General features: G+C 34.8%; 1 protein-coding gene across 1 annotated transcript; it reads right to left on the reverse strand.

The window, feature by feature from the left end:
• Nucleotides 1–1,439: 1,439 nt before the first annotated feature.
• On the reverse strand, nucleotides 1,440–99,841 carry PRKD3 (protein kinase D3). The gene is made up of 19 exons (XM_051975114.1): nucleotides 98,743–99,841; nucleotides 86,258–87,208; nucleotides 61,076–61,214; nucleotides 60,332–60,463; nucleotides 49,444–49,601; nucleotides 42,993–43,185; nucleotides 40,742–40,819; nucleotides 38,071–38,254; nucleotides 36,908–37,031; nucleotides 31,083–31,160; nucleotides 28,687–28,963; nucleotides 26,895–26,947; nucleotides 25,402–25,474; nucleotides 22,671–22,777; nucleotides 12,778–12,939; nucleotides 11,831–11,929; nucleotides 10,817–11,084; nucleotides 5,497–5,582; nucleotides 1,440–4,516 (listed from the first exon to the last, which is right to left on the reverse strand). The coding sequence occupies exons 2-19, from the start codon at nucleotides 86,543–86,545 to the stop codon at nucleotides 4,343–4,345; spliced, it is 2,673 nt and encodes an 890-aa protein (XP_051831074.1). The 5' UTR covers nucleotides 86,546–87,208; nucleotides 98,743–99,841; the 3' UTR covers nucleotides 1,440–4,342.
• Between the last annotated feature and the right edge of the window lie 4,343 nt (nucleotides 99,842–104,184).

Raw genomic sequence — 104,184 nt, forward strand, 5'->3', positions numbered from 1 at the left:
ACCGATATACATGGTATACATAAATCCATCAATATGGGAGGCATTATACATAATTTACATAAGCACATAGCAATATAACACAGGTTAGTAGTAATGTAACAACATGAATCAACCTGAAGATTTACACATGTCCATAAGTCCTAGAAATAGTCCATAAGCAATCCATTGTCTATTAGTTCATGTGCCAGGAATCTAATAATTCTTGTAAGCTCTGAAGTACTGCAAAAGGTCTCATCAACAATTTTTCATCTCGGGGAACCCAATGATTTCTGAAGATTTTAAGAGTCCTTTTGACAGTCTCATTGTCAACCATCTGATTCTTTCTTCATCTGTGGAAATATAAGCAGATTCTCTTCCCCAAGCAGTTAACCTAATTCCCTTCTATTTACCAAATTTGGGATTTCTCTTGCTGCACAAAAAAAATTAAATCGGGCACCAAAATGTTGTGAGCTTTTTCTTCTCAAAACGCAGCCAGGTGATAAAAGTTCAGATCTTTTATTATCTCCAATATAGCCCGGTTAGCTTAGAGGCCTATCTCTCTGCTTGGTTCCAAGAGCTCTCTCCGAATGTCGCCAAATCCAAAGGTCTGGTCCTTCAGCCTCTGCCTCTACTTTCTTCAGCCTCCAGCCAGCTCCAGTCTTCATGTCATTCCGGTGAAATCTCGACTTGTAGCTTCTTCACTCTGAAGAACTTACTTTGACTGGCCCATTGAAGCTCTATTTATGCTCTTTCAAGAGAGGGATTGTGGGTTTTCTCCCATAGTGCTCTCTGGCCCAAAGAGCTTCAAGGGAGGTGTGAACTCATTGAACTCCAATGAAAGGTGTAAACACAAGCCTTGTATTAATTAGTTCTACTTAGTACCTTGTTTCAGGTTCTGCCCAAAACATCTTCTTGTAAGATTAGATCAACTCTAATTAGTTAGCAGTTAGTAAGGATTCCAACATGTGAGGAAGAAAGGATTCAAGTGCATGTAGTTCCCAGTTCCAATTAATTCAGTCAGTGTATATATCTTGTCCCTTTATAATTCTTATATGGTTAGAGAAATTTCTGGTATAAAAAGTTCATTTTCTTATTAAAGTTTTCAGTCCTCTGGTAACTGCAGCAGCTGAGACTCAATTTCAGTTCGGGGACTAGGTAAAAAAAGATCCCAAACTTGGATTTTATGAAATATCCTTAAGTATGCTATGAATCCTCACCCAGCATTTGTTAGACAAGGAAATGGCTTTCAGCATGATTTTAAAATCAGTTTCTCTAATATAAAGTGCCACCTAATTCTAAAGCAGGAGTTTCAATTTGTAGATAACTTTCTCCCAGAATAGTGCTATCATTACTGAGATCTAGGAAAGGAAGTACAACAAAACAAAGAAAAAAATTGTATTTACAAAGGTCTTGAAGAGACAAGCCAGTTCAAGTTTTCTCACTAAAAATGATCAATGCAATAGGGAAATACAGTTTATTTTCAAGGTATTAAGAAGATATTTACAAACAATAGGGTGTAACAAAAATATAAAAAACGGACCGGTCAGTGTCATAGGCTTCATATTTTACAAAAGCAAATATTTCTAGCAAACACTAATATTTCTCATACAAATACAACTTGAAATCAAGATAAAATGGTTATTTATGTGGGTTATACAGCATTTGGAGTAATTTAGCCAACTCCACATTATCTGACAGTGACTTAACAAACTGATTTCTTAAAACATACAAAAAAAAGAGTGCAATTAGTTTCATGGCTTATAATGTTTGAATACAGCATTTTAGCAAAATGATAACATTCCAGTTTTTTTTTTTTACATTATTATGTGGTTCTTTACCACTGATACCAATCTTCATTGCATTTATATGAAACAAATATGATCTGGTGATCCAGAACTGCTTCATTCTACATGTCTGCTATTACAATCTGGCTCATTTATCCTTAATTTTTATTAAAAACAAACAAACAAACAAACAAACAGGCTAATTTTGAAGAAATTTAAGGAAATATAACTACTTAACTTGAGCAAAAGTTTTTTGTATTTTTTTAAATACCCTTTTTTCTTGGTCTCTAAATTAATATGGATAATGTGTAAGAATTATTGAGAGAGGTCACCCAGAGATGTTTCAGAATTGATCAGAAATCTGTCAAGGCCAGGTACAGGGCAGTCCAGCCCAGAGTAAGGATAGAATAGAGCTATGGTTTCTGAGACTTCCAGTTATATAATTTTGTGAATGTACAGAAAACTCTGTCCCCTTAAATGAAGCTGAACATGTCACAAGAGTTTATAGTTCAACTTTCAAAAGAAATCTTCACCATTGCTATTGTGAAACATTAGATAACATAAAGTAAAGAGAGTGTTAGATTTCTTGTAGATTGGTGTGATTTTTTTTCTTAATTACTTGAGCATGCTACAGATAGCAACTTTTTAAAAGACTTGAAGCCACATGAATAAATAGCAAGTGTATATTTCAGTAGAAAAACAGTTGCTCTTATTCTTGTCAGCCTGCTGGAGAAGAGGGGGCCATGCTTGAAATGAGAAGTGAGGGGTGCCCTTTTTTGCCTATAGAGCCTTGCCATTAAGTTAGGGGTGTTAATAGCTATCTGTGGGACCAAAGGGAGAGGCAAGATTTAACAGATGAAACATGTGCCAGCTTTGCACTCAGAGAACAGGGGACAAGCTCTAGCTCATGAATGAAGACAGGTCACTTACCTCTCTGCATCTAGCTTCCTCATCTGTGCAATAAAAAGGGTATATACTAGGGTCTCTGAGGTGTCTTCATCCTCTAACTCTAACAAACTATGATCAAAAATTCACGAGCATAAGCTGCATGGGTTTATTAATTAATTCAATTCAATTACAATTAAGTACTTCAAAACTGCTAGGAAATCTGGCGATGGCTATACAATAGTAGTGACTGGCAGATTATGTTGAGAACCTCCTAATAAGCTATTTCATGTGTATTAGTTAATTACAGTTAAAACGGGGGAAAAAGAGAAAAATACCACAAGTGGTATGCAGCTCTTGGTAGGGGTCGGACTGTATCATGGCACACTTTTAAATTTAATTGCATTATTAATATTTTCTCCAACACTTTCTTAAGTCACAATCAACAAAATAGTAAGTCAGGCCAAGCCCTAATTTGCAGCATTTTTCAGTTTCCAAGATATAAATGCTCACACTGAAAATATAACAATCAAGTCAGAACTGACTCTGCACATTCCTGTTACTCCCAGGGTCAGTTGGGCTACCTGGGATAAGGAAGTATTACAGAGATAAAAAAGATGAGTTTACAAGTAATAGAAGGCATTTGTTGTTTCAGTCACTTAAAAGATGTATTTCATTTAAAAAGTCCATAAGACCTTTAAGACCCTCCACATTATATAGAATGCAAAGGAAAGGAAGATCAGTTTGGTTGTCTACACCTGAAAAAGACTAGAGGGCTACTTAAAACTTTTACCTATTAATAACCTTAGTGAATATTTAACAAACTTGTCCCTCTTAATTTAGTCAAAGCTGTGTGGCAGTAATCTGATAAATAGATCTGTGCTAAATGAAAGTCAGACTCCCAACTAGGATACTAAAATGTTAATAAGAGTGGGAATATTTTAGCAGCTAGAGCCAGGCTATAAGAGTACATTGCTAACCTGACAGTTAGATTAATGCTTTATAATCTAGATTTTGTAACAACCATGGAGATTCCATTTTCTCAAAAATGTGTTATAAATTTTAAAAGCAATATTAATCTAATTTTAAAATTATTTGCCATGTAGTATATATACAGTGTCACAACTCCAGAAAGGTTGGGAATCACTGATTTAAACATTTGATTCACTTTCTAAAGAAAAGTGAATTGTTACCCCTTTTTTTAACACATACAGGGGAAAAGCTTCAATTCCTACAAGGATCATTCAAATAAATGTTGAGAGTCAATAGCAAGTCAATATGCTCATTGTTTCCCAATGATTTCTTGAATGCAAGCCCATAACCAGAGTTTTAAACTAGATCCAAATTTTGCAACTTGTGTGTAACTTGAGCAGGCAAATACAAACAATTTGTTACTTGCTTGATTTTCCATATGTAAAAATCAGAAAGGGAGAATATATTAAATGCTAGAAAACAATAAGTGAAGGTATAGAAAAATACAAAAACTAATTATGACTGCATGTGATACACACTTCTAGAAAGCTACAAGAATTCATTCTGTTTTAATTCTCCTCTCCTATACCTACATCTTACAAACTACGTATCACTGATATTATCATATTTCCTCATATCTCATATAGACAATAGTCTGAGAATAGTACATTTATACATAGATTCATAAATGGAAATCTTCCATATTTAAATGAGCAGTTAATTTAAGGATCTTCTTCCATATCATCAGGATTGGGAGCCATAATGAAGTGCTTTGGGTACACAAGATTGTGCTCATCTGCATGTACTTCCCAGCGTGCATCATCACTTTCATGTGTGATATAACGCTCTCCAATTCGTGTTTCAAATTCTCTAAGGTCAAGCCAAGTTTGATAATCCTGAGAAGAAATACAATGCTTTAACTAAAAATATTAAATTAATTTTCAGTATTATCAAGCATTTGTTTTGTTTTTCTTTGAACTATTATTTTAATTATTCTCAAATCCATAAGTCATACAAAAATTTTCAGAATTTAAGTATCAGTTAACAGTTACTTTATCTGAGCAAATGTTAGCTAGTTTTTCAGGATGTATTTCTAATGAATGAAGGAACCAGGTTTCAGATAGCCTTAAAAAACCATGTGCTTCACATTCTTGAGTGTAATTAAACACTTCTTTCTGATAGAGTTGAATCCTGTAATTTTCCTCTCTAGTTTTTGCAAAAAGAACCTATATATGTTATCATTAACAAATATTTGCTATTAAAAATGAGAGTATCACTATCAAACTTTAGTTCACATTTTTGTAATCATTATACCTCTTTGCATTATGCTTTTTTGAAAATTTTCAAATTTTGCATATACAAACTGACAGGAAATTTTGATATAAGAACTCATTATTAGTCCAAAACATATTTTAAGTAAGATTTCAATTCAATTGAATATGAACTTTTTGAAATATGAACTTTTTACTAGTTATCAAAAGGGGGCATTATTTTCTTCTAATACCATCTTGGGTAGGGTATGCACGGAAAGGGCAGAGTAAATAATACTTAAGGTCAATATGAAGAATTGCACCATTTATCAAGTTACAGAAAATGAAAAGCCTCTAAAAATTTCATTTGAAGAATGTATTGTAAAAAATGAACTAACAGCAATAACAAAAACCCAGCAGTGAAAAAATTTAAGGTTGACAAAAGATTTAGAAATCTCAGCAGAAACAATGAAGTACAATTTAGTTTAATCATAAAAATCAGCTTGAGAAATATGTCCTTGAGCTTCAAGGAGGAGCTAATGATTTTTTTTTTTTTTTGCTATTGAGAAAGAATTCATTATCAGCCAATAGAGACTATCAAATATTTCAAGTGAATATAATTTTACCTGTAACCAGGGATGACTTAGAGATTTATCAACGCTATAACGTTTCCTCATCTTCACCTGAAGCAAGTTGTTTATTAAGTCAATTGCTAAGAAAAAAAGAAAAGTTAATGTTAAAAAAAAAAAAACCTCAAAGTTGACATTTAACTCAAGAGGATAAATATGATCACACAAGTAGCACTATGGTTTGGTGGAGCAGTACACCTCATGACTAGAAGTAAAGGTCAGTATTTGTCTGAAGCCACCTGACCTCCTTCAATCTTCCATTCTCTCTTTCTTTACTCCGGTTTGATGAAGGTAGGGACTTTTTTTCCTTGACAAGGCCAAATTCTCTATTCTATCTTCTCTTATCTCTAACAGATTGCCTTCCACAAGCTTCTCTCTCATTTCATCTCTCTCATTTCCTCCCTCCCTCATCTTAAAGCTCTTCCTATCCACTAATTCCACATGACCAGGTCTCCTTCCCTTAAACTATCATCCTATATCTTTCCTCTCAGCCATATTCCAAGAAAAAAGCTGTTTCCTCCAGCTCCTCTCTTTGATTTCTCAAGCTATTGGAATTTGGCTCCAAACCTCAGTAGGGAACTAAATACGAACTTTCCCAAAGTTCCCACCTGTCTCTTCAATGCCAGATCTAATGCCCTGCTTTCAGATTTCCTCCTTCTTGGTCTCACTACAGTATAAATAATCCTGTGTTCCAGGATATCCTCTCCTCTCTGGGATTTTGTCACCTCTTGATTCTCCTCCCACCAGTCTGTCATTCCTCCGTCTCTTGCTAGCTCATAACCTGAATCTAACTCCTTAACTGTGGGGGCATTCCCAAGACTTTCCTAGACCCTCTTCCCTGGCCATTTCCTCCTTTGGTGACCTCATCAGTATCCATGGGTTCAGATATTATCTGTAGGGAGCTGATTCCTACGTGTAGATCCAGTCTCTCTTGTGACTACCAGTCCTGTTCTACCAACTATCTAGTAGACATTTTGAACTAGAAGTATCTCAAAAGTGTAAATATCTCAAACTCACCAAGTCCAAAAGATAACCTATCACCTTTCCTATTTCTTTGTACTCCCATGCTTCCCGACATCTATGTACATTTCTTGCCTTTCCACTCTCAGTCTATATTATCTACTCAATTCAGTTGCCATATCTCATTTTACATCTCAAATCTATTCTCTTCTCTCCACTTAGATGGCCCCATCCTTAGCTCAGGATCTTATGAGAATTATTTCAAAAGCCTTCAGTTTTTCTTATACCTGGTTTTTTCCCCCTAAAGTGCATGTCTGATCTACTATTAAAGCTATAATAGCAAGTTATGAGCCTTAGGGTCAAAGAGGGCCTCCTCTGTCACTTAGAACCCTTCATAAGCTGGTTCTAGTGTACAACACACATAACCCTTCACATGGTACAATCCAGCCAATCTAGCCTTCTCAACTGCTTTCTCTCTGATTCCCTTGCTCTTGCAGAGGTTGTCCACTCAACCTCTACCAGGTATTCTCTTCTGTACTTCCTCTTAGAGGCCTCTGCTTCCCTCCCATGCACTCATCACCTTCTATAGAAGCTGTTTTCTGATCCCCTGCTGCTAGTGCATTCCCCTTTCAAATTACCTTGTATATGTATATTTTACATATGCTTCTATTTGTTCATGCAATTTTCCCTAACAACATAAACTATGTAAAGGGAGGAATGGTCTCTATTTAGTCTCTATATCTCTCGTTCATCACAGAGATGTTTATAATATGTGTTGGTTGACTTGTCCATTATTTAAAAGAAAAATCTGAAAAAAGAAAAAGGAGGACTATACAAAAATACACAAATCCATAAAAAGTGTGGTGGTGAGAATAAAAGGGTGAGGAAACAGAAGTAATATTGTTGTGGGAATATATTTCAGATAGTTTAGTAAGACAGTACATATGAATGATACTTTCTTAATAAAAACCACATTTGTCGAAAGGCAAAATCTCATAATAGTCCTAAGGGATTTCAGCTCTATGGCCAGCTGTTTTAATGTCTTCTTCTACTAACATCTTTCACTTTTGATTTCAGCAAAGAAAACATCTAAAAAGGTCTGAGAAAATAGAGATATGATCCCAGGGCCAGAGCCTCTAAAGAAGCATACTGCTCAAGAGGGATCAGAAGCTCTCAAAGTCAAATCAGAAAAATACAAACGAAGATTATCTCAGTTAAAAATTGGGGGAAGCAATGAAATAAACCAATTTGGACATTTAGCTTTCTGATGGACTCAGGAGATGCATGAGGAGGTAATCATGAAAGGGGTATCATAAGGGACTTAATAAAGCTTATCTGTTTACATGCTTACATGGGAAGATAATACTCAAAACTCAGTACTTTCTCATTATTATGGCAGTTAGAAGGAGTATATCCAAAGAGAGGGCACAGGTATGGGTTGAACATGAGAGGATAATATCTTTAAAAAATGAAATTAAGGGGTGAGAGAGGAATGTGTTGGGAGAAAGGGAAATGGAGAAGTGGAATGCTGTAAATTATGTGACATAAAAAGAGGCAAGAAAAAGCTTTTACAGTGGAGAGAAAGCAGGAGGAGAGAGTGAGTGAATCTTACTCTCATCAAATTGGCTCAAAGAAGAAATAATACACACACTCAATATGGGAATAGAAATCTACATTACCCAACAAGAAAATGGAAGGGGAATGAGAAATGGGAAGGGAGGAGGGGTCAGAAGAAAGAGAATATTGGGAGAGTGAATAGTCAGAAGCAAAACACTTTCAAAGAGGGACAGGGTAAAAGGAGAGAGAATAGAATAAATGGGGGAAGGGGATACAGTTAACAGTAGTAATTGTAAAAAGGAGTTTTGAAGCCAGTTTTTCTGATAAGGCCTCATTTTTCAAACATAGAGGGAAACTGAATCAAAGTTATAAAAAAATAAAAGACATACCCCAAATAGATAAAATACCAAAAAATATGATCTATGCCTAAAATTCATACATATTCTTTGACCTAACAATATCACTAATAGGCATTACTCCCAAGAAATTTTTTAAAAAGGAAAAGAACCTATATGTACAAAAATATTTATAGCAGCTCTCTCCTCAGGGCAAAAAAAGTGGAAACTGAGGGGATGCCCATCAATTGGGGAATGGCTGTATAAATTTTGGTATGTGATTATGATGGAATATTATTATCCTCTGAGAAATGATAAGCAGGATGCTTTCAGAAAAACTTGAAAAGGCTTCCATGAATTCAAGCAAAGTAAAATGTTCTGGGATGTTCAGCTGTAAATGATTTTGCTATTTTTAGCAGTACAATGATCCATTACTACACTGAGGAATTATGAAAAATCCTGTCCAAACCTAGAGAAGGAACCGATTGTGTCTGAATACAGATTGAAGCATACTCTTTTTATTTATTAATTTTTTTTGCTTTATTTTTCTTGAGATTTTTCTTTTTTTAAGGGTAGGAGAGCTATGTTTTCTTTTACAACATGATTTTTATGGAAATGCTTTATATAACTTCATATGTGGTTTCTTAATGGGGACTTGCAGTGGGGATAAGGGAGAGAATCTGGAACTCAAAAGTTTTAAAAATCAAATGTAAAAAAATGTTTTAAATGTAACTGAGGAGAAATATTAAATAATTTTTTAAAAAAGAAAGTCCTCTGATGAAGAAGGGCTTGATAACCACTGGTGAAAGTAAGTAATGTGACCTGTGATAATATTCATGCTAAATGCCATGATAAAACAAGGCTTGAAGAAAAGAGTACAGGAACAATGAATTAGCCTTTCGAAGTCTCTTCAGAGCAAGAAAGACAAAAAACGCAGGTTAGCCCAAGAGTCGTAGGACTGGCCTTCCCCAAACCTGTTTCAGTTTAGCACCACAGGTACTGCCCCATAAATAAGGGCGTCTGCAGGTACTTCAATCAGAGTGACGCAAGACCCAAAAAGAAGTAAAATATGAAATGGTTCAACAATCATTTTATCAGTGAAAAAGATAGGACAGAAGAGGCATAACCATTTGGTTATGACCCTTTAATGATCCTGGGACTTGTCCATCTGACTTGCAGCTGAAATTTTCTCCATGTGCTCTCTCTCCCCAATTAGAATAGGAACTCCTCAATAGCAGTAACTGCTTTTCTCATTGTACCTATCTTCTGCACTTAGCACAGAACTTTGCACCCAGTGTTTATTTTTTCCCTACAATCTGACCAAAAAACCTAATTCTGGGCAAATGGTAGTTTCCAGGCTTAAGAGATATATCTGTGCAATACTTATATATTCCTAGAACCCTGATTAAGGACCCACCTGATTGACTTAGATGCCCACCAGAACTAGCCTTTCCATCTTCCAATGATCAAATAGAGAGCACTTTATGGAAACTGTCTAATTAGCAAATTCCTCAGTAATTGAATTCTATTCCACTACATCCCCAGAGGCCCTATGTGATGATCCTAGTAACACTTGCAAGTGACAACTGTGTCCCTCAACAAGAACAACCACAAGCTGAACATTAACTCTAGATATTCCTTCTAGAGCCATACTTCTATCTAGATTGCTAGACACACTAATTTTTTTCATCAACTCTCCTCATAATAACTATGAACATTTATATGGGAGTTTTGAAAGATTGTAGAGTATATTACAAATATCAACACAACAAGCCTGGAGGGTCACAGTGTGACAAGAATTGTCTCTGCTGCTCCTGTATGCAGACCACCTTCTATGTTTGATTTCCTCATCGATAAACTGAACATAAGTTCTTTCTCAACAGAGGCCCTTTGTCAGGTCCCTCTGAGACCCTGCCAGCACTATTATCCAGGATTCTATGACAACACTAGTAAGTGGGGTGGTCAGGGAAAGAGAAAGTGAGCAGAAGGCAAGAAGATGGTTTAGAGAAGGGAAAGGTATGTTATGCTGAGGACAGTGAATAGGAATGTTTGTTGAAGAGTAAGGCTTCTCTATGAGAGAAGTGCATAAGGATGAACATAGCTAAAAAGAAAACATATATTGGGAATGTAAAGCTATTCTCTAATCCATGGCAAGGTAGGGGAGGATCCATAAAAAGAACTTTGGCAGCATCACTGCTCTGAGGGTACTGCAGAATGGACTTCAGGGAATAATATGCAAGGTAGAACATAAAAGGTGATGAGGGATAGGCAAAAGAAAGGGACAATAACATGAAAAAAGAACCTACAAGAATTAGTGAGTAAGACTGAATGTTGGTATCAAGTAAAAAGAATAAGAAATACCTCTAAGAATACAAAATGGGGAGTCAGGAGAAACATGTTTTGGAGGAAAGACAATGAGTTCAGACTCAAGATTATATAAAATCAAATTCATTTTAATTCCTTACCTTCACCAGAAATTTCTTTCCATGGATTTGGTGGGTACATAAATGCAGCATTTTGAATTTGGTCATTTATGTCTTCATCTTCGTTGAAAGGAAATGTGCCACTAAGGCTCACATAAACAATAACTCCCACTGACCACATGTCTAAAGAACGATTATAACCTTTGCTCCTGAGAACTTCAGGTGCTAGGTAGGCTGGGGTTCCCACCACAGATCTCCTGAAGGACTTTTCACCTATGATGCGTGCAAAACCAAAGTCACAAAGCTTCACCTGGAAATAAAGAATGCCATTAAGTTACATAGATGTAGTTCAATTTACAAATATATCTATATTGATATATCTTATCTAACTATATCATATTTATATATGTTTATATGTGTACATATGTAAGCTTTCCCAACAGTATAACATTGTAACTATTTAAATATTCCTTATAAACTATAAGAATTTTGAATTTGAAGTAATTCAAATAAAATATAGAGAAGTTCAACATTTCTGGGTCAGTCCATGTCATTAAATAATAATCACTCAATCAATGAACAAACAAATAAATAGATTAAAAAAAAAAAAAGCTTTGCAGGAAAGTTTTAATTTTCTAATTGACTTCTTCTTCCCTTCTAAATTATTGAGCCAGAAGAGAAACTCTACCTGGAGAACTTTCAGTCTTAAAAATCTAAGTTCATTTACTATAAGAAAACTGTACACTAAAAGCTATAACTGTAAGATAACTGGACTTTTTGTCTTTGTTTCCTAGAAGCCCAGCACAGTGACTCCTGTGTAATAATTGCTTAATATTGAATATTAATAAATATTGCTAATACACACAATACTCAAAATACTTTAGTGCTAGAATAGTGGACAATATGGGAAGATTAACACATTTAAAAATAAATAAGGTATCTAATGAGATGGCATTTAGCTTTACTCTCTAACTTCTTATGCAGAGTTCTGTAAGTCAAACACTCCACTTCTAATCAACTATTTTCTGAAATGTCAGGTAGCAGTCCAACACTCACCTGAGGGAATGGCTCTGCTGAGGCTAGCAGCACATTCTCTGGTTTTAAATCACAGTGCACAATATTCTTAAAATGTAAGTTTCTCAAAGCAACAAGGATCTGTGAATGAAATCGAGTGTTATTTTAATTTTTGGGATATTTATCTGTCTAAATAGTGAGAAAAAATTAACAGTCAATATTGAGATGGTATAATATTCTGAGTTTTAATTGGGAGCTCAAACTTTTGGGAGCTTAATCCCAACTTACATTTAGTCTGGTCAGTCATTGTTGGGTTAGATAGAAAAAATGGACCTGAAATTCTAATAGTTTCAATTAAAATTTATTAAGATTTCACTGGAATATTAAATCTATATTATCCTTTGTCAAATTTATTATTGAGACCCAGTTATGTCATCATGCAAAGAAAACTAGCTAGCTAGTCAGGAAATCTGGGTTTGGAACTGCCCTCCATGTAATCCTGGTGATGTCACTTAACTTTTCAGTATGTCACTGTACTCATCTATACAAGTAATGGGAGGATGGATCAATGGTGGGCAATGATCAAATGTCCTGAAAGTTCCCTAAGCAAAAGGCCAATTGTGAACGAATATCAAACTCTCTGAGAAATGCTCCAGTCCAACAAAAATACATGTCATGATCTCATCAAATGCACTGAAGGGGACTCAATGGTTCGAAACTTTCCTAATAAATCCCTTCATGTAAATAAACAGGGGTAACAATACCCATACTACTAACTGCATAGAGTTTTATAAGGAGATCTTAAAGATTATTTTTTTAATTATCATTTTTTAACTGTTCTGAATTTTATAATATCCTCTGAATTAAAAGCAAAACAAAATCCAAACCCAGGGCACACTGTCTACAAATTTCTCCCACTCTCCCATATAGAAGTATCATTTCTCTTTAAGTTAAAATTAATGTCTACTTCAAGAAAAAAGGAAAAATACCTGTGTGACCATAAACTTAGTAATTCGCTCAGGAAGCCGGCTTTTTTCACTTGAAAGAATCATTTCTAGCATATCTCCATGTAGCTTTTCCATTACTACAAAGACTCGTTCTGGAGTTTCAAACATACATTCCAGATTTACAATCCCAGGATGGTGCAAATTCTGAAAAATTACAGAATGTTAACAGAGAAGATACAAGTTGAAAGTCAGAAATACATTTATATCTTCCTATCTATTCTCAAATAATTTTTGCAATGCTTTTTGGCATTTTGGGGGCAAACATGTAAAATTCATAGTTAAAAATTACATAGAAAAAAGTAAAATTAAGAAATGCAATAGAATAAAAGCAAATCAAGTAAAGCAAATGCACAATGTCAAGATGATATATATTCCTCCAAACCATAGTTGTAAGAGTCAATTGCTTGTAAACCATTGGAAAGTATATATGTATGTCACCAAAATAGAATATACAAATGGAACAATAAATGCTACATAGACATTCTCATGGAATAAAGTATATAGTGTCAATCCAGTTCTTTAAAAATCAAGTCAGTGGCTGCAAAGTGCATCAATTGCAACAATGATTTTCTGCTCACATGCTAATAAACATAGAATTCAAGATGGGCCACTGGTGGGGCATGCAATCCAATACGCTGATTTTATAGATGAAGAAACTGAGGCACCAAAGAGCTAGAAAGTGACAATCTTTTTACTTGTTTCTCATTCTCAGAAGGGCGTAATCAATGAACACAAAGCCCCAAACATAATATCTGAAAACTGAAAAAATTCATTTCGTCAGACTGTGTGAAGTAATGAGTTAATATTTATAAAGCACAGTGCCTGATATATAATAGGTACTCTATAATACTAGCTATTATTATTATTAACGAAAAGCACCTATGAGAGTTAAGTGGTAGTAGTGCCTTCTATATAGAGAAGAATCTTACATAGCCATAGTTTTACTACTTCTTCTATAGAGAGAAGAAGTAGTAAAACTATGGCTATGTAAGATTCTAACATATTAGAAGTATAAGTCACTACATAATCAGGTTTTCTGGATACCTCAAGGTTTTAACTCTTTAAGTACTAGGACTTTTATGTAGTTTATATCCTACTGTATCAAACAAACATTTCCTATTTTGTGTTTTCAATTAGCAGTGGGCCAAAAAGATCCTTTGGGCATTTTTCTGACTCACTTATACAAAATATGATCTAAGTACAGCTGTATAAGCCTAATATGGTGCTGCTTCCACAGTTTTAGCCTCAGAATTTGGAGGGGGAGGAAGGAACCATTTTCTGTGCCAAGTCCTGAAATCCCAAGGGGTGAATAGATCTGTCTCTTACTGAACCATCAGCATTTTCCTGTAGTTTTCCTTCAAGTGATGTAAATATGTCCATTTTTATCCTTTAAAGTTAATATCATCTTTTTATATTCCTCTACCTATTACTTTTCATTGGAGGAAGACCCTGGTTAAGATAAGCCTAGCTCCCTATACACAACAGAGGCCAAGGACTAGGCCTATAGTATCACTGATATAGTGAACTCCCTGAAGAAGGCAGCCCTTCTACCAATGCAGGTCTACACCTTCTCTGCAAACTGGTGCCTAAAAGAGTTGTCAAAGTCACTGAGAAGTGAAATGAGCTTCTCAGAGACAGGCCTTAGGCGAAGTCTTCTTGGCTTTGCTCCATCCATCCATCCATGGTGCTTCTCATGGTCAGTATATACAGCAGGTACTTTCTAAATATTTATTGTAATGAGTTGTCCTGCCTTGTCTACACCTTCCCTTCTCCATTATCAGCTGCTACTCATAAAGGAAAGTCTCTGGAGGGAGCTGGGGAAAGTAAGATGCAACTCAAGTGATCTGAAGGTTGTTCCGGTAGCCACAACTTGAAGAAAGCATGTGCCAATCAGAGGCTCAAGTTAAGTAAAGTTTATGATTAAAGATATTGCACAGGGATTTAGCATGACACCTTTCCAACCTTTGGAGGTTGATTGCTTTGTGAATGGATTCTCTGTTGGAATAATGAACATATCTTTTTCCTAGAGGAATTGGCTAACCTCTGATAGGCTTCTGATCTTTGACTTGATATAAACAATCTCTTACCTCTGGTCCTCAAGAACTATCAACAACATTATATTCCAATCTCATATATTCTGTAACTGAATCAGAATAATATATACAATACTGCAGAGATATAAAATATTCCCAACAACACTCTTAAGTATAACCTGAACCAAATTAAAATGTATCGGGAAATACAACAAAATAAACAAAAATACAATAAAATACAAATAAGTTTTCTAATTTATTTAGTTTTCTAAGTCAGTAGGTGGCTTGTAGGGATCCTTATGAATGTTTTAGTAGTCTCCATTTCTATCTGATACTACTGTTCTTTTATATCCCAAATGGTTATGACTTGTGCCTTGTGCAGATGCAGAAACATTCTAGCTAATGGTCTCTGCATCTTACTGCCTTCTTTATTATTTTTGTCTGTTGGGTAGGCACTGTTCCTATTGCTCAAATTGTTTTTCCTGCCTGAAATTCCCTACCCTCCCCTTTTCTCTCTCATCTATCCAGGTACTACCCTTCAAGACCCAGTTCAAAATCTAAACCATCCATTTAGCTTTTCCTGACCACCTTCTACCATCAATTAAAGCAAAGTTGTCAGTTAGAGATGCATATGTTAAAAGTTGTCAGTTTTTCCAAAGCATGATAATGTTATAGGCCAGATTAGTAAGATTGTATTATCCAAAATATTTAAATAATTATCGATTGCAGTGATGACATATCAAAGTCTGCATTTCTTGTCCAATGTCAAAATACATATCACATGACATAATCTGAATGTATAGGTAATAGATCCAAAGCAGGTAGAACTACTTATAACTAAGTTCTTTACGGCAATAGATAGCTACCTTTAAAACAGTAAATACTTTGTTTTCTTTTACAGACTAGTAGTTGATACATTTTTATTGGATTTCAAAGAGTTCTTTAAAGGCATCTTATACTAGATACTCTGCAAATATTTGTGGTAAAAAAAAAATTTGTAACAAAAATCAGTGACATGTATAGCTACTGGCTCTAAGATATGGAGACTTTTAGTGAAAGCACATAAATGATAATACTATACTTCCTGTAGAATTCTCAGAAACATACTACTTATACATAAGGAAGAAGAGGATCTTTGTTCAAACTAATTAAATATAAATTATGAATTGTTAAACTGAATTTGTTAGTCATTAATAATTGGAAACAGGGAAAGTTGGGCAGAAATTTTTCCCCACTGAATTAAAGAATTTCCTGTACTATTTAAGTGAGCTTTATCTTTGTTTCTATTCTGCTAAAACTGAACAGTATGTATTTAAAATACTCATATTATATTTAGCATTAAATGGATGCTTGATGTATCCTAAACTAATTTTTCTTAAGGAAATAAAATAATTACAATTTTATAATGGTTATTATAGCTTTAAACCACGTATGTAATAATGTAATCATCAGTGAATCAACTCAAATATTTTTACTGTAAACAATTATTAAAGTTCCCCTAAACACTGATTACTACTGATACAACTCATTCAAAAGACAAGTCTTTTGGCAGAGCAGCATAGTGATTTATTGCAACAAGGATTCCTTTTTTTTCTTTCTTTCTTTTTTTTTTAAAATAACTTTTTATTGACAGAACCCATGCCAGGGTAATTTTTTACAACATTATCCCTTGCACTCACTTCTGTTCCGATTTTTCTCCTCCCTCTCTCCACCCCCTCCCCCAGATAGCAAGCAGTCCTTTACATGTTAAATATGTCTCAGTATATTCTAGATACAATATATGTGTGCAGAACCAAACAATTCTCTTGTTGCACAGGGAGAATTGGATTCAGAAGGTATAAATAACCCTGGAAGAAAAACAAAAATGCAAACAGTTTACATTCATTTCCCAGTGTTCTTTCTTTGGGTGTAGCTGCTTCTGTCCATCCTTGATCAATTGAAACTGAATTAGCTCTCTTTATCGAAGAGATTCACTTCCATCAGAATACATCCTCAAACAGTATCGTTGTTGAGGTATATAATGATCTCCTGGTTCTGCTCATTTCACTTAGCATCAGTTCATATAAGTCTCGCCAGTCCTCTCTGTATTCATCCTGCTGGTCATTTCTTACAGAACAATAATATTCCATAACATTCATATACCACAATTTACTCAGCCATTCTCCAATTGATGGGCATCCATTCATTTTCCAGTTTCTAGCCACTACAAACAGGGCTGCCACAAACATTTTGGCACATACAGGTCCCTTTCCCTTTTTTAGTATCTCTTTGGGGTATAAGCCCAGTAGAAACACTGCTGGATCAAAGGGTATGCACAGTTTGATAACTTTTTGAGCATAGTTCCAAATTGCTCTCCAGAATGGCTGGATGTGTTCACAATTCCACCAACAGTGCATCAGTGTCCCTGTTTTCCCACATCCCCTCAAACATTCCGCATTATCTTTCCCATCATTTTAGCCAATATGACAGGTGTGTAGTGGTATCTCAGAGTTGTCTTAATTTGCATTTCTCTGATTAATAATGATTTGGAACATATTTTCTTATGTCTATAAATAGCTTTAATTTCTTCATCTGAGAATTGTCTGTTCATATCCTTTGATCATTTATCATTGGAGAATGGCTTGATTTCTTATAAATTTGCGTCAATTCTCTATATATTTTGGAAATGAGGCCTTTATCAGAACCTTTGACTGTAAAAATGTTTTCCCAGTTTATTGTTTCCCTTCTAATCTTGTCTGCATTTGTTTTGTTTGTACAAAAACTTTTCAATTTGATATAATCAACATTTTCTGTTTTGTGGTCAATAGTGGTCTCTAGTTCTTCTTTAGTCATAAATTCCTCCCTCTTCCGCAGGTCTGAGAGGTAAACTATCCTAATGCTCTTCCAATTTATTTATAATCTCATTCTTTATGCCTAGGTCATGAACCCATTTTGACCTTATCTTGGTGTACAATGTTAAGTGTGGGTCAATGCCTAGTTTCTGCCATACTAATTTCCAATTTTCCCAGCAATTTTTGTCAAATAATGCGTTCTTATCCCCAAAACTGGGGTCTTTGGGTTTGTCAAACACTAGATTATTAAAGTTATTGGCTGTTTTGTCCTTTGAACCTAACCTATTCCATTGATCAACTAGTCTATTTCTTAGCCAATACCAGATGGTTTTAGTAATTGCTGCTTTATAATATAATTTTAGATCTGGTACAGCTAGGCCACCTTCATTTGATTTTTTTTTTCATTAATTCCCTGCAACAAGGATTCCTATCATCAATTTACAGTAGGAGTTTTTAACATAGGGTCTACAGCCCCCAAAGGAATCTATGATATATTTCAAGGGGCCCATGAAACTTGTATAAGGAAAAATACTCTATCTTTATTTTCATTAACCTTCAGTTTCCTTGGCAATCCTATTTTTAATTTTCACAGCTAAAAACATTATTGGAAGAAGAGGCCCGAAAGTTTTACCAGACTCTCAAATGGATCCACTGAGACAAATCTCTGAGTAAGGTAGTTTATTAACAGAGTAAGGTTGATTGCCAAAATAATGGGTTGCCTACATATCAATGATCCTAAGCAGATGAACAGCTCCTTTTTTATAGGTTTTGTAAAGTACAGAATAAAGAACCAAATGGAATAGATGATGTAAAGGGATTTTTCTATAAAATGACTGTTAACAAAGCTGAGGAGTACAGAATAACGTGATTGGTTGGAAATTTGGTAATCAGGCTAGGAATGACCACCGTTCTTCTCTAATGAGACTAAGAAATGTTTCATTATTTTGAGACCAGGTCAGAAATAGCATTCCAGACTTTTAGATAGAAAACCAGGTATCTTTGAAAGATAGTTTGATGAAGATATAGGCCTAAGTCCCTTGCATTCACATATTGCCCAAGGTCAGGTAATTGAGGCAAAAAGAACTGAATTTTTAAATTTAAGCCATTATAGGCCAGTTGAATCACTGAACCAAGTTCAGAGACAAAGAACTATGACTGAAGCACTCATAGGAAAGTAATTATCAGACAAATTAGTTATTTGCAAATATGTCAAGAAGAAAATGATACAGCATCAATCTTAGTCTTCTTACCAGGACACAAAAATGTGGTTTTTTTTAGGTAATGATTTTTCTTCTCTCATCAGAACAGACCCACCCTCATCCCCCCCCCAATTAAAACCTGTCTAGTGATTGTTCTCATTGTGGTGTGGTAGGCAGAGTCTTCTCAGAGTCAGAAGATCTAGAATCAAATTCTATCTTAGACATTGTGTAACTACTGACTGGGCAAGTCACTCAACTGTCTTAAGCTTTAATTTCCTCACCTGTACAATGGAGGGCTGACCCTAATGGCCTCCATAGGCCGTTCCAATCTCTACATCTGTGGGCCTGTCCCCTCCTCACCCTCGTACCTCCCACACCATCAGTCTCCGTATTCTCTCTCATGAGACCAGTACTCATGTCTCCCTACCTCTTCTCTTTCTAATCTACCATCCATACAGCTGCCAGGATTTTCTTAAAAGTTCTGATCTGCCCATGCAACTCCAATGGCTTTCTACTATGTGTTTCATACATCCTGAACTAATTAATTTTTCTTGAGGAGATTGTAATTCAAAAATGAAGCACTTCAGAAAAGATGGATAAGGCTTTTCACCACCCAGCTGCTTCTTCCCCTATGTCCCACACTCCTTGAGAGCTGGTTGACTCTTGGTCCTTCACCACAGTATTCTAACATCCATCTCTGTACTTTTGCACTGGCTGTCCAGTATCTCACCACTCTCTTACAATTCCCAGATTCCTTCCAAATTCCTTTGACCTTCCAGCTGCTAGTGCATTTTCCCCTGCCCTACCCTCCTGCCAATAGGTGGCCCTGCATGCCTCACACTGTATTGTACTGTATTGCTAAGTATAAGTACCACAGTTTAAGAAGGATGCTGATAAGCTGACAAGTGTCCAGAGAAGAGCAAGTACAATAAGGGCCTTGACACTGTGCCACTGGATTCCCAAAGCTGCCTAGCACTTAAGTGTTAATTAAATGCTTGTTGACTTGATGCAATGAAAGAAAGTGTAAATAGTTATTCACCTGAAAAAGATCTCAGAGTTTCAGTGGACTAAATAGTTCAACAAAAGCCAGTTGTGTGATACAACAGCCAAAAAAACTAGCATGCTATTTCACTGAGAAACCTCTCTTCCAGAACAAGAAGCATCTTATCAGTGTCCCTGCACTTTATGGGGTCTACATCTTAAGGTATTGGTTCAGTACTGTCAACCTATTTGAGGAAAGAGTCTGAAGTGCTAGAGAATGTCTAGATAAAGCCCACAAGGATGTAAGGACCAAGTGAAAGAACTGGGGTACTTAGCCACAAGAACCAAAGGCAAAAAAAAAAAGGGATATAAAAGATACCTTCAGGAGTGTAAAGAGTTATCACATGGGAAAGGGATAAGCTTTCCTTTTTATTTGGCTCCAGAACACAGAACCAGAAGCCATAGGGAGAAGTCATACTGACAAATTTAGTCTTGAAGTAAAGAAAAACTTTCTAAAAATAAGAGCAATCCAAAAGTTAATGGGACTATTTTATGAGGAAATAAGCTTCTCAACCCTGAAGTCTTCAAGCAAAAGTTAGATAAATAGTTATCAGGTACTTTGTAGAGGGAATTTCTATTTGTGGGATATAGTATAGATAAAAATGATGATGAGGTTTCTTCCAATGCTGAGATTCTATGATTCTTTTCTCTAATTGTTTCTAGATTATGAGATCCTTGGAGGAATTATATTAAATTTAGAACAGTTGAAAATCGCACAGAACTAATACTGAATACTTTACTAAAGTTATGGCTGAAACTATTATTTAAAATTTTAAAGACTGCCTCCAGGGTTCCAGGTATATAGGGTATGTCTTTTTAAATTTTAATCTATAGGATGCCATTCTTTAGTTTCACTTAATTGAGGCATTTAAAGTACTTAAAAATGCAAAACACATTGTCACAGCTACCACAATGAAGAACATTTTGCATTCCACAACATAATGAACATTATTCTTCTCAACAAAATTACAGCACCCTACTTCTTATAAATATTTCCATCCAACACTTTAATGGCTGCTTCTGTCTCATTTTCTAACCTAAATGATCCCAGGACTTGCTATATATTTTGATAGTGCCTCAAGAATTAAGGCCCCAAGACAGAACCCTACCAAGCCAGATTTCTCATTTCTATTTCCAGTTGTGCAGACGTACTGACTAGTAACTTGAATACAGGTAACTGGTCTTCCAGTAGCATTTTAAAAAATCCTTTTAACAACTGAAGACTATATAATCTTCTATACAAACTATATAGCTGAAGACTATATATAATCAAATAAAGAGTATAATTAGAATGTAATCCATCACAGTATGGCATACTCTACATAATTTTCATACAATCAAACAAACTTACTGGAAACAGTACTAGAATCTGAGATCAAGTTAAATTTTATTTTCCATACCATAAAATAAGGCTAATATGAGAAATGTTAGAACATAAAAATATATTAATGAATTGTTCTTTTGATCAAGAGTATAGGTATACATTAATCTTTCAAATACTGCCTCATGAATCTAAAACAAAATTAAACACAATGATTCGGAAAGTCATGAAAATGACAAATGATCTTTTAATTTTTTTCAGATGTCTATATTACTTGTTTTACACTAGGCTATAACAACACAATAATTGCCCCAGAAATGTTTCTTATGAAATAAGCAAGAAAACAAGAGGTTGTAACACAAGGAAAACTAAGGAAACATCTCTGAGATTCAAATGGACTGAGAGGGGAATGTGATTCTTGAAGGAAATACTTTGTTCAGAAGGAACAAGTATAGGAGAGAAGCAAGAGGGAGGTTTTAGTGGAACTGCAAACTCAGTAAGGCTCAACAATGTAATACGGAAGCAAAGAAATCTGATATTACTTTGGGCTGTTTGAAGAGAGTTTCCACTTCTAGGAAAAAGGAAATGATAGATCTGTCCTGACTAAACCTCTTGTAAAGAGCTCTACTCAGCTGTGGGTGGTGTCATGTTCTTGGAAGGATCCTGATAAGCTGGAGAGCACAACCAGAATGGTGAAAGGCCTAGACATTTGTCCTACATGAGAAGAGTCATTGAAGAAATGGATATTGAGACTAATGAAGAGAAGGCATAGAATAGACATGAAGGATGTCTTCAAATACAGGAACAGATATTACCCAGAAAAAAAAAAAATCAGTCAGAAGTCAGAGCTAGGAGCAGGAGATAGAAACTGCAAAATATCAAATTTATGTTTGAATTAAACCTAAAAACTAGGGGGAAAAAAAAAAAAAACTTCCTAACAACTAAAACCAATTCCAAAACAGAATCATACTGGTAAATCAAGATTTCACCTTCACTAGAGATATTCCAGTCACAATTGAATGGCCACTCGTTTGGTATAAAGGGGAGGGAATTTTTTTTTTCAGATACATGACGGGTGACATGATCACTGATATCCATCCTAACTTGGACATTCTGAGATGAATGTGACATAACCTCTATGAAATACACAATAGGACAGAGAATATAATACCAAATACTCTGAGCTCAGAAGACATTTTATCACTATCTGATATCCCAAGGCAACAAAGTAGATACTTCCCTTACTTATTATTCTACAATTCTAGGTTTAAATTAAATGTTTATACTTTTTAAATGTACTTTTGAAAAATAAGAATAAATTATAGTTCTAGAAACTAACTTTACCATCCACCTATTGAGCAAATGGAAAAAAAAAGGAAAGAAAAGGTTAGTTTTGCCAACAAATAAAACAGGAACTAAAAAAAAAAATTACTAAATACTATTATTTTACCTGCAGAATGGCCACTTCATTACGAAGCTGACTTTCCTGTTTTGTGGGGAATCGCATCTTATCAATCACTTTAATAGCCACATCCCTTCCAGTCTTTCTATGTTTTCCTGTAGAAAAAGAAATGAAATTAGTAACACAGCTAAAATACACACAAATATAAAACATCATAATGGGAAGTTGTCCACCAGCTGAAATATGCAAACTTACTTGTAATGTACTAAATTTGTGTATTTTCTTTCTTCCTAATATTTCTGTTAATTCATCTAATTTCTTACTAATTTTGATAAGGAAAAGGTAGTATTTTCCCTTCTGTACTTATCTCCTAAAAGGTTATTTTAGACATTTAACTAGGACACTATAAGGAGCAAAACTGATTTTTTTTTTTAACTGAAAGTAAGAGGAAGAATGTTTAAAGGTAGTAACTGCAGCTAATGTGCTCTGATCAAGCCCTCAGAATTTAGCCAGGGAAGAAAATTAAGCTACTGATTTCATTTTATTCCAAGTTCACCCTTTGCAGGAGAGCAACTGAGAACATTTCTCAACCCCTCTCCCCAGTTCCCTTAGCCCCATCTGTTTTAAGAAAAGGTCATTATAAATTATGATGACCAAAAATGCCTCTCCAAACCAGCAACCCTTATACTAAAGAACCTCTGATTCAAAGTTGCTCTTCCAATGGCAGAGAGAATCTGTAAGTCTTTTGAGATTGGCAGAGATGACCAGAGATGGTGTTTTGCTGGCACAGCCCTCAAGAACCCAAGGCAATGATGGCTTAGAGTTAGGGACAGAATGAGAATTAATATAGCACTCTAAGGTTTGTAAAGGACTTGGCATATTACCTCATTTGATCCTCAAAACAACCCTGAGAGGTGAGAGCAATTATCCACATTTTACAGAGGAGGCTAAGAAAAGTTAAATGACTTGCTCAGTGTTCAAACAACTACTAAGTGTCTGAGGCAGGATTAAAACTCAAGTCTTCCTTTCTCTAAGACCAGAACTGTAATGTTCACTGTACTCCTTAATGCTACCCTGTCACAATAAGGCACAAAAGTAGAAATTTAATAGACTTAATAAAATAAAAATTTAAGTGAAAGAAATCAAGAAAATAAGGTACTCATCTAATATTCAAAACGTTCCTTGCTGTCAAGTACTATGAATTTTTGTGATAAATGATCTTTCTCTAAAGCTTTTACTTAATTGAATGCATACAAAATCACAAAAATGAGATTTAGACTAGAGTGGAACATTTTTTCACATATTTAAAGGGACCAATTCCTCAAGAAATGACAAGAGATTTGCAAGTACCCCCATCAATAAGAATACCAATTCATCAAAGCTTTGGAATGCTTCAACAATTTTCCAATACAAAGTTGTGATGATAGTATGAAATTATTTATGAGGCAAACATGGTGCTGATTCAAAAACGATGCAGATAAGCCCTAATATCTCTCCTAAACCTTTAAACCTTTAATAATATCTCTCCTGAACTTAATTTCAGATCATAAGCATTAGATACTTCAGATCAGATGTCCCACAGGCATATCAAACTCAACATGTCCAAACATTACCTCATCTTAAAAAAAAAAAAAAAAAAAAAGTCTAACCCTCTTTCGGATTTTCCCACTTTTCTCAAAGACAAGACAATCATTCCAGTAACTCAGGTTCATAACCAAGGAATAACTCTTGACTCCTCATCTTATCTCTCCTTACACATATTCAATTTCCAAATCTTGTTGTCATTTTTACCCCTGATACATCTTTCATAGCCATTCCTTTTGCTCTACTTACATATCCATTACTTCACACCCTCATCACCTCACATCTGAACTACTACAAAAGCCTAATTAGTTTCCCTAACTCAAGCTATGCTAATCAAATTTATATGCCAATCCATCCCACAAACAGCTGTCAAAAATTTTCTTAAAAGGCAGATCTGATCATGTTACTCTCATATCGAATAAGCGCCAATGGCTCCATATTTAAAGATAACTTCTTGTTACTATCTTCAAACCCTTCACAAGGGCTTCAACTTACTTCTCCAACATTATATATTATTCTCTTTCCTATACTCTTGTGATCCAGACAAATTGGCCTTTTTACCACTCCCACACAAGAAATTTCATTTTCCACATCCAAGACATTATTATAGTGACTAAACTTCAGGCCAAAAATAAATTTCCTTCTGACCTTCTCTTCTTAGAACCCCTTACTTCAAAAGTCTAAATTCCACTTAGTGGACGGTGCTAATAAGCACATACCCACGAGGACACTGAAAAAAAGGGCTGTATATACTTTTTTTTGAAGCATTTTGTGGGTGTGTTGGTAAAGAACTGGACACAAAGTAGATGTTTATCAGCTTGAAGAATGTATAATAAGTTGTGGTACATGAATATAACAAAATATTATGCATTAAGAAATAAAAATAATGAATAAAGAGAAGCATGAAAAGAGTTATACATGAACAGAGGCAAAGTGAAATAAGTAGAATCAGAAAAAAATATACACAATAACTGCCACATGGTAAATAGAAAAAATATTCAAAATAATAAAAACTTAACACTGAAAAATCTCAGTGATCATGCTTGATCTCCAAAGAGATATGTGAAGACCTTTCTCCCCTATCCTACTCTAAATAACAACAGACTTTTTCAATATGTTGGCTAGTTCTACTTAACTTCTTTTTTTGTAATACAAATCTATTTTAAAACATTAAAGTTCTTTTGTAATGGCTTACCTCCATACACAATACCAAACTGTCCTGAACCTAGGACCTCATCAGCAAAGATCTGGTATACAGAACTGATATCCTATTTTAGGAAAAACACAAAAAGAAATACTTTAATATTTATATTAAATTTAATTTAATAACGATATTTAATAAACATATCCAGTGACTTTTCATTACAATAAAAATGCTAGTTTTCACATTTTAAAAAAATCCTACAGAAAAAACATCTTTGAAAATGTAGATTTTCTTTACTATGTCTCTGAAAAGTTAATGCCCAATTTCTGTACTTTGAATTTTAATTTGGGACCACATTGTGAAAAAGCAGTACATTGTTTTATGAGAATTTGACTAAAATTAAGTTTAAAATTTTTAAACATCCCATATATAGGCATAGGATTAAAAGTAAATTATCATCAAGGAAAAGATAAGAACATTTTGTCCTATATCATGGTTAAAAGGCTTCATGTTTCATTCTAAAGAAATCTCCCTACACACACATCGTCTCCTATTACTTAAAGGTAATTTCCCAAGGTTCTTATTTAAACAAGCTTACGCTAACAACGTGAGAATGTGATACACAGTCTGTTTCTGTTTCCATTAAAATGAACATACACTGCTCCTCAGATGTTTTTTGGGTCTTCATGACTTTTGCCTTTGCTCTAACATTACCTTCAAACATAAAAACCTCCTCTCTCCCTTCCCCCACCAAAGTCTGTCAAAAATTTACCTCTCTTTCAAAAATCTCCTCCCTCAATGCCCCAAATAAGCATATTTTTCCTTTCCCCACCTCTTAAAATTTTGTTTGTACCACTTGCCCCAGATATCTCTTCATTTGCCATATATATATCCAGCTGCCCTGCTTAGTTTTGACTAAATCATCATCACTCACTCCACCCCACCTTGATCTCTATAAATTCATCACCAGGAAACTCCACATCATTAAAATTTCTCCAAATACTCAACCCTTAGTAGTATTTTCAGCTACTTCTGCTGAGTATACTCTGAATATAGTATTCTGGTTGGAGGCCTGAAGTGTAGAGAAAAAAAGAAGCTTCCCTTTATAGAGTATTCAGAATCTTCACCATGTCTCTTTGCACCAGCTTTTCTCTACCAACACTATTGTCACCACCACTTTCATCATCATCCCATCCCCTTCAGCTTCCCACTTCTTATGAAGTAGTATCAATGTTCCTAGTACAAAGTAGGCATTTAACAAATGTTTTATTATAGGTATTGTACTCTATGTCATTTATCAATAAGCAATTAATAGGACTGACTTATACTACATATTGCCTTTCATTATAGATAAATGGATATATATATATGTATCTTCCTTGAGAGATCAAAAGCTAATGGAAGAGAGAAAACATGTTTTATTCACCTTTTTATCTCCCACAGAACCTAGTACACAGAATAAAGATGCTGAAAAATGTTTATTTTTAGTAAGTTTTATCAAATGTTAATCAGCTAAATTGTAGTTTGTTAGGACTATTACTTACCACATTCTCCTGAACCTGGGAGTTGGATACAGAGATACTAATAGACAACTCATCTGCAAATGTGAAAATAATAAATCAGTAGAAAGAACAACAAAATGTTGATATTCAATTTAACTGAATAATGATCTCATATGATTTTTAATGCGGCAATCAAAGCAAAAAAATAGATTAGGTGTGATTTCCAGACAATGTATAGCTAAGAGACAAGAAAAAGGAAACATGGAAGAAAAGGGGAGAGCATATGAATCAAAAGGAGATAAAACAATTGTTATTTTTATAGCCCTAGAAATCTCTAAAACTTCATTATAAAGAGACACACAGATTCATAGATTTAAAACTGTAAGAACAATTAGTCCACTCCTCCTACTTTATAGATTAAAAGATGGAAACCCATAAGAGTGAAATGACATACCCAACGTCACAGAAGCATTAAAAAACAAAAACTATGTCTGAATCTTGGCCCTGTCCCTTTTGCCATGGTACTTTCTTACCAAAGGTCGATATTAAGATAGGGAGAAAAAAAAAATCTTACAAGAAAGAGCATGATCATTACCGGCTCAGAGAGGCAGTGGTTTTCCACTCTCAGCAGAAAAAACTTGGAGGTCCTCAGATGGCCTTTATCTCTTTGCCCTTCCCTCCTTGCCCAACCTCATTTGCTACAACTCCTCAGATAAACATCTCCTGTGGCCAGATTGATCTCTATCCTGCCTACCTAACATCATATCTCCTTCACCATCTCTTTCTCTCCCAGAACAGGACTGCTCATTGTCTTCATTTATCCAAAGGTCCCTCTGGTTCTACTCCCTTCAAGCCCAGGTTCAATCTCTACTTCATCCATTAACCATTTCCTGATTATTTAAATCCACATTGCTCTTCCTCTTCTTTGAACTCAGTATTTATCTGCACTCCTGGATTTAGCAACTAGCCTTATATTGCTTATATAACCTTATATTCATGTTATTTAACTTGCTTACATGTATATGTTGTGTCTTATATAAATTTTCTGAGGGTAGGGAGGAATTCTTCTGAAATTACTGGCATATGCTGATAGAGGAATCACCAAATACTTGTTCAAATGAAATAAATTTATAAAGGAAATATAAAGGAAACTCTTGTATAATTCTTCTATAACTATAACCTCTAACTATTATATTTTAAGTTCAGTAAACCAATTAACATATGTGCCCTTAAAGTTTATAAAACCACAAGACACTTAGAAAAGGTATTCTCTCATGAGTCTCACCATGACTACTGTTCAATTTTTAATGCTCACTTAAGCTTTTACAAAATTAAGGGTATCAATATGGCAGATTTTCTTTTCATTGACCATCACTGACTATATGTTAGATAAAACATATAGTTTCGGTATAGTATAGAGGCAAAAACACTGTCCCTATTATCAAATAACTCATAACCTAATGAGTAAAATAATATCTCGATAATTATATGGACAAGACATATGCAGTACAACTAGAAGCTAATTTCAGAAGGAATGTACAAGCAGCAAAGGGATATTAGAAAAGCCGCTCTTACATAGTAAGACATAAGAAACTTCTTTAGGAAATAACAGATTAAAAAAAATTTTTAATGCTTAACAAGTAGAGCTTATTCTTTACCTCTTTAATTTAATGCCCTATAACTGATTTAGACCACACATTCATCCATGAGCCAAAAATAAGTTATTTCTATAACAAGAGTGAAAAATGGTATGAGTTAACTGCTTCAAGGGTTATAATGGGAAACAGTATTTTAATGAAGTAATGTGCTACTGCTGTACAACTTGATTGCTTACTGTGATCTTTCCCTTGTCCTGGAGAAGTACAAATGCTAGCTTGAGGGGTTACTGGCATGAGAGCTTGACGAATGGCTTTTTCCCAGCTCTGGGCTACATCGAGCCCCACTCCTGTGGCAGCCAGCATTGGGCTGTGACAGCTGCCTCCATTGTTTTCACCCACAAAGTAAACCATCGTGTCAGTGATGATCTCAAAACAGTGTGGGTTACTGCCATGAGAAATGTGAGAAAGATCTTGTGGCGGAGACACGCGGAGAATTTCTGAAAGTGGAATTTCCTGAAATAAAAAAGAAAGCATTGAAAAATGTGAATCAACCTTTGTTCAGACACACGAAGTAACTTAAGATCTCAATTCCTACCAGACAAGAAAAGCAAGAAGAGACACACTGTGTGCATCAGGGAGCATGTGGTCAAGAACCAGTCTTGCTTTAGAAACTAGCAGAATACCAAAGGCATGATGAGAAGAGGAGGCAAGGGGTCCAGGCCTCAGACTAGGATTGAACCTGGCAAAGAAAATACTTCCTTATTCAGGATATTGTGAAAACTTCAGTTAGAGACAAGGAGATGACATAGAAGGGGGCTTTGTTGTTGCCATCAGCAGCTTATTGCCCTAGAGAAAAGCCTGGAACATTGGAAGATGGTGGCCCACTAAAGATTAAATGACCAAGATTCATCAAAGGTGGAACTTGAACCCAGCTCTCACTGGTCTTGAAGCCAGCAGCCTCTCCCCCCAAATCAGATTAATCAATGTTTTACTGAGACCTTACTAAACACAAAGTCTTATAAAACAAAGAGGAGTCATATGGCAAAAAAAAAAAAAAGACAGAATGTGAGGAAGTGTATGCGCCATTAATGAATTAATTAATGTCACTGACCACAACTCTTTAGAGTAGTGATATCCAGTCTACGTTCTGAGATATAAATGATGACCAAAGACAAAGGCTTACTATAGCCATCCCTTGTCTCTTATCTTCCCAGTTACAACATTTACAATATTGCTCAGCAGCTGTCAGGCTGAAAGATGGGCTTCAGGGGGTCCAGGCATGGAGGGAAACAAGCCAGGATCTATCGCCAAAGTGGGTGGTGACAGTCAGGATGCAAGACAAGCAAGGCTCCAGCCAGCCTGTCTGGGCAGGGTGGCCCCAGTGAATGGAGCAGCCAATATGGAGGCATGATGAGAAGGGTTCAACATCACCTCAGAATTTACTCTGTGACCCTTGGCAAGTCAATCTCTCAGAGCCTCAGTTTTGTCCTCTTATTTATATCTCTTCTAGCTCTAAATCAATGATAACAAAAAGGAGGGCCTTTGCTTCAGGAAGAATAGGGAGTTATGATAGGTACTTCATAATCTCCCTCCTCTCCTCCAGCTTAACAGTTCTGAGCCAAGCTCACTTTCTATCCACAGGCTCAATCCAAGCAAAGGAAGGAGTCCTGAGCCTAACACAAAGCAGGCTCTGAACAAACACATATTAACTAACATTACTACATTGATGGGCAGAAATTGGTATAAAGGCATCATCTAATACATTTATGCCTGAAAAAACAGATGGATTAATCACATAACACGAATGAGAAGTCCAAGGCCTACAGTCTTGAGATATTAAAAAGAAAAAAATCTACTGGATTTATTATCTACGGAGCATTTATGAAAGAATATGGGATAAGAAGAATTTTTACAATCTACCAGCTAAACAAGAGTAAAAAGTAGACACAAGGAGATCACAGGTCTAGTAAGTATAAATCATGAATAAAATATACCCTACTGATCAGAAATCCTAAATTTTATTATTAGAGACATTACTGTTGAAAGGTCTACCACCAAATTATTTTAGTAGTAATAACAGTAATAGTATCAGTAGTAGTAGTGATAACTAAGATTTATATAGCATCTTAAAGTTTGCAAAGTGCTTTAAATGTATTATCTCACTCAATGCTCACAACTACTTTGAGATTTGGGTATTATTTTTAGCCTTATTTTATAAAGAAAGGCATTAAAGCTGAGAGCTAGCATCTGAGATAAAATTTCCACTTAGGCCTTCTTGACTTGAGATATTACCTATAAAGGACTTACTTAGCACAGTAGCTGGTTATAGGAGGTGCCTAATAAATGCCTACCTCTTTTCCCTCTCCCCACTCCTGACTCCCAAGTTCAAACTCTATATACAGTGCTTCTCAGCTATTTCATCATCTGCAAAATGGATATACTAAAATAATTTTCACCTGTCCCACTTCTAGTGTTTTGTGAAAGAATAAGCATAAGATAAAAATAAGGCCACGTGGATGAAAATAAATATCATTTACTGTAATTAATGAATTCACAAACTTACTATGTATTTTCATATACTTTTGAAAGACATATGAAAGACTAAACATTCTGAAAAACCATTGAATCCTACCTTATAATACTTTGATCCAGATTCATTTTGAAATAATGTAAGGAATTTGCTGTCAAGTCTCCAGTAATGTCTCTTTCTCTAAGGAAAAATAAACAAACACAGTAAGATGCTTTGAACTTTGATTACTTGTTTTGAGCTACTTGTATATATGCATTCATACTCTCACAATATGTAACCACTCTAACATATCAGACTTTTAGTATGTTCATTCTCATAAGCAGTCAAGCTCTCTCTTGGACAACAAATTTTTTTGAGAAGAGGGAGGAGCAAATCTTTATTATCTATACATAAAAAATTTACCCAAATCATCCAAGAAGAGAGAAATCTCATCTTATTCTTGAAGACCTTCATAGAGCCTTTAAAAACCCATTCAAGTATCTCAAAACTCCTGATTACAAAAATTGTAAGGCTAATCTAAAATTATCCACCTGTAATTAAAACACTATCCTTTGATTAAAAAAAAAAATCGCCTGCAACTAATTTTTTTTTCAAAAACCTGTTAAATAAAATACATTTTAAATGCTTTCTAATGTTCTTACCTCAGCCCATATCTTGTGATGTCTTTCTAGACTTTAATTATAGCTCCTTCCACCTTACAGACCCTAATTTCTTTCAATCATTTTCATGGTATTCTTCCAGACACTTTCTGAATTTTCTATCTCCTCCTCTAGTTACTAGATATTAAATCATTACATTTTTTTTAACAGCTTATCTTTAAAGATCTATTTTTTCTCATCTCTGCCCTTGCTATATAGAGGCAGTGAACTTAGGGTAAAGAATGAAACATTTTTGGACATGATGACAGTGAGTATTCATTTTGCTTGAATAAGCATATTCAAAGAAAGGTTTGTTTTTTCTTTTCTCCCATCTCATCCCCCAATGGGGAGGGAAATAGGAGAGAAAGTAGAATCTATCTTTCAGAAACTTAGTACCAAGATTTAAGTGTTGATTTCTCTGGCAATATTTTTTTTATGGTACTTTTAATCTTCAAGATTTCTTTTTCTTTTTTTTTTTTAATTTTATAATAACTTTTTAGTGACAGAACCCATGCCAGGGTTATTTTTTACAACATTATCTCTTGCACTTACTTCTGTTCCGATTTTCTCCTCCCTCCCTCCACCCCCTCCCCTAGATGGTAAGCAGTTGTTATATGTTAAATATGTTGCAGTATATCCTAAATACAATATATGTATGCAGAAGTGAACAGTTCTCTTGTTGCACAGGGATTCAGAAAGTAAAAATAACCCGGGAAGAAAAACAAAAATGCAAACAGTTTACATTCATTTCCCAATGTTCTTTCTTTGGGTGTAGCTGCTTCTGTCCATCCTTGATCAATTGAAACTGAATTAGCTCTCTTTATCGAAGAGATTCACTTCCATCAGAATACATCCTCAAACAATATCGTTGTTGAGGTATATAATGATCTCCTGGTTCTGCTCATTTCACTTAGCATCAGTTCATATAAGTCTCGCCAGTCCTCTCTGTATTCATCCTGCTGGTCATTCCTTACAGAACAATAATATTCCATAACATTCATATACCACAATTTACTCAGCCATTCTCCAATTGATGGGCATCCATTCATTTTCCAGTTTCTAGCCACTACAAACAGGGCTGCCACAAACATTTTGGCACATACAGGTCCCTTTCCCTTCTTTAGTATCTCTTTGGGGTATAAGCCCAGTAGAAACACTGCTGGATCAAAGGGTATGCACAGTTTGATAAGTTTTGGGGCATAATTCCAGATTGCTCTCCAGGATGGTGGGATTCGTTCACAACTCCACCAACAATGCATCAGTGTCCCAGTTTTCCCGCATCCCCTCCAACATTCATCATTATTTTTTCCTGTCATCTTAGCCAATATGACAGGTGTGTAGTGGTATCTCAGAGTTGTCTTAATTTGCATTTCTCTGATCAATAGTGATTTGGAACACTCTTTCATATGAGTGGTAATAGTTTCAATTTCATCATCTGAAAATTGTCTGTTCATATCCTTTGACCATTTATCAATTGGAGAATGGCTTGATTTCTTATAAATTTGAGTCAATTCTCTATATATTTTGGAAATGAAGCCTTTATCAGAACCTTTAACTGTGAAGATGTTTTCCCAGTTTGTTGCTTCCCTTCTAATTGTGTTTGCATTAGTTTTATTTGTACAAAGGCTTTTTAATTTGATATAATCAAAATTTTCTATTTTGTGATCAGTAATGGTCTCTAGTTCATCTTTGGTCACAAATTTCTTTCTCCTCCACAAGTCTGAGAGATAAACTATCCTATGTTCCTTTAATTTATTTATAATCTCGTTCTTTATGCCTAGGTCATGGACCCATTTTGATCTTATCAAATCTTATATGGTATTAAGTGTGGGTCCATGCCTAATTTCTGCCATACTAATTTCCAGTTATCCCAGCAGTTTTTATCAAATAATGAATTCTTATCCCAAAAGTTAGCATCTTTGAGTTTCTCAAACACTAGATTGCTATGGTTGACTATTCTGTCTTATAAACCTAATCTATTCCACTGATCAACTAATTTATTTCTTAGCCAATACCAAATGGTTTTGGTGACTGCTACTTTATAATATAGTTTTAGATCAGGTACAGCTAGGCCACCTTCATTTGATTTTTTTTTTTTTTTGATTAATTTCCTTGAGATTCTCGACTTTTTATTGTTCCATATGAATTTTGCTGTTATTTTTTTCTAGATCATTAAAATATTTTCTTGGAAGTCTGAATGGTATAGCACTAATAGATTAATTTAGGGAGTATTGTCATCTTTAATATATTCGCTTGGCCTATCCAAGAGCACTTAATATTTTTCCAATTATTTAAGTCTGACTTTATTTGTGTGGAAAGTTTTTTGTAATTTTGCTCATATAATTCCTGACTTTCCTTTGGTAGACAGATTCCCAAATATTTTATGCTGTCAACAGTTAGTTTGAATGGAATTTCTCTTTGTATCTCTTGCTGTTGGATTTTGTTGGTGATGTATAAAAATGCTGAGGATTTATGGGGGATTTATTTTGTATCCTGCTACTTTGCTAAAGTTATGAATTATTTCTAATAGCTTTTTAGTAGAATCTCTGGGGTTCTCTAGATATACCATCATATTATCTGTAAAAAGTGATAGTTTGATTTCCTCATTGCCTACTCTGATTCCTTTAATCTCTTTCTCAACTCTTATTGCAAGGCTAGTGTTTCTAATACAATATTGAATAATAATAGTGATAGTGGGCAACCTTGCTTCACTTCAGATCTAACTGGGAAAGGTTCCAGTTTTTCCCCATTGCATATGATGCTTACTGATGGTTTTAAATATATGCTCCTGACTATTTTAAGGAAAAGTCCGTTTATTCTTATACTCTCACGTGTTTTTATTAGAAATGGATGTTGGATTTTATCAAATGCTTTTTATGCATCTATTGAGATGATCATATGGTTTTTGTCTGTTTGGTTATTGATATAGTCGATTATGTTAATAGTTTTCCTAATATTGAACCAGCCCTGCATTCCTGGTATAAATCCTACTTGGTCATAGTGTATTATCCTGGGGATGATTTTCTGTAATCTTTTTGCTAATATTTTATTTAAGATTTTAGCATCAATATTCATTAAGGAGATTGGTCTATAATTTTCTTTCTCTGTTTTCAGCCTACCTGGTTTAGGTATCAGTACCATGTCTGTGGCGTAAAAGGAGTTTGGTAGGACTCTTTCAATCCCTATTTTTTCAAATCATTTATATAGCATTTGGAGTTAATTGTTCTTTAAATGTTTGATAGAATTCACATGCAAATCCATCTGGTCCTGGGGATTTTTTCTTAGGGAGTTGGTTAATAGCTTGTTCTATTTCTTTTTCTGAGATGGGACTGTTTAGAATATTTACTTCTTCCTCTTTTAGTTTGGGCAAGCTATATTTTTGAAGGTATTCTTCCATTTCATTTAAGTTGTCGAATTTATTGGCATAAAGCTGGGCAAAGTAACTCCCAATTATTGCTCTAATTTCCTCTTCGTTACTGGCGAGTTCTCCCTTTTCATTTTTAAGACTAACAATTTGATTTTCCTCTTTCCTTTTTTAAAATCAGATTTATTAAGAGTTTCTCTATTTTGTTGGTTTTTTCATAGAACCAACTCTTAGTTTTATTAATTAATTCAATAGTTTTTTTTACTTTTAATTTTATTGATCTCTCCTTTTATTTTTAGAATTTCAAGTTTAGTGTTTGACTGGGTGTTTTTAATTTGTTCCTTTTCTAGCATTTTTAGTTGCAAGCCCAATTCATTGACCTTCTCTTTCTCTATTTTATGCAAATATGAAATTTCCTCTTATTACCACTTTGGCTGCATCCCATACATTTTGTCTATTTTACCCTCTGTTTCTATGACTTCTGGGCAGTTCTCTTTGATAATTTCCTGGAAAATAGTGTCCAGACTCTTTTTTTTTCATCATACTTTTCTGGGAGTCCAATAATTCTCAGATTTTCTCTCCTGGATCTATTTTCCAGGTCTGTTGTCTTCCCCAAAAGGTATTTCATATTCTTTTCCATTGTTTCATTTTTTGGTTTTGCTCGACTGATTCTTCTTGTCTCCTCCAGTCATTCAATTCCATTTGTTCAATTCTGATTTTCAATGAAGTATTTTCTTCACTCACTTTTTTTAACATCTTTTTCTAATTGTCCAATTGAGTTCTTTTGTTCTATGGAATTTTTTCCCATTTCGTCAATTTTATTTTTTAGAGAGCTATTTTCTGTTTCCAGTTCACTAATCCTATTTTTCAAGGATTTGATTTCTTTATCTACTCTGTCTTTAAATGAGTGGGATGACTTCTCCAAACTCTCTTGCCAAGCCTCCTCTCCTTTTCTCATTTTTCTTCTAGCTCCCTTGTGAGAGCCTTTTTAATTTCTTCTATGAGGTTCATCTGTGCTGAGGAACAGATGATCTCTCCTTTGGGGATTCACCTGGAGACTGTCTGTTTTTAGTCTCCTTAGGGTTTAGAGTCTGCTCTATATCCATATAGAAGCTGTCAAGGGTTAAGGTCGTTTTCAATTTTTTGCTCATTTTGTCAGAGAAGAATCGGAGACAAACTAGCAAAGAAAAAAGGAAAAAAAACCCAAATGGAGTCTGCTTTTTTGGGGGAAGGGGCTGGGTGGTGTTACCGAGCTTCCTCTAAGGACTGCGGGGGCAGCAGAGAGGCACTAGCCAGACTGTGCTGCGCCTGCGCTCTGAGACTCCGAGAGCGTGCTGAGACACTGTGGGGGAGGGGGAAGGGAGAGATTCCAGCTGTTCCGGGTTGTATTCTTCACCCCCAGTGTTTTTAGCTTCTCTGCTTGTCTGCTAGCTTGCTGCCAGGGCAAAATATCCAATACTGTAGCAAGGCTCTCCCCACAGAGACGGCTGAGATCACATCCCACCCCCCTCCGATCTGCTCGGCTGTGAGCTGCCTGCCGTGCTCTCACTGCTACTGCCTGCCCTCAGCCTGGGCCCGATCTAAAACCGTCCCCGCCCTCAAGCAAAAACAGACCTTTCCTGGCGAATCTCAAGGATGGCTGTTCTTGGTAACTATTTGTGGGTTGTTTTTTTTTTTTTTTTCAGTCAAGCATTAATTCAGAGGCTTGTCATGAAATGGATTCTGAGAGAAAATGCGGAGCTTACACAGCTGTGTGCCTCCTCTCCACCATCTTGGCCAGAAGTCCCATTACATGTTTTAACTTTTAAAATTCTCTCAATATATAAAAATAATCAAACACCCTGACATACTCTTTGAAAGAATATGCAAATAATGGTTTTTTTTTAAACAAACATGAACACATTTAAAATTATAAAGTTACCAACCAAATTGTCTCTGCTGGTATAGTGTACCATCCATCCTTCTTTCACCATCGTACTGCTTTTCCTCTTTGTGTGCTTGATTGACTGCACAACTCTCATTAGTGGAATATTATTGCTTGTTGATGGACTGAGAAAAATGTTTAAAATTAATTAGAAATATTTAAAACCTAGTTTAAAAAAATCACATACATTGCTACTGATTAGAATTTTGTTAAGGTGATTTTTTTCAAGTAATTCAAAAAACCAAAAAGACTTAGAAACAAACAAAAAAATAAACATCTTTCTCTTACTTCAAATATGCATTATACTCTCATGCCTTCATGTTCTTGCTCAAGCTGTCTCCTATGATTACAATGCTTTCCTTATCTCCCTTCATCTTTTCCAGTTCTGTCCATTCTGTAAACCCAAATGACTCTGATTGTTAATGACTTCAGGCCTCATACAACTCATTTTTATTAAAAAAAAAAAAAATCAAAACTCACTAATATACTCCTTTTGGAACATGACATACAAGACCTATCTGTGTTATCTTATTTTGTAGTAGATTGTAGGATTCTTGAGAATATGCTTTATATCAATTTTGCAATTTCCTAAAAGCCTACATAGGATGGTATTCTGCTAAACAAATGATACTATATAGATTTTTATATGAGTAACATTTTCACAAAATGTCAAGAATTTCAGCTTTATGAAGATTGCTCCAAAATTAATTATCATTACTTTTTGATAAAAGTTCCCAAATATATTCTCTATGGTGGCTTCTGCCATCAAAATACCTTCCTGGTACATCATTTGGTACAAAAGATAAGCCATTATCATTACTTTGTGTTGGTGTTCACCATGAACCTATACTGTTTTGATTGTTTAAAAAAATTTTTTTTTTTTTTAAAATATAAAATATTCACCTACTTTTTTCTATGTGCCTAGAAAGGCTACACGATGTCAGTTGTCAAAAATTCTGACATGGCTATAAAGAACTATCTGTTGCAGCAACATCAGATTTGGTCCTTGTTAATCATTAGAGGATCTTCATATCAGTCCTTGCAGTTCCAACACCCTAAAGTTCTACAGGCTACAGCGAGGCACCTCTGAAATGGAGCTCCCTATCTATCTGGTCCTGCATGCTGGATTCGGTCTATCTACTGTTTCACAGGCACATTTACTACCTGATAGTTTTGACAGCTTCTTCATCTCTTTCTACATCAAGATCAGAAGGATCTAGGAAGAACATTTTGTCTTCTGGTGGAGATGGTTCTTCTGGATCATCCAAACCCCGGCCACCATCACTGTTCATGTCACTACTGTCAATATCCATTGGCATATCCATATCTGTTCCCAGACTGGAAGGTTCTAGGGCAAGGTTTCAAAGGGATGTCAAATTGTTGAAAAAGCAAGAAATTTTAAAACTATTTCAAGTTAAAAAAGTTAAAGAATAGATTTTAAAATGAGTTCCTCTAAAGCTGATTTTCTTGTATAAAGATTAAAAATAAAACCTGTCTATCAACAATGTCACTCATTCAACAAGTATTTATTCAGTGCTTACTACAAAGCAAGACCTATCAAAGTACTAGAGATACAAAATAGGAACAAAAATATGCCCCGCCCCCCACCTTCCTTCAAAGAGGCTCACACACTAATGGGAGAGACAACATGCAAACAACTATGATCATATAACATATATACAAAGTTGATAGAAGATGATAATCAAAGAAGAGACTTAAGGGTAGAGAGAATGGGATACCAATTCCTATAGAAACTAGGAACTAATGACTTAACAAGTCCTCTTTTCATGGATAAAAATTGTCATAATAAGTACTTATTTGACTATAACCAATGTTACTATCTTTACTTTTTTAATTTTAAAAGAAGATTACTCATCATATTAATAAGCTTTGAAAACCCTTTCTTCACAAAAAAAAGATTTTGGGTGAGAGTACTATGAATGTCAAACTGAAGGAATCCAATCCCAAGTTTTACTATTGTTCTGTTTTTATTTCATATTTGCTGCTAGGCTGAAAATGTTTAAGCAAGGTAATGTAATGGAGAGAGCACTGGTCCTTGAGTCAGGAAGCCTAATCTTCATGAGTTCAAATCTGACTTCAGACATACTAACTATGGGCTCTGGACAAGTCATTTAACCCTGTTTACCACAGTTTTCTCATATACAAAATGAACTGGAGAAGGAAATGGAAAACCATTCCAGGATATTTGCCAAGAAAACCCCAAATGGGGTCAAACAGGACTGAAACGACCAAACAACATTTAATAAATATGTAAGCTCACCATTATAGCTTCCATTATTTCCCTAAAAATCAGCACCCATAAGGAAACTCAAGATGGGTTTATATACTTCCTGATGATAGCATCTATTATCATATATGAATATTTTCTCTTAGTTGATGACAATAAAGAAAATTTAGGTCATACAGTCTAAACGTAGCCAAACAACCCAGAATATAGTGACAGACCTTGAGAGAAATCATCATTAATAACCAATGATTTGGGGAGATCCAGAGTTTTCCTCTTCTAAAATCTTGATTTTTAAAAATTCAGTCACTTGAAGAGAACATTGCTGATGATGAAACTGTCCTAACTTTCTAGTTCAAAGCCCCACCGGGTAAGGTAGCCATTATATTCTGCTGAGACTTGTGTGAGGCACACAAGAGAATGCTCAAGCCTGGGGGTGTTCTGGATGTGGTCTAGGCACAGAGACAGTCTGTCACTTATAGACCTTCATTTTAATGCGTTATCCAATCAGAGTTGATTGCCATCCCTCAGAATACCTACTATTCAAAGAGCATATAAATTGTGAGCTTACCACTTTGATAATCCAAATGACCAAATGACCATTCTTTTATTAATAATGTACTGGCTTTATTAATAAAATGATTAAATTACCTTAAAACTATGTCTCTCAAACCTTTCTAATCATCACATCTGGAGTCAGGAAAACCTAGATTTAAATCCTGCCTCAGATACTTATTAGCTGTGTGAAGCTAGGCAACCTCTGCCTGCCTTCGTTTACCCATCTACAAAATAGCAACAGTAATAGAATCTATCCCTCAGGGTAGTCAGGTGGATCTAATGAGAATAATTATAAAGGGCTTAATATATAGTACCTGGTTCATAGTTAAGTGCTTTTAATAAAATTCTTGTTCCCTTCCCTTCTTCCCCACCTTTCTGAATGACAGCAGGGATCCTAAGATCATCTATCTATTCCAACCCAAAGCATGAAACCCTCTCTTTAACAAACCTAAACTTTGTTATATAACCTGTGAGCATTGATAGTTACAGAAGACCATTTACCACAATAGGATATATTTCATTTGGGGCAATCTCTTTACACCTTCTATCCATTTATCCTCAGTCTGTATCCTCAATCTGGTAGAAAAAAGTTTAATTATTTTTTCATAAGAATTCTTCTCATATTAGATGGCTATAATATCTGTCTTAGTTCATTATTGTCCCAGTTAAATTTCCTCACAGCCAAATCTCAGCATGATTTTCTTCACATGAACTGTTTTCTCCACAATGCAATCCCTTTAAGTTCAGGTTTTATATTAATACCTATTAAATCCAATTTTCTTAGATTTGCCCAACAATCTGAATGAAGAGAATATTAAAAATAGCAGGGCCAAAGGGAAAGTCCTAGAACACAAAAGTAAAATTTTTAAAACTGACAATCTTTTAATCAACTTTTAACTATAAAACTGCAACCTTTATAAATAAGGAACATAAAGTAAATAACCAGTTTGGCTTAAAATAAGTATTTGAAAAGAATATAGCAAAATATATCTTTCTCATTTCAAAAGATATTGTTAAGAAAAGCGATTTTACCTCCATTGAAAGTCACCTCCCCAAGACAGTCCCTAGGTACTTTTGATGCACAGCGCTTATGACAGTTAAATTTGCAATCTAAAATGAAAATGTTCAGTTTAGTAATTTATATGAAAATAATGTACCAAGTCATATAAATAGCTATTATCAGGAATACCTCAGAAATTTCTCTATTTTTATATGGTGCTCATAAAGTCCTTTCAAAAATTCTTCTTGATATCTTAATAACTGCATATCAAACAGTCAGCAACAACAAATCTTGTTTTCCCTCTGATGCCTTTTCACTTCATACCCACTCCCCTCCCTCCTTCCCATCTTCCCCATGAATTCTCCAATTCCTATCAAATGCTCATTCAATCTGTCTCAGATTTTCCTAAATTTCTCTTATTCCTTTCTAAACATCAGTAACTTTCTCATATCATATCTAATAAGGGCCTGGCAAACTTTATATTTTAGCTGCACAGGGACAGAATTACCAAAATGGAAGTTACTATGCCTACTGCAGAACAGGTAATATCAAATTCAAACTGAAAGTTAGAAAACTGCAAGTTAACATTATCTAGGCTGTAATGTGTTATTTATTTTGTTAAATATTTCTCAGTCACACTTTAGTTGGGTCCCTATGGTACTGGGGAGTTTTGTTCCTGAACAAGAAGAGTGCTGGACTCTGCTGTTGGCTGGTGTCCCCAAAGAACAGGGTTCTTGTTTCTCTCCAGTGTCAACATGATCTATGGTGCTGATGGTAGTGCAGTTCAGTGCCTTTTTCTACCTTGTGAATTTACAACTCCATGGGCCTGACACTTAAAAACACAAATTTTCTAATAACACTCCAGGCAAATTGACTTCACATCTTGACTTTGGTGGCTAGTTCAGCTTGAAATTTGTGTTTCAAGAACTTCTATAGCATTACTGTTAATGATGCTCTGCTAGCTTTGTTCTATATCTTCTCAAAAAGTAGCAAGTTATTTAGTACTGTTTTACCTTCTTAAAATTTTTTTTCCAATTAAGAACTTTTAACTACATCTCTTCTATGTTTTCTGAGTTAATGAAGACAAAACTCATTTTTTTCAAAATTACTTTGATCTCAAAAACATTTTCCAGCCATACAGAATTTATCTGCTTTTCTATTTCCACTCCCCTTCAACCAGCAATCTTTCAAGTAAAACTAGGGTCTCTGTTTTGTATCTCAAAGTCTCAGGTCTCCTCTCCTTGAGAGAGAGAGACTCCTGTTTTGAAAATTAATCTGAAAACACTTTCTATTTGCTATCCCCAGAGCACATTTAGTGGTATTTGCTCTAGGCCAAAATTCCTAGTTAACACTAGGACATATTATAACATTAATCAACTTATACACTCACATTCAAAGTCTGGTTGTTACAAGTTCCATTTCAACTCTCTCATCCCTTGTTCAATGATTCATAACAACTGATATTACACTATCTCCCCTATCAAATTAATACTGTTAAGCAAGCTTTCATTTAGCCTGTTCTTATGTGTGATGAGATATTTACTGTTACATGTTAAATTTCAGGTCATAGATTTCATTTAGATGACAATTTATTTCAAGGAAAGAGGGAAAAATGGTAATCAAAAATGCAATTAAAGTTCTCTTTTTTCCTATTAACTAACTGCTAAATATTAGATAAATTACATAATCTGTTTTTCATTTGTCAACCTCAAGTAATCATACCAATCCAAAGAAGACTTAAATGTCTTAATCAAGCCTTAATAAGCCTAAAATGATATGCAAATATAAGGGACGATTTTATTATTCAAGTATCCCAGTAGCTTTTCAGGGACATTTAGTGACCTTTGGTTCATCATTTCTTAATGTATGCACTACATATATTAGTATAGGGCAAATAGCCCAGGGCATATAACCTTTCTGAAGATTTTATTCTAAATGAAATGCTGCTAACAATGGGCAGAAACTATGACTGTGGCTTTTAATACTAAAATCCAATTAACTACCCAACCAACTGTGATAAGGCAATTGTAGTCTGTTACAAAAGATACTGTAGAGTTACAAAGGAAAACAACTTTCAAGAGTAACAATTTGAGGATATACAAAAAACATCATTTCTGATTTAAATATATTAATTTTGGCATTTAATAAGACACAGAAAAACAGCAGAGATTCAATCAAGAAATAATGTCATTTTAGGTGACTCTTCTTTACTATAAAAATATCAAACTCCTATTTAGCAACCAGCAATAGAGAATTTTCCTAAAAAGTAAAAGGAATCCCTACCTTTACACTGCATTCCCTGGCGAAAAAGGCCTTTGAGGAGTCGCTTGCAGTACTGGCATATTGTGGGGCGAGTGTAAGAATGCACAGCAAACGTGTGTGGAACTCTCACCCTGCACATGACCATCTTCTCCATCCAGATTGGACGTCCGCTCCAGGAGGGAATTCTTTTACTTGGTTCTTGGTGAACATGGGCCTAAAACACAAGATATTTCTACAAGTATAACATCAATTATTTAGGAGACAAACACTGACTTCAAGAGAAATATCTGTCTAGTACTTTACAGACAAGACACACCTTTCTTTAACTTGCAAAACCCTTCCTTGTAGTAGAGGATTTGGGATTCTCAGATCAATGTAAAAAATATTCTCTGACATTATTTCATCTCTACATGTACTGTACAGTCTAAAATTTGGAAATTTCCAAAACTGAATATTAATATTGAAATTAATTGTATGATCAATAAATTAATTATATGAAAAGAGTTTTTTTTTAAGCTTTAGATTCATTTTAAAGAACAAATACAGAGGATTCTGGGAAGATGGCAGAGTAGATTGGTAAATTTTAAGCTCTCCAGATTTCCCCCACAAATAGAATCAATTTGTGCCTCAAGGAGAACATAAACAGGTGAAAAATCAAGAAGACTTGGGGCTGAACAAAGGTCCTCCAGATACAATCCAAGATGACAAGAATAAAGGCCATAGGTAGGGATTAACTCTGTATGAACTGCAAACACTTCTCAGCTAGCTCCACAGAAACACGAAATGGGGAGACCTGGAGCTACAGCTGGGTGTGGTCGGAGCCTCAGCAGGAACCACAGAAACTTTCACCTCATGGACTGTTTGTGGAGTCTGGGTCTGAGTCAGAGAAGACTGAGTGAAGACGCTCCACTGAAGAAAATAGAAAAAATGTACTGATTCCTATCACAAAGCTATCCTTTGTGCAAAACACATAGGAATATTACTGCCAAATTTTGAAACCTCCAGATCAATGAGAAAATTTTGCAAAAAACAAGAAAAAAAAACAATTCAAATATGCTGGAGCTACAATTAAAATTGTACAGACTTATCAGCAGCCATAAATAAAAGACCGAAGGTCCTAGAATCAACAATCAAAAGAATTAGACTTGTGGCCAAAAATATCATTTAGCAAAATTATAAGGAAAAAAATGGACATTCAACGAATTTACAGATTTTCAGGTCTTTCTAACAAGCAAATCTGAATTTAACAGAAAATTTAACATACAAGAGCCAATTTCAAGGAACTCAACATGAACAAATTGTTTTTTTACATGAGAAATGAATACCATATATTTAAGATTGACATCAACAATAGGGTAGTTCAAAAGAAAGATTGGGGAAGAATTAAGGTAAATATAATAATTATGTTATACAAATGAGATATAGAGGAAGGACATACATTGGAGAGAGAAGGCTTGTAATTCCGAAAACCTCACCTTGGGATTGGGTTAAATAAGCAACAATACATATGTATCATACACACACATACACACACACACACACACAACATATACACAGTATAGTACTCTCTCCATATATATGTGTGTGTGTGTGTGTGTGTGTGTGTGTGTGTGTGTATATATATTTATTTATATTTCTTCATAGATTTTGGAGAGTGCTATACTGTGTGTGTGTGTGTGTGTGTGTGTGTGTGTGTGTGTGTATGTGTATGGTACATACACATATATGGTACACACACCCACCCACACACACACACACAGTATAGTTCTCTTCAAAATCTATGAAGAAATAAGGGGAAAGGATGGTGGACCTGAAAGCAAAGGGTGCAGTTCAAGAAGTCAAGGAAAGGATCTATGGGGTGGGGTGGGGGAATGTTAAGTAATAGCAAGGCAAGTTAAGAACAAAATTAAAGCAAAAAGTCTGCAGGGATAGGAAAGATATATGTGCGCACGCGTGTGTGTGTGTGTGTGTGTGTGTGTTTATGTGTGGGGATAGGTGTGTGTATATATCTATATCTATATCTATATCTATATCTATATCTATATCTATATCTATATACATTTCCTTTCTTAACTATACCCTGACTGGGGATGGGGAAGGATGAAAGGGGGAAAAAAGAATAAAGTAAAAAAAAAGTGGGCAGCAGAGAACAAAAGAATAATTCACAAGGAAATAAAGAAAAGATAGCTACTCATGAGTATAATTTCTTCTACTAATATGTATGCTTTCTTGAACTAGTAATGTATTGTTATATATTTTAAATCCTCCCTGATGTTTTGCTGGGCATATGACAACGTTCTCTTTTGTCTTGTTTCATTTCGTTTTGTGTCCTTTTTCTGTTTTTCTTTATTCTTAGTGTTTTTTAAAAAATAAAATAAATTTTTTAAAAAATAACAAATACATACAGTCCATTAGTGTTAAGGCAGACACTATAATTAATCAGTAAATATTTACTGAACACCTATTTTGTGCCAGAAACTGTGCTAAGGATTAGGCACTAAATTACAAATAAGTAGACACAGAACCTATCCTCAAAGAAATTTGTTTAAAGTCAACAACTTGACAGAAGATTATTTTTTTTTCTTCCAATTGTTTGGGGGAAGTGGATATCTATCAATTAGAATGTCAACACTTCAAAGATTTTGTGATCTCACTGATATGTGTATTTTTTCTATCAATAAGAATTACACACTATCTATGTGGTCTTATCCTCAATGATTTTGTGTATGTTCTCCTATATCTGTGAAGTATGATTCTTCACAGAAGAATCAGCCAATGGACTGAAGACCTTCCTCTGGGTCATGTTATATTTTGTGGGTTCTATGTGGTATATATGAGTATCATTTCTAACTCTTACTACATGACTAAATCCATGTCCTTAACTGAGCAGATGTTTGAGTTTGAACCAGTTTATGTTTAAGAGGAAAACAGAGGAAGCTTTAGTAAAAACCTCCTTTGTTGCCTTTAAGTAATAAAGGTTTTTGGTTTTGTTTTTTCCCTAGCTAATTATATTAGTGAATGATCAAAACTAAATCTAGTTCAATATATCTCCCCACACTTCTAATTACTAATGCTCTAAATGTTCATCATTGTCAGAATCCCTGGCAATTTCACCTCTCTTTCCATAATGCATACAAAGAAATGTTCTAGCAGAGGAGAGTCTCAACCATTTTGATACCACCATGCTCCAACAATCTGAAAAAAAAATCAGGGGAAAAACATTTCAGTTTATGAGAAGAAAAAGTGATGCCAAGGAGAGAAAGATGGCTAAGGAAGTGGGAGAGGAGAAGATAAGTAGAAAGTCGACAAAGAAGTAAAGAATAGGGACCAGATAGCTGTGGGGACTAAAGAATCCATAAGAAGAAAAGACTTCCTACTGCCCAGACATGGTGCCTGGCAAGACACAGGCTCCACAGCAAACGGCATAGAAGGCAAACTCTGATGAAGGGTGAACAGAAAAGACCTCAGAGTAACAACTGGATTTAACAGAAAGCATCCACATCCTCCAGCTTGGAGTTCACTCTTCTCTTTCCAGGATGTGCCCCAAACCCCTCACCTTGCTGATCACAGGGCACAGCTGCAAAAACAAAAGTCAGTATCAGTCACTGGGAGGCAAATGAACATGAAGGCTTTTCTCATGCTATGCTCTAGAGCCTGCTGGGCCCAGCTTTTATTCTGTTTGACTCCACATCTCTTAGAATTACCTTTTTTTCAGATTTACTTTAAATGACCACAAAGCAGGAAGCAAGGCTGAAAATAGATACCTAAATTTACTCCAACTCTAAATTATTTCAAATAAAAGATACTCTTTAAAAAATAAAATACCATGTTTACTCATGAAACTTGTAATTTATTTCAATGAGTATTTTGAGTGGTTTTCAAATCAAATCTTCTTAGGAAAGATGTATATTATTTTTATGTATCAGACTCTAATTGAAATGATCAGAACTCCGTTCCAAAACCAAATATTCATATATGCTGAATCATGTTCTGATTCATCTTTAGTTTACATTACAGATTAGAGAATCTTCCAAGATTTATAAACATATAACTTTCAATTATCTACAATAAAAAGAGAAAAGAATGTAAAATATAAAAAGAATAGATTATCTTAGATTAATTTAGAAATATCAACTTGACCAGGATGCAAAAAAATTATATTCAGTAAGGGGAAGCAAATATAACTACACTGCCTCAAATAATTCAACCTGATCCTTTCCTGATTTAGCTCCTTGTGTTTTTTCCCAAGTGTATTCAAAAAAGTAAACCTAAATCAGGAGATTTTAATCTTCCATGGTATCACTATCAGTTGGTTAAATCTGTGGATCCCTTTGGCAGAATAAGGTTTTTTAAATAATTGGAGGAAATGCTACATTTCTATTAGAGGTTAGTGAAAATAAAGATGTAATATTTTTTTCCCTACACTGTTATGAGCCAGAACTTGAATCAAGGTGCTTATGTACTTAATTCATACCTTTAAGAAAGTTCCCACATTAGTTTACACATTAGAGTTCATATCTTTAAGAGATGATATATAAGGAGGAGCTACCATATACCAACTAGAGACTTCCAGGAAATTCACAAGTAAGGATTCAGTTGAGGAGATTCACAAGTCTAACACAGAACCCACAATCCCACTCTTGAAGGAGGAGTCAACCTTTGAGTTCACACCTCTAAAAGAACATATAGAAGGACAAGCCCACTGGGGGCACTCTGGGAGATCCAGAGCCAGGATTGAGAGAGAGCTGGAGGCTGAAGCTGGCAGAAGCAAAGGATTAGCAACAAGAGCTCTTGGCATCAAGGAAAACTAACTGGGCTATTTTGGAAGAGACAATAAAAGGACTGGACTTTAATGCCTGGCTGCATTTGAGGTGATTATTACATGGAACCGAAACTAAGGCTGCCTCCAGAAACCCCCCAAGAAATCTGCTCCCAGAAAACATTATATAATTTAGAGAATATTACACCACTCCCCAACCCTGCCACACAGAGAAAAAAAAAATTGTTTGGAGTAGGATGTGAGAGCGTAGAATGTCTAGTCTGTATCTTCCTTACTTCCAGCACCACATTTCACTTGCTTGTCCCTTTACTCTCTTAAACCCACTTTTCTAATTCATATTCACATTCCATGAACACTTACTCATAAACCCTCATAGTCCCAAAGTTCAAAAAGACATTAGAGTTCCTAGCAACACCTACAAAGAGACAAGAAAGTATGAAGGAGACAAAGTATGAAGGATCTGGATTCAAGAAGAATTGGGTCTGAAGCTAAACTTTAACACTTTCCAGTAGTGTGACCATGAGCAAATCAATTAATTTTTCAGAGTCTCATCTTTCTCATCTATAAAGTGGGAATAAAACCTACAGCAGAATTAACTATTGTAATCCTTTCAGCATTATTGAGAGGCTAAAATAAGGAATTTGATAATAAAAGTATTTTATCAGTATGAGTTTATAATAATAATGTTTATTATTATTATAAGAAAATATTACAAAATGAACAAAAGAGCTCATATAGTCTTCAAAGAAAATTCATTAAGGGAGAATAAACTATGACATGGCAAGTTTGTGAGAGTTATTAAGTTTCTTCAACTTCAACAAGTATTTATTAAATATATACTATATACAAGATACTGTAATAGATCCAGAGGATACATGGATAAAATTTAAAAATTTAAAAATTTAAAATTGAATTCAAGGAGTTTATGTTCTTTTGGACAATGGATGATTATTTGACAAGGGTTAACACCAATTGGGAAAGGGGGTGGACCATAATCTGGGCAATGAGACACAGATAAGAAATGAACAGATTCCAGGCATGGGAGATGGTCTCATGGTTAGAGGATCAATGGAAGGAACTGAGAATTAAGTCTAGAAAAGAGAAAATTCAGAGAAACAAGGGAGAGAGTGGCATAAGATAATGGTCTTCAAGTATCTGAAGGGCTTTCATCTAAAAGAGGGATTAGATTTATTTCATTTGTCCCAAATGACACTATCAGGAGCAATTCAGAGCTGTAACGAGGTCAGGCTTTTCCAGGTCTGGAAAAGCTTCCTAAAAATGAGCACTGCTCAAAAATGTAAAGTGGTAGGTTTCTTCCACTTGGAAGTGTTCAAGAAAAGGTTGGATGGCTACTTGTTAGAATGACATTCCTTTGCTTGATGGCTGGATTACTCTGTTCCCATACAACTCTCAAGTTCTGTGTGATCCTACAACTATAAAAGGACGACATTGGCCCAAATGATCTTCTGTCTCTAAATGATGTTGGGATCTAGACCTCTGAAATTTCTCTGTCCTACCACAAACTGCTAATCTTCCATCTCTCCTAAAGTTTCACTCTTTCTAAACCTATCCTCAATGTAATTTCATATACAGGGGTGTGTATGTGCATGTGTGCAAGTGTGTGGGGGAGTAAGTGAGACAGCCAAACAGAAAGATAGACATACCATTTTGAAACTAATATATAGCACCTACCTCTTCATTAGAAGACACTGCACATTCTGTTTGTACAGGCCTTGGAACAGAGAGGCCAGGTCCTGGCAGAGATACATTGGACAAACGTCTCTTTCTTACTCCACTACAATTATTTGGAATCTTGAAGGCACATCGTTTATGGTAGTTCAATCCACAGCCTAAACATTTTATAAAAGATAGAGAAAAATACCATAAATTATTACATCACATAAAATATTTCCATACAATCACACAGCTACTCTTAGTTCAGACCCTCATTAACCCTTACCTGTGTTACCCCAACAGCTACTAAGTGGTCTTCCTGCTTCAAGTCTCTCAGCATTCCAGTCAATCCTATATACTGCTGTCAAATCATGCAATTTTTCTACTCAATCACTCCAGTGCCTTCTTATCTAAACTCTTTTGTACCCAGCTCCAAACTATCTTTCCAGTCTCATTAGAAATTTGCTCTTCTCCTACACTCTAGATCTAGCCACAGTGACCTTCTTTCTATTCCTTACACAGGATGCTCCCTTTTTTCTATTTTGAACCTGTCCTTATCCTCCTCCTCTTTCAAGATGAAGCTCAATCACATCTTCTAAAGCTTTTCCTAATATCCCCAAGCCTACCTCCAAAACTATCTATGAGTTAAATTCTATTTATTAAAGTACTTATATATATAGCATAGTAAATAATATTTGCTCAATTTATACTTATACTAACTAATGATGTATTTTGTTCTCTTCCATCATGGAACATGGCTGGTTCATTGGTTGTTGTCTTTTGTTCTCACAAGAGGATCAAAATGACATCACTAAGTTAAAATCAAGTGACTGTATCTGACTGTGGTTGATCAGACCAACATAAAGATGGAATGCTCTTTCAAAGGTCAGACACAAATGGTCCATATGAACATTCAGGGTGACGTCTCATGTTTTTTTTTCTGGACTAATTCAATTCTGCTTTGCTTATAAAGCACAGCACCTTCTCTGATGAGGATGGGCCATGCTGAGAGGTCCTGTAACAATATCTCCCATGTTGTGTAATCAATTCTAAAATTCTAATGAGAAACCCTAAAAGTGTCTTTATATCTCTTTTTCTGACCATGTTGTAAGTTCCTCATGTGAGTTCTATATAAAATAGTCTTTTTTTTTGGCAAGCATACATTTGGTATTCAAACAATATAACCAGTTCAACTGCCCTTGGTAGTAGAAGTGGAATGTTTGGCAGTTTAATTCAAGAAAGGACCTCAGTATTTGGGATCTTATCTTTCCAGGTGATCTTCAAAATCTTCCTAAGACAATTCAAATGGAAGCAATTCCATTTCCTGGCATAGTGCTGGTACGCTGTCCAGGTTTCACAAACATATAATTATGTCTGTGAAAGGTCAGTACAAAGGTTCTGTGGACTTTCACATAATCAGCCTAATATCCCATCTCTCCCACACTTTCCTTTAGAGCCCCCCAAAGACTGAACTAGTTCTAACAATGCATGTGTCAATCTCATTACAATGTGAACATTTCTGGAAAGTATACTGCCCAAGATAAATGAACTTATTCACAGAATTCAAAACTTCTCCATTTGTTGTAATGGATAGTTCCACATATGGATGATGTGTTGTTGGCTAATGGAATACTTTTGTTTTCTTGGTGAAGACAAGTCAAAATTAGCACAAACAGCACAGAATCTATCTATACTTTGTTGCATCTCAACTTCAGAGGCCACAATGAGTGTACAATAATTTGAAAACAAAAAACATGCACCAACACTCCCTCCACTTTTGTTTTAACTTGTAGCCTTTTCAAGTTGAAGCATTTACCATCAGTGTGATAGCAGACCTTGATGCCATTACAGAACATAAGTTCATTGTGAATAGAAATTGTTTCATTATTTGTACTTGTATCCCCAGTGCTTACCAATAATAAAGACTTAACACTTTTTGACTGAATGATTGCTTGTTTCCAATTGTTTTCATTTCCCAAAGAACTCAGATGGTAGATTATGTGGAGATTGCAAATTCAAGAATTAAAAAAAAAAAAAAAAACATCATGGACTACAATAGATTAATAGAACCAGTAGTTGACTGTAAAAGAGAATTAGTAATGTTAGCTTTAACTGATATTCCTCCTGGCAAATGAGATAATAATTGAAGAGCTTTGTAAACCTTAAAGCATTATATGAACAGCCAATTGTTGAAGTAACTTAATAACCATCTTTTCTTTCATAGAACTGACCTGCAGCTAAAATCTTATATTACCACCAGGTCCCTTTAAAAACTACTCATTTATAAATAACTGTAGCAGAATCTTTTGGCAAGTAAGAAGAATCCAGATTTCTACACCTGAGAACCATAATCTCAGATTATTTAACTACATTACACTACAGATGCCACATTTCTAAATGTTCATAAAAGTTTATAAAATAGGATAAAAGCAAAGTTTGGGCTTGCTTCCTTCCTGAATCCTCCTAAAAGAGGCCCCAAAGGGGAGACCAGGAAACAGGGTTGCCAAACATGGATTCCAGGACCTAAAAATGAAATAGACAATGCTACCTAATATTCTCAGAGTATCTTGTTTTTCCCTAGGATATAGGGATCAATAATTTGACAGAAACACTGATGTGAGGAATCTCAATTGATTTGAGATTTCCTATGCCTTCTGTTCATTTAAAATGCTAAGCAAACTTCATTTTGCCATTTATATTTGAGGCAAGCTATAAGGAACTTATTCTACAATCATCATTAAGGACTTTCCATGTTTTCTGAATTCTCTATATTCCATGTCCTTAGGCAGAGAAAGGCCAAAATTCTGTCTTTTTGTATAGCATGTCCATTAAAAACTGAATCAGAAAAGAGCTAGCATAATCTGAAAAGGAGAAATACTGGAAACTTCATAGTAAGTATAAGAGGAAAGCAAAGATCTCCTCTCTTTATCATCATCATTTGACATAGTATCAGGAATTCTAGATATAGAAATAAAATTATAAAGAAAAACAAAGTTTAAACACTGGTAAAAATGAGATGAAACTATCCCTATTTGCCTTTAAAAATGTAACTTACTTAGGTTACTGAAATGATCAATGACTTCAGTGAAGTAGCATAACACAAAATACTCTTAAGATCATCAGCAATATTCAGTATTAACAAACACAATTAGAAAACATTTGACAAAGGAATTTCATTCACAAGAACAAAACATACAAAGTATTTGAGAATTAGTTTATCAACACATGTGAGGAACTTCCTTAAACATAATTAGAAAGCACTCTGTGTAAAGGAAGACTTAAATAATTAGCAGAATCACTTATTATTTATGGGCAACCCAAATTTCCTCTATTTTCTTACAGGTGCTCAACACATGTGAGGATTTAAAACAATAACTTTATATTGCTTTAGTAGCTTAATCATTGGCTTCACTGTTTGCTATTTTTTTGTTAAAATGTTTATTTATATTTTTTGTTTCTTGGAAATGTTTGCACATCAATTACTCTGCTCAGTTTCTATTTGAAATAATAACTCAAATTCATTTCCTTTTAATAAAAACTCATCTTTTTAGGTTAGTGATTAGGCTTGGTTTTGCAAACTATGTTATTCTAGGTTACAAGCTGAGTTCTCTTTGCTTTGTATATGCCAACACCTTCTTTCATTTTCCATAGACAAAAATAATCTTGAGGAATTCAAATTTTTTCCCCTTCATTGCTGAATTTTTTTCTCCTGTGAGGGCCTGACATACCTGCTATTTTGATATGAAAATTCAGAAGTGTGAAAAGTATAATTGGGCAAGATGAACTTGGGCTTTCTTTCTCTCAACAATCTGTACTTTGCCTTGTATTTCCAATACTTTGGAACATTTTTTTTCCCTGAGTATTTCCCAAAATGTAAAATTTAGGCTTTTGATTCATTGCAGCTTTCTTGGAGGGAGAAGCCTGTAATTCTTAAATTGTCTCTGTACTTCCCACCTTCAAGTTCAGTCTCTGGCTTTTAGCAAACTTATGTTTTCCTATTGCCTTTTGGTTCCTTTTTTGCCAAATTTTATTTTAAGTCCTGCCATTCTATTTCCCAAGGCTCTATTGTTTAGAAAGTATTTACATCATTTCCTAAATTATCTACTCTCATTTGTATCTTTTGCTTGTTTCTTTAAGATTTGTTTCCTTTTATTTTTCTGATTTCTAAAGTCAAGTCAAAAAGCATTTATGAAAGACCTATCATATACTAGGCACTGTGCTCACAAACTCAGACAAAACAGAAACAAAAAATAGGACCTGCTTCTCAAGGAGCTTAGCCTAACAGAGAAAATAGCATGTAAACAACTATGTCCAAATAAGATGCACACATTCACACACACACGAACATATGAATGCATGCATATATAAACATAGAAAGAGAAAGAGAGAGACAGACAGACAAACAAATAATAAACTGGAATTAATCTCAGAAGGAATAAATTAGGATAAGAGAGATCTTGGAAAAGTTCTTTTATAGAATGTGGAATATTAGCTAACACTTGAAGGAAGCCAGGGAAGCCAGAAGGTGAGATAAAGAGAGTGTCCCAGGCAGAGGGGAGAGGCAATAAAAATGGTCATAGTTGGGAGGAGTGTCATATTCAAGGAACAGTAAGTAAACCAGCATCATTGGAAAATTAGATAGCAGAGTTCATGGCAGGAAATAAAGTATAAGATGACTAGGAAGAGTCCAAGTTTATAAAGAGTTTTAAAAACCAAACATAGGACTTTACATTTTATTCTGAGGTAATAAGAGATCCACTGGCATTTAATGAATAGGGAGATGGGAGGGAAAGAGGAGAAAAAAAGGATTGTGAGTGTAACCTGTACTTTAAGAAGATTGATTTGTCAGCTGAGTTGAGAATGGACTGGAATGAGAAAAAACTTATGGCAGGAAGACCAAACATCAAGGTCATTGCAATAATCCAAGTATAAAGTGATGAAAGCTTGGGACAATGTAGCAGCAGTGTCAGAAGAAGGTGTCTATAAGAAATATTTTGAAAGCAGAAATGACAGGGATTGGCAGCTGATTGGATGAGAAGACTATGGGGAAAAATAAAAGGATGACACCTAAGTTGTGAGTCTGTGTGACTGGAAGAATGGTGATACCCATGACATAATAGGAAGCAAAAGGACTCTGGAGGAAAAGATAATGAGTTCCATTTTGGCCATATTAAGTTTAAGATGTTTTTGGAACATTCAATTTGAGATGTCTAATAGTCGCAGATGATACTGTTGTTCAAGAAAGATATTAGGAAAGAAGGATAAGAAAGAAGGGATAAATAAATCTGTGAATCATTTGCATAGAGAAAATAGAAATTATAAAAAGTTAATGAAATCGCCAAGTGAAATAGCATAAAGGGAGAAGAGAAAGACCAAGATAGAAACTTAAGAGAAGCCCATAGTTAATGGACAAGATTTGATGTAGGCAGATAGTTAAGAGGAAAAACAGTACAAAACAGCGTCATAAAAACCTAGAGAGAAAATATGAAGCATGATCAACAACATTAAAGAAAAAGAAATGAAAAAATATATAAATGGACCAAGGCTGCCATAAGACCAGCAGGATGAGGATTGAAAAAAAGGCCATTAGATTTGTCAATTAAAAAATCACTTGATAACTTGCAAGTTAGTAGATTAAATGATAAAGTTGGAAAACAGATTATAGAGAGTTGAAAAGAGAGTGAAAAAGGATACTGACTGTGGATGTGCTTCGGTATAGTAAATATAGGTACTTGGTTTTTTGTTAAGGTCCATGCCTAAATGAAGGGGCAGGTCAATTCTCCAAGAGCCTCCACAGCTGTGAATCACAACACTTGAAGGAGTTTCAAAGCAACCTTTACTAACGCAGATGTTCCTTGTGGATTGGGAAGGAAATTGGAGACAAGAGGCAAGAGGAGAGGTCAGACAATACAACTGTCTCTCAGTCTCCTTATATCATCATTGTCCTCTCACATGAAGAGATCCATTCTACGGTCTGAGTTAGACCTCCAGCAGCCACTGGCAGGTGGCTCCCATATTACAACAGTTTTTCAGAGAAATTATATTCTCATTCATTTCAAAAATTATCATTTATATTTGTAACTAAGTATCCCTTAAATGCCACATTTATCTTGTCTACTGACTCATGCTTGCTCACCTTAGCTTTTTTCTTCCACCTTTCTCTACCATTCCCACAATATCCTCTTTTGGCCTCTATGCTTTCCAATTATATGGGTAGAAATTAGTCAGATAATTTCAATCCAACGTAAGAAAAAATTTTGAACAACTAGATCTGAGCCATATGAAAACGTGAACTCGCTGTGACTGAGCATATTCAAGCACAAGGGAGATAATGAACTATGAGGGATGCTATAGAAAGAATTCTTTACACAGGATGCATCAAAGAATAGTGCAGTGACCTCTACAAATGGACCTCCAAGGAGATATTTTGAGACAGTCTCTTTCTAGACTAAATATCCAAATATCTTTAACCTTACAATGGATGCATTGTTATTCATCATCCTAGTTGCTCTCTCCTTTTAATCATTTAGTTTTAGAGGTGATTAAAAACAGGTTTAAAGTCAAAAGGAACTTCAGAGGTTACTTAGTCTAAATCCCCTATTTTACAGATGAGAAAACTGAGGCCTTTTGTTGTTCCTTTTTTTCATCTCCTTCCTTACTTTTGTAACAGGCACACAGAAGTGCTGAAGCAATAATTCCCCACATGGAAGAGGCTTCTAGAAATACATGATGTCATATGTTAAGTACTCTGCTTCCCATTTTGGAGTATGTACAGGTACTCTGTAGTTGCTTCCATTCTGCTCATCATGTGATGAGGCTATAGATACTAAATAAACTGCAGTCAGAAAAAAAAAGGTTCTATTTGAAAGGCAGTCAGGCAATCTTATCTAGTTCAGAAAAGATCATTATTATCATCATGATGATTATATGATATTTCCAGGTTTGCAAAAAAATGCTTTACAAAAATTATTTTATTTTACTGTCACAACATCCCTGTGAGAAAGATGCTATGATTATCCTCATTTTACAGATAAGAAAATGGAGGCACTATGGTAAAGTACCTTGCCTTGAGTCACAAGTGCTTTCTGACTGCAGTGTTCTATCGCCTATACCATTTAGCTTAAGGACAAAGAAGGAAAAGAACTCAGACATCTCCCACTAGAGGATATGCTTTTGGGTCACAGTATATCTCTGTTCTTTCTTCTTTTAGGGGAAGGATCTAGGAGATGGCAGTGATCTTGTATGCTTCAGAAGGTCAAGACAGGGAGCCACCACTATGGAAGCTTAAAAAGAGGAATCCATTCTGGACTTGCCACAAGCCAGACTTAGGATCCCAGGCAACTTACATAAGCTAGCTCAGCATCAACATGGAAATAATCAACCATCAGTCACCTTGAATTTGGATTCAATGAAGCTTTGCTATATTGGAATTGACTTAAGTCTGAGCCTACTTTTCCCAAGGCCGTAAGTGGAACAGAGAAAGAATGTGTCCCCACACATTGGCAAAGGGTAGAGAAGGGTCTCAAGGTGATAGCATTAAGAGAGAAATAATCATCATATTTCAGGGTTATCCTAGATCCCCAGAGTAGGGGATAAGAGGAGATGCTGTCACCAGTCTTGATCTGTTAGTGCTAGGGCACTGCTATATTCTTATGCCAAATTGTGCTACTATACTTCCCAGACATTTTTATTACTCAAGACTCTAAAAACCACTAAGTGTCTTTGGTTTCTCCCTGTACCCTTAAATGTAAATTTCTTTGAACTTTTATAGCCTCAAGGAAGATAGTTCCCAATACTATCCCAATTTATACAAAATACCCTAAATTTCCATAAGTCTAAATTTCAAAACTAATAAGTCTTTCTCTGCTTTTTTCATAGAAACATAGGGAGAACAGCTAAGTAAGGCCCCAAATGTTTACAGATTTCAGATCTAAAATCCATCCATCCTTTGTATCTTGCAATGAATAAAGTGAAAAGCTAAGATTGTTAACTAATAAAGAACAAATACATAACAAATATAAAATAATCACTATATCATACTGTTTCCCCCCATTTTTCCATAAAACAAAGATCGTAATGGAAATGAGTCTAACAGATGCATTTCCTTCAAAATATATGATGATATATTAGAGATTTCAAATTCTAACTTGTTTTAAAATTCTGAACTTAATAAAACAAGCATTTTCATAATAGAGTAGAATAGAAAAAAAAGATTGCACATGAAATTGCAAATCTATTATGTAAAACTTATTTTTCCTTTTAAGTATCTAATAGTTATCATGTAACTTTCTCTTTTTCCCCTTCCTTTCCCTAATCCTCTCCCAGAGATGTCTACTATTAGACACGAATATGTATAGGTGTAAAACTAAAATTCTAACTTTTGTGCTGTATGCACGTCTGCTGAATGTTAAAATTTCATCTAGAATTTTTTATAAAGAATAAGTAACATGTAACTAAGATTCCTAATAAACAGTAGAAAGATAAAAGACTCTGGGCTCTCATGGGACCAGGTACAATATTGTGGCTGACTCCAAGAATGGCTATTTCTTTAATTGGCCCATTGCCTCCCACTTGGAGACACTCCAAAATAATTTCCTAGTAAGCATAATACAGGACTTATGTCTGAGTTTCTCCAAACTTGGGATAAAAGAGGGCTCTAGGATCTATATAAGTACTCAAGGTACAATATGAATATCAAGTATAGGGAAGCCTTTATTTCATTCTGTAGAAAATATAAAAGATTATCTACTGATAAAGGAGTCCATAATGAAATACAGAAATACAGGGTTTCCTACATATCTTAGTTTTAAACTCTAATATCTTAAAGGTGCATTAAGACTGAGGCACTCAGGTTATATTCAAGCAGTCTATCAATTCACCTTGAAGAGGAGTTGCTAATAGGATTAACAATTATTTGTCCTTTCTTCTGGAAAAAGGCAATCCCATCAAGAAGGTGATGTTATAACATGCAAATGAAGTGGATTTAAGTGAGGACAGACTATGTAAAGTCATTACCCTCATCTAAGTCCAATGGTAAGATCTATATCTATTGGAAATGGTCCTGGATACAATCCAGACCTTGGCCTTTTTAAGCTAAAGTCTTTGTCAGGTCTCAAATAGACTGAGGCAATGATCATTCAGTGATTAAGGTTAGGTAAGAAGAAATGAGACAAAGAATGACCTGTTTTACCTAGTGAAAAAATAATTCACTCTGGAGAGGAAGAATCTCAGGGTTTCTGGTTAAACAAAAACAACTGCTTTTTACATTCCCTCTGAGCCAATCAGGGCCCAAGAACCAAGTGGAGCTGGGTCTGGATCCTTTTGTTGGTCAATTAATGATAGCCAAAGTGATCTAGGTTTAAAACATGATCCATAAGAAAGAAATCTAGGCAAGGTATTCTGGGAGGTTTTAGAGATCAAAATTCATACTTCTTTTGGAAGAGCACCACAGGTAAGGGTATGATACTCAAGGTGGGCAGAGGGATATTTCAATGAAATCCCTTTCTCCTACAAGGTTACAGAGAGCCCCTTTGAGATTCAGATTGTCACCTCATAGTTTGGAGGTCTTGACCCCTCAAAGGTGTATATCCTCTAAGGGATGCTGAACAGATTTGTAGCATCTGAATGATTTACAGATGTTGCTCTCCAAGGATGCTGCTGCACAGGGACTATATGGAATATCCCCTTCTCTCATCAAAGAGAGCACTTCAACTCTACAGCAGAGAGATCAACTCCACTGGACTGACCATATTGTCTGAATGTCAAATGTACACTTGTCAAAAATACTGTTTTACAGAGAACTCACACAGGACAAGTACTCACAAGGTGGTCAGAAAAAGCATGATAAGGACACTCTCTTGAGAACATTAGAATTGATTGTATGACATGGGAAACACTGGCACAGGACTTCCCAGCATGGTGTGGTCTGACCAGAGAAGGTGCTGTGCTCTCTGAGCAAAGAATTGAATTAGCCCAGAAGAAACTTGAGGTGTACAAATTTTAAGAATCCACCCCAAATGTTCATAGGATTATTTGTGTCCATCCTGCCACAGAGCATTCTGAGCTTGTAGTGGTCTGATCAGCCACAATTGGATGGACACACTGTAACTCGATTCTAACATAGTGATGTCATTTTGGTCCTTTTCAAGAATGAAGGACACCAACCAGCACAGGGATTATGTGAAATATCCCCTACTCTCTTCAAAGAGAACAATCATATGAAAAATCTTCTTACAACATACAGTATGGCAAACAAACTTGACACAGAAGTCACCACGGTTCAATTTCCAAAGATGAAGTTCTTTTTGGGGCTGAACAGACTCTCATATGTCTGCTTCTGCTATACACTTATGAAACTTATGAAAGAATTGTATCAGTGCTCTGAATGCTGCTTTCTGTTAAGAGGGGAAGAGCTATTTACTCTATTTCAAGATCTATTCTGAGTTTCTGATCCGAATTACCATTAACCGCCCCTGGGTTTGAGGAGAAGAATTGTCTTTTCTCCCTACCTGTAGGTACCAAAAAAGAAGGAAAAGGAATGAAAAAAAAAAAAAAAAAAGTCCTGAAAACAACAAGAGAGACTAAGACTAAACACTTTGCTTATATAGAATGCAAGGAGATATAGTTGAATCTCAGCCAGCTAATCATGGGGAGCTAACCTCATCCTCAAATCAAATTAACTACAGAATCAATGGATATTCTGACATTTTAGGGAAAGATACTCTGTAGATGGATACAAACCAAATTCATGCCCTAAAAGCTCATTAAACTGATTAAAAGGTTAACTTAAATTTATCAAAGACTTTCCTGAACATTTCTCTTGCCCCTACCACACACATACAGTTTACAAACATACCATTTTAAAATGCTAAAAACTGTGAAAAGAGGAAGATTGTAGAATCCATACCTTCACACTTTAATCCCTGGCGCACCAATCCCCAAAGCATCTCACCACAATAGTCACAAAAGGTAGGTGCTTTGTAAGAATGCACATAGAGTGCATGCGGACGGATCTGGAAATCTTCTACTGTAGCTAAAGCTTTTAAAAGAAAGATATTACAATAAGTTCTACTAATTAACATAATTTATATAATGGAACATATATTAAAAACCAGTAATGAGCCAATTATTTCTGAACATTTCATTTGATCACAAAAGATAAATTCTTCCTGGGTTATGTTTACTTTTTAAACTAGAATACTACAAAAAATTTAGAAACTGTTAATAGAATAATTTTCTATTTTAATCTTTTCATTTTCCTTTCTTTTCCATGAAGAAATAATTCTATTTTATGGAGCAAAAGGGCAGAGCATCTGTGCAGCTGGGTTGGCGTATGTGGCTCAAGAAACAACAGGAGATCCCATTTCAGACCAGGGGCCAAACTTTCAGCCTGTCCCCTTTTACTCAAGGTTTGTGGTGACTTCCTTATCTGTGATCAGATCCTCCCTAGGCTTCTTCGATCTCCACAAAGCAGGGCACTACTAAAAACCTGCCTAAATGTACACATCACATGGAAACTACATAATACACCATAGGACCAAAATCAAGTTTTTGTCATAGTTATCCAATACCCAGCACAGAAGATATGGGGTCTTAACTAAGACTTATTTGAAGATGAAATGGAAATAAGATAACAAGCCTTTTTACTTACCTGACAGAACAACTTCTACAAGATCTCCTTCGTGTATCTCTTCTGCTGAGGTAATTAGCTGCAAAATATTTTCTGAATTCAGGTCATGGCGAAAGAGAAGAATTTTGTCATACATGCCAAAGAAACCACATTCTGGGAACTGAAAGAAAAATAATTCTGCATCATTATATCTTCAGCTTCCTTACATAGTAAGAAAAAAAAAAAAGAATCGTTTAAGTTTTATAATGCTTTAACATTACATTCTATTTGTCATTACATATAACAAATCCTGAAATGTCAACTAAGAATTCCATTGTACTGACTTTAAAAATATATTACATTTTTAATAATGTAACAAACTACAATTACAACAATGACTGCTTTGAAAAAAAATCAGAGCATATTTTACAGGGTTTTCATTTGAAGGTCTTTTTTTTTTTTTTTTTTTTTTTTTTTTTTTTTTTTTTTTTTTTTTTTTGGTGGTGATTGTGTTTTGTTTTGCTGAGGCAACTGTGATTAAGTGACTTGCCCAAGGTCACATAGCTAAGAAGTGTTAAGTATATGAGGTCAGATTTGGACGCGGGTTATCCTGACTTCAGGGCTGGTGCTCAATCCACTGAAGTTTTTTTTTTTAAGCAGAAAAATACACAAGAATATTTATATATTTTAAAACAATAGTACAAATTTCAGTTCCTATTGATCAAGTTTCTGCAGCATTCATGGAATTTCACAAGATTATTTGGTTATTGTTATTGTTCAATCATTTCAATCATGTCCAACTCTTCATGACCTCCTTTGGAGTTTTTATATTGAGAGACAGAAATGTTTTGCTATTTTCTTCTCTACTTCATTTTACAGATGAGAAAAGTGAGACATACAGGGATAAGTGACTTGCCCTATCTCACACATCTAGCAAGTATAGGAGGCCAAATTTGAATTCAGGTCTTCCTGATTCCAGGTACAGTGCTCTATCTAATGTGTCCCCTAGTTGATCTTTGATTATTAAGTAGCTACAGAAAGGAGAGCACATAATTATGTTTCAGATTCCATCCACCTGTCCATCTTGCTCTGCTACCTACCTCCTTCCTCTCCTTTACCTCTTTCTTACTCTGGGCACAGTTATCAAAGCAGTTGTACCCCTGTTTTGGGAAAGGACATGTCAATAAAATACGTTTTCGATCAACTCACCATCCTTAAAAATCACCAACCCAAACCTCTGTAGCCACTATTCCTTTACATGCATGGACTGTCTCTCCCCATTGGAATGTACTCTTGAGGCAACTAGATGGTGCAGTGGATAGAGCACCAGCTCTGGCACTAGGAGTATCAAATTTGATCTCAGATATTTCATGGACACTAGTTGCGTAACCCTTGAGCAAGCCACTTAACCCCAACAGTATAGCCAAAAAATTAAAAAAAAAAAAAAAAAAAAAAGGAATGTAACCATCTCCCAGAGGGCAGGGGTATTCCACTTTTTGCATTGTTACTGATAAGTTGACTCAAGGCCTTGTTCATGGTAAGCACCTTGCTTATCATCATCATCATCATCATTATTATTATTATTGCTTTATTAATGATATTAAATAATAAAAATATTATTGCTTACTATTACTGTTATAGTAATTGCTGTTTTAATTCATTTGTTTAATCAAAATATACAGCAGAAAAAAATTAAGCATTTTTCAGTAAAAAGGATAAAACTTGTTTCATTATAACTGAAGCTAAAACTTTAAAGATTTATAATAATCAAGAATCCAAAGTTGTAACCTTAAAGAAAAGTATCTGAAAGATGCTATTAGCTATCAGAAAAACTAAAGTCCTACCTCATTGTCTCCCTATGCTATGGAAGATGGGTTCTCAAAAGCTATTCCAGTAGACCATTAACTGGCAGAATAAATATGCTAAGAAAGTAATTAATTAAAAAGTCCTGGACAATATGCCAGCCTGAGTGATAATTTAACCATGTCAAAAAAAAAAGACAAAATAATTTTCAGCCCTATGTAATCAGCAACAATGAGAAAGAGTCAGAAAAGGAGGCAAAAAATGCTAAGAATTATGCAATTTACAGTGTACCTATGAATATTATCAATCACTGGTTCTCTAAATAAGAGATCCTTATCTACTGACTGAGTAAAAGTACTCAATTATATCATTCTTGACAATCTTGTTACAGATATAAATGAAACCAAAAACAAAAATAAGTTTTAATCAAATATAAAGATGTCTCAGAATTTTTCCTAGGAGAAGTAAAAAGAGGAGTTATTATTACAGTTAGTTTTCTGTTTCCCAAAGCAACAATAACAAAAAATCATTTCATGAATCTTGTTCTTGTTCTACAGTTGCGTCTTTAAAAAAGATCTTCACAAAGATAATTACCACTTATGAAACATATGTACATATCTATTCTTATGTATTCTAATGCTAGATGACTATATAATACAAAGGTAGGCACCTTATCAGTTATATAATATGTTGCAGTCTGCTCACATCCAACATATGCCTTTCCACTGCCCCTTAATGATATTTATCTTTGATTCTTTGAAAGCAGTGGTATTCTAAAACAACAAAATCCATAAAAATAACTTTATTGAAAAGATGGACAGTTGCTGTTACAAGAAGCTTGGAGCCAATAAAAAAAAAAGTACTTGGCATATTCCCAAAAGCTTTTCCCTTCCTTTTCAACTTTGGGTTCCTAGCTTAACATCAACTTTGTATGATATATCCCAAATGTACATAATCAAACAAGCTCTAGAGTATCTCTTCAAATGCACACTGAAATGTAGGTACCAAAATTTGTTTAGCTATTCCTCAATCAATGAACACTTAATTTTGTATCTAATTCTTTACTAATACAAAAAAAAAATTGCTGCAATGCATATTCTGGTATATATGTAATATTTCTTTTTCTTTTGTGCTTGATTAGATAGAAAGGCTGGTACTCATAAATAAAATTCTAGAGCAGATCACATCTTTTACAGTCATGTAATTGACTGAAATGTTCAAAGAATGAAAAAACTGTGTCAGTAAAAGTGACATAAGATATCAAAGAGATTTACACGAAGAAAAAGACAACTAATTAATTGTTTATTAATAATTTGCTTGCTCAATTTATAATTTATTATCAATTAATATTGATGTCTGTGTTAATATGAAGATATCTAAAGGTAAATCCCAGCATATCCCAAGGAAAGTAACACAAGCTGAAATAATATGTGTGGATGAGGGTTTCATACTGGTAGAATAAGTAACCACATTGATGAAGTCACAGATTCATCCAAGTATAATCTAACATGGGTAACATAATCTAATAGGTAATAACATGGGTAAGAGTAAAAATATTGTCCTCAAAAACAAATTCCAGAAATAAAAACAGAAATAATCTTTACAAATCTAATGAACTGCTGAAGATGTCTGACCAGAGAATATACACATTCAATTAAGGATTTTTTTTTAATGAACATACTAACAAAATACCAAGATATAATAAAATTTCAAATTCAGTTTTTTTTGTAACTCAAAAAAGAAAACCTAACCTGATGATCAATTTAGCTCTACATATGTAACTGATCCTTAATTTTAAAAATCTATACTTATATCTTCACTGTAGGAAATGTAAAAATTTGGAAAGAATATCAATACTATTCATTCAAAAATTCAGTTTGAAATATTGTTAAGACTGGTAAAGTGATGGTAAAGGGTAAATAAATTAACTAATTTTTTGTGCCCTGCTTATTTATGAACATAATTTACTGTGTAAAAGGTTTTTCATATTCTTAAACTTTATATGATTACCAAAAAAAAATGGAAACAAGGTAGATAGCCATCAACTGAGATGACTACAAATATTTTTCACATAAATATGAGATTACTATTCTGTACGAAATGAAAATGAAAAATTCAGAAATATAAGAATACTTATATAAAAATGAAACAAACAATATTCACAATTATAGCAACATAAATGAAAATATTATTTCATAAATGAAATTAAGCAAGAAGTATTTATTAAGCTCTGATTACATTCAAAGCACTATACTAAGCAAACTGAATAAGAACAATATGGATATGGTTATGGAAGGGAGCATATAGTATCAGATTTAGTTAAAGTTTTCATTTGCTGAAATTTTTTTTAAATTCTTTCTAGACTGGAGAGCTGGGAATGGTTTTATATATGGAAATAAAGATGATTTATAAACAAAAATATCACTAATTTAATTTTTTCAAAGATAACTGAGTTTGGCAAAATAGGTAAATACACAATAATGAGAATTAACAGAAACTAGAAATAAGAGAATATGAGCTCAAATCAAATGTTGGCCCAAATATGAAGGAAACATTGTTGCCAGGTCTTAAAAACAAGAAACTTTAAGAAGCCTTGAAGCCTGGGAGCATTAAAGATAAGCAATAGATTTCAAGGTTGAAAGGTGTCCTCCCTATCTAACACAGGAGCATGGAACTACAATAAGGATACACTTTGAAAAATCCAGATAAAAATAACAATGGGTACAGAGTTAATAATAATAAAGGGTTTATTCAGGGATATACTGTTACTAAATAATTTAATTCAAAGAATTTTACTTCTATAAGAAATAGACTGAAAAGCCTATCTCTAACAATGATGAAAAAAACTATCACTAATATACATATGATTAGCTAGAGTGCAGGTATTTAATACATTTAATAATTTAATAACAACATAACAGTTGAAATAGCTAGATGCATAATAGAGAGATTTGCACCCAGAGTAAGAAAGATGAGTTCAAATACAACCTTGACATATTAGTTGTGTAATCCTGAAAGGTCATTATCTTTGTTTGTCTTGGTTTCTTCAACTGTAAAATGAGGATAATAATAGCATCTACTTCACAGAGCTGCTGTGAGAATCAAATAAGATAGTATTTCTGAAAGTGCTTTGCACTGTGCCTGGAACATAATAGGTGCTATGCTTATTTCCTTCCTCTATAGATACACAGCTAATTGGTACTGTGCTGTCTATAGACACCACGCAACACTGGTCCCAAGTCCCAATATATTTTGGGGTCAATCTCTATATCCCATCATTAACAGTGTATGCAAAGAACTGAAATCAGGAGGGTATGTTCTGAGGGGAGTAGAGAGTAGTAGTCTAATCTGGTTGGATAGGGTGATGAGTAACATAAAAGAGGCCTAGAAAGATATGTGGTCTCACCAGATTGCTGAGGTCTAGAAGATGAAAGAGAAGTTAAGAGCTAAAAATACATATGAGAATGAATGAGATTGTCAAGGAAAAGGAGAAGGAAAGGAAGAGGGTCAAGGGCAAACTACAATGGAATAACCACATTAACCATTCAGAAAATTTTTTGTTCATAAGTACTTGAAAAGCCAATCAACAAAAAAAAAAAAAAAAAAAGAAGTAAACCATAAGAATATGGCATATATAAGGCCAAGATGTAATGATAGACTATATATTCAAGATATGCAGGTTTTAGATGGAAGATAATCTTGAAGGATAAAGGATTAGCAAATTGGAAGGGAGTCAGCAAGGAGGTCCTGCAGAAGGTGGGATTTTTACTGAGTGTTTAAAAAAGCCAGAAAAGTTACAAGATTAAAATGAGAATAAAGAAAATTCTAGACATGAGAGTTAGCCAGAGTGCAAAGGCATGGAGCTAGATAATGAAATGTCATGTACAAGAACTGCAAGGAGAATAGTTACCTGGGTTAAAGAGCATGTGAAGGGGAGAAAAGTATAAGACTGGCAAGGTAGGAAGGGGTCAGATTATGAAGGCCTTTAAAATAATAATAACAAGAACAATAAAAATAATAGCTAGCACTGACATAAAACTTTAAGCTCTGAAAAGTGCTTTATAGTTTCTCTCAAAGACCATCAAAACATTGCAGAGATGAAGAACTATTATATTCACACTTTACGGATGAGGAAATTCAGGTTAAAAGAGGTTAAGTGATTTGTCCTGGGTCATAGAACTAGAGTTAAAGGCATTACAAACTCGGATTTTCCCACCTCCAAGTTATATATGCTCTTTCTACCACACCACCTTTGTGGCTGTTCAATCGATTTTCAGTTATATCTGACTATAATCCCATTTGAGATTTTCTTGGCAAAAATGCTGGAGTGGTTTGCCATTTTCTTCTCCAGTTCATTTTACAGATGAGGACACTCAAGCAAATAGAGTCAAAAGTGACTTGCCTAGGATCACACAACTAGATACATAAATAGAAAGGTTTGCTCCTGGGGGTAAAAGAGAACCACTGGATTTTATTGGATAGGAAAGAGATGAAGGCAAGCCTGCCTTTTAGGAAAATCACCTTAGCAACTGAGTGGACAATGGACTGGGACAGGGAGAGCTTGATAAAAGGGAGACCATTTGAAAAAGGCTATTACAATGGTCCAGGGGAGAGATGATGAGAGCTTGGACTAAGGTCATGATTTTGTGAATGGAATCAAGACAATGGGTATGAGAGATGGTGTGAAGGTAAAAATTAGAAGAACAAACTGAATATGCTAGGTAAGTGCATGTAAGGAATCAAGGATGACGTCAAGGATGCCAAGTGTGAATGATTAGGATGATGGATAACCTTATCCTTAATGGTAATAGGAAGATCAGGAAGAGGGAGGGATTTAAGGCTACAAATATAGTGAGTCATTTTTGGATATGTTCAATTTGAGATGCCTATATACTCCAGTTTATGATATATAAGAGGCATCCTTAAACTCTTAGCAGTTAATCTTCCAACTTGCCAAATCGAATGGCTTTTTCTAATGGCTTGTCCTTCTTGACATTTTTGTTCACCTTATAGATGCTCTCACCTTTGTATGTTTTGGGGATATCTGGCAATTAAGAGAGGTTGATGATGAATGATGAGGTTGGAGGATAAATTGCAGAGGATTAAGAAGCTTGTGATGAGAAAGAGAGAGAAAGGTAAATTAGGAAAAGATGAAATGATAAAAAATTATTACCAGACAAAGGAATTTCCAAGTTAATAAATATAGTAGTAGTGGAACCCTTGTGGCTGATGACAAAGTTAAGAGTATAACCAACTGTATTTATAGCTGAAGTGACAAAGGAATTTCTTTTAGTTGGAGAGTTCCTATTACTGCCCTCACTGTTCTCCACATCAATGGCTTATTCTAAGAGGCAATGGACAAGATAAGACATTTCAAAAGGTTAAATACTAAGAATATAACCAAAAATGACTTTTCTTGGCTAAAAGATTGCCAAATTCTCAAATAGATGATCTCTAAGATTCTCTTTAAATAAAATATTATAATTCTATGATTAATGTTACTATTTTTTCTCCCCTAGGGCTAAAATGGCACCCATCAAAACAATACAGGCACTTTCTACAATTCTCTTCAGGGTAAGAAATTATCTCTTTTCATGAGGAAACTAATTAGGGAGCTGATAAGAATAGAATTATGCCTCTTTCCCTTATCCTCTCTGTATGAACCAAAGGAAATGTATCATCACCATTTCACTTTAAAAATGGATATTCAACACACTTTTCCCCAGAAACATGGGAGTAAAGATAAAAAAAGGGGACAGATAGAAGAAAGTTAAGGGTTACAAAAAATGGCCACTCTCCCTCCCTTTCCCAGTAAGTCTCAATTGAAAAAGAAAAAAAGGACAAGGCAGTAATAGTAAAAGAATTGTAGCATAGAATATCTTTAACCAATGGACATAAAAAAGCAAAAATTATCTTCTTTTCTAAACCTCCCCAAGGTTTTCTGGTCCAATTCTTAAGCGCTGGAACCATGAGCTTTTCAGCATACCCACAGTTTTTCCTAGTTGATAATGGGGGAAAAAAAACACTACTTCTTGGTGGTACCCTCACTATACTATACTCACACTGTTCTTCTATGCCATTTTTCTTCCTCCATCCCTTTATTTCTCTTTCATTTAATGCCAGAAAGTTTTATAAGCTCAAAGAAAGCCTCACCACATTATCAGGCAGTTGTCCACCTATGTATGTATACATATATTATGATATTAATTTGCTCTCACTAAAAAATTTAAGGGTTCCAACTTCAATTTTGTAATATCCTTATAAACAAATGCATTAGTTTCATGCATGCATCTTAAAAATGAATGGAGACTTACCAGAAAAATCAGGCTTTTTTATCTTATGGATGATTTTAAGTTCAAAATCATACCATCCTTTCTACCCCATGAAAATACATTTTTTAAAAAAAATACAACATCTTAAGAGTATATCATTGAACAAATTCTTCATCATATGTGGCTAAGTCTAAGTTAGTCAATATGAAACTGCAATCTTTTGTTATTGTTGCAAATTAAGACCAAAGGCAATTTCTACTTTCTAAACCAAAGAATTACTAATCAAATATCACTAATTATACAACTTTTCTAGAAAGTAAACTGATAAAAATTTTGCCATATATTTTGAATATTGTACTTAACTAAAGTGGAGTGCTCAAATTAGCATTTAGGCATGTCTAAGTATATAAACACATATGTTGATGGAACTATGATACAATGAAAAGATTTTTTAGAATGACCAGAGGAAGGAAGGAAACTTGGCCTGAGTTAAAGTTTCCCCTTCTGACTTTTATCATCAGTATTCCACAAATACCATACTGAATATGTAATATGTAAAATAATCAATGAATGAGTATATCATATATTCCAAAGCATGACAACATCTCTAAATTTTTCTCCTTTATAAATGGGTTTATTATTAGTAAGTTCCTGGAACACAATTCTAAGGTTATTTATCTCTAACCTGAACTCTTTCAGAAAACTGTTGCTTTAGCCAAGGTCTTCATGTTTAAAGGAAAGAACTCTCTCTTGCAACTCCAGACTCTAGATAGTAATGGCTGTCTAACAATGCTTCAGCCAAGGGAGAGAGGCCATGGGGGTGGGGCAAGTACTAACCGATTGCCAAGCCACTGCAACACAGCTGTAGTAGAGGCAAGGAAAGGCAAGCAAAGCAAAGCAAAATGACAATTGGTCTTCAGAATACAAAAGGCACAGCTGGGGTTTTCTCTCTACTTTGGCAGGAACTGCAAATTACACTCATCCCTAGTTTGAGACACAATACATATAGCCATGGAACAATACCAAAAGTCATAGCTCAACTGAGCAAGATAGGCAGAGAATCTTAGCATCTAATGTCATGTAAATAAATGATCAAACCTACACATGAATGTTTCACATTATTTAAAAGAAGCCAGCTTTCATCTTCAGGATAAAGGGTGGATCAAGTCTTTTATTCCTAACTCCACTAAGACATAAGCCATTACAGTTTCAAATGTAGTTTTGGCAGTTTCCTTTTTACCTCATTTGAATTAAAACCATGTTAGCTGCCATTGCGTAAGAAATTCTGAACCTTTTACAGTAGGAAGACAAACAACCACAAATTAATGAAATTAATCTCCTTTACAAATCTGCCCAAGACGATTCTAAAGAATCAGACTCTAAGAACTACAGGGAGCCTAAAATTCTTTAGTATTTTATAATCAAAATGCAAAGATGCTAAAATTATGCAGGAAAGACTAAAACAATGTTTTATGTTGGCAGACTTGTACATACTTGGGAACTTACTAAAATTTTCCAACACTACTCCAGGGCCAATCATCTGAAAATAAAAATGCTCTTCTCAGACTTAAGGTCATAGATCTTTTGGGATTTTAGGAGGGTTTTTTGAACTATACTTTTAAAAATCGTACATTAATAGGACAGATATTTTCTAAGAAAGCATTCACTACAAATTGCAATCTCTTAAAAAAAAAAAAACACCTGTTTAATTTGCTTTATAAAGCACTCTGTATAACCTGACTATAGAAATATTTAATACTAGCCAAAGATAATATATATTCATCATACTGCAGCCATTTAAACACATAATGAAAACTTTATAACCACATCAAGGAAAACAAGAATCTTACTAAAAAGTTTTCTGAAGATCTCAACATTATAAAAACTTAAGAGATTTCTACAGATATCAACTTAACAAAGCTAACAAAAATATGTATTTACTTTCTCTAAACTAAATTAGGGCACACAGATCAAACTTGTCTAAAAAATGACTGAAGAACAATAAATCTATCATCATTAAGTAAAGGGAAGAGTTCAAAAAAGTATCCCTAAAATAGAAATTAAAACTTCAGTGCTTACAAGAAATTCTGAGCTCTTTGTACAATTCTAGGGGCTGAGTAATTTCACAATTTAAATCTGTAAGTCCTCAATGCAGGACAGTTTACTGAGAAAGACATGTACAATGGAAAGAAAGGGAATGCTGATATATGTTAATGTGTTCAGACCTAAGGATGAGGCTATATGTTAATATGCTCAGACCTAAGGATGAGGGTATATTATCCTCTTTCCAATTTACTCAATGCATTAATTTAGTAATTAATGGAAATTGCTACTACCCATTAGTGAAAATAAATCTAACATCAGGCAGTTAGATGCTTATCATACATTACTAAGTTGAAGTCTTAAAATATAGAATTCAATCTTTAAAGAAATTTCAAGTTAGTGTTATTTTAGGCATTACTGACTCATGAAAATTAACCACATGAAAAGGTCTATTTCATTTAATTCAAGCTCCAATCTATGATCCAACATTTTGTCACATTTCAAAAACAGCTGCAATATGTATTTTCAATTACAAATTAAATGTTAAGAGAGTTCCCAAGACTCATTCTATTTAACAATAACAACAAAAACAAACTCAACACTACCCCACCCTCCTGGTGTGTCATGAAATTGGATGAAATTCAAAAAAGGCCACTTTTGGTTGAGGTCCAAGTTAGAAGCCAAATCAACTATGAAAGATATTGTTTGCCAAAGATAACTGCTTGAAACAGCTGTATTAGGATATACATGCTACTGTCATCCCTGGTCTCTATTATGTCACCAAGCTTTCAGTCTTTAAGCCACTTCCCTGTTATATGTTTGTCCTGACAGCATGCCACATTTCTCTTGAATTCTGCTAATTAAAATATCTGAAAATCAGAAGCCAAATCAACTATGAAAGATATTGTTTGCCAAAGATAACTGCTTGAAACAGCTGTATTAGGATATACATGCTACTGTCATCCCTGGTCTCTATTATGTCACCAAGCTTTCAGTCTTTAAGCCACTTCCCTGTTATATGTTTGTCCTGACAGCATGTCACATTTCTCTTGAATTCTGCTAATTAAAATATCTGAAAATCAGTCATTCCATTAATCTAGGGCTTCTTAAATTTTTCCCACATATTTTCCCTTTTTGCCTGAAAAAATTTTAAGTAACCCCAGATATAGGTATACAAATCAAACATTTGCTGAAAATAAATCGTAATTTGTGACTCCCACATTCAGTTATGTGACTCCACATGGGGTCATGACCCACAGTTTAAGAGGCTTTGCATTAGTCCACAAACATTTGAGAAGCTTACCAATGTTATTTACTATGTGTGAGGCACTGTGGCAGGAGAGACAAAAAGATAGGCAAAAACAAAGCCCCTGCCCTCAAAGAACTAATATTCTAGTGGAGGAGATGTGTAAATATGTAGATCCAAGATATGTAGCAACAGATATGCAGATACACACATGTAGATGGAAGCTAGCCTGAAAGGGAATAACATTTATTTAGGGAGAGGAAGTAAAGGAGGAGGTAGAGGAATGAGGACCAGAGAAGGCCTCTTGCAATAGTAAAGGGAAGTTGCACCAAATTTTGAAGAATAGTATACAACTTATTTTATTAAATAAAACAAAACAAATACAAGTTCAGGGGGAAATATAATAATAAAGAGTAATAAACAAGATTAGGATAGGAAAAAAACAGGAATAAGATAAAAAAAATTCAAGGTAGGGATTTTGGTCTGGAAAATTGATTTTATTTTGTTTTAAGTTTTGTTAGAAAATAACTAGAAACAAACTAGGTATTCATCCATAGGCTGAGCAAAGTATGTTATATATAAATAGAATGGAGCATTATTCTACATAAGAAATGACAAATATAAAGAATCCATGGAAAAATGGAAAGGCATATGAAGTTGAATATGGCTGATTTTAAAAAATAAACACACTGACAACAACTATGTATAAACAATCTCAGCAGTAAATTCCTTTCTTAGATAAATAGAGAATAGACATCTCATATACAGATATCTCAAATGATAATCAAAAACTCCTAAAATGCTATATAAAAAATTAGTATTAATAGTAACACAAAAAGGTCAAAAAAGATCACAAAAAAGAAGTGTGCATATTGCTACATGTTATAGTTTAATATATACATAATTTGGGGGTGGGATTAATGATCCAAAAATAGAAAAAAGCTTTTAATAGCTAAAATAGTTATGACAGAGTAGTATGATAAAAAATTTAATACTATCTCATTAGGAAATGAATTAAAACATAAAAGACAAAAAAGATAGCCATTTCTTTCCGTTTCTAATTGCCAAATTAACCAAGGGGGATAATGGAATAACTCACTGTAAGAAATTTTATTATCAAAGGTAGAAATAAGCAGCATGGCATCATTGGAAAGTTTCCAGTAATGGAAACTAGTTTTGACATTTTTTAGCCATGTGATGAAAGGTAAACTACTTAACTTCCAGGCTTCAATTTCCTAATCTATGAAATAAATATTCAAATGAGATCTATGAGCTTGTTGTTCAAAAGTTTTCTCCAACAATGCAGACCTTAAACTGCCCATTACCACCCATCCATGCCCTCCTAGAAATTCATCACAAGAACACTATCTCATATGCTGTAGGCCATCCTTGCTTTGTCCTGACATCATGACAGAAACACTCTGGGTAACCCCCAATAGCTAAGTGGCAAAGCAGACAGAGCAGGAGATCTGGAGTCAGGAAGACTTAACTTCAAATCCAGTTTAAGGTCAACCTGTGGAACCCTCAGCAAGCTGGTCAGCCTTCACCCGATTCAGTAAAATGGAGATTACTAATAGCATATCTTCCAGGGTTATGATGAAGATAAAATAATACATCTGTAAAACACTTTGAAAATCTTAAAGTATTATATAAATATTATTGTTAATTATTCCTTATCCTCAGTTATTTGATTAGCTATATAACCTTGGGCAAGTCACTTAACCCCAACTGCCTCATTAAAAAAAACAAAATAAAAAGATAAGTCATTATTTCTGAGAAAATTTGGGGTCAATAAAGGAGTTTTATAATTTCCTGGAGAAAATTCAGCTTGCTCTCCTATTCAAACTTGTGGCCAACTTGTCCCTCTATACTAAATGTCCTAGATATACATTCTGACAGATGAGTTCTACAGGTTATTCATCAATGCATGTCACATGGTATCGGCAATAGAAGTTCTTCATTTGATCTTTCCTTTACATGTATGGTCAAGAGTTCACTTTTTTGAGTGATTATGGATTTCTTTCAAGAAGTTCTACAATGTTCTAGGGTTTAATACAATTAGCACAATATCATCCACAAAAAGATGTCTTTAGAGGATAGATTCTCTATCAAGAATCCTTTCTTTCAAAGGGACCCACATGAACAAAAAAGGGACCCACACATGGCAGCCCCTTTTGTAGTGGCAAGAAACTGGAAACTGAGTGGATGCCCATCAGTTGGAGAATGGCTGAGTTAAGTTATGGTATATGAATGTGATGGAATATTATTGTTCCATAAGAAATGATCAGCAGGATGATTTCAGAGAGGCCTGGAGAGATTTACATGAACCAATGCCAAGTGAAATGAGCAAAACCAGGAGACCAATGAACATGGCAACAACATGATTATATGATGATCAATTCTGATGGACATGACTCTTTTCAACAATATCATTCAGACCAGTTCCAATAATCTTGTGATGAAGAGAGCCATCTATCTAAACTCAGAGAGAGTTCTGTAGGAACTGAGTGTGATTCACAACATAGCATTTTCACTCTTTTTTTGTTATTGTTTGCTGGCATTTTATTTTCTTTCTCATTTTTTATTTGATTTGATTTTTCTTGTGCAGCAAAATAATTGTATAAATATGTATGCATATATTGGATTTAACATATATTTCTACCATGTTTAACATATATTGGATTATTTGCCATCTAAGGGAAGGGGGAAAGAAAGGGGGGAGAAAATTAGAACAGAAAGTGTTGCAAGGGTTAATGTTGAAAAATTATCTATGCATATGTTTTGAAAATAAAAAAAAACTTTAATTAAAAAAAAAAAAAAGAATCCTTCCTTCCATTTGGACTTTGAGCAAGCCATACTCCATTACAACAGAAAATACTTTGAGCACACAAACTTTCTGTTTTATGTTCTGCTTAAGATTTATAATCTAAGGGTCACTATACATGACTATATCTTTTGTTTTGTCTTTCAAGGAATTCCAAATGATTGAAGTTTGAATGAAAGTCTTTCAGAATATTAGAATATTTTCTAATGAACTAATAAGAATGATATCTTATAGTCTCTTCAAAATGACGATAATAATGCATTACCTACTTCAATGTATGTTATTGTGAAGACAGTGCTTTACAAAACTTAGAAGAGCTACATAAATATTAACTATTATCGGAAATAAAGTGGAAGACAGAGGACACTGATTTTCTTCCCATTAGTTCATATCCCAGTGCATAGGAGTTTATAGATGACTAATTATTTGCTGACTGACTCTCATACTTTGGTCCCCTCAAAGGACGGACGGCTATGACTTGAGTTTACCCCCATGAACAAAGGAGACTCCTGTCTCTCTCAGGATGATCCTCTTTCAAAAACATTGAAGGCCAGAATGATATATCTGATCGATTTCATGAGACTTGGATCATTTGAACCAGGAAAATTTAGCATGGTCCTTAGTTAGACTTCAAGCCTACTTAATTCAGGAAAAATCTGTATAGAAAGAGAACTACTATTTCCTCATATAATAATGCCACACTAAGCCAACTAACGAAACCAAATTTCTAATAGTTACCTCAATATCCAAGTGTTAATTTTTAAATTTTATTGATGTCCTTTGTTTTATTCATTTACAAATACATTCTTCTTCCAGCTTCTCTACTAAGCAAGCTATCCTTTAAAACCGTGGTGTAAAACTAAAATGAAAACAGGGCCAGTAACCATAAATAAGAATGTTTGTGGGCTATTATTGACTTAAAAAAACCACATATTAACATTGACTATATTATGCTGAATTTTTAACTGTTTTGTTAAACATTTCCTTATTACATTTCAATTTAGTATGAAATGTTTCTTTTTTTCTGTTCTTTCCATTTATACTGTTGAAATCATTGTAACTAGTTTTCCTAGTCCTATTTACTTAGCTCTGAATATGCTTCTCTGAATTTTTCACTTCTTTTTTTGGGGGGGAGGGTCTGGCTCTAATTCTGTCCTTTTAAAAAATTTATTTATTAATTTTTGATATTTAATTTCATAATACTTTGATTTCCATTTTTTCCCTTCCTCTTTCTCCTAACCCCTTCCCAAGGCAGCAATTAATCTGATACAGATTATACATGTACAATCATATCATACATATTTTTACTTTAGTCATGCTGTGAAAGAAGAATCAGAACAAAGGAGAAAAAGGAAAATAAAACATAAAAAGTAAAAATAATATGCTTCAATCTGCATTTAGACTCTAGTTATTTCTCTGGTAAATAGCATTTTCTATCAGAAATCTTTTGCAGTTGTCTTAGATCATTGTATTGCTGTGAAGAGCAAAATGATCATCTGTATGATGTTGCTATAATTGTGTATGATGCTCTCCTGGTTCTGCTCACTTCACTCAGCATCTGTTCATGTAAGTATTTCCAGGTTTTTCTGAAATACATCTGTTCACCATTTCTTATACAACAACAGTATTCTAGTACATTCATATATCAAAATTTGTTCAGTCATCCCCCAATTGATGGGCAACCCCTCCATTTCCAATTCTTTTCCACTACAGAGAGCTGCTATATCCATTTTTTTGTACATGTGGGTCCTTTTCCCTTTTTTATGATCCTCCCAGGATACACACCCAATAGTGAGACTACTGGATCAACAGGTAGGCACAGTTTGATAGCCCTTTAAGTACAATTCCAAAATGTTCTCCAGAATGGCTGGATCAGTTCAGGACTCCACCAACAATACATTAGGGTTCCATTTTCCCACATCCTCTCCAACATTTACCATTTTCCTCATACCTATCAGATTGGCTAATATGGCAGAATTTAACTCAGTTCTCTATATATTTTAGAAATGAGACCCTCACCAGAAACATTAGCTCGTTTTGTGTGTGAGAGAGTGTGTGTATATGTGTGTGTGTGTGTTTGAGAACAAACTTTTTAATTTAATGTAATCAAAATGATCCATTTTGCATTTCATCATGTTTTCTATCTCCTGTATGGTCATAAATTCTTCCCTTCTCCATAGATCAGATAAGTAAACTATTCCTTGCTTTCCTATTTGCTTATGGTACCATTCTTTATGTCTAAATCATGAATTCATTTTGACCTTATCCTGGTTTACAGTGTGAGATATTGGTCAATGCCTAGTTTCTACAATATTATTTCCAGTTTTCCCAGCAATTTCTGTCAAATAATGAGTTCTTATCCCAGAACCTGGAATACTTAGGTTTATCAAACAGTAGATTACTATAGTCATTAATTATTGTATCTTGTGTAGCTAGCCTATTCTACTGATTATTTCTTAGCTAGTACAAATAGTTTTGATGATTGCCACTTTATCACAGAGTTTTAGAACTAATATGGCTAGGCCACCTTCTTTTGCATTTTTTCATTAATTCCCCTGATATTCTTGATCTTTTGTTCTTTCAGATGAATTTTACTATTATTTTTTCTAGTTCTACAAAATAATTTTGGTAGTTTGATTGATATGTCAGTGAATAAGTAAATTAAATAAGGTAGATGTGTCATTTTTATTATATTAACTTGGTCTATCCATAAGCAATTATTATTTTCCCAATTGTTTTGATCTGATTTTATTTGTGTTAAAAGTATTTTATAATTATAATTTTATAATTATGTTTATAGTTCCAAGTTTGTCTTGACAAGTAGACTTCCAAATATTTAAATTGCTCTACAGTTACCTTAAATGGAATTTCTTTCTCTTGTTGCTAAGCTTTATAAATAATATAAATGCCAATGATTTACATAGGTTTATTTTATATCCTGCAATTTTGCTAGAGTTGTTCATTATTTCAAGTAGTTTTTATGTTGATTTTCTAAGTATCTTCCCATCATCTAAAACTAACATTTTAGTAATATACTAAATAATAGCGGTGAATATGGGCATACTAAGGCCTCTAGCTCATTACCATTACAAATAATGCTTGCTGACTCCATATATTACCATGTTCTTTAGTGTTTTTAATAGGAATTGGGTGCGGTATTTTATCAAAAGCCTTTTATGCATCTATCAAGATAATCATATAATTTCTATTAGTTTTATTATTGATATGCTCCATTATACTGAGTTTTCCTAATATTGAACCAGCCCTGCATTCCTGGTATAACTCTTACTTGGTTATAGTGTATTAACCTGAAACAAATTATTGTAATTTCTTTGTTAATATTTTATTTAAAATTTTTCCATCAATGATTCATTATCAGGGGTATCGGACTGTAATTTTCTTTCTGTTTTGGATATTATTGGTTTAGGTATCATTATCATATGTATGTCATAAAAAGAATTTGGTAGGATGCCTTTTTTTCAAATACTTTATGCAGTATTAAAATTAACTGTTCTTTAAATCTATAATAGAATTCACTTGTAAACCCATCTGGCCATGGAGTTTTTTTTTTCTTAAGGAATACATTGATGATTTGTTCAAATTATTTTTCAAAATGAGGCTAAATATGTATTTTTTCTTCTGTTAACCTGAGAAATTTTTATTTCTGTAAATCTTTAACCATTTCACTTAGGCTGTCAGTTTTACTGGCATATTGTTGGGCAAAATAACTTCTAATTATTGTTTTAATTTGCTTTTCATTAGTACTAAAATCACCCTTTTCATTTTTGATACTGGTAATTCAATTTTCTTCTTTTTTTAAATCAAATTAACCAAAATTTTGTCAATTTTATTAGTTTTTTCCCTCCATAAAACCAACTCTTTGTTTTATAATTTCAATAGTTTTCATCCTTTCAATTTTCTTATGCTCTCCTTTGATTTTCAGAATTTCTAATTTGATATATAATTGGATATTTTAAATTTTCTCTTTTTCTAGTTTTTTTAACTGCATGCTCAATTCATTATCTCTCTTTTAAATTATCTCTCCTTGATCTATTTTCCAAATTGTTTGGCCAATGGGATATTTTACATTTTTTTTTTGATTTTTTTTTGACTGATTCTTGATATCTCATAGTTGTTAGTTTCCATTTTCTCAATTCAAATTTTTAAGGACTAATTTTGAAGTTAGTTTTTGTATTTCTCTTTCCATTTAGTTAATTCTTCTTTTTAAAGAGTCGTTTTCTTCAGTGGATTTCCCATCCCCACCACCCCAATTTGGCCAAATTTTTTAAGGAATTGGTTTCTTTAATCAACATTTGTCCTTCATTTTCCAAGCTGTTAACTCTCTCTTCCATAGCTTTCATTTCTTTTCCCAAATTTCCTACTACCTTCCTTAGCTAACTTAAGGCTGCTGGGGCTTGAGAGCAATTTACAACCACCATGAAGTTTAGCATTTTTGTCTTCTTCTGAGTAGATGATCTTGATCTTCCCTGTCACTACAGTAGCTTTCATAGTTCAGATTCTTTTTTGTTTCTTGCTCATTTTTTTTTGGAGGGGGAGCCCATTTCATGGCTTTTAAAGTTGAGCTCAGCAATTTGGAACTATGCCCAAAAGGCTATTAAAATGTGCATACGGAAAGAGATCATAAAGGAGGGAAAGGGACCCACATGTGCAAAAATGTTTATGGCAACTCTTTTTTGAAACTGAGTGGCTGCCCATCAGTTGGAGAATGGCTGAATAAGTTGTGGTATAGGAATGTTATGGAATATTATTGTTCTGTAAGAAACAATCAGCAGGATGATTTCAGAGAGGCCTGAAGAGACCTACATGAACTGATGCTGAATGAAATGAGCAGAAACAGGAGATCAATGAACGTGGCAACAACAACATTATACAATGATCAATTCTGATGGACATGGCTCTTTCTAACAATGAGATGATTCAGACCAGTTCTAATGGTCTTGTGATGAAGAGAGCTATCTGCAACTTTTTGTTGTTTGCTTGCTTTTTTTATTTTCTTTCTCATTTTTTCCCTTTTTGATTTATTTTTCTTGTGCAGCAAGATAATGATATAAATATGTTTGCATATAATGCATTTCACATATATTTTTACCATGTTTAACATATGTTGCATTACTTGCCATCTAGGGGAGGAGGTGGGGAAAGGAGGGGAAAAATTGGAACAACAAGTTTTGCAAGGGTCAATGTAGAAAAATTATCCATGCATAAGTTTTAAAAATATAAAAGCTTTAACAAAAATAAATAAATGAATGAAATGGAAATGAAATAAAATAAATGAATGCATGAATAAATAAATAAATGGAGTTGAGCTCTGTTCCTATTATATAGAGAGCACTATCCTAAATTTTCTTGTGCTGGGGATTGTGGGTGGGGTCACTGGCTTTGAACCCTGGTACCTAAGATGCTGGTGGCTGCCTCACTGTGCTATGGAAGCCCGACCTAGTTGTGCCTGCTGTTACCGGATTTCTGGGGCTGGCAATTTGCTTTCTGTGCTGAGGTTGGAGACTCCATCACTGCCCTACTATGCCACTGTCCTGTTGAGCCGACTGACAGGATATTGGCTGCTGATCTATGCTGTGGCTAAGAGTTTCTGGCTGACTTGCCTGGACACACAAGGTGCCAGTCTATGTTCCCCTTTTATCCAAGTGAGACAGACCTTTCCTGAAGTCCTTCTAAATTATCTTAAGCTAAAATATTCTTTCATTCCCTCTTTCTATAGGTTCTGTGACCCCAGAATCTGTTTAGAAGATTTATTTAATGCCATTTTTGAGGGAAACTCAGGAGACCTCAGGCAACTTCTTAGATTCTCTCAGCCATCTTGGCTTTGCCCAGTTTTTTATTTTGTTTTCATTTTATTAAAACTTAATTTATGCCTTTTGTCTTTTACATACTTCATTTCCTAATATAACCCTCTCCTGGTTCAATAGGACAATAGCATAGCAGTTCAACATTAAAGCCTCCAGCTCCACTGAATCCTCCTTGTTACCAAACAACAACAAGATCTTAAGAAAAACCCAAACAATAAATAAAGTCTCTGTCTAAAAATAAAAATGACTTTAAAAAAAAGCGTCTACGCTCATAGTCCCCTATGAGGGGGACTTTTTTGAGCAAGAAAATGTATGTTTCCTCCTTTTTTTTTTCCTGGACTATGACAAATTACAATGTGTATCTTGCTCACATTTATACAGATGTGGTCACAATGTATAATGGCTCTCCATTAGCTTGTACACACATTCCAAGGTTTCTCTGAATTTCTACTATTCACCTTTTCTTTCAGCATAACACATGCTCTATCATATTCACATACTATTATCTGTGTGCCTATTTCTCAAACAATAAACATCTGCTTTGTTTCCAGTTTTTTGCTATCAGTGTTTTTCATGAATATTTGTTTTATAGATAGATAGAAATATAGGATATATAGAAAGATTTTTATCTTTCTATCACTTATCTCTTGAGAGAATATGCCCAAGAGTGGGATGGAAGGATCAAAATACATAAAACATTTAGATGCTATTCCTACATAATTCCATAATGTTTTCAAATTAGACCAACCCACAACTCCACTAAAAATGTACTGCGCACTTTGTTGTTCCTGAGATTTAGTCATTTCAAATGTAAACAACGCTTCATGACTCTATTTGGAGTTTTCTTGGCAGAGATACTGGAGTGTTTTTTTAATTTCCTTCTCAATTGATTTTATAGATGAAGAAACTGGGTTCAGTGACTTGCCCCAGGGTCACAGGGTATTCAGTGTCTGAGGAGGATTTGAACTTGGGTCTTCCTGACTCCAGGCCCAGTTCTCTATCTGCTGCACCACCAATCTGCCTATACAATGTACTTGCAAACTCTCTAGTTCTGACAACTTCTACCTTTTATTTACTTATTTATTGCCAATTTGGCAATGTGAAAGCTCAGAATTGTTTTCATTTTCAATAATTATGGTTGTTAAGTGTTTCTTTTAAGAATAGTTAATAGGAAGAGTAATATAATGAATCAGAGCACTAGCCCTGCATTAAGATAAAACTAGATCAATATCACAGTTACAAGCTTTGTGATCCCTGTGGTTGAATCATTTGATTTCTCTTGAGCATCAGTTTCCTCCTCTGAAAATGGAGATAACACCTACTTCCCTCACAGTGTGGTGAGAATTAAATGAGATCATCTATAGAAAGCCTTTTGCAAACATTAAGCACTACATACGTTACTACATGCTTTGACTGGAGAGTGCCTTAAACATTTAAGTCTTTTTTACTTGTATCAATTCCTTAAAATTGCTAGTCCAGACTCAATGTTCTTTCTACTGTATCATGCTTCTAATTCCCTTTTTCTTTTTTTCCTCTGAGGCAATTAGGGTTAAGTGACTTGCCCAGGGTCACACAGCCAGGCAGTGTTAAGTGTCTAAGGCCAGATTTGAATTTAGGACCCCCTGACTTTAGGGCTGATGCTCTATCTACTGCACCACCAAGATTCAAATCAGAAATTTTTAATTACACCGGTTTTGTTTATACCAAGTTATTAAACGTTTACAAAATCAAAACTGTTTAATTTTAATTTAACTCTATTTACAATTTGATCATTAATGTTTTTCCTCAGCCATAGATATGAAAGGTATCACATTCCATTCTCCTCTAATTTTTTATGTTACTTTTTAAACTCCGGTTACATCCAGTTTAATAAGTTGCTGACACTAGCAAATAGTTTTTATCTAAAAAACATGTAATAATGAACTGAGGGAAAAGTCCTTTCATTGCTTAGGATGAACATGCACTTAAAAACCAGTACTGAATCATTCTAGTACATACAAATTCATACATACAACTAGAGGTTTACATGTTAGTCTACTATATAGAAAGATTTTAGATTATTTGGTAAAGACAGAATTTAATTCTGTATAACAGTAGCCATTTCAGCAGAATATGAGAATATTTGAGAATTCTGAATAACAGCAAAGTTAAGTTTTTTTGTTTTTTTTTTAATTAAGCTGATTTTTCAGAAGTGGTGTTGTTATTCAGAGATGTCCAACTCTTTGTGACCCGAATAGGAGTTTTCTTGGCAGAAATACTGGATTGGTTTGCCTTTCCAGCTCAATTTGCAGATGAAGAAACTGAGGCAAACATGGTGAAGTGACTTGCTCAGGGGTCATGCTCCTGGAAAGTGTCTGAAGCTGGATTTAAACTTAGGAAGAGGAGTCTTCTGTCTTCCAGCCTGGGGCTCTAACCACTGTATCAACAAACTGTCTTTCAGAAGCATGACAAAGTACAATCACTGCAAATCTTAATTAAGCATTGTTAATCGTTAATTGTTAACTGTTTTTCTTTGTGTCTGTATAATTTATATACTGAATTTTTTTTTTTAAGATTAATCATCAGGAAAACCCTACTAGCAGGGAAGAAATTAGATTCAAGATCTTAAATCTCCTTAAAGTCAGGGACTATTTCTTTACTATATTTCTATTAAGTGCCAGAATAATGTCTTACACATGGCAGGCACCTAATAAATGTCTGCTGAACAAAACTATCACACATGAGAAGGGATGAAAATTTCATCTTATACAATGTTTAAAATAAGGCCCTCTGAATATATGATAAAGATTATGCAGTGACAAACCACAAAATGACTAATACAAAATAACAGGTCTTTCTCTCCTGCAATCTAGAATTCAATCCATGAGCCAACATTTTTCAAAGTCTGTCTGACAGTTTGATTCTTACTTGATTATAAAAAAAGTTATAGATACACCAAAAAGTCATTAAATCACAAAAATTTTGCCAAAGATATAAATTCAAATTCCTCCAATATAATTTTAATATTAGGCTGTGATTTTAAGGTTAATTTTAATTTATTAAGTAAAAAAAATGGTCAGTAAACATCTCAAAGATAACCAGTGGCTTTCTCCTCTAATTCTATATTAATTTCTTTAAACAATTACTCAATAATCTTTGTTCAAGGAAAACTGTGAATTAGAAATGAAGCTGAGGAATAAGAAGCCAAATAACATGTTTGCAGAAATGGTATAAGAGCAATAAAAACAATGTTAAAAGAAATAAACTAAAAGTAGCCTTAAATACACAGAAAGGCAAAGAGACTAAGTATCAGTCAATTAATGAATAAAGAACATAAAAATCAATGAAATTAAAATTAAAATTATTAACATATTAATCTTATTGGATAGGAAAATGAAATCTGAAAACTCAGAAATTTCAATATTGCTGAAGAAAATGTCAAAGAACACTTGCACATCATATAAGCATATTTCTATATAGCCTCAAAGATTATAGAGAATAGGTCGATATGAAAAATTCAAAGAAATTCTAAACTATGCACAATGTGGTGACTAGAATCAGAATTGAAGGGAATGCTAGCTAGAGGTCTAATACTTCAACTCTCACAACATACCTGATTTATTTGAAATTTTAGTTACACTGATTCACTATTCATTTCCTCAAAAGACAATTCACTCCATGTTCAGAGGGCTGTAATCATTTAGAAGTTCTTCCTTACACTGTATTGAAATTTGCTTCCCTGTTAATTCTACTACTGTCAATGGTGCTGCCCTTTGGAGTCACAAAGTCTGATTTCATGTTCCATAAGACAGTAAACATGTTCCCAAGTCTTTTCTTCTCCAGGTAAATAACCCAAAACATTTTTAACAGATTTTCACTATGCTGTTCACCTAGCTCTAGATATATTCTGTTGTGCCAATGTGCCCATCTACTACCACTTAGCTGCTGTTTCCATGGCAAGTAATGCAGGCCTTGATTGGAGCTGTCCAGTTACAGTGAAATTAGAGGAAGCTTAAGAGCAGGGTACACAAACATGTGCCCAGCCATAGAAAATAGAATATAGGAAACTCTATGGACCTGATAACCTCCTTATTCTAAAATGGAATGCAACAGTCTGGTCCTAGATTGTCTCACTTGTCTCTTTCAAATTCTCTTGATGATACAGACACACAGTTCCTCCTTCTAAACCAAACAATACTTTTTGCCTCTGGCCTCATGGCTCAGGATCTATTGTCCGAGTGAATGGATCCAATTCAGATCATAATTCCTCCCAGTGTGGAAACTTCTTAGTTTCTGCCTTTCATAGCATTCAAAAGAAATGGTAGCCTGTATTTGGAAACACTCAGCCTTATCCTATGCAAGTTTCTATTCCTGATCCCACCTCAGAACAAGGTCTAGAGTGCATGGGGCAAATACTCGGAAATCTTTCCATTTATGCCCAGATATAAAGAAATAGTTTAGCTAGAAAATTCCTTTTTACTGCTTATTTGATTCTTTTAAAGTTAATCTTACTCAGCTGCAAGGATGATTTTTTTTTTTTTTTTTTTACATGACAAGCAGCTTTTAATCCAATCTTGCACATAGTTTTCTTTCTTTTACTTTCAACATCAGTCATGCAAAGTGATAAGGTTGAATCTGACTTTACACCTTTTCATTTGATCTATGAATGTAGAATTAATATGGAAGCAATTCCATAGGAAGATAATGATAAACCATTAGAAGTACAAGAAATTAAAAAACAAAATTAAAGATCTGGAAGAGACTGACATATCATTTTAGCCTGCTATCATCCCATAGTGCCGATCTCTTAAATAAGCAGCAGAAGGCTTAGAAATTTTTTAATAGCATAATCATGGAAGGGTTCCAAACTGCAGATTACACAAAGTGGAAAAATCACAGATGATTCAAAGTAATTAGAATATGGATCCTCAGAATAATAAAAACAAGAGACACAAAAAATGAATATTGCATAGCAAAAATGTTCAGCTTTCAAAAATATTAAAACTATAAATCACATAAATCCATACCTCCCAATATATATTATTTTAGTTATTAACATTTAAATTTAGGTTGATATTTCAAGATGAAAAATTAGTTTTTTCTGAAGTGCTTAAAATAATCATATTCATTTTTTTTTAATACTGAGACCTATCTGTGTATTCATTTCTTGTTAGTTCAAGTAAAAGAAACATTAATCACAATATTGACACTATTTAAGATCTTGCAACATACCTTTTGATAAACTATTGAGCAGACTAGATCCTTTACAGCAGATAAGGACAATTCTTGGGCCTCAATGGTAACATTCTCCCTCGTAAGACCAATTTGTAACAGAAACGATATTGTATGTACTGATCCCCTGGAATTGGTAAGTGATGGTGTGCTGAAGCTTCCATTGGAAAGTCGGGAAGAGAGTCCTGTTTTAGGACTTGAACATGGAGAAGGGGTGGCAAGCACTGCAGAGAAAGTTGCAGGTGAGAGACACTTCTGTGCTGATGGAGGGGAATTGTTTGCGGACATCTGCCTTTCTTTGAATCTTTTGAAATAGCTATTAATTGATTTTAAATGTTATAATGATGCTCTTAAAAATTAAAGAAGTAAAAAAAAATTCTTTCACTTCTTGACTTATTTAAAAGCTTCTCACTTCTTTTCCTTTTTAAGCCACACATGCCAATGATTACAAGTTCTTCCTTTCCCCAAAAATATCAGTCAAAAAAATAAAAAAAAAAAAGCTGTCTTTGGGAATACAACCAGGTACTTAGAAAGGATTTAACATCACTGTCCTTACCACAGCAAAAACTGATGTCCTTATTTACCATGTATCTTCATTTGTTTTCTTTTAAATCTGTTCTTGTCTCTCACTTTTAGTTTCAGAAAATGCATACTGAATGTTTCCTTCCATAAACGCTTTTAGTTGGTTTTTTTTAAGAAAGGTAAAAGCCTCTTGTTACTGATGTTACAAATGCTTTTTAAAAAATCAGTGTTTATGATTAATCTATTAAAATTATCTTTTAGTTCACAGACATTATTGAAAACTTTTAAACAATCTTCAGAAATATCCTCATTTTCATTTCTGCAAATATTCTCTGAGGAAATGTAGAACTTTTTAAAAGGGTATATGCATATTACATTTCATCACAGGATCCATCCAGAAAAATTGAAGCATTTTGAAATGTAGTCTACCTGGTGGGAAGAAAAAAGGAAAAGAAATTTTACAATTTTGGACTCAAATTGTCATAAAAATTTAAGATACAACTATTTAATATCAGTAGCTTGAGTGCAATGATTTTTTGCTTTTATAAAAATGTTTTATAATTAATTCATTTTAATATTGGCTTAGAACACCTAATGTCTAATGGCATTCCCTATAACATTGCCTAATTATCATTACAATTAGTATAAAATTGTCCTCAAAAAAAGAGCCAAATAGAAGTCATTTCAAGAAAATCAAAAAGGCCATTCTCACCATGTGCCCTAAAATCCAAGAGATAAAGCCTTTTACTCTTCAAGAACATGAATAAGGCTTTCTTAAGCTCTGAAAAGATTGCAAGGAGACAATAATACAATAATGATAGGGAATTACAATTATTCTGAAATTTGCTAGTAGTTCATTTCTGCTGAATTCTTAATTTGTCTTGATTGCTATTTCACCTCAGAAGATCAGATAAGGAACAAGGGAACTATTTTCACAGATTTATGTTAAGGGACAGCTCAATTCCTCAAGAGCCTCCATAACTGTGGATCATAACATTTGAAGGAGTTGCAAGGCAGCCTTTGCTGATACAGATGTTGTGGACTGGGAACGAAATAAACGAGGCTGAGGGAAGAGGAAAGAGGTCAGACAACACAATGGCCTCTCAGTCTCCTTGTATCATCCTCTCACAAGAGGAGATCCTTTCTGGGTTAGATCTCCAGCAGCCACTGTCAGGTGGCTTCTGTGTATTCCAGCCGCTCTCCCATATATTCCAACATATGGCGCCTAAATGTGGGGTGGAAGATAATAAGAATTACAAGAAGAACCAGAGCTGTTTTGAGAAGCATCCTTCCAGAGATAAGAAAGAAGAGCCCCGGTAAGACATTTTTAGTCAGGGTAATTAAACAGGCCAATACATTAAAGGGCCGAGCCTGGAGACTGATGAGAGACTTAAATGCCAGTTCTGACTACAGTCCTCTTCTCCACTGGAAAGTTTGCCTCAATCAACACCTGCTACAACCACCCAGAAGTCATAGTGCTACTTGCATTCCTCAGTGTGCAGAACATGCTGTGGGGGGAAAATAACAGCAAAAAACAAAAAAATGGGGAATTGTTAAGGTCAATTCTCTGAGAGCCTCCACAGCTATGGATTGTAACATCTGAAGGAGTTGCAGGACAGCCTTTGCTGACACGGTTGTTGTGGATTGGAAATGAGATAGATTGGAGGCAGAGGGAAGAGGAGAGAGGTCAGACAATGCAACTGCCTCTCAGTCTCCTTGTATCATCCTTTCACAAAAGGAGATCCATTCTGGGCTAGATCTCCAAGCTGCCACTGTTAGGTGACTCCTGTGAATTCTAGCAGCTCTCTTGTGTATTCCAACAGATTTAATGCTAAACAGGGAGGAAATGGCTGGTTCTATGGAAATCACAGGAATCTTGAGAGAATTGGCATCATCTTAATATTAGTAATAATGTAGAAACAGAGTACTGGGTATAGTACATCATATAACCTAAATTTTGGGAAAACATAGCATAAAAATGTTATTAATAAATTAGCAAAAATACAAAGCAGAAATATAAAATGTCTCCTGAGTTATTTGAAATGTTTTAAAAAATCTATCTACATAATTATAAATGCTTCCAGTCAGAAAAACAAGGAATTACAGGATCATCGATGCAAAACTAGAAAAGTCTTCAGAAGTCATATGGTCCAATTTCTTCATTTTACATATAAGGAAACTAAGGAAATTAAATAATTTGCCTAAAGTCAAGCAGGTAAGTGAATAAAGAAATCAATAGCTACTAAGAAAACTTTTTGCTAAGTAAAAATTTTAAAAGGCCACGTGCAAACAATTCAAGTGGAACACATATCCATGGATGAATACAACTTTTAAGAATAGTGACAAGGAAGCAATGAGATTTGCAAAAACACAAGGGGCTTTTAAGCCAAATCTGCAAAAAACAGTATAATACATTTTAATAGAATTGCACAGTATATAATACACTTTTACATACACTTTACATATTTCATTTAATTCTCAGAAACATTCTATGCAACAGGCAGAGCAGTATCATTGAGTATCATCCTTTATAAATGTAGGTGCTGAGATTCAGCTTTTGCTGAGGGAATTCTGTAAAGTTACAAAGTAAAAGCAAAAACTAGAATACAGACTATTCAATTATTAAAACAGTGCTTTCTCTTCTCATAGCATGCTACCTTTCAACACAGAAGACGTAGCAATATCTTTCCCAATCAGTGGGCCTGTGTACCCTAATCAAAAGGCAGGATGCTTTCTAGGTTTCCTCCTCTGTCACCATCATCACATCATCACCACCACCTAACATTACTTGACAATAAACAGAAATCTGAACAACTCATTTTTTTCTTTTGCTTCCATCTTCCCCACTGAAAATAATAAAATTCAGAATGGAAAAGAATTAAAAGTCCACGATGGTCAGAAAATTAACAAAAGAGCAACTTGATTTAATCTGGCCTCTAGAACCAGAATCTTGCTGAGAGATGTCACTAATTTTTTATGTCATTAAAAATGAAAGTATTATAAGTATACTAAAAATTTTAAATTTAAGTTTTAAAAATAAAAAAATTAATTTCAAAAACAATAAACCGTTAAGTTTGACAACAATATTCAGTAAAATTCTGGACTATAGGATTATCACACATAATAATAGGGAATATTGAAAAAATACAATGATCCCTAGGCAAAAACACAAATTCACTAAGAACAATTAAAACAAAATAATGTAATTCCTATATCTTAAATAATATTACTAGAATGATAGATGAATGGAATTCTATATACATAGTATAACTTGATTTTCATAAAATATTTAGTGAAGTCATTACATTTTTGTGGATAGAATGGAAAATTGTTGGTTGAATTTTAGTACTTAGATTTATAGTTAAACACAGACAATAAAAGTCATATTTGTGAAATATGGAAATGATAAAGGATATATTCAAGATTGGATATTATCTTGACAGTTTAAAATAAGTCAAAAAACAATGAGATGAAATGAAACTTAATTGGGAAAAACATGTTATCCTGCATCTATACCGTACTATGATTTGAATATTACAGAAGAAATAATTTTATAAGTAGGTGGTCCAGAGAAGGACCATCAAAATGATGAAGGATCTGGAAACCATGTCATATAAGACATATGAATCATAAAAAACTGGGAATGAATATATGAAGGCTCTAAGATAAATACTTAAAGCTAGCTCTTGTGTCTCTAAGAAGCTATCACATGAATAAGGGAGTATACTTATCTGTATTGCTCCAGAGAACATACACAATTAGGATCAATGAGTGAGTCATAGGAAAGCAGATTTCATCCTAGTATAAAGACTATTCTAACAATTATTTATTTGAAAAAAAAAATAGAATAAGCACTTGTAATGGGCTGAAGCTCAGGTTGATGTACTGAGGTCCCATGAGGCTAAATAGTAATTGGACCATACTCTATCAATATACATGCTTGGAGAAAGAATGGCCCCGCCCACTCTTTGTTCCAGTCCAGATGTGTTGTATAGGAAATGACGATTTTGGTGGGTGGAGGCAGGGGAGCAGAGAAGGAAGCGGAGATGGAAGTGGAGATAGAGCCTGCTGGCTGGCCTCTTGTCACAGCTGCTCACATTGCTAATCCCCCTTCACCTCCAATCCCCTTCACCTTCGATTCTTCTTTACCTCCACCATGAATAAAGATCGATGATTTTCCCCTAACCTGAATTCCTGACTTCGGCTGATTTTAAATACACTGTCATCACAGCACTTTTTCAAAATTCTCCACCACGGGTGTTCAAACAAAAGATGGATATATACCAACTTCACTATTAATTCTAAGATCTATCTATAAATTTAAAAATGCAAATACTCCTAAATCAATCCATTAAAACTGAAGTAGAAATGACCAACATAAAATATTTTCCCCAGAAATAAATAATAATACTGAAAGAGTGAGTTAATGGATATAAGTGGAAGAAAGATCTAAAAAAGGGAAGGCAAAGTAATAGGTAAATTTACCTATTTATCACAATTTTAACTGTCATCATCTCTATTTGTACACTAGATATTTTTCTAAGGAGGGAAATGTTTTTGCCAGAACTATGAAGAATTTTTTTTTAATTCATGTAAATTAGGCATACATATGTATAGCTGGCAAGTAGAAAGTGGTACATTATATGATGCTAGTTCATATTTTTTGCAATAAATAAAATTGCTTTTTGTGACTTTAATAAAGCATAGCATCAAAATGTCCTTAACATTAATTAAATATTAAGATGAAATATCTGACTCAAGCAATTTTAAATAGCAAGACAAAACTACCATAATAGAATATTCAATGAGGTTGTCATAACATCACAATTACTATATTGTAAATCATAAAAAATAATGCTACTCATAAAGGCTATCTGATAGTTATATATTTTCATTTATGCAAATTCTTAAATAATGATATTTGTTGGGCCCTTTTCATCAAATTTCACTTATTTTTTTCCCCATTCATGCTTAACAGCTAAATAACAATAAAATTTCATAGACATTTAATAAGATGACTAAATTCAGGACCAAAATATATATTATTCCTATATTAAACTATATCCAAACAATCAGGGTAATTTTTATAGAAAACATTTTAATTAGCTACAGTAATACATTTCAGCAGGCACATACACAGAAGAAACTAAGTGAGCTGTCACATTAGCTTCTACCCACTCATTCCATCTGTTTTCCTTCTCCTTGCTTTGTTTATGTGATAAACTTAATTGGAACTCTAATTTGCTGTGCAAAAGGCAGTTAATATCAAGGTCAAAATAGTAGACTGGAACTCAGAAACCTTAGGTCTACATTAACTTTGGAATAGAAGCCATGTTCTAAATTAGACAGTCATATCATGTATATATCTATGTATGCGTTTATCCTTCACTTATAAAATGAAGAAAATAGTGATTCCTCTTTAACAAACCAATTAGATAAATCAACTGGATAAAATCCACATCCTTTTAACACTTAGAATATAGAAAGCCCAAACCACTGATATTATCATCAAGTTGGCAAGCAAATTCTATTTTATTTATTAAGAACTTTTCTGGTGTTGTTTCAGAGGTATCTGACACATAGTCCTTTCTTTTTTTTTTTTCTTTTTTTTTTTTTTCCATAGCTTTTTATTTACAAGTTATATGTATGGGTAATTTTACAGCATTGACAATTGTCAAACCTTTTGTTCCAATTTTTCCCCTCCTTTCCCCCACCCCCTCCCCTAGATGGCAGGATGACCAGTAGATGTTAAATATATTAAAGTATAAATTAGATACACAATAAGTATACATGATCAAACCGTTATTTTGCTGTACAAAAAGAATCGGCCTCTGAAATATTGTACAATTAGCCTGTGAAGGAAATCTAAAATGCAGGCAGGCAAAAATAGAGGGATTGGAAAATCAATGTAATGATTCTTAGTCATCTCCCATAGTTCTTTCGCTGGGCATAGCTGGTTCAGTTCATTACTGCTCCACTGGAACTGATTCATCTCACTGCTGAAGATGGCCTGGTCCATCAGAATTCATCATCATATAGTATTGTTGTTGAAGTATATAATGATCTCCTGGCCCTGCTCGTTTCACTCAGCATCAATTCATGTAAATCTCTCCAGGCCTTTATGAAATCATCCTGTTGGTCATTTCTTACCAAACAATAATATTCCACAATATTCATATACTACAGTTTATTCAGCCATTCTCCAATTGATGGCATCTATTGAGTTTCCAGTTTCTGGCCACTACAAAGAGGGCTGCCACAAACATTCGTACACATACAGGTCCCTTTCCATTCTTTAGTATCTCTTTGGGATATAAGCCCAGTAATAACATTGCTGGATCAAAGGGTATGCACAGTTTTATAAGTTTTTGAGCATAGTTCCAAATTGCTCTCCAGAATGGTTGGATGTATTCACAATTCCACCAACAATGTATTAGTGTCCCTGTTTTCCCACATCCCCTCCAATATTTCGCATTATCTTTCCCTGTCATTCTAGCCAGTCTGACAGGTGTGTAGTGGTATCTCAGAGTTGTCTTAATTTGCATTTCTCTGATTGATAATGACTTGGAGCATTTTTTCATATGGCTAGAAATAGTTTCAATTTCTTCGTCTGAGAATTGTCTGTTCATATCTTTTGACCATTTATCAATTGGAGAATGGCTCGATTTCTTATAAATTAGAGTCAATTCTCTATATATTTTGGAAATGAGTCCTTTATCAAAACCTTTGACTGTAAAAATATTTTCCCAGTTTATTGTTTCCCTTCTAATCTTGTCTGCATTAGTTTTGTTTGTACAAAAACTTTTCAGTTTGATATAATCAAAATTTTCTCTTTTGTGATCAGTAGTGATCTCTAGTTCTTCTTTGGTCATAAATTCCTTCCTCTTCTACAAGTCTGAGAGGTAAACTATCCTGTGTTCCTCTAATTTATTTATAAACTTATTCTTTATGCCTAGATCATGAACCCATTTTGACCTTATCTTGGTGTACAGTGTTAAGTGTGGGTCGATGCCTAGTTTCTGCCATACTAGTTTCCAATTTTCCCAGAAATTTTTGTCAAACAGTAAGTTCTTATCCCAAAAGCTGGGGTCTCTGGGTTTGTCAAGCACTAGACTGCTAAAGTTATTGACTGTTTTGTCCTTTGAACCTAACCTATTCCACTGCTCAACTAATCTATTCCTTAGCCAATACCAAATGGTTTTAGTAACTGCTACTCTATAATATAATTTTAGATCTGGTACAGCTAAGCCACCTTTATTTGATTTTTTTTTCATTAATTCCCTTGAAATTCTTGACCTTTTGCTTTTCCATATGAACTTTGTTGTTATTTTTTCTAGGTCATTAAAATAGTTTTTTGGGAGTCTGATTGGTATAGGGCTAAACAAATAGATTAGTTTAGGTAGTATTGTCACCTTTATTATATTTGCTTTATTGTATATGCTTTGCCCTATCCAAAAGCATTTAATATTTTCCCATTTGGTTAGATCAGACTTAATTTGACACATAGTCCTTTCAAATAATACTTCACATCCTACAAAGGAGAAATGAATAGCCTATATATCTCTTCAAAAGCCTTAGAAGAAAAAGCATACTTTCTATTTTTATATTTCAACACTTTTCCTTTTTTTTTTCTGATTGTTACAGTTGTAAAACACATTAAAAGGAAGCTTGGCATTTTAACTTAAAATTATTTGTCTGGGGAGGGGGGCGGAGAGGAAGGAGGAAATGCAAAAACATTTTTTAAAATATCCAGAACATGAAGAATGGAGTAACCCTCACAATTAATTATCCTGACTAGAAACTAACCTGTTAATTTAAATTCAGTCTCATTTGTGTTTGAAATGTGGAGAGCCAAAAGTTCTTTTGTTGTTGTTATTGTTATTGACTGGCATATATGTACTGATTAGAATATAATGTGATCTGCTTCAATGGATATTGCGCATGGGTCCACTTCCATTTTCCTTAGATTGTAAGCTTTCATGTCAAGTATTTAATTTCCTTTCACAATCACAGCAGTGATTTAAAAGTGCCTAGGAAAAAAATTTCTGCGTGTTTTTTGGTTTGTTTTGTTTTTTAACATGGCTTTTACACCAACACACAAAAAAAATCAACATTCAGGATTTTCTACTCACAAATTCATCCAAGGCAATAGTAGCACCTTTCTCCTAAGAATTCAACAGGCACCAATCACCAGGTCATTACCAGCTGGATAAATTTCTGCCTATTTATTACTTAAGTATTTGAATGTTCTCCATCTTGCTGTATGTGGTCAAAACTTTTTGCATTAGAATGAATTTCTGCTAACTCTCAGGTAAAATAAAGGAAGTTGGAAGGCATTTGACCTCCTATCTAAACGAAGACCACTTTTTGGTTAAAGGACAAGTTCAAGTCTAGAAACTCTCAAGGTTAAAACAAATCTGTGCTCCTATGCACAGCTCCTATGCTGTTCTTGATATATCTGGCCATTCTGCACCAATGCTTATTGAAAAAGTATGACTCATTAATATTCAAAGAAGCAGTTTCTCAAATAATGCTTTGTAATAGCAAAACTTCAAAAAGAGGAAACAGGTAGGTTGTTTTTTTTTCTCCAAAGTTGTTCTTGCAATTGACAGTGAAATTAAATGTTACAGTGTCCTAAAAAAAAATTATATATGTTTTGTGACATTTTTAAATAGATGCATACATTAAGATTAACTTGAATTAAGTATTTGTGGAGAATCTCAATATAATACAGATAGCTCTTCTTTCTGAACATTTAACTTTTAATAGCATACAGACTACCAGGACTGAAAATCATAAATCCCCATTGCCCCAGTACAATTGTAACATGATTTAATAATAAAAATGACCAAACTTACAAATAATTTCCAACGCAATAAGTTCAGCATCAGTTAATTTTCTTTAAAAATGGCAATAACTGAAAATGTTCCAAATAATATTTTCATCTCTTAAAATAAAGGCTAAATGTTTCCTTCCTAAAAGCAGAGAAACTAATTTAAATATACTTTCAATTCTTCATATATATGTAACTGCTATTAATTTTACATAAAAATACTTTGTGAGATTTATGCCAATGGATTCATTAAGACTACTCCACTGAACAGGAACTAATATCTATTTTAAAAAGGTCATCTGATGAAACTGAAAGTTTATGGTTTTTATACATTCAAAAAACTCACTGACATTTTTAAATTGAATTTTAAAAACTAAGCTGGAGAATATACTTCAATCTTAGCCATTCTGAAGTGAAATGTTATATTTAAATTTACAAGGAATATCAAAGAGATCAACTTATTAGAAAAGATGCATAAAAGCTCTTCTTATCAGTCATGACATTAATTGTACACTACCTTCTGGACTGAAAATTATAATTAATGATACTTCCATCATAAATATTATTTTTCTTTTTGTTCAGTCATGTCTGACTCTTTGCAACCCAATTTAGGTTTTCCTGGCAAAGATAAGGGAGTGATTCACCATTTTCTTCTCCAATTCATTTTACAGATGAGGAAACTGAGGCAAACAGTTAAGGATTTGCCCTGGATCACACAGTTAGTGTCTGAGGTCTTAAGTCTTCCTGACTCTAAGCTGTGGGAGAGGGATCTATGCACTTTGCAACCTAGCTGCCCAATTATTACTTTAATCAATGTTAATTTAGCAAGAATCTTTTAAATTTTATTCAAAACTCTACCAAAATAACACTATCAAGGTATCTTTAAAAACTAAAATTGGAGTAAATCTCTACAATATTCACTTTTATGATGAAACCATTACCCTCTCCCTTTCTTCTGCCATAGGATTTTTTAATAATCACAACATAAGCAAGACTCTTAACTCCGAATGTTTAAGTATTTGTAAAGATTAAGTATTAAGTTACATGTGAAGAAAATGAAGTTTTAACAATAATAGTAGTCAAAGAATAACTGCTATATTATGGACAGAATAAAAATGATTTTCACAATCCTATAACTTAATGTTTTAGAGAATTGCCACTAAATTCATTAGTTGTATGACTTGACTTTTCCAATATTATTCAGCTTCTACCCATCACATGCAAAATTATGAAACTAGGTTTTCCTAACTCCAAGTGGTATTCCATCCAATAGCTCTCTATAATACCACTAACATTTTTTTTCCTGACAGAATTCTATCCAACTTGTTAAAAACTTAAAATTTTTGCTATATGCATAATCTCTCTTCCCTACCACCTAAACCAATAGTTAGTGGTTCAATGTATGGTTTATCCTACAAGATCAAAGATGATACTGATAAATCTTATTTCCTGTGTAGATGGGTGTAGCTGAATAGACAGTTAAATACATGTCATGCCATCTACCAACAAAAAGGTCTGCAGGTCACATTAAGTCAATTTGATTTATATGAAGAGCTACTAAATGCAAGGCCTAATCTACATATTTCAGTAAGATAGCCCAGAGACAGAAGAATAGTTTTTATACAACTATTTATATGTAATGTGAAAATAAACAATGGCACAGTTGGGCCACTAACCTTCAAGAACTTCCCTACAGAAAACAACAGGTAGCAAGGCAGCAATCTAAAAAAGAAAAAAACTAAAAACTAAACAATCAGGAAATGGGGGCTGGAAGTGGAAGCAACAGTAAGAGACACTATGATTTTCAAAACACCCACAGTCTGACAGAAAAGTGGTGGAGACAAGATGCAGAATGAGACTACATTTTTTTGGAATTTGTATTGCTTGATTACACATATGACTGTCATATATAACACATATATGTGACAGACATGTCTTTTCCCTCTGTCACTATCTAATTTGCTCTGCCTCCTTACCTCTCCTCTTTTCTCACTTTCTCTCCTCTCCCCTTTTTTCTTCCCTTTTTCCCTTTTCTTCTGTCTCGGTTTCTTTTTCTGTATCTCTCTCCTTTCTCTGTCTCTGTCTCTCCCCCCACTCTCCTTCTGTGTCTTTCCTTCTGTCTCTTCTGTTTCTCTCTTGTGTTTCTGTCTCTCTTCTTTTTCTGTCTTTCAATTTCTTTCCCTGTCTCTTTCAATTTCTCTTCTTTGTCTTTCTGAGGAAAGTCTTTAAATTTCTGTCTTTTTTGCCCCTCTTTCTCTGTCTCTATCAATTTCTTTTTCCTGTCTGTCTGACTTTCTCACAATTTGTCCCTTTCTTTCTCTCAATCTCTATTTAGTTCTCTCCTCTTTTCCCTTTCTCCTCTCTCTCTTCCTTCTCCTCTCTCTCTTCCCTCTCCTTTCTCTTCCCTTTCTCCTCTCTCTTCCCTTTCTCCTTTCTCTTCCTTTTCTCCTTTCTCTCTTCTTTTTCCTTTCTCTCTTCCCTCTCCTCTCTCTTTTCCCTCTCCTTTCTCTGCCTCTCTCTCTCTCTCTCTCTTCCCTGTCTATCTCTTCCCTTCCTCTGTCTCTGTCTTTAGAAAAGAAAAGATAATTGTTAATTGGGAAAAGACATTTTAAACCACCACCATTCGGACTGCTCCATAGCTAACGGTCCCATACAAGGCCGGCCTGAAGTCTGACAACTTTCCCGGATCTCCGCCAGTGGGCAACTCGGCTCCGGCCCGCAGTGCACGCCCAGCCCCGCTGGGGTCCAGCGCCCTCGGGAGGGGCTCGGGTAGGTGACCCCGCGGCCACCTGGTCAGCCCCACAGGCCGGTCCGGGCGGGGCGGAGAAGTTCGAGTGCGAGGCTGCGGGGCCAGGCTGGCCTCGCGGGAGCCACGCGCCGGACAGGACCGCACCAGCCACAAATAAAGCGCAAGAGAAAAGTTCCCCTGCCCGGCCCCCGGCCCGGCCCGAGCGGACCTCCCCGGCGTGGCGCCCGCCGCCTACCGCCCCTCCCGAAGTCGAGCCGGGGTCCCGCGCGCCCCCCGCCCGCCGTGGGCCGTAAGAACAAAGCGACGGCTCCCGCGCCGGCCGCGGCTCCAACTTTTTTGCGTGCCCAGGCTGCGCTCCCGGCGCCTTAGATGAATACTTACTTTGCCGAGGCCGGCCGGGTCCAAGCTAGCGGAGCCCCTGGCCCTCCGCCGGCGCCGCCTCAGTCCTGGCCCCGAGCAGCCCGCGCCGCCTCACGCGCATCGCCTCATCCCGCCCGCTGCGAGCGCCCCTTCCTCTGCTTCCCTTCTCCCCTCCTCCCCTCCTCCCCTCCTCCCCGGCTCCCCTCCCCGTCCGGTCCTACAGCCGGAGGGCGGGGGCGGAGGGAGGGGGGCGCGAGGGGATGTGCGGGGGCGGGGGGAAACCGAGAGCGGGGGCTGCTGGGAATTGTAGTTCTTCCCTCCAAGCCCCCCTCCAGAGGGGCGGGGAGGGGGGTCCGCCCCCCACTGGGAGAGCCGCGGACCGATTAGCTGGCAACCCTAGGTGGGCGCAGGGGCAGCTCGGAAGGCAGCCCAGACGAAAGGGAGAGGTAGGGGGAGGGCTGCCGAGGAGTACAAGGGGCGATCGCACGGCCCTTTCTTTAGGTGAAATCGCCGCGCATCCCTGAGTGCCGCCTGCTTGGTTACCGCGTTCAGTGCCACGCTTTGCTTCCCTGGCTGCAGTTAGCGGGGATGGCAGAGTGGGTAGGACAGACTGGCAGGCTTAGAATTGGAGGCTGGGGCTGAGTTGAAAGCCGTGTACCCAGAAAACTATCCTAGAGCAGTTCCCGTCCTCCCCCGCCTCCCTAGATTGGGCCATGTCATCCCTCCTCCCTGGTGGGCACACTTTGTACAGCTGCCCTGGCGTGCGGTGGCACAGCAAGCTGAGCAGCGTGGTCCGGGGACCTGGCGTGCCCGCTCATCTGTTATCCCACCACCACGAGCGGGGTTCGAGGCCAAGACTAGCCCGCACTTCACCCTGGCACTGCTGAGCAAAACGCGGATAAGGATCTGGATAGTCCAAACTTCAAAAAAAAAAAAATCAACTGTCCTGCATGCAACTGGTGTCTTGGCAGATTCAGGCTTTGTTTCTGAAAGTGGTCTATTTTCCACTTACAATTTAAAAATATAAGACTTTTTTATTTGATAAGAGCTATATAAAAACAAACCCTTTGTCTTCAGAGGACAATCAATTCCTCACAGAAGATGCTCTTGAGATGCTGGAAAGACCCTCTAGAATGTCCTTGGTACAAAACGAAAGGAGGTAACTTAGAGAAAAGGAGGGGGACGTGGAGAAAAGGAAACAAGTTTACTACCCCATACACACACCCTTTCTTACCCAGACATCATAGATGACTCCTATTTGAGGAGGGATTTTAAACTATTCAGCTCATTATTCAAGATGAGGCAAGCAAAAACAAATCATTCTGGCTAAATTTTAATCCCTTCGCTGGAGAGACATATAAAAGTTTCTCTTACCTAAATTTGTGTTTCGGTCTTCCAGTTCCCTAACACAGCTCTGAGCCCAACCCCAAATGGCATCTCTCAACAAGATTCCCAAGACTTCATTGGAACAATCTGCAGCCAGTCAGAAAAGACTAACTGACTTCCAGTTTCTCTTGTGATTTTTAAAGGGACAGAAGTAACTTTTCCTGGAAATAACTTTTCTGGAAGTTGGAATAGCCATGATGCACTGCACAGACCAACTCTTTATAGGCACCTCTTTTGAACAGGGATCTCAAGTTTAAATAACAACAGTTAAGTTAATGTTTATAAATCCCCTCCCTAAGTCTCTTTCTCCATCCATTTCTTCTATGCCCAATTTAAGATGAACACTTTAATAATTAACTTTTAAACAAAGGTTTTTTTATGCATTGTGAAAGTCAGTTTCTTCAGGATCTTTCATTTTAATACTAGGTAACATTCATTCAAGAAAAAGACAGGAGATCATAAAAACACATATCCCTGTAAGAACTCTTTATATTAGAGGGACGTATGTGATTTTCTCAGTATCTTCTAGTAAACTATGACTTTTTTAAAATGTTATTTCTCATTGTACTATTGCAAATCCAAGAGCTTACCATCTTCCTCTTCTGTTACTGCAATCACATCACTCCTATTCCTACTCACACATTCTTAACACCACCTACTCACCACCACTCGCCTACTAGGGTTCCCGAATGACACACACAGTGGGTTACTGAATGACACAACACCTAATAACCATATTCATGTGTTATATAATAGGCCTATATACATGCAGAGAAACATTGGCTACTTTATTGCTGGGATGTGTGTGTGTGTGTGTGTGTGTGTGTGTGAGAGAGAGAGAGAGAGAGAGAGAGAGAGAGAGAGAGAGAGAGAGAGAGAGAGAAAGAGAGAGAGACAGAGAGACAGAGAGAATTTAGTCCCTTAAATGTGGGAAGTCTAATGACTAAATCTGCTAAGATTTAGAAACATTGCTACAAAACTTCCAACCAGATCTGTAATTTCTGGAAAATTGACATTGCCAAGTCCCTCATCCTGTGATAGAATTGGATGTTCAAAAAGGTTGTAGGACATCGAGTTGATTATTATGGAAAAGAAACCACTTGCCAGATGAGGCAGTATTGGTTGGCAAATTGCCATCATCTTTATCCTCATAATATTCTCAAATGTATCCCATTTTCATCTCATTTCCCCAACTGAGTCCAGGCTCTCCATACCTCACATCTCTACAGTGGTTTTCTAGCTGATCTCCTAGATCTCTAACCAGCAAACATTTGCCAGAGGAATCCTCCTCAAATAACTATTTTATCAAATTATTTCCCAATTAATGCTAAGTACAACTGCCCAGCATACTAAATCTAAATTCAAGGACTGCTTGTAATCTAGTTTTATACCTTTCCCTAAAACCCTTCCCCACCCCCCCATCTGTCCATTCAAATAACAGATTCTCTTTAAGGATCACTTCAAGTTCCACTCTGTCCAAGAAGTCTTCCCCAGATATTCCAAACTGTACAACTCTCCCTTCTCTCAGTTCAGTAGCTTATATTTTAGCTTATATTTCTCATACATATCAACTGAGATCTCTTTTATGCCATTTTGTGTGTGTAAATCAATGTTAGTGATATCCTATGGTACAATTTACTAAGTAATCGAAAATAGTTTTGAACCTGAATTATTTTCTTCCTGCTTGTTTTTGCTCAACAAAATTGTTTGAGAACTAGACCATATTTTAAAATTTTCCTTAGTTTTCCTCACAACTTAGCATAGTGTTGTAAGCATACCTTGCATAAATACTTGAATATTGTTTTGCTTTTTTAAAGTGGAGTAACCTAGTATAATGGAATTGAAATCAAAAAACCTGAGCATAAATTTCAACTCTTGTACTCTGTTACAACCCAGAGGAATATAATTAACTTCTGTTGGCCTCCACTTATATCTGAATAGTATAGCTTAAGGGGATGTAAAATAACTTTTTTTAAGTAAAGAAAAAAGTCATTCTTATTTGCTATCTTGACTGCAGACCTCAAAAGGTTTGAGAAGGTAAAGGAGATAATCCCCAAATGTACTTAGAGAGTCAAAAATAGAATTAAATTAAGCTTGCATTGGTTGTTGTGGAATTTTTTAAAAATTCTGACATTTATTATGTTTACTTTAGCTGGATTTTAATCTAAAATCTTCATGTAAAATATTCTGGACCCAAATTAGGATTTGATATGAAGATCTTCAGCAAGAAAAAAAAAGGGAGGGGGGGAGCTACAGAACTAAATAGACGACTAAATTTAAAACCTAATAAAGTTATTAATCATAACTGAAATTTAATAAGTTACCAGAAATACAGCATGCCTGACCAATGAACCATCTTAAGGAAAAAAATGGGTGCAAGATCTCTTACCTGGTCTTTTGTCCAGTTCTTCAGCTTCACTCCTGACCTGTGGCAGTACAGGGGCAAAGTTCCTGGTTGTTCTCCCAAAAACCAGGGTCAAGAAGAATAACAAAAGAGTTTAATCCAAGGCCAGCAGGCCTTTTTAAATCTTGGAAAGGAAATGCCTGTGGATTTTATGGAGAGGGCCCTCGGGTGACCAGAAGGTGTCACTGCAACTTTGTCTATGTACCATCTTGATGAGTTTCCCTAGAGCAAAGAGTCAAGTCAATTATTTGTGCTTATTGCCAGTTCAGACCTTATAGAAGCTTGTGGCTCTGCAATTTTAAACTAAGTTTTGAATCCTGATCATTTTTACTCTAAATTCCTAGGATTTACTATTTCTTTATGACCCTAAGCTTTTAAAATTATTTCTTGAATTTCTATAAATAATGGTACAAGGTTTAGTGAAGGGTCTTTTTGGCATCTCTAAATTAGTCTAATCTGATCTTCTTGCCCAAGTTCTAATAAAATATCTTGCCCAAAATCCTAATAAAAATAAAATTTTAAAAAAGATATTAATAGCTTACTCTGTCTGTTGGCACTATATTTCTATCCATCAATCCAACAAAAATTATTTCTCAAGGGCTGTATATCCATTAGATGCTCAGTCCCTCTTCCTCTGATTCTAGAAATGCTACTGATTCTTCTTACATTCATTACAGGTCATTTAATATCTTTCTCTAAAAACTTAAGCATCCTCTTTTTTTGGGGGGGGAGGGTAGAACTTTAATCCTCACTGAATTTTCTTCCCTATAATTGCTGTGCTTCTTCCAATAGCAATAATTAAGATTATAGTTATAAATTCTGGTCTTCATCTTTACTTCTAGACATCCACTTCTGATTTTAGTCTCTCCTGATCTAATCCCCTCTTTCCTTATTTCTACCTCAGTATCCACATAATGAAAACACAAAATATTCAAGATGCCACTGTTCTAATCACTAAAACTTTTTTCAATAATTTTGCCATCAAAATAAATACATTTAAATTTTTATTTGGATAAAATATTAATTGCAGATATCTGTATTTTTATTTTAATTGTCAGTAGAGGGGATTTCTTTTTGGAAGTCTATATAAATGTATAAGATGCTATGTGTATTGTAACATTCATCTTATTTACCTTCCTCCAAACATTTAAATTCAGAATCGTCTTTTATTGTAATAGGCATGTAATGTTCTAATTACTAATTTTAACCTAACCAGGTTTCAACAGCAACAGATGGGTATTAGTATTTTCACAATCATCTCCTGAGCAATTAAGCTTCTTTGTAAGGAAGTTCAGCTGTATATTGTCTTGTAGGATTGGTGCAATCACAATAGCTTTTTCATAAATTGAAATTGCAGATGGATTAGTTCATTTAATTTATAATAGTTGGAAAAGTCTGAGCATTAAGAACTAACAGTAGTGGTGAAAGAATTTGGGTAAATATATTCTGGTCTTTCCTACTACTACTAAAACATCCAAAATACCACGTTAGTGTTTTCAGATTTATAAATAAAAAGACATAAATTCAGCCTACACATAAGCCTCTGTGTATGTGTGTGTGCATATGTGATATAGAGTTTTGGTTATATTATTAGCTATATGCACTTATTATTTTGAATAAACTTAGTTTTACATACCCTTAGAATCTGGCCTTCCCACTGCCGTATCCCATTG

Source organism: Antechinus flavipes, chromosome 2, assembly GCF_016432865.1.
Source record: "Antechinus flavipes isolate AdamAnt ecotype Samford, QLD, Australia chromosome 2, AdamAnt_v2, whole genome shotgun sequence".
NCBI lineage: Eukaryota > Metazoa > Chordata > Mammalia > Dasyuromorphia > Dasyuridae > Antechinus > Antechinus flavipes.

What these genes read in the sequence shown, in the direction of transcription:
- PRKD3 (XM_051975114.1), bottom strand. Translation starts at nt 86,545, where the DNA reads ATGTCCGCAAACAATTCCCCTCCATCAGCACAGAAGTGTCTCTCACCT. An exon ending in GTTTGGTATTGTGTATGGAG is followed by an intron (nt 22,778 to 25,401) that starts GTAAGCCATTAC and finishes CTTTTTCTACAG; the next exon opens with GAAAACATAGAAAGACTGGA. An exon ending in ATGAAGTGGCCATTCTGCAG is followed by an intron (nt 12,940 to 22,670) that starts GTAAAATAATAG and finishes GTAATTTTTCAG; the next exon opens with AATTTGCACCATCCTGGGAT.